The 144,179-nt window shown below is 31.7% G+C and overlaps 4 protein-coding genes across 6 annotated transcripts in view; 2 read left to right on the top strand and 2 right to left on the bottom strand.

The window, feature by feature from the left end:
* Positions 1–2,376, top strand: part of LOC121120866 (uncharacterized) — a 4,510-nt gene extending 2,134 nt beyond the window's left edge. For both annotated transcript variants that reach the window (XM_040715762.2, XM_040715760.2), the window contains exon 4: positions 1,261–2,376. In XM_040715762.2, the coding sequence (XP_040571696.1) occupies positions 1,261–1,576 (316 nt within the window). In that variant the 3' untranslated portion in view covers positions 1,577–2,376. The remainder of the gene's footprint in view (positions 1–1,260) is intronic.
* Positions 2,377–18,187: 15,811 nt separating this feature from the next.
* On the top strand, positions 18,188–43,589 carry kermit (PDZ domain-containing protein GIPC-like protein kermit). Its single transcript, XM_040715150.2, has 6 exons — positions 18,188–18,609; positions 21,267–21,363; positions 40,675–40,808; positions 42,158–42,296; positions 42,362–42,547; positions 43,298–43,589. Exons 1-6 carry the CDS (start codon positions 18,376–18,378, stop codon positions 43,465–43,467), a joined length of 960 nt encoding a protein of 319 aa, XP_040571084.1. The 5' UTR covers positions 18,188–18,375; the 3' UTR covers positions 43,468–43,589.
* A 7,782-nt stretch (positions 43,590–51,371) lies between these two features.
* Positions 51,372–56,258, bottom strand: LOC121120567 (C-signal). Its single transcript, XM_040715441.2, has 2 exons — positions 52,112–56,258; positions 51,372–52,057 (listed from the first exon to the last, which is right to left on the bottom strand). Exons 1-2 carry the CDS (start codon positions 52,350–52,352, stop codon positions 51,555–51,557), a joined length of 744 nt encoding a protein of 247 aa, XP_040571375.1. The 5' UTR covers positions 52,353–56,258; the 3' UTR covers positions 51,372–51,554.
* Positions 56,259–61,455: 5,197 nt separating this feature from the next.
* Positions 61,456–137,496, bottom strand: LOC121119248 (uncharacterized). 2 transcript variants are annotated; one of them, XM_071889526.1, is made up of 6 exons: positions 137,381–137,496; positions 134,475–137,327; positions 65,051–65,275; positions 64,199–64,317; positions 63,964–64,135; positions 61,456–62,740 (listed from the first exon to the last, which is right to left on the bottom strand). In XM_071889526.1, exons 2-6 carry the CDS (start codon positions 135,627–135,629, stop codon positions 62,603–62,605), a joined length of 1,809 nt encoding a protein of 602 aa, XP_071745627.1. In that variant the 5' UTR covers positions 135,630–137,327; positions 137,381–137,496; the 3' UTR covers positions 61,456–62,602. The 2 variants fall into 2 exon arrangements, with proteins under 2 accessions (XP_071745627.1, XP_040569800.1); XM_040713866.2 differs by having other exon boundaries at positions 134,475–136,932; positions 137,090–137,452.
* Positions 137,497–144,179: the final 6,683 nt, after the last annotated feature.

The raw sequence follows: 144,179 nt of genomic DNA, 5'->3' as shown, positions 1-144,179 counted from the left end.
ATGCACAAGTTTAAATTGGTGCAAACACAAATACTAAAGGACTTTTTTAAGCAATATTTTTATTACTTCCGTTGAGATACATAAAGACCATTTTCTATCAGCTCTTGAGCATCCAATGTAAACATGATCATGATTTTTTTAATATGACACACTGAACTTTAGCTACTTTACGCTCGTTGTTACATTAGTATTTTTAGATCATGTAGCCATGCAGTTCTAAGCAGACCTGTAAGAAATTTATCATAGAATGCGGGAGTGACTTTTTCTAGTTGCCAATCTGAACAGGGTGTTTTATTTTCCAAAGTTTTTTTCATTATTATTTCATTCTTGTAGAAGAATATATACTTACAGCTGATATAATAAAACTTCATGACAGCTAAACTGGTTTCCTCGCAAATATTCTTCAAATTGCTAGGATTATCACGTTAATTTTAGATTTATTTCTTTTTTGCATACCAGTAGCGCATATTTTATACATCACTGATCATAGGTCCCACAATAGGAGGAGACATTATCACATCACCTTTTCAAAGATAATAAAAATGAATTGATTAGCTCTTTGTAATGTCTCCGTGTGGGGGACAGAGGACGAAAAAGAAGTGTAGTAATCTACGAATAAATGAAAAATTTGCAAGCTGCTACCAATTGATTTTAGGGCTCTTCTTTCTATTTTTTCATGGTGGGATATACCAACAATAAAGATAACTACATGATCTATGTAATAACTAGAGATAGGGGTTTTGAAATAGTGCGCTGCCTGTTTAATGATTTTTGAGGGACAAAATGAATTATTGCAAAAATTAGGAGAACTTTCCACATTTAAAAAAACAAAAATACATTAGGGTAGTGAAAATATTATAATTATACTTAAATTCATATATATCTATTTTATTTTGTATTTTTAATCTATTTCCGCCCTAATTTGTAACTATTTGAATTAATTCAAATAGTTACATATTAAGGCTGTAAGCATAGGTAGACTGGACCTCTTCTTTTAGAGGGAGATGTTAACACACAAACAATTATTAAATAACGAAAAAAGGAACAGAATGAGAAAATGCATCAACCGTTTTTCTTTTTCTAATTACTATACTTAGTTTTTTATTTACACACATCCCCTCTTTAGTAATAAATTTGCAAGTGTTCTCTCTTTTGTACCATTTTTTTAAGCTAGATTTCCTCGAACTACTTAATTTTTCATTCTGTGTCAATTTTATATGTATATCATATCAATAGTGATTTTAACTTTGGTTATTATAGGACCTACTTTTTTATGGATCGGAAAGAAGCAGGACTCCTATTGGAATTAGGGGATATTATAAGAGCAAGCCCAAGATTTAATATAGATAATTTCAGATATTTTTTACAAGAAAGGGATCACTACGGAAATGGACAAATCTCACGTCAACACGTACAACAAGCATGTGAAATGTCTTACCTTAACATAGGCTCTGAGCCTTTCTATCAAAATAAAACGCTACAAAGATGGCTAGAGGCTTGTGATCCTCTTGGTAAAGGAAATATTTTCTTAGTTGAAAAATTAGTGGACTATTTGAAGAGAAGTACACCATTTTGATCCTGGATTCCATGCATGAGAATAATTATAAAAGTTATAAATTCTAAGCAATGCTGTTATCTTAAAAATAAGACCAAACATTAACATGGTAACACTGACAATTTGAGGGAAAAAGAAAAGGGAATTTTTTGAGGAAAAGAGTAGCTTGGCCGTCATGACCTGTCATTGAATTAGCTGTAAGCAGCTATGAGATGAAGGAAAGAAACACAAATTACACTCCGTATCTAGCAAGGCTACAAGCAGGAATTACTAAAATGTCAATCTTCAATGAGACTCTGAGTCTAACAAAGGCTTATAACTCTCAAACAAATCCTCACTGTTACTCTCCGTCTTTCAACAGCACATAAACTTTATACTTTGATGTTCCCTCTCAAGAATTAAAGAATAATAATAACCGCTTTGGAAAATAAGTATAACACACTGTTTATATTGGCAACTATAAAAGTTGTTTACACGAATAAATTCTTGGAATTTGCAATTCTAAGTATGATATTTATAAATTATGCTTGGATTTTCTGCGCAAAAAGATGTCAGAATGATTCTTATCACCAATTAACTTTAGAAAATTAAGTGACTGATTTATAAAGTGATTATATATTTTTTAAATTAAATATTAGATTTTAGAATATGTATTTTGAATCCTAATAATATTTATATAATATATAGAAACGTTTATTTTCCAGATGTTTATATATTTTTAAATTTAAATTTGTTTGTCATTGCATAATACTATATACTCGTATATCCAAATTTTAATTGTGTACAAGTATTTATTTATAAAACAGCGATCGTAAATTTAAGTTGTTCTCTCATATCATTTTATAAAAACTACTATTGTGATTCGACAAATACTAACAAAAATGACGTATGGAGGAAGTTAGAAAAAGTCCTTTTTCTGTACTCTATGTAAAATTCAAAGTCTTCAATATCAAGTGCAAGTCCTGAAATAATTTTTTAATACTCTGTTAGAGCTCTCAGATTTATTCGGAATGCATTCCAATTTTTTCATTATTCATTTCTTGATTTGAGTTAGAAAGCTTTCCTGGAGTTGAATATAAATTAGTTATAATGAAAAAAGTAACGGAGAACAAATCAATCCTCAATTTTAAAATATCAAATAAACATTAACATTTTGTACTTATTCTTACTCAAATTAAGTTATCTATCTAGATATAAAAGGTACATTGAAGTGTAATTTTTATTCAATGGAAGTTAGAAAGTTGGTTAAAAGATTGTATGGAGTCCTAACTTTCAAATAAAAAACAAATGGAATACTTTTGAGACTTTGATTTTGAACACAAGACAAGTCTTCAAAATACAGTCTCAATTTAAAGTAGAGTTTACAAGTCTACATTTCAAGGTAGCTTAAACCATTGACACAGCTTTTTGTTTTCCCTTATTTAAATGTAACATTTAACAAGTTTGTAATGTAATTTGTAACTAAGTTACAAGTAAGTGACAATGTAACTTATTATATAGGGGAGATGGGGAAATGGTGTTACACGGATTGGTTGTTTCAAACAATACTGAGTACATAATTTGGGAATGTAAAAATTATCGAAATCCTCGTGAATATAAACCAAAAAGAAAAGTATATGTTGGCAACTTTGATAGATGACATATTTGACAGGGTTATGAACAGAACGCATTTTTTTTTTTTTTTTTTGAACAATGAACACTAAAAATGAGATTTTAGCGTTCCATTCCTATAATAGTAATTTCGGAAGGGGTGTAGGTGCCCATGGGATAAGTATCCTAGAAACTAAACAAATGCAGGGACAAGTTATAAAATTGGGGAGCTATCTAAAGCCTCCACCCCTGCAGACGCCCCTGATATTAATATTAGTGTAAATGTGAATTAACCCCTCTAAAAAGTAGATAACTATTATTCATGCCCCTTTTATGCAGTAATAATTTATTTTCTCTTGTACTCAATGAAACGAATTCTCACGCTCTTAGTTTTTTATTTTTTTAAATTTCCTAATTCTATAAATTTTATTTTTAGAATTTTACCATGAACAATGTTGTAAAAGATATAATTCGCTATCGAATGATAAGAAAAACATTGTCTTAGTCGCCACCATGAGTACACAGTACGAGAAGAACAGCGCTCCTCCGCGAGGGATTGTCCCACAAGGGCATTGGGGAGCGAACGGGGTCTCAAGGAAGAAGAGTTACAATGTATCAATGCATGGGCCTTCTAAACAATTCTGCACGGAGTGGCGACTAGGACAATATTTTTCTTAGCAATCTACAGCCAATTATGTGTTCTATAAAATTGTTTATAGAAAATTTATAAGAATGACTCTTACCCTCTAAAAATTTGCATATTAGAGATGAGTAAATAATAGCGGTTGGCTAGGAAATTGAGCTTACCCATCGGAGTCATTCCTACCTATATTATTACTATATACAGAAACGATTTGTGTGTACTTACTTCATCTCATAGTTGCAGGCACCTAACTTAATATTATAACAGCTAACTATGTTGCTCTTCTTGCAAACATTCATCAAATCCCTTAATTTTCGGGTTTTTTCAACATACTGGCAGATCATATTATTTTCAACAATCAAGATCACAACAAAAAGTATATAAATAATTAATAAAAGCACTTATAACATGCAAGCAACAAACTTATACTTTTTTTTAATGTATCCTCGCCAAGATTTCGACCTTTTTCATATCCCTACTCATAACAAGATCTATTATATAAAATAGGTTTTACACTTGCACGTATATTGGCGATTTATACAAATTTTCATGCCTTTTATAAGATTGGTAATCGACGAAAAATAATTATTTTCTTATGACCTTAAGTACATATTATGTAAACTTTTTATTCCATTATTAAATTTGTAACTAATGGATTTGTGATTAAATTCAAATTTCTTATCTTACTAACTATATAAATGAGCTTTTAATCTTTTAATTATACCATAATTATGATATGATTCAAGACATGTTAATTGATATTATTCGCTAATAAATAAATTATTAACTTCATGATTTGTGATAGGGATACAATTGGCCAACTATGATATAATTTATATTTTTTGTTCGTTTTCTTTTCAAATGAAATTATGAGAGACAATTTGAGCGTTTTCACGTGACGTCACATGTCCATTTCTGGGCCTGAACAACTAAGTTTTATAAAAATGAAAATCATTTTTTATGAATATTAAAGACAAAATGTGACCAACTAATAAAAGTACTTAAAACCCATTGGCTTTTAAAATTATATTCCTCTATTACCTAGCTTTATTATATATCTTACTATAAAATGTATTAAAAATATGCAATTATATCGTTAGATAATCTTATTTCTGTGTTGTAGATAAAAGTTAACCAAATGGAAGTAATAAGATATTTTTCACTAATAATCCTATGTGTCTCGTCCCTAATCAATCCTAACTAAAAAAGAATTTTATAAATCTAGCCATCTTTAGGGATTTTCAGTGTATACTGTTGAGATCATATTCAAATATAAATGTTTGTCATCGGCATCAAGTAGTATTTAATACATGCATTATGTACTTTTGTATTCATAAAGCATTTGATGAAGTTTAATCAAGATGTATTAGAAAATTGTCCATATTTTGTAGATGGTGTCTCCTTCAATTATGATGCAATTTATGAAATCAGTGAAAAAGATAATATTCTAATCACCATAGACAAATTTGAGGATAAAATAAATCTTAATAATATTGGATATGTTTAATATATATGGAACACTTGGTTATTGAAAAATTAAACCTTATTTACATAGCTTGGACACCAGATATTAAATACTATGCATGGAAATTGACCTCAAAATAATAGCTGTTCATATTTTCTGCCCATGTCTTTGATCCTTTTTTATTGTCTTCTAAAGACATATTCTACTTAGAAGAAAGCTAAAATCAAGTGGAGAAATAACAACTCCTGGATCAATATTTGTTTAAATGTAGTTAGCTAAAATAATAAATTTTTGTCAACTAGGGATCCTAAGGATTTCATCAATTACTTTATAAATAACCATGCAACCTCCATAAATTCACAAGGTGAATTCTGTTTCAAATAGAAGCAAAAATTGCAAAAAAAAATTAAGGACATAAATGAGCAAATTATTTCATTTGTACCATAAACCTTTCAATTGCGCCCTTTCAATGTTTACCAAAAATAATAAAAAAAAAAATTTTTGATAAATAATTTGGTAGATTTTTAATCAAATAATGTTCTTAGAGTGTGTTGTTTATTTTATTTTCTCATTATATCGTTTGACCTTTTTGGGTCACTTTTTCTGTCCTGTGTTGATATTTAATTTAATGGCGTTTTTTAAAGTGATATTTTATCAATTTAAAAAACTCATTTATCTGGAAAAGGGTATATTTATTCCTTCATTTCTGTTTTTTGTAGCTAACTAATTTCAAGAAAACATGCCTTTGTTTCATTTTAAAATATTAACGAATAAACAGGAAAAATGAACAGATGAATGAGAACAAATTAATTAATGATCCCTCAAATTTTTGGTTTACACAGGACCATAAAGGAGTTAGTCATTTAATATATAAGAATAATGACAATCTGTCTCAGTCTCGCCTAATTGCAGCTCTTATATTTGTTGGTGTTTATACTTCCTACTATTTCTATGATATAATTATCTCTAATATAAGATATAATTACACCTGGTATTTATAAGTAATGATGTCGAATTACCCGTATATCTAGGAAGAAATTACGACAACATATCCCTCAGAGTGTTGTGGACTAGGGTCTGGTGTATATTTGTGAAACATGCAGATTACATATGGCAATTAAACCTTACCTTAATTAAAGAGAAATAGTGCGATAGCAGATACGGTATGGGGCATTAGTATGTTTTTCTATTAAATTAGACAAGTAAAATTTTTATAAATGTTGAAGAACATTATCAATATTCCTTATTTTTATGTATTTTTGAATATTATCATTTACTTCAAAAACTAGTTGTTTTGCCATACACTTGAAAATTTGACCAAAATGTGAAACGATAGAAATGATACCCTTCATCACATTAAACGTCAAGAATATCTAGCCAATATCGGTCTTCTACTATTAGTTTTAAATATTATAATTACTGAAAATAATATTTTAGTTTTTTTGTTGAATATATAATTTTTATAAATTATAAAAATATTGAATAACAAAACGTAAACGCTAAGAAAGGTAAGCACTATAGTAATTTTTTTTAATATAATTTGATGCCTTGTAACTACGACGGCAATCTGGAACGAAGTAAAGGTACTTATAAATGAATAAACTTTAGACCAATGAGAGTAGTCAACAAAATCTTACGTTTTTACTACAAACCTAGATATTTCGAATTATATAATTGTAATAAGTGTAAATCGTATTAAAGTAATCAATTATCAAATATATTATATGGATAATCAATTAAGACAAAATAAAAATGTAGACTTAAATCAATGAAGCACATAAATAAATACATATTTGCATTATGCCATTATTTACACTTGATAAATAAGAAAATAATTTTAATTGTTAATGTCATATTAATATGTTTTACAATTGTCAAGGAACATAATCTATTATTTAGTGTCAATGAATACTGAAATAATAGTTCTTATATAAAGTTTTGTTATATCGTAAGCATTTAGTGTAATCCGTATTTTATTTATTGAATATTTATGGGAAAATCCTTAATCCTCATGATCGAGTGATATCTAAATATAATGACAAGTGATATCGTAATTCAGAAAATTACTTCAAACTAACTAACTTTTAAAATATGTTATACGAAATTCATATTTTCCAATGTAATTCTACTAAAATCATAAGATCGCTGATAATTTATCAACATATTTATCATGTAAGAGTTCCCATTCACTATTTATCAATATACATATGTAGGTAATAGGAGAGTTAAATATGTTTTGCGGCTTCACTGATATCTAGAAAAGAGGACCACATTAAATTCATGCTCCAGGATCGTTTTCTACTTTTTTCAGTGACAGAAAAGACAATTACAATTAAAAAATTTAGTATATGAGAGCTTTTGTAGTTTGAATATGTGAGAACAGAAGTGTCTAAATTTGTCTCAATTTTTATTTCACTAGCATCAATAATTATAGTAGTATTTTGATAATTTTCTTTAAATTTCTCTGGCATAGTAGCCAAAAAAAATTATGTAGGAAGCTAAAAAGATCCATTTTTTACCGATTAAAAAAATTTCATCAAGCATTGCAGAAAAAGTTATTGAAACGGTTATCTTATGAATGTTACACATAGTTTCCAAGAATTCAAACGACACGTTAAGCTTAAGTTTAACAAGGAAGAGAAGGAGGTGATCAACTAATGCCAAGCCTTGAATTTTTTTAATTTTGACTCAAATTAAACATTAAAAGTCAAACCCCACTTTTCTTCTCCACAATATGTATTAAAGTATTCGTTTGTCATAAAACTCTTCATTGAGAAACGATTTTTAAATTATTTTTCTGTATTAATATCACCCTAAGTTCCCTTATTTTTGTAGTGAACCTTGGAAACAGTGGTTGCCATTTGGGAAGGCTGGTCGGGGGTTTAAATTGCATGATACATTTTTACCATCAAAATAAGAGAAAAAAAAGGGTGAATGAGAAGTAGATTGAAATTTGCCGTCGGTTTGCGTAGTTCTTGAGAATCTCTGAAATTTTAAAAATAATTGAGACAAATGATCAAATATACCTGTGTTAAATACTCTTTAAATCTGTTACTGTATCAAATATACGTGCACTTGAGTCCAATTTCCTCGTCCAGTCTCTTCTTTATTTCTCTTCCTTTCAAGAAACGGCTGTGACGCTCTTTATCACTAAAGGTTCCGGGATGGACATGGGACGTTGGAAATAATGTCGGAAAATAGTCAGGATGACCGCGAGTGGGATTGTATTTACCGGTAAAAAAATGTTTAGAACATATGTGACTCAAATAATGAGGCTTCCATATAGTCCAATCATCATTCACCATTTTAATAGCCTTGATCCAGAGTTATCTTTGTTCCATATTAGTTATTACGAAATGGGAAACAAAATATTTTTACGTTTTAAATCCCTTTTCTATAAGCCTTATTGCATCTCTCGACGGAACAGTAATAATAGGGTTTCTTTTTACGATTTTGAACACTCATATGACCAGGTTGACTGTTATTACTTATTAGTTATAACGAATAAGTAATTAATTGTTAATTGAGCATTCATTTCTCAACAATCAACATATATTGCTATTTTTCACCACTAGGGTGATAAGAAACGCACATTGAGAGTTTTAACATTATCCATAGAAGTATAGAACGATTCCATACAAGGTATAAAGGAACGGATCTCTATTTGAAGCATTGGATGATGAGGTAACAGATTTAGACGTTAAAGGACATCTGCACAATTACTGATACTTCCATTAAATGAGGTGACATCCATCGAGTATGGCGCAATGCCATTTTCTTAAGAGATTAGATCCCTGAAAATGATGGATATCATATTATATCTTTAATGTAATAAACGCATAGAAGTTGAATGGAACCATGAGTTGATTCAAATCCCTATATTCGGATGTTCTGTGAAAAAGATCCATGCAAATCATCCTTATTGTCTTATAAGTAATTAATTTGATGACTAAAATTTATCACAAAAAGGGGTTAAATAATTATATTCCTTTCTCCTTCACCCGATGAGTTTCGTGAGATTTCTCATTCTCTCTTGTTTAGATATTGTTTCATTTGGACTTTACTTTTTTAAACGTTGAGGATCTTATTACTCAATACTCGTGACTTAAATTGATCTTGATAATATGATGCACAAAAATATGTCCTAGGAATAAATTGTTTAAAATGACAGAAAATTATAATTAAAGTACTGTGGACTAGTGATGGAACTGTTTCTTAATGTGCGATTCCTGGTTCTATACAGTTCTTTCTCCAAAGATTCCTGGTTCTTAATGGATCATCATATAAGTCTTAACCGTTCTAATCTAGTTTCTCAATACGGTTATATATCCGGTTCTTTCTTCACCCATTTTTTCTAAAAATATTAACTATGTAATACAAGGGATAAGCTGGAAGGGGTAGAAGCAGGCTTGTCCTTATTGCTAAAGGCAATTACTTAGGAAAACATCCTCAAACGGCCAGGAAAAAATTATCGCACATTTAGTAGTTTGTTATTTTCTCTAGTTATTAGAAGATAAATTATATATTTTGCCTAGGGCCTCAAAAAGCCTCGACCACTAATGGGTAGATAGTGTTTGAGCTGGTTCCCTCTTGTCTAAAATAAGAAGAGTACACACTAGATGACTAGCTAATCAGTATCATTTTGGTCATGTTAAAAAAAACACCACATAAAATCAATATGGTAGCTCTGGCAATTTGATGAATCTTTTGGATGAGAGCTGCTTAGCTGTCATGACGTTCCATTAGATCAGCTACAATCAGCTGTGATGAGGGAGGGGAATAAGAAAATAAACCAAGACATAGGCAAGAATTACTCTGATGCCCATCCTCAATTCTACTCTGAGTCAAACAAGGACTTATAATTTTCACTCAGCATCAAATCCTCAGGGTTACTCTCAGTCTTTGATGAGCACACGCAAATCTCCAACTCGGTTTCATATATATAAATGATAGCTTCTATGTTATGTAGTAGAAAAGGAAGTTCACTCCCAGGAATTAAATACTAATGATGATAGCAGCGTAGGAAAAGAATATTCACTCTTAAGATTGTCCAATCAAATAAAAACATGCAACGATGACGCTTTAGTATTTTTGGATGGTCAGCACAAATAGTACGTTTTCACAAATCGGGTTGCACCCGCAATTCCTTGACATCACTACTGCGTCAAGTTAAACATAAGCAAAATTAACTATAACACTTGGGGTTTGTGATAAAGTTTACCTACTTGATAAATTATTTGGGAAACAGATAAATGAAATCCATAAACAAAAATACTGATTCATGCCAATTCACTACAAGGACGATTAAGATTAAGATGTACTTAAATAGAAATCTGCCTTAGCAGCCCTGGGGTCTTATTATTACAGTGGCCATGGATTATATATTTTCTGTCTTTCTGATGAAATAAATAGACAGGTAAAGTCTTCATTTTATACATTGTGTCTCGATATCCCTAAGATTCTTTTTGAATTAACACTAACTTCTTTGTTCCTTTATTTATTTTCGATAAAACTTATGGAGACGTGTAATTGTTGACTCAAGAGCTTTGATGTTTATTGACATATATTAATCATTAAAGTAAATTATTACGGAAGAAAGTATACATCATACACTTTGTTTTGTATTTTTTTTATATTTAAAATATTTACTTTTAACTACTTGTGTGGGCAATTCCAGTAGCACCAGGTTCCTCCCAAGAATCCAAAGGATGTGGCTCCATGTTTGATATATATATATATGGGTTTCAAAGTATCCCCAATCAGCCATGAAGTTGGGAGTAGTCTGGGTAAATGGAAAAATGGATAACATCCCATGCAAAAGTTTTATTGTCCACAATGTTTTCCCGGTTTTCAATAGCTCCTATGATATTGAGAATTGGGTATGTACTCAATATGGAACTCCATACCCAAATCAAAGGTCACTCAATCTTACTTATACACTTAGGCTGAGATGGATTTTGCTCAAAGGTACTTAGGCCTCCTCCATCACCAAAACCTGAATCTCCCTTACTACAATGCGTAAAGAGCCACTAAGAAAACCCCATATGGATTTTCTGTTTCTTTTTTAACCTGCCCAAAATACAGAGGATTTTGTCACTAAGTATTCTTGTTCAATTGTGAGAAAAAGAAGCTTTCTAGCTTGAATACTTGTCCGTGGCAGTGAGCATGCTAAACAATACATAGTGTGATCCTAGCTTCACTTTCATTTAATAACGTCACAATATTCATTTATAAGTTATATTTGTAGACACCTTATCCTCGGAAAGGACTATTGAAAAATAATTAACGATTTCGATGGATACGGAAGAATTACTCGACTAATTTATCTATACATTAAATATTATATTTAACCATTTCTATAAAATATTGCGTTCCAAAAGACTGCTTTGGATATTTGGTTGCTTTAAAATACAACGCCCCACTAATTGTAAGTCTACTTTTCAATCAAATTGATACTAACAGACTTACACTGAATCAAGGATATTATTTTGAACTTATTTAATGTACCTGCAAGAATATTTCAAAGGATCGATTTAACTAAACTCGTTACCGTATTGTTACCTTTATTTTATCTCGCAATATTTACTCCAGAAAGAAACAGAAAAAAAAGAAACAAAATTAGTGGATCGTAGTTATGTAAAAAGAAACACGATAAAAGGTCAAGAATCAGTTAATGGTAGTAAGCTAATGTTTTTTATATATGGAATTATTTACAGATTACCATAAGTTAATTCAAATTCAAACAATTAACGTCCCGAATACTAATTAGTTAGGAAAAGCAGAAAAATTAATTTCTAAACACAAAATACATGTTATCATTTGCTTTAGTGAAGCAAGAACATCCCCTCCCCCCTGAAATTAGTTTTGTCTACGAATGATTTACAAAGAATATATTTGTTGTTAATCTATACCACATTTTAGTACCATTACTTTTAATGATAGATATTAAACAATTAGTTATTGATTCTATTTACAGTGGTCTAGTGTGTATGCTTATTTTACATAATACTCGTGATCAATATCTAGCATATGTAGCTGTATCCATACTTCTATATTCTTATAATTAAGAGAATTTGAATATTTTCTTCACTCACTCCTTGAGAAAGATTATTTATCCATACAATTTCATTTGGCTTACGAGGGTGGCATGTGGAGTCTAAAGGCTTCACATAGAACACTCGTTGTGGATAAAATCCTTGTTTTTACCCTCCAATGCTTATTGGCAGATGTCTTCAGGGCGACGATGTTTAGAAAGGGGATAGTACAGCCAGAACATAAATTCAGACAGGTTTAAGTCAGGGCTGTAGGGTGGCCACATCAAATTGAGTCAGAAGTATTGTCAGTGCCGTTATGCATCTGAGAGCTTCCTCTTCATTCTCACTACTGAGTGAGAATGTCTCTTTTTGAGCTCATTTTTACCGTGAGAGTGACGTGTGATGAAGGAAAACAAACATATAATCAGCAGATTCAGACAAAATTTCAAGCTTTACAATTGTCTGACAATACCTTTAGTTATAAGAATTAATAGGTGTGTCCTAACTTCCATGCAACACCCGACTATGTAGGATAATTAATTAATGGTGTTTTCCCTTCACACAATAAAATCTTCATTGAATCTCACAATGTATCCACTTTAAAAAGTCCGGTTCTTTACTATTAAATTCATGATATGTTTGGTATTTTGTGGGTTAAGTTTATTTTCGTCCATCATAAAATAATAGTTTATTTAAAAAACCAAGAGCCGAAATAAACAAGATTAATAAGTATTTGAGGTATTTTTAAATTGTATTAATGTTAAAATATTAGGACACAACCTTTCTCTACTTCTAAAATCGTGACTGATCAAACCATTCGTCCTCTTCTTTGCTCTGTCAAAATATGGTAACAACAGGGTTTAAATAGAAGGTCATTCTAGAAGTATATATATAGCTTCATAAATGTAGTATGGAGGACGAATTGGCTAAGATAAAATCTGAGGTGTACTTGTCTCATCTACCAACTGCCCAGTACCCATGGGTCATCCTAATAAATATGAGGAACATTAGCTACATTTATGTTATAAGAGTATATTAATTAGGCAATTACTACAAATTCAATTATTTAAAATAATAAAAAAAGTGTCAAGTGATATGATATGTCGTTACTATATATGGAGTTTGCAACTTTCCTCTAAAGAAAACCATTTGAAATGTTCAAATCAGTTTGTATTTCTTAGGCAATTTTTCATAACAAATTCAATACATCTACAAAGATCAGAACACGGATAGGAGTAAGAAAGTAGAAACATTTACAGCTGACATCAAAATACAGTGTAGATTTGACTGCTGGTGAAGTTACGCTGTGGCAATCAAAAGTCACATTGTAATGCATTAAATTCGAAGCAATATTAGATATGAGAGATAGATGGAAAAATATGACATCATATGTTCGCAATATTTAATGTCAAAGGCTCTGTATGATCCAAAAGATATACATACACATGTGTAGTTCATCGTTTGTATTTATTATGAAGTAATATCTATAAGTGTGGCCTCACCGGAAGCTAATTTTCTCGATAATAAAGATCGAAAGTTTTATAGAGGGTGGCCCAGAATTAGTGTCCCATGAACTTTAACGTCATAAAATGAACAGTTACATGATTCAGAAATATTGCAACAGCGTTTTGTTAGAAAAAATATCGTTTGTGGACAATTTGCTGAAAGCCTTATTGCCAAAACCTTATTACCGAATGCCCATTTACCGTACAGAAGCTTCCCCAACGGACACTTGGTCAAAAAAAATAATTCCTACACTTGAGAATAGTTTATGCTACAAAACTGGATTCCCAATCAAGTTACTCCAATTTTAACACTAGATTGATGGATGATAACTACCGCCCTTAAACGACAGTGGATCTCAAAAGTGATATCCATTTATTTTTAATATTTGTAATGATGTTACGTTTTGCAAAAGATGATGGACCTGGAACTTCTTTCAAAATATTTTCTTCTCTGTAACGGGCTGATTTCTATTTATTTTCTATCTGTTTCTGCCAGATTGTGTTATCCTTGCCGACATACATACATACTCATCTAATAAGTCGGTTGATGTATGTTTTTTAGAAGGCAGGAATTCAGTCACCTGATTGCTTCTTGAAGTGTTAAATATACCAATTGATTGTAAATAAATACATATAGAATCTAGCAAAACTAATAATGGTATTCAAGAAAACTAATAACCTACAAGTTTGTCTAAAATTTAAGAATACTCCTCAGAATCTGAAGAACTTGATTGAGGTGGTCTGACATATTCTTCATCTTGTTCCAATTCGAAATCATCACCTTCTAAATTGGAGTATGATGCAGACACAAGATTATGTCATATTTCTTCAATAAATAATTTTTTTTTATGGATATCCATGCACAATAACAGGTGGAATCAGAATGGCTAGTTCAGAAAATTTAAAATTTATGATAACATATACACAAGGAAGTTACTGGATTCCTTTCAGGGTTATTCATTCATGTCTGAACTTCCTTGAGCCTGTTCATACACAATTGTACGACAAAAAGATTATTTGAAATGATGGGATGTCAAATATGATACCCACGTCTGTCTAGGTACTGTTCACTATATCAACGAAATTATGACGATTTTTTTTTTTTTTTATGGTTAATAAAATAAACTATGAAAATTCAAGAACTTATAAACAAATACAGTCAATAGGTCTATCACAAAATTTTACTGACTCCTAAATGGGTATCAAAAATGAAAAAAAAACTATATTTTTCATTGTTTTGGTCAACTAACATTCCTCTTTAAAAATTTCCTTTGTTTTTGCTCAGCGTAAGCACTCTATGGGACCGAGGTGTTCAAACGTAGTAAAGAATTGCTAATAAATTAGTTCTTATTTTATATAATACACGCAACCTGATCAAAAACGAACAGAGTGTTAATACATATTTTAATACAAACCATAGTTTGATTTTTTTATGGGACACTGACTATTGCTAAATCATAAGAAAGTTAATTAAATAACATTGACTTTATTGTGGCATTGAGCCGAGACGGTCTACATCGTTTATACGTCTCCTACCAATAAACAGTTTGCGGTTGCGTTTAATAAGGAATAATCAATGTTTCCATGAAGGAGTGTGGACATTAAAATTTCGAAATTTGTGATTAACGTACAATATATATTACATAAGGAAAATATCAAGACAACGAGGGTCATTGAAAGTCATTATTATTCTTTTTAATTACACATTTAGAACCTACTACGTTGAAAGATATGATAACAGACCAGCAAATAATTATGCTGATGACGAGAGTGTAGTATGATTTCTCCTGACGCGCGACAGAGTTCCACCTGCATGAAATCATGAGAACGAGGAAGAAGGCATTGGATGAGCTACTCTCATAGAGCTGTATAATTTGTATGTAAATAGTACATATTTACACATTATTCATAACTAGGCCAAAACCTATAGCTTATAATCATTTGAATATAATAGAGCACGTCGTTAGCCCATTCTTCCCAAATATATAATTATTATAGTTAGAATGTTCAGCAGGTCGTTACCTTTATTATATCTCCCAACCTTTACTCCAAAAAGATACAGAAAAAAAACCCAAAATCAGTTCGTAGTATGTACTTACTCTTTTCAACTATGGATTTATTATTCCACAATTGTTGTGACGAACAGCTTACTGCACTTTTATAAGCGCTAATTCAAGGTCAAACAATCTTTAAAACTACTAAAAGAGGTAAAATAATCCACAGCTGATAATAGAATACCTCACTAACCCAAGAGTAAAAAAAATCTTCATGTGCTCTGTAGAAGTTTTGATGTTTATACTAGTTGTAACAAACAAAACGTAGAAAAAGTAATGATACCTTCTACAATTCAGTTTTGAATAGTTCCGATTATTTTTAAATAGCTTATATTCTAACCCTTTGATTGATGTATACATTATAAACAAAAATGCTATTTATGTCACGATGGAGACAACAAGAGCCATCATAGGTAATTTAATCAGCGCCAGGAGGACCACCTCGGACATAATGAAGGCCTTAAACGTCAGTAAGGTCACTGTATGTCGGATCAGAAATCGTGTGTCTGATGGACCCAACCTTAAGGACAAACCCAAGAGTGGAAAACCAACCAAAGTGAAGCCTGAATACATCATGGAGGCCTCTAAGGTCAACACAACGATGAAGATGTCCGAGTACGCCAAAAAGAAAAAGGTGTTGCAAAGTCAGCCACCTGAACATTGATGTCCTAAAGACCTCCGTTAATCAGCAGTGGAGGAATATGAAAACGGACTATGTTTCCAAAGTTATGCAAGGGGTTCGGAAGCGATTGGAGGGTGTCATTGAGGCTCATGGTGCCCAGACTCATATGCTTATTTTTTTGTGAATCGCTGTGGATTTATAAAAAAAATTCAAAAAATTTAAATTTGATTTTTTTTCCAAAAAATTGATTTTTATCAATTTTTTTTCATAAAAAAAAAAAATATATATATCCCCCATCCTCCCAATATATATAATCCTGCGGACTCTCTTGCAAATTGTTGCAATTGTTTGAAGTTACAATGTCTTTGTCTTTATATTCCATATTTAATTACAAAAATGTACTACTATTAATTGATATTGTTGTTTATTTTGATTTTTTAAATTACATAGTAATTATGAATTTTTGGACAGTTTGGTAATTCTTTCACTATTGTTTGAGCGTGAGTCATAGATGGACACCAGCAAATAGAAAATAAGCCATTTTTTAAAGTTTTTCTTCAAAAAAGGCGATTACATAGCCCTACAGCTAAAAATTTGAATAGCATATTATGTAATATTTTGGTTTTGTGAAATGTGTTCCGGTAATTCTGATGTCAAAGACGCACTACGCTCTGAAAGGGAAATTGTCAAAAATTTGAATAAAATAATGTAAATCGTTGAGTCCAACCATCATATAAGCACTGATGTGATAGCCAAAAAGATACACATTATTGGAAAAAAAAAACCTCTTTTCTTTTTGCTATCTCCATTGTAGTATTTACTAACAGGATTCTGAAATTTAAAAAAAAATATCTTCCGGGAAAGGAACCAATTCTTCTCAAATGTGTAGTCCTTATTGTTGGGTATTGTTCACATCATCTTAACAACAGTGGATTCAATCAAAGTTCAGAACAATACTAATACCGGGAAAAGAAATAAAATAATTCTCAGGTGACAACCAAATACAGACGGCCTTACCTCACTGACATTAAAATGTATATTGTATTTTGTTGTCAGCTGTTTATTTTCAACTTTTCAACCCTGTCTTCTGACACGGTGATACCCGACCCACTTTAAAAAAATCGATAGCTGATAAAATTACATAGAAGTTGGGGATCAGTGTAATCTAAAGTAAATCATTTACATATTTCACGGAACTATCCCCCTAAATAATAATATTTTAAATTTTCATCTTTCTTTTTCTCTTATTAGTGTTCCGAATGTTGATTAATTAAATCCAAATGAAGCCTTGGTAAGCCAAGAACAATTCATTACTATTAATAAAGAATATTCCCACAGTTGGTCAGAATTGCCTAACTACGATTAACTGATTTTAAGGACTTTTTTTCCATGTATCTTTTTGTAGAATGAAAGGTTGCGAGACACAATAAAAGTAATGAGGTCACATTGGAAATGTGTCACTTTTAGTGTAATATGTACAGCAATTCTAAGATACAATGATTCAAGTCAAATAGTATGTATAGTTTGATTAAAATATCCCACACTTGTAATATCTTAATACAGAAATGATATGAAAAACGGGGTTATCCTGTACATTTATTTTAAGTTACAAGGCATAGCTTGAATGAAGCGGACATCATAACTATATTATTATAATATACTTATGTTAGTAGAACGCGTACTCTTCAGTTTAAATGGAAGCCAGGGAAAAAGGTATGTACTACTACTAACACGGTACAGTCATGTCATAATACTCTTACAGTGTTGGAAGAACAAAAAGAAAGAGCAAATACTTAGAGAAAAAACTCTACTCGATTCTACTACAGTCTACATCAATCTTATTCAGTGATTATCGGACGCTCCTGTTGATTAGTTGTAGATCTCTGTTATAATTATAGTGGTGTGATATGTGGAAGGGTAGGTCTCGTACCAAGGAGCAATATGATAATGAACGTGATTCTCCAGACTCGGGAGTCTCTGACGAACCATCTACTCAACGATCACCTCCAGCACATAAACCAAAATTGACTTTTCATTGTCAACAAGCACAAGGATCCCCGACTGGCATCATATCAGGCTTTACAAATGTTAAAGAACTCTATCAAAAAATCGCAGAGGTTTATGAAATCACGGCTGAAGAGGTATGAAAGGATGAATCGTCGTACAAGTCGATTATGTATTATTTAAAACTCAGTAAATGTTTGTAGAAGCCTTTCAATGGGAGCTTGACTATTATAGATACTTAAATTTTATATGAACAGAGGGGTTCATAATTAGAGTCCCATTAACTTTGACGTCATTAAAGTAAGAGCACTGCCTGTAGAGATTTTGAGATTACCCAAAACAGAAATAGTGTGACACCAGAATTGGGCCCCAGCTCACACTGCAAATAAAGTTTAAGATACTGAAAATTTGAAGTACTTAATGGACAAAACCTTTTGGCCTCCTTCTTCACCTAAGAAGATTCTCCTCTAGCATGGGTGTCTTCAACTAAATCAGGTCTGGATACAGAGTCAAACTCGGATCCAGAATCCTTTTCATCCTCAATCTCCTTTAGGGGTTTCTTAGTTAAGACTTAAGTTTATTATGGGAGGATTTGTAGAAGTATATGTTCTTTGGGATTCACTCTCTAGAAAAAAGGGAGGATGGGATTTTAACCACCTTGACTTTATACTGCAGGGTTTTGTTTAGACCAATCTTGGATTTAATCTCTAATTTAAGATCCGGGTAGTTTTGGTTCTTTTTTTTAATTTTTGTAATTTGCATAATTCTCGGTTCTCAGTACCAAAACAGAAAAAAAATGTTTATTCCCGGATCTATTCTGACGTTACCTTTTCTAATTGACTCTTTTAACAAATTGATTCGGACTAGACTTGAGGAGTTTTTATGACTCACGACTCGATACAGTTTTTTTTTTTTTTAATATAGTACATAGTAGTTTTTAGATCCGAATATAGCGGGTATTTCGATCTTTTTTCAGTTATTCTCAATTAGAGATCATCGGAACCGAGTTTGCGATTCTTTTACGTATATAACCAAGATCCATCACTTGTCAGGGGGAGGCTAATCCAGTTCTAGTCTCATCAAGGACTCCTTGATGACAAAATACTATGCAAGACGCTATGCGTAACAGCTGCAAGTCAGAGATGAGGCCAAGTTGTTCAGGAAAAGGGTTAGCAGATTGATTGATATTTTGGTCAATTGTAGGCCACTATTAAAGCGGAGAAAAAATATTAGTGTATACTTCTACACATACCATAACTCTATGAGTATTCTAATATTTTTGATATGACTCTAATTCTGAACCATACCTTTCCAAAGTCGGATTAATCATTTCTTATGTCTGAGTTATTAGGAGATAAAAAAATTTATGTGAAAAAGTTAAGGGATTCATTTTTGTTTAGTCATTTTAATTCCTTCGACTCTTGAAGGGATCTTAGAGGGGAAAAGCTATTCACTTTTGTTCTGTGTACATTAATGTTAAACAGAATTGGATTTTGGCACATCATTTGTCACTTTCTATAAGTAAACATATTTTGATACAAGTCCCAGATTAAAATTCATTTCTTTGAAACAGATTTTCCCACCATCAATTAAGTGGATGAATGATGATGAGTCATGGAACTCTTCCATGGATGAGTATTACAAACTAAATACTTCTTCAATCATCATTAAATAAATACACAAGTTCGATCCCCCCCCCCTTCTTCGCATCAAGTATTTTTATTTATCATTTCAAGAAAGAAATTTAATTATCTGATTTAACTAATCAAATATCACTGATTAATACCCTTGATTAAATATTCAATTTGTTGATTTTGCGCTCTGCATAGTAACTTTTTAAATTTTATTATTATACAGTTACTTAATGTACATAAAAATGGTCCGACAAAATAAAATAGAACTAGACTATTTTCAAAATGGAGCCTGGAAAACATTTATATTCTTCAAACAATATGTATTGTCCATTTTTATCACCTAAATAGTCTGAAAAATGAGTTTGGTGGTCCTGCAACTTGAATTTTAAGTTTACAAAACTCCATTTTTTAATAATTTTATTTATTTTGAAGGCCTTATCGAAGCCACATTCAGTTGCATACATCAAATAAAGGTTTTAAACTATAGTACCCATTCTGGGTATTTCAATTCATCCCAATAATTTGAATATAATACATATGTATAAGAGAGGCAAATATGTTCACTAAATATATGATGTAAAAAGTTAATTGGATATTTGTGGCGCGTCAACATAAAAACAATCTTGAACAAAAATTAAAAAATTATCAACTTATTTTTTTTCTTCATTTAAACATACAGGCCAATATTTCATAGACATATTGGGGTCAATTTTAGGCATTGCATTCAAATTTGTGGGATGAGTAAAGATATTTTAGAGTTTTAGCTATAGTTTAGAACCTTTATTTGATTTGAAATACTTATACTGACCCCGATCTATCAATTTCTTATTCGTTTATTGTTAAGATCAAGTTTAGGTAGTTAAAGTGAAATTTGTGGTGTCTCTGATGGGTTTAATAGAATAATTTGTCCGCAAAAATTGATATACTCAATTTTGAGAAAAAAATTCTAGCCTGTTTTTATGTACATTATATATTCTACATAGTTGAAGACTCTGCGCGTAGGGATGATCCTATAGTCTTTTTGTCTTGATAAATTGTTTGGCTAATCCAGGAAATGCATTTGAGTTTTTGAAGACGATAGCAAAACCATTCAATTTCGTGGTTTTCCGTATTTGAGTTAGCCCTACCTAAATACTAACCATTCAAATTCTATTTTTCAGATCTTATTTTGTACATTAAATACCTACAAAATCGACATGTCGCATCTTCTCGGTGGTCAAATCGGTCTGGATGATTTCATTTTTGCGCATCGTAAAGGTTTGATCATTTTACTTATCATAATCACTAATCCTTATATTAATCAATTAAATATGAACTTATAATTAATTATTTTGTTCATTTTAATTGTGAAATATGATTCTCTTAATTAATTAAGCAGCTCTTTAATGATCAAGTGCGTATTGTATAGTTATGTATGCAGTACTTTGTGTAAGGTTACTTCTTATATTATATTAGGATAATTAATTGATGCTATAAGCACACTTGTACTTTTTTAAACGCCTGTAAAATTACACATTGCTAGTACTGTATGATGAATATTTTGATACATAGAGTGTGTACGCAAATTGTCCGATATAATTTTTGATATTTAACTATCATGACAGTAAAATTTGTGGGAAATCGGTTCTATAGTATTCTTAATTCACAAAGAATAAGGTGTCGTTTTCGAAAGTTTGATTAAAATCTTCCTACCTTCACGATCAGCTTTTTTGAAATAAACAAAGATGAAGTGAACTCCCCTTTCAACTGTTTTCAAAAGTTGAGTTCTATTTTATATAAAGCAGCTGACACTACATATTATAAACTCAAAAAGGGTATTAGGCTAAATGCTAGAGATGTACTTATACCAAAATTTGAGCCGATTCCAATACCATCTTTATGAATATTATGTATAAAGGAATTCAATTTACAAATTTGTTTAACTTTTATATTTTTAAGGGCTTTACAAGCAAAGACATAAAAAAATCTATCCTATATAATTGTAAGTAATTTGATTTTTTTTTAAATAGTTCAACTCCATACACAAGAGTCAATTTATTCCTAGTTGACTCATATATTTTGCTTGCACTAATGAAATAGACTTTTATTTTCAATGGATGCATCTGAGTTTTGTTATGGATGTCTATTGTTATTGCACTGATTAAGTATTTAAAAATTAAAATTAAAGAAAAATAGTTTTACCCGGGCTCCTATTGGAGCAGAATCGGCTAAACTAAAATACTGCAGGATTGGCTGTTATACATAGTATCAGGGCCATTACAACTTTTCAGGATTAGCTGAAAATGAACATAGAAGCTGTCAATATATATTTTTTAATTTGACCAGATCGAATTTATTTATACAAAGGCAGAAATCAGGCGAAAAATAAGCGATAAGCAAATAAAAATAATCCATGATCTTATTGACATACATTTGGATCTATGGGTATTACAAAAATCGAATATTGGATTGAATATCCAGTCTCTTCAATGATTTCAACATATCAACAATGCCTTATTAGTAGGAACTATAAGAGTCCAAAGTTCAAATACTGTAATTAAGAAGGAGTTGATCATATACCCTTATAAGGACCTTGTTGTGAACTCTGCCACAAGGTTATAGCAAGAGCTTTATTAGGCTAATATTAGGGTCCGGGTCTAAGAAGATTTGTAGTTCCATCCAGTGGATTAATAACAAAAGGTGGACTGGCGTAGCTTAGTGGACGATGCACTCGCAAAAAAATTATTCTCCTTATATCAATGTGTGTTCGATAACCATTTTGACATTTAATAAGTATATTGACTTCAATTTTTAGGTAGCATGAATTAAACGTTGCACTAAAATGTTCTATTTTACTAATGTAGTCTATGTCTAACTTCAAGTAATTCTTATTAGCCCATTGAAGGCACTGCAAATTGCATTTAATGTAGCCAAAATTGATCGTGATAAAAAAGACTGAGAAATTGACATGTTTTGATTTGAAAGGCCAAATTGGGGCCATTATAATACATTAAAATTAAATCAACGTTTTGAACTATAATTAATATTCTTGGGTATACAGAAGTGTCCGCAGGGGATGGACAGGAGGGGCCTTTCCCCCAATAGAGACTTTTTACAAGAAAAATTAAATTTCTCAAGAATACCGCTAGATTTTTGAATTTTTTTATAAGAATTTAATATGTTACTTGATTTTTTTTTCTAAAAATTTAACATTGTGTAAGTAACTGTGGATTTTTGAAATTTTTTATTTTTTGTTAATAGCTGTGGCTATTAAAATTCACACAAAAAAAAAAAAAAAAAAAAAAACTAGGGACGCCCTGGTACAGGAGCTCATCCTACAAATTTGATTATGAAGCCTATGATTGGTTCAAATATGTTTATAAAATATTGGACTGTAAGTAAAAATGTAGAAGAAAAAAATTGAATTTTCTCTTTTTTGTTCAAGCTTGTTTTTATGTTGAAACACCACATTTTTGCATGGGCACCCCGTCCCTACGTACATACCATGTATATTGTAGCTACAAAAGTAGTACAAATAGTGAAAATGAGAGTAAAGAAGTGGATTTTTGTATTCATGTCTTGCGTTACAAGGTAACCACCATATGTTATTCTTTTTATGATAATTTTCTTCTGTTAAACACTAACCACTACCTTGAATAAATAAGGTGGAAAAATGTAAACCATCAGAGAATTACTAGACGTAACTATATTCCTTTATTAAAAAATAACTTTAATTGTAAACAAAAATGACAAGTCTGTTCGTGGGAGATGATGATCCAATGAATCACACGGGGGTCTCTATGATTTTACAAAATATGTACGCACAATTATTATTAGTTAATATTTTATTGCACAAGTAAATAAAGATATCCTACTAATAAAACCTCTGCAAATTGCATAAAATAACTTTCACTCCGTGTCTGATGAAATCAGTTCTTCTTATGTTTGTTGAAAAAAAAAAAAAAAGAATCTTTTAACATAATGACACTTTTTTGATCCTTTATTATTTCTTTTCGTCCCGCATAATTGACCTCGATAATTACTTAATCGACTAGTAGGTATAACCCGAATCAACTTACAAACATGGGTTAGTGCTTTTAATTTTCGATTCCACCTTTTTTGAGTTAAAGATTTTATTTTCCGATTTGAGTTGTAGTATTCTATTCTGCAACTCAGTACTCATTTTCATGAACTGAGATTCGTCTCTGAATCATATGGACTAATGCTGAGCTTCGGTACTCTATTTTGAACTCGAGTCAATTTGATGAACACTGGATTCCGTTGACTATAACAGAACGGTATATATGTATTAATTGGCAGGGCCGGCGGTTTCGTATCAAAAACACATCTCCATATCGATGCAGAACCTAAATAGGATAATGATATTGAACTATCTAAAAAAATGGTACGGATATACGGTACGGACTAAAAGGATTTGAAGTCAGTATCAAATCTGAAAACATTGCATTTATCCATCAAATTTTATCTCTTTATATGTGAATTAGTTTAATTTCTCAAAACCTCAACTAATAAAAAGTGTCATATAGTTTTTATTGAGTAAAACTCGTCGATTTGCTCCACGAGCTGAGTTGAATCGATTTACATCAGTTACAAAAAATAAAGGGAATAATAATGACGTCACTAAAGATCAATAGCTTATAGTATGCGCACTGTAGAGCTCTAACAGAAGAGTTGCGACAACAGCCAACCGCCTGAGGTCTGCTAATTTGTCTGCTTTCGTTAATTTTGCCCCAAAACTTTACAGCTTATGACGTTTATTGAAATAAAAGCTTACTTATTCAAAATTGTCCTAAAGTTGCGGAATATAAATTATATTCATATGCATTCATGTAGTGTTGGAAGCTCTAGCATGGCATGAACTATAGGGTTGTCTCTTTTTATCTTCTTTAAAGAAAACAAAAAATAAGCTTTTTCAAAAACTTGGGAGAAAAGTGACCGATAATACGTACAGCCTATCACTTCAAATAGTTGTACAACGGATCTGAGTAAAATGATATGGAGGTGCGGAGAGGGAACCCCACTAACTATTGGTATGAGGTACTGATACGGATTCATAAAAAAAGTTATATTACTATATTCCAGGGTCGAGTTATTTTTGTATAAGCTCTAACTTGTCTCCGAATCATATGGACTATGACAATGATGTAGGACTCCATTGAGGGTTTGAGCTATTTTCGTATAAATTCGGACTCTCAGAAATCATATGGCCTATAGAAGAGCTGTAGTACTGTATTCAGCTCGAACCATGTTGTATGAACTCGGAATCGTCTTGGAAACATATGATCTACAGGATAACTTTGACACTATACTCCAAGGTGGAGTCATTTTTATAAATTCAGACTCGTTTCCGAATCCTATGGACAATTTGGGTCTGGGATTTGTATACATTATATGTTTAACATACGTAAACCCATTGTTCAATGGTTGTAGACTGCATGCTTCGTCGATAGAAGTTATCAGGTAGGTTCATAAGTACATACACGGTTGTCATCAGTTACTTTGGTAGTTAATTACAACAACTAATTAATTAATGTACCACAAATACATAAAAAATAGTGAATCATTATTTCCCAAATGTGTGTCGTGCATACCGGATTAATTAACTTTCTTGGCTCAAAAGTACCTTTGTTTTAACTAGTTTTCCATCTAATTATAATTGTTGGCATACCTTGCTAAGTTGTTCCTTCAATTTGTGGTGGGATGATTCCAAAAAAAAATCCCAATCCCGATAATTTACTCTCACCTAATTCCCCCCCCCCTATTTAATGTTAGTATAACTATAAAACGAAGATTGGAATTGAATTAAAGCATTTATTGATGTTTTCATTATGTTTTCTTGTATATATATATATATATATTTGAGTAGATATGACCTTGGAATACTAATAAATATAAAAAAAACAATTATATTTTGAATATCTTAAGTAATTATAAGAACATTTTTTGTTATTATTATTATTATAACAAAAAATAAAAAGATCATTTTTTTAACTGGATCAAGTATCCCATTCAGTCCACAGTTTGCATTTTTTATGATACGAAGATGTGCACTGTGATCTAAGCCAGGAATACAAGAAACGGCTTATTGTGAAGACGATGTTCCTCCAATTCAATGAACAAAGCATTCCATTTCTGCAGTTATATTCGGCGTCTTTGCTTCCGATGACAGGCGCATGAATACTCATTGGTTTAAAAAAACCTAAAAATCAACAAATCTCTCTACCTAAACGTCATGAAGAAGATGATTAAGACCTAGCTGGACAAGCACTACACAGAAGGGAAGTACGTTTGGGAACAAGATTTTGATCCATCACAGAGAAGATCATGGGTCCAAAATTAGTGTAAGGAAAATTTTGTGGGATTCTAGAAATAGGAAATGTGGCTTCATTCATCAGCTGACCTTTCACCTCTCGACCAAGCTGTTGTAAGGAAGGATTGTGCGACACCTTGCAAAAATGTGGCAGATATCAAAGCTACAGTTGAGAGGGAGTGGACCAATATGTCCAAAGATTTCAGAATTTCGTCCTCCAAGGAGTTCAAGAGACATCTAGAGGTAATGTTGGCTGCAGTGTGAGGGGCATTTTGAAAAAACAACAACATGTATATACAATCAATCTCTTACAAAAAGAAATATAGACCTAACATTTGTGGTTTATGAGAATCAGCTTGTCAAAGTTATTAGGGATAAATGTATCCAATTTGGTTTCCTGAACTGTAGAGTATTCCTTATATTGTAGAATAGTGAAAATGCGTTCATTTTTAAGCGTGAAATGCTATAACTATACAGGCTGCAATTCTTGTGTAGTTTCTGTAGTTGCACCATGAAAAGAGTTTTTATTTTCCAAGCCTGTTATAACTATTTTTTAATTCTTGAGGAGGGAAGATCTATGGGAGTATAGGGTGCCTTGGTTCATTAATGAGGGAGGAGTTATAATTGTAAATTCGTGATAGACTTGTTCTAGAATTTAGGATCGAAGTCATTCCTGTTTATGGATTTACTAGATAAGAGTGGGATTTCTGTGTATTTCCTTCATCTCATAGATCCTTCAAGTCAATCTAATAAAACGTCATGTCTAGTGTTGATCCTTATTTATTCGGTCCAGCTTTAGAACCGGTGCCTTTAAAACTTTCGATCTTCGGGTCCTTCAGACCACCGTTCCGTATAATTTTTTCCAGAAAACGTCGATGGTATAATAGGATATATGAGATATGTTTTAATATCATTGGACATATCTTGCACAGAATGTTCCTATTTTCATAATAATGCAATATAATACGAATAAGTTTATGATTTTAATTAGGTATATAGTTTTATATTATGTAACGTACTAATGAACAACAAACTCAATGACGTCACGAAGGATCGATTTTATCTTCTTTAAGGACTGATAAGTCGGACTGGACTGGATTGCGGATATCAGTCCAAAATAAAGACCAACGCAAAACTAGTCATGGCTGTTAATCTGATCTTCTCCAAGGCATTCTTCAAATTGCGAGCGTTACCACGTTAATTTTCAGTTTATTTCTTTTATAGCATACCCATAAATCTATAGTAACTAACTACTAAAAATATTAGCAGGTTTATTATCAGTATTATTTGTATAAGCTCTATATTTAGAAAAGAACTGTTGACAGTCTCATTAGTTGATAAGTTTATTTATTAAAGCATATTCCACTAATGCTGTAAGGTACACATATAATTATGAATATACGTAATAAGTAAATATAGGAATTAAATCGTACCTCATGATCCAACTTTTATGAAGTACCCAATATATACCATAAGCCCGTGTTATTTGCAGCTGATACAAACCAATACTTGCCACGAATGATTAAATCCCACACTATACAGAGTAATCCTGAATTATTAAGTTGAACTCCCTTAAATTTGCAGAGATTTTAGAAATATCGCATTTTCTGGAGTCTTCGCCCTGCTGGAAAGGTTCAAATTACTTTTCAAACTTAAAAATAATTGATTGTGACAAATTTGGCAATTATAAAAAAAATTAGAAACATTCTGTCAAAATTTTCAGAGAAGGCCAATACCTCTAATGAAAAATCCTGTGTTCGTCCATCATGATGTCACTATAATTTAATTTGGCTCCCACTTACAAATACATTCTGACGTCAGTGGCCCCAGCCCACACTGCAAATGAAGCGCAAGAATTGTGGCAATGGCAATTTCGATTTTACTTTATCCTAACCTCCTTGAGTTTGTAATGTAGGGTATGGTCCAGAGGAAGGATAATGCACTAGACTTTCTGCATACAAGCTGCAAGTAACACCTGATTTATACTCCCTTGACTAACCAATGTAAGATATATTTAAGACGAACGATAATGAATTTTTCAGGCTCAGCAAGGATATATGTGTATGAATACAATAATAGTACAGGCAAAAATTGCGGTAGAAGCTGTCCTTACTAGCTGCAAGTAAGACCTGATTGACTTTTTAATGTAGACTATGATTGACAGGGAGGTTAATGCAGTTATTAGGGTCAGAAGGACTCCCTGATTACACTCAGAAAGGAAAAAAATCTGCCAGACGTAATGCGTACTAAGGGCAAGTCATATCTGATTTTAACACCCTTGACTTAGAAATGAAAGGTATATTCAAGATGGAGGTCAATGTACTTTTCAAGTTTAACAAGTTTGCAGTCACACCTGCTCTTAACTCCCTTGATTTTGCAATGTAGAGCATGCTCGAGAATGAGGCTAATGTAGTTTCTAGACTGAGAAAACTCACTTATGGCAGCCACTATCGACATAAATTCCGTTATACGTCCTAGCTGCTAGTCGCACCTTATTTTAATCCCCTTGACTTTGCAATGTAATGTATAGTCGAGAGGGAGCTAATGCTATTTCAGGCTTATTAAATGATCCCTGATTGCAAAAAAAATCCACAAGACGTAATGTGTATTAGCTGCAAATCAGTAAGAATGTGTCTCCACCAAGCTGTTTAGACAAAGGGCAATCACATTGAACGAGATTGTGGGACAATATTAAGTTTAAAATAAAAAAAAAGTATTAATACAAACCCCATTCTCTGAATAATTAATTTTCTAGATGTGATCCTCACTCTAGACCATCCTGTAAGTATTAATGAACGAACTTTAACGTTGTTCGACACAGTTGGTACATTTAAATGATCATTTTATGATGTTTATCTCCATCTTCACAACAACTCTGCCACGGATAGTTGATGAAATCATTGCATTACTGATAGTAAAGAAATATGCAAATTCTTTCTTATTCCTAGTTCTGTCTGAATAATGTGCTTTTATTGCCGTTATAGTAACGACCTAAATCGATCAATTACTTTTGTCCGTTCAACATATTAGGAAAATTTGTCTTCTCTTGATGAGTCATAATCAATTGTGCTAATCGGGAGCATTTTGGGCTTGCTGAGATATAAGAAACTGTAAATGAATATCTTAAACCTGACAATTTAAAAAAAATGTTTCGGAACAGAGCAGCTACGCTGTCAGTATGATTCATTTGACCAGCCGCAAGTTGCTGTGACGAGGAGGGAGTAGGAGTAGGAAATTAACAAGGACATAGGCAGTAATTACTCAAATGTTGATCCTCAATTGTACTCTGAGCCACAGAGGACTTACAATTGTAACTTCACAATAAATCCTTTGAGTTTTCCCCAGTCTTTTATAAGCTCAAACAAATTTTCCATCCGGATTCATCAATCCTATGTTGTATGTAGTGGAAAAGGAAGTCACTCTTCAGATATTAAATAATAATGACAAAAGCTTAGGAAAAGAAAATTTTCTCTTATGATTGCCAACCTAAAAAAAACGGCAGGTTAGAAATTCCCCCTTTTTTCATCTCTACTTATAATTTAGTAGAAGTAGTGTTAATATTGTTAACACAAATATGCTTGATGGAACGAATAAGTTTATTACAAAAGTATGTTGAAATGTAGACAGATTACAGCCCATTTGTGAATAATTGATAAAAACTAACGCCGGTTGCAGAAATGAATAAGTCGTTTTGTAGAAAAATCTGTCAGTATTTTTTATTTTTATTTAAAAAGTATACAAATATAGTTGACAATAAGTACACAATGAAAAAAAAACTTTGAATAATGAGTTTAAATTTTTTTTTTAAATAATAATAATAACCCACGAGTATTTCTTTGCCTTATCATAAGTAAGGTATTTACAAGCCATGTTATAAATATTATTTAATAATATTTAATTTACGTTACTTAAGTAATTGTAAATAAACAATGATAATTATTATTTTATCAAATAAGTGGATTTCTTTGAATAAGTCCTACGGATTAATTACCTATCTAAGTAAATATATATGTATGAAATTATGTAAAACAAATTGTGTATTGAGGAGATTCCTTTTTGATGTAAAATCTTTTTTTTTCCTCACAAGATGTCGCTTTTGAAGATACCAAAGTTGACGTTACTTTATCATTTCTCCCTCATGACGTATGCAATTTTGTCTTTCCTTTGCAGAATTTACCTTCTTAATTCCACTAAAACGGTAAATTTAATGGAGGTTTCGTAGTTATTTATAGAGTTAGATTCATGGCACTTTCTCTACCACCTAATAAACAAAAAAGCCCCGCGGATTATATATCTAACAACATATTTATGTACTATAGAATTATTCAACTTGTCGCTAATTTGTTCCAGAAGGAGTGGTGATGCATCAATGGAGGTACTAATCGGTTTCTCCTTAATAAAATATCTAAAAACGGATGATTCCTTTTCGTACCATCAAGTACCTACCCTTACGTTAAAAATTTCCGATAAATACGCTCAGAGTTCGATAATATTATCTAAATAAGAAACATCTTATCTCCGTTCCTTCTATTTGTTTCTCGGAGCGCATCTTCTAACCAATAATGCCGTATAGCAGCATGTGACCGAATCTAAAACTGTATTTTGTTTTCCCTAGTCACAGGAGCGGAGTTGGATTCCGAAGTTTTGTTCTAACTCAGATGCAAAGTTGTCTTTTCATTGTGTGTCGAACTCTGAATATTCCAAAGTCTATTGTATTACCTAGACAGGAATGGGATACAGTACGGTTCGAACTTGGTTCGCCAAATACTTTTTGTGGTTTGCCAAAATACATATACATAACTCATATATAAATACAAGTAAATCAGATAAGGTGTCTACATTAAAATATTGTTAATTACAAATTGATAAACATTTAAATTACTAAGACTAACGGGGCGTGCTAGAGACCAAGGTGAATCCTTTGATCAACATGGTTACCAATGTGAGGCCTAACATGTGACAACAGGACTTGCTTCCCTCTCACAATGAAAAACGAAAAAAAAGTCCCAAATGGCTCCAAGACAATTTTGATGACTTCATTTCGCCGCATTTTTGCCCTCAAAACTCGTTAGACCTGAATTTGATAGATCTTTTTTTAGAGTCGGGTGTAACCGAACGACAAACCAACCGAACCCCCTGTTACACCAAAGACGAACTTATCAGTAATATCTAGAAGGAATTCCATTATTTTCCGAAGGACCGAGTGGCAAAGGATTGCACGGGCTTTCGGCCTAGTATACATAGAGACTGTAATTGAGGCTGGATATGATTTTATTGAATAAAATATATCAGAATCCATTAAAATTTCAGAATATGGTTTTAGTTTGATAATCTTATAACTGGTTGGAGAGGAAATTGCATTTGAAAAAAAACAACAACCATTTTGGCAGTACAGACAGTTTGTGCATCCTGTACATATAAATTTAGAATTACAGCAGGGAAATTTTTACAATTATATTTGAATACTGGGCATTTGAAAAATTCTTGACCATCTCTGTGAAGACGATTTAGGAGGTATTGTAAAGTTTCAATAAAAAAACTCTATTTATATAGCTGAAAAATATAATTATAACACGTTGATGTATGTTAATTATTTTTAAAAATTGAAGCAAAAAAGTTAAAGACTGCCACATTGGTCCACGCCCACCATAGAAAGTCTTACATTGTTAAAAGGCTGAAGGTTAACCGTCATACAATGTACTAAGTCAGAAAGCATGTGGAGGATGAAGAAAACCTCAAAGATTGCCCTAGAAGTGGTAAACCTGAATGAGAGAAAACATGCATTTCTGCCCAAAGACTTTGTACCTGCCCAAAATTACATTGCTAAAATATATAATGCCTTGCGAACTCATCTGGATTCTATAATTGAAGCTTATAGAAATCAAATTCATAATGTGTAAACAAAAAGGTTTTTTGAAAATTTTCCTGTAGAATTTCATTCTGATCTTTTGCGTTTCTTAGATGGTCAATATAACAATGATTGCTGTAGTTTTTGACTAATAATGTAATTATTATAATGCACATTATAAAGTTTAAATACCCACAGTTACTTGATTTATAAAGACTTAATAAATAAGTAATTTTAATTAATCAAAATGTCAATACACTTCTTTTAATCCCCTCAACAAAATTAATATTGACGTAATTTTCCTAATGTACTCTATTTTTACTTTTAAGTGAATTCATTATTTATGCGGTTTTTTTTGTTTACTGTTTAGATATCATTTTTTTTTAAATCCATCTTGCAACCTTTCTTCATCGAAAAACAAAAAGCACAAAATCAGTTGGTAGTTAAGCAATTCTTCCCAAATATGGAACTATTATTCAATAATTGTTCAGCGTTTAACAAGAGCTAATTCAATCAGTCAATGTTAAATGATAATTATAAACAGGGGATTTTTTTATATACGTGAGGGGGACTCGTTATAGGTAGGGATGGGATTTTAGGAGATGTAATTATGATATTATTGAATTAAGACCCTTGTTAATATCAGTTCCCTACTTGGCAAAGATAATGAATGAATGCTATAAAGAGGATTTTAATCCTCTACATTAAAATTATAATTAGTACAGAGAAAATATTATGAAATTATATTATTTTATTTTTATAAATACACCAAAGGTAAGCACTAACTGTTACTACAGGAATACATGTTAATACCTTGAGGACTTATTAAAGAACTGATAAATAAAAAAGATAGTAGCAATTGTTTTTCTTTTATTAATTTTAAAACTGTTATTTTTTTTTTCTATGTTTATCCAATCACAAGTTATAGGACAAGGATACCTACATGTTTATATATAGTTGATTGTAATGATATGTCTGTATGTAAGTTCCATCATCATGATGGAGCAAATTGATTGAAATCTATTAAACATACAAAATCATAGGGACTTACAATACAAATTGAATATCACTTTGGACTGTGTATTTCCGGTCTCTTTTTGAATCATTAACATTTCGTTGACATTTGCTCGATTAATTCTGAGGGGGATACTTAATGCTTACATACAATAATACATTTCCCTCACTTTACATGCATAATCATGGACGTAATACATCTTGATCTAATCAAGAATTCACTTACATTTAAATATACATTTTTTTATCCCTTGACGATTTAGTAAGTTTGCCCACGGATTAAAATTGTATATTGGATTAAGGGATCCAGTGATCCCGTGAGGCCACACCATGATCTTAATGTGTTTCTTCTTGGGACACACCTGTATTGCTTTGGCCGTATGTTTTGAACAGTTTTAAGTAATTTTGCTCGAACATATTTGTCCATGGTAATTTTGTCTCGATGAGATTTTGCCGCATGACATATAAGACCTTTTTTTCTGTTTTTATCATCGGTTGGAACTTTACTGTTGTTTTAATTATTTCCTCACTATTTTCCTTTTTATTTCTTCTACTAATCATAGATATTAGATTAAGGAAAAAGTAAATTTTTAATTGCCCTGCACTATTTTTTAACTAAGTATATCTTGTTCATTATTCATCACATAGTATCATACGATAAAATGTTGTAAAGGTATGATCATATACTACCTACGCTTTTTCGACATTGCTGCGCTTGGTTGGCTCAGTTTTGAATTATTATGCGTCGAGTATGGAGGTCACCAAGAAAGAAATTAGTTATATTTTTCATTTTTAATACCTGAATGGCCGAAACACGTCGAAAGCGAACAAGAAAATTTGCAAAATATACGCTGCACAACGGTAGTTCGAGGTATTTTTCTTCTCTCGCTCAATCTTGACCTCTAATATGAACAACTCCACCGTTGGAAACTGGCAATCGAAAAGAAGTGACCAGCATTGGTGGATAAGAGACAACAAGACATCATCTAGACAACACTACCCTGCACACATCTTTGATGACTCGCCAGAAGCTCTAGGAGCTCGGTTGGGAAGTTTTTATGCATCTATTCTAAAGTCCGACCCTTGTGCCATGTGACTAATACCTGTTCCTGTCTATAGCCCACGCACTTGGGGTACATATTTGGCTTTATTAGAGGCCTGTAAAATTGGTTATCCTATATTTTGCCTATAGAACAAGGGATTCAACAAGAAGGGCATTATGAATTTGGATTATCATTGGCAGCAAGTTATTGAATAGAATAGGACATACTTGGCTTAAATTAGATGATTGTGACACTTTTTGTAAAGCATTGAAATAAAGGGAAAAAATACGAAATTACTTTTTCCCGAACCTATTGTAATTAATCTGATCGAGATACAACAGTATAGTTGGAACTGATAATCTAAAAACATTAAAAGGTGGCGCAATTTTTATGCGGCAAAATCACCTAAATGTAAAGTTACCAACAGCAAAAATGTTGGTTCTAAAATTATTGGCAGTGAAAATGATTGCGGCAAAATTACTGGTCACCGTTTTGGATTGTTGTTTTGCAGGAGAAATATATTACATGGTTAATGTTCAATGCCCTGTCCTCAGAGAAGGAGGTTTTCGCCCAATATTTGCAGGGTAAATGGCCCTGTTTATGCGGCCAATTATAGACTTATACAAAAAATTTCTGGTGCAAGTTCAGATATCCAAGAAGTTTACTTATAGTTTAGAACCTTCATTTGCTTTACAAGGCTTAATAACACACCAACATGACTCATTTCAAATAAAATCTATCAATAATAAAATTGTTAAATTGATTTTTTGCTGCTTTACAAATGCAATTTGTACCGCCTTCATAAGGCTAATTATAATAATTTGTTGTTAGAAATTGAGGACAACAATTCCTCGACTAATACAAATGTAATCCAGACCTCATATTATCCCGTGTTGATGGGTCACATGTTTGTATATCCACATTGGAACCGTTTCTTTGATGATAATATATTAGTTGTCCCGTCAGCATTAAAGCTAGAATGTTTGTTCTCAAAATGGAGTATGAATTACATATTATTTTTTATATTCTTCAAGTAATTAATTATCTTTTATTTCCATATAAAAAATATTGTGATAGACCCTGAAAAGTAGCGCCAAAAATGTCGCTACAGTTTAGTATCAAAAATGAATCCTTACAATTATCCAGGAATTAGTATTAGTTATTCAAAAAAATTGAAAACAAAGCCAATTATTGACCGAATGAGGCCTACAAAATATTTGGCTGTAATAAATCGGATTTAAAATATATATTGGCCATTCTTGATTTTTGTTCAAAATTGTTTTATGCTTACCAACTATATGATTATTATTAAAAAAAAATAATGCTTTTTTGTTATCAGTTTTGTCAAATGTTGCTTAAAGGAGTAATTATATGAGTACTATTTATGGTACTTATTAAGTAAGAACGTCGATATTAACGCATACTTAAATATTTATCTTTACCGAACTATACAAAACAATCAATATTATATTTATAACTATGTAATACAGCCAAACCTTTAAGTGATTGATGTATATATTTTTTTTTTCTTCTTTTTGTATAAATAATTTACACGGTTTATTCTACAATATATAAAAGCTGGTATTTATTATTTCTTCCTATTTTGAAAATTCAACATGTTAAGGAGTATATTAGTTTTATAGTCATCTTTGTCAGCACATATATGTCATCATATATCAAAGTTGAGAGCAATATTTTTGTTTTTGATCTACACTCACGAAGATTTAGACAATTTTCACATTTCTTTGGGAGTTAGAAGTGTAATTCATTTTTGGACTCTGAGTAGAAATGAGGAGCAATACCGGTCTAATTCCTGTCAATACCATCATTGACAGATACAGAGTAGGATTTGTGTTTATTTAATTCATTGAATAGATGCTCGCAGCTAATCTAATTAAATATTATGGCATCTAATTCTTCAAATGGTCAGAGTGACCACGTTCATTTTCAGTTTATTTTATTTTTACATACCGCCAAGTCATATTTTTTACAACTATCTCGATACACGCAATTTGCACTCATCAAGTAAATCTTGTGTAAGTATTCAATATTTCATTTAATGAATGTCATAAGTGAAACTTATGCTATGGAATAATTAAATCCAATATTTCATTGGAAATATATTTTTTTAGTGATTTTTTTGCATTTGTAAAGGCCCTAAATATTCCCGTAAAACAGGATCCAGGTAGAGAAACACTAGTTCTTAGTACACTCATTCACTGAAATTTAATACCTATTTTTAGAAGTGTTATTTTGTAACGTCATATAATATATATTTTTCTAAATTATAGAGAAGTTTTTATATACTGCTGTGCAGGGAGGACTCAGCTGTGAAGATTGATGGGAGGCAAATTGGTTTTATGAGCGACATTCTCTTATTTGGCAATGTAATTTAAAGAATATATTATAATATCAATATCTAACCCGAGCAATAAGAACAAAAATTAACAACTTATTTGTCCTGTCTGACTGAAAATATTGTTTAGTATCCGGCTTGTTTAATACCAAAGGGTTACAAAATACTATTCTTCCCTCTGTTTGTAAAATCTATTATCCACATCTGAACAACCACCGTTTTTGTGATTGTAAAAGCTATTTAGATTAACTAAGTATCTAATTAGTGGGATTATGTCAAGTTACTTTGTTTCCTTAACAATATAATTTATAATTAATTTATCAAAACAAGCAAATCTGGTAAAAAACGTCATTTATTCTGTGGAGGTAAGACAAAAAACTAAAAAACATGTGAATAATAGGTTTTACGAAGAGGGGCAGTATTTTTGTCGAATAATAAAGTAGCTAATGAAACTTATATTGACAGATAGATATACTGACTCTTCAAAGGTATTAATTTACCTCTATGTATTTCATGTATTCATTCTTTAGAAAATTTAGTAGGCTAGAAAAAAATGCACAAACTAGTTTTACCAGTAAATATTTTGCATTAATTCATACAAAAATGGAATTCCATTAAATTTTGCATTAACACAGTATGTATGACTAAATATTCAGTTCTTATTTGCCAAATAAAGGAAGACAGACAGGGGCTCCAACTACACTTACTTACTTAATGCTTATGTAGACTTGAATTGTGAGGAAATGAAAGAATTATTAGTAGGGATTTGCTTTTATTTTACAGCATACAACAAATTACCGACTGGTTCATTAAAATCTGAACGCTTTGAATTTATAACTTCAACAAGATATAACTTATAAATGAACAATATAATTTCAACAAAATTAATTTTTTAAATAAATGTGTGTCATCTGCAAATGTAGTCATCTGTCATGGTGTCCCAGTGCTGGCTGAAAGTGGCTTTGAGGGCCTTGGTGTTTGGATGACATACACTGTAGGACTTCCCCATGACATGTACCCAAAAGATGTAGGCGAGTGGGAAGGTATCAGGGCTGTAGGAGGCCAAAAGTGTCAAAAAAGAGTTGAAAAGAACACAAAAGACTTATTCAAAAGAGTTTTACAATGGAGGAGATGGGTTTCTTCCATTTTTAGTGTCAAAAGTGGCCCCTTGTTGCCCTCACAAGGCTCTTTCCTTGGAGTCTGCGAATGTAAATTTGTCTATAACATTAAAGTGTATTTTTCTCGACTTTTACATAAGCTAGGTTTGTATTATTTTGTAACTAATTGTTAATGATTTAATATATCGAAATATGAATGAATTTCATCACTGAACCTTTATTAAATTAGTAGGTCTTCAGATTTCAATGGACCTGCCAGTATATTCTTACTCACATGTTATGATAACAAATTTACTATAAAGTATTTACCAGTTACTGTATTAAGTACAGTATGTCCTTGTCCGATTTTGGAAGCACTGGGCTGACGAGTACTTTTTGAAGATCACAACACTTGTGAGACTGGAGTCATTTTTAAATACGAGCGTTTACATTTCCAAATTTTAACATACATTGTAAATTGAATTGAATTATGGTAAAGAGAAACAGTGCAGTAGTGAGAAACTCATCAGTCACCACATCATATTTTTAAATTTAAATGGCATGTTATTATCAGCTCTCGTTCTTCTTTTCCCGTTAGCATTGTTCTGAACGTTGATTCGTTTAATTCAATGGAGCTCTTGTTAAACTGAGAGCAATTCAAAAATCAATGATTTCTTATTATGACAGAGTTTGTCTTTTTATATGTATGAAAAAAAAGTTACTAGATGCACTGATGTTTATTTTTAATATATTTTGGATATAAGAAATAATAATGTAGTTGTATTAAATTATAAGAAAAGCACTGTTTCTCTTTACCATAATTCAATTCAATTTACAATGTATGTTAAAATTTGGAAATGTAAACGCTCGTATTTAAAAATGACTCCAGTCTCACAAGTGTTGTGTATGTAGGATCAAGTTTTTGTAAGTGAGCGCTCATGAGACTAAAGTATTCATCAGTCACCACATCATATTTTTTTCCACCGAGACTCTTATTGTTGTTCCTTCATTCTTGAGGAGATAACATATATGAATTGATATATGTAAGTATTGAGTAGGAACGTGTGAGTGTGCTCACGAAACATGGAGAGTAACATTTGAGATTTCTTGGAGAGTTATTTTCTATATTATATAATTTATCTTTTAGCCGACGCCTAATTACTTTGGGGAATGGTTAGTACTACCACTAGTCTATAATAATTATAATTACGACTGTTTTTAACCTTTTTTTTACTTGTTGGAAAAGGAAAGGATACAAGATACAATACAAATTAAACCAAGTGCCATAAATTCAATTGTTCTTTTTTTAATTAAAATCATGCAAGAGTTCTTCGTAATTTGTAACAAATTACGTAATTGGATGTAGAATTTGACTGTATGATGACCTTGATTATTATAACAGAATATGATTTCACAAAATATTAATAAAATTATACCCTTGTATGTATAATTATTAGAAGAACAGACATTTCACATAATTGAATATCTATTATTTTATTTATTTTTATTATTCATTCAAATACTTATTTAACAAGGTTCTTGGGGTTATCAGAATATGTGAAATAATATAATTAAGCCATGGCATATGTGTGTTTGTTTAGTAGCATTTTATCTTTTTATATAAACATAGAAAGTTACTACTTATCTAACTAAACCTATGTAGAAATTTGATAGTTTCGTAAGCTTTTGTTATTATAGGTAGTGATAGGACGATTTCAAAAAATTGCAATGCCAATTCGGATGCGATTCTGGTAAAAAATTCCACATGCCGATTCTTTAACATTTTAAATAATGGTTAAAAAATACCATTTTTCTATCAGGGGCGTCCATAGAATTATATTTAATATTATTTCCCCCTCTTGAAGGAATTGAGTACAATATGAGGTTGACTCTTTTTTTCTACCAATTACTTCTTTTATATTCCCCTCATGTCGGAATAAAACGTATGCGGGATTACTCCTGTTTTTAGGAATTGTCTTTGTAGTCAATGTACATCATGTATATTTCCTTTTCTAGGAACAACCATGAATCGAAACTACATACAAATTGTTTATACCTTCTTAAGTAAACATATTTTTATAACGCAGAGAGTGAACTGGGTAAAAAAGCAACCCCAAAAATAAAACGTATTTAATTACACGATACACAGTTAAATAATTAGGATAATTACGTGATTCAAATTTTGTATCATTTTTCTTACCATTCCATATATTTTCCAATCCTAAATATTGTTTAAAATGCTAAAATATTATTATAAGGATAAGACATCGAGAGAATGAAATAAATATTTATTTTAAAATAAGCTTAACCACTTGAGTTTGGGGCTACAAAAAGCAATAATTTGTATTTCCTATAGTACAAACATTAAATATTTATTTTTGGATAAAACATTTATGAAATATGCATTATTTTGTCCAAATTTTGGTAATCAAATTAGAACCCTTAGTTTTGATGAAGTGGCGGGTACACTGTATAATCTTCACAAAATCAAATCCTAGTGGCCTGGGGGAGTTCAGCTGAAATTTCGTTGCCCCAAATACACTCTTTTCCATTGACGAACAACCTTATGCCTCCTTTTTTTCTCTCCTTCTGTCTTTATTTGTCTCGTTTTTCTTCTATTTTTTAGGCATGAAAACATATGGATTTTTCTTATGAGATCAATTCAAAATGTGTTTAACCCTTGAAATATTGTCGTGGCCTTATTTTAAATTGACAATGTTATAGAGCCGTTTCTTTAATTTTTTTAATTTAAAGTTCATAATTTCAACTATTTAATGATATACTTTTAAACTTTTTGAATATATTCGTTTTCAAGCTATAAGCTATGTTATTATCATAAAAATGGTCATTAAATGTCATTACGTAATATTAATTATTGTTCTTTTATTTTTATTTTAAAGGGCAACCAAAAGAGGTCGAAATCACAAAAACGCAAGACGCATTAGGACTTACTATCACGGACAATGGCGCAGGGTATGCATTCATCAAAAGAATCAAGGATGGAAGTATTATCAGTAAGATCTCATATATATCAGTAAGTCTCATTAGAATAAGATGGGCTTCTACATCTCTCGTGCATTTACGTTACAGTAATTCCCTGTATAATTTTGGAAGAAGTCAATAGATTATAATTTATTTCTACAGATTATATAAGCCTTATCAATAATCCCTTTCAAAATTAAGTGGCTCTGTGATTCAGTGTAAGCTTTGTTAGCTACGTCAGTAGAGTATGAGCGTTGTTAACTCATATCAGAATGTAAACAAAGTGGTAGAGAGTAGTGCTACTACCTAACAGAAAAATAATACAACTCCCTGAATAGTAATACTTAATGATGACAATCGTGTGTTTATTTTGAGAAAAGAAAAAAAACAACGACATGGTAACTTAAACAATTTGAAGAATATTTTGGAGAAGAGCAGCTTAGCTATTAGCTACGTTTCATTATATTGGTTAAATTAGCTGTGACGAGGAAGGAGGGTATGATTTTGGAAGAGGCCAATAGATTATAATTTCTTTCTAGGGAGAAAAACTCTACAAATTCCCCATGTTAATTTCTGTCTTTAATGAGAAAATACGGATGTTCAATCATGTTTTAAATATAATTTAATGTAATAGGAAAAAAAGTTCACTACTATTGAGTTAAATAATAATGGTGATAGCTAAGGATAAAGAAGATTTTTTTGAATGACGCGTACTCTCGATTGTATTGTTATATATTAGATCAAATATCTACACTCAAAAATAATCTACTTTCAACATGGATACAGACATACTTTGCTTTATTAACATAGATAATTGTTTAAAATAGGGATGTATCGGTCCGAAACCTAGTTTTTAAGATGCGTTCGAATCGGGCCCATCAATCGTTTTATAGAACAGTCTTTCAAAAACGATGTCATCATACATATCTAACAGTGACTTCGGGACGTTTTTCAATGACCGATAACAGAGACGTTACTAGATGTGAAGTGATACCGATTTTATGTCCAGTACAACCTTCGTTTACAACTTAATACAAATTGTTTAACCAATCAAAATTTGTAAGACTTAACTGAGAGAAGAAGAAGAAAAATCGACAGCTGTCTGTAAAATATAGCATTTTTTTTAAAATTTAAGTGGGGATACCTTGGTATACATATCTATCTAATCTTTTGATTTCCTCTACCCCAAACAAAAATATTTAAAATCGCATAACCTCTTTATTTGCAAAAAGGACAATTGCTGAGATTTGAAAATTATTTTATACATTATGCAGAATTAATAGAATTTGGGAATGTACATTATGGAAAACGTTGTTTCTATGTAGATGTATGATAGATGTGGAAGCTCACCTTAATTTTAATTTTGTATAATCGCTGTACTTTTAATATATATTTTGATAGGTAGGTGATCACATAGAAAAGATTGACGATGAAAGCCTCGTGGGATGTCGTCACTATGAGGTTGCAAGGAAACTGAAAGAAATTCCAAAGGGTAAAACATTTGTTTTGAGACTTGTAGAACCATTGAAGGCCGGATTTTGTAAGTGTTTTTGACTTTTATATAAATTGATTTCTATTATCGAAACTAAATTCTATTATTTGTAGGCAATGTTGGTCCAAAGAATAGCTATGGAAGTAATAAAAAAGGGTATGGAACAGGGAAGCAAACGCTTCGATTCAAATCCAATGGATCTGCTCAAGTTGAAGAAATTGATGATTCGCGTACATTAGCTGAAAATAAAATTAATGAAGTACTTGAAGTGTTTATGGGGATTAATGACTTGGAACTTGGTAGGTTTTGACTTCCTTCCTTCATATTGTGTCATCTTGTGGAACCAATTTCGAATTTATACTTATGTTCAGTAAAATATGACGAATTTCTTTTTCTTTTTTTTTTTAAACAAATCTACTATTTGCTTCAACGCCATTTTTTATAATAAAACACAACCCTGAGGAAATTATTACCCCCTCCCCCTCTAAAACTGGCTCTGGCTACAGATACACATACCACATATATACTTTTTATAAGGTATGGTGTACGTGTTTGCCCACACATCATATTTTGTCCTTCTGTCTCGACATAGGCGACAATGTAAGCAGAAAGTTGAAATTCAATTATTGCAACCTTTCAGTAAAGAAAAGAACTTTGTTAGGCGAAGCGAATTATATATTTATAGGAGTAGGAGGTGAGGGAACTCTTTACTCTTTCGAATTATTCTGACAATTAACAGTTAGGAGGATTTTTAAAGGAGTCTTTATGTGGAGGAGTGGGAAATTCGTTTTTGATGGAGTATCGGTCGGGGCTCCAAACTGTTAATTGTTTGAATAACTCAAAAGTGTCAAGATCCCTCTCCTAATGAAGTTATTTTCTTATTATCAAAAGGTTGCAATCATTGAATTTCAACTTTCTGCTTACATTGTATCCAATTTAGAGAAAGAAAAATAAAATAGGATCTGTGGGCAAATTTGTAAACTTTTCTGCTTGGTATATGTTATTTTAAATATATACATATGTATTTGAATAACTTTCTATTCTTTCAGCCTCTCAAATATGGGAACTAGCCGTTTGCTCTAGGAACACAATGGATTTTGCTGAAGCAATAGATAATTCATCACTGGAGCCCTTTGGATTTACTGATGATTTTATTATTGAACTTTGGGGAATTGTAACTGATGCCAAGTCTGGCCGATTAAAGAAAGCAAAGCACTAATTAATTACTTGTCACAAGAAATGAATGTATCTTTTTAATATCATTAGATGGTTCATATTAATTTTTAATGTTATTAATATTTTTGATGAATATATAATTATGTTGTATTTATTCCAAAGTTATATGTAAAGCAGAGCTATTTATTTCTACCATGTTGCTATAAATATTCAGAAACATTGGCAATTCCTTGCAACGATAGATTTATTATCAAATCGTTATAGAAAAATGCAACCATAAATTAGATTTTAAAAGTATGAAAATTACAAACGAGTTTCATGTCGTTATCTAGATTTTACCTTGCAACATTTTCTTAAAAAAGAAACAGGGAAAAGGCTCATAATCAGTTGGTAGTCGTTAGCCAATTCTTTCAATGAAATTATTAGATAATTCTAAGTCGGGTCTTGGACCTGGATCCAAAGTACCTGGGTACAACATAAGTAAACGTGTATTATTCGAAAAGATCCAAGACCCTAACTTGTTTCAGGTACTCGAACTTTTACGGTGAATAAAAAAAAGATCTGAGGCATTTTCCAGATCTTAAAAAGTTTATACAATTATTGCTTGATACTTAATCCTAGCTTTAAAAAAAAGATTGTATATATATCAAACATTCACTCTATTTATCTTGATTAGTGATTGGAGCGACATCTACATAAACAGTTGCACTACATGGTTATTCCACACGAGATTATCTCACACGTCGTTACCTTCATTGTAATACACAACTTTTTCCCCGAAAAGAAATAGAAAGACAGGGAAAATAAATCATTTGGTTTTTAGCCAATTTTTCTCAACTATGGAACTATGTTTCAATGATTACTTTGAATTGTTCATAGTTTAAAAGACGCTATTTACAATTCGGCCAATCAACATTAATAACATTAATTAGGAAAAAAAGAAACAAAACATCTTCAGCTGACCACAAAATACCCAATACTTTTGTGTTAGCGAAGTAACATCATACAAACAAACACTAAAATGTACACTGTATTTTGTTATTAGCTGTAGAAGTGTTTTCTTTTTTTTCTCTAATCAGTATTCTTCATATTGATTGGTTGGATATTAATTAGTTCTTATTGAGGTGTTAAGAGTTATCAACTGTTATTCAAATATAATTGCACAGATAGAAGATTTAGCTAGCTACCGACTAATTTTTGGGTTCTTTAAGTTATTTTTTTTTTTTTCGGAGGAGAGGTTGTGAAGTACAATAAATCTAATATTGCGTAAAAAATATTATAATAAAATACCTTTTTATTTAAGTCTGTACTTGGGGTAAAATGATTATAAAATTCGAGACAAGTATCTGTCCAACTTTAGTTTTATATCTGGATCCGAAAAGTTGGGTGCCCAAAATTTACTCAATTAAGGTCTAAAGATTCAAACCGACCTGGATCCGATAAAATGTGGATCCCTCCTATCGTTATTCGGAAATAACGCCAGGTATAATAATAAATAATTTTTTTTAGTCACGGTACCTCCTAGTAAGTAATTATTAACACCCAGCCTCTCATGAAGATTACCACAGAAAAAGTAAAATAATAATTATTAACAAAAAAAAGAGATCGTAGTTTATTTATGTGTGATTCGTCAACACAAAAGTAAGTTAGAATTTTTTTTTTTTTTTATCAAATTTGTCTGATGAATCCTTTGGAGTCACCACATATTGCATTTCTTAAAGTAGTATGACCTGAAAGAGTAAAATGAAATTGAAAGAATGTCGAAGCTTAATTAAGTATTATAAATCCCATGAAGTTTTTAAAGTATACTGAATTGAGTATATTAACACATTCTAGAAACTTGAATATAAAGCGTATAGTTGAGCGAAATATGTTTTTAAAATATTGGTTGTATGTTGTGTATATACAAGGTTGATCTTATCTAGTGGTACATATTTTATTGAATTTTGCACCAGTAAAATTTAAATGAGAGGTTTTGTGAGGGCATTAACATAAAACAAATCATCTGAAAATAGTGCTTGAGACAACTTTTATTCAATATAAAACCCCCACCCCCAGGTAGGTATAATAGAGTCTTAGCAATGAGATATCACGGAGCTCCGTCTTGATTGAAAACAACGTTGTCCCCAAACTTTTTTATGGGCCAAGGTAGCACTTTCTTATCCAGAAGTTCGTTGTAAGAATCTGCATTAAGACGCCTCGCTCCCTCATCTCCACAAAAATGGAAGGATAGACTCCACAACACTTAAGACCGTGGTTGTGGCTGGTTTTTTATCCAGACAATGTCTCAGCATTTCTCACTAAAGCTGAGACATTATCTGGATATTGGGGCTGTGATGTAGCGACTGTTCTGCTTATTCACAATGGCATCAACCCTGAAAATTTATTCATCAGAAACAGCAAAATTTTTACCAAATTTTGCTTGTCTTTGAGAAAATTTCGAATCTTCTTTGCTCTTTCCAACACTATCAGCTTGCTCGGTTCAAAGATAAGATGTCTGGTTGTCCTCCTCCGTGTTTTTGCACCAATGTTATTCCAGTTTGAAAATAATAAAATGTGTACTAGAAGATAAGATCAATCTCGTATAATTTAGAAAAATATATAACATTGGCTTTGGTGTCAACTCATGGAACCTATAACAAAACATTATTATACGTTAAATCTAAATCAGCAATGCTTAAAAATAAAGTTTTAATGCTTAACTTTAGTTCCAATGAGCACTGTTGAAATGAAAACCATAATAATTTTATCAGCTTTTTTTTTGGGGGGGGGGAAGGTTTTGAAAATAAAATAAGATAAGAATCTGTTAAAAAGAAGGATTTCCTGAACTTCATTCAGCTCGTCTAATTCTTCGATTCCTTGCTGTAATTTAGAGAAAACTGCCCTATTTTTGCCCCAAACAACCAAGCAGTAGAGAAAATTGTATATAACCGGCTATTAAATTGTATGCATGGGTCATTAATAGTTTTTTTTTTTACTTTCTTCGATGATTTTTTTAAATATTAAAAAAAACTTGAAGGCATCAAAACAGAGAAAATCAATGTATGATGATTAAGGATGTGCCTAAATCTGAATTTTGCTGCTCGAGTATTTTCAAGTTTCTAGAAAAACGCTCGGGTAAAATGGAGGGTTTGTAGCCTCCCCCAAAAAAAAAAAAAAAAAGTTAAGGATTGTTTGCTTTATACTGAAATATTAAATATTTAAAAAAAAAGTTAAAATTTAATTTTTTGGGAGCACCTGTGTTTTTTGAAACCTATTAATAATAAAGAAATCACTTCGCTAATTGCAACGAAGCATCACTTTGTAAAACAAAGATATATATTACTGGAGATAGCTATCCTAGCTTAGTAAAACCTACAATACAAATAATTAATTAAGAGTAATCTACTATAATATTCAGTATCTCCAAAAATTGATACTGGTTTTTTTTTTTAAATCATGTAATAACCTAAAACAGTGATTTTTTTGGCGAAAAACTTTATTTCCTTCCCAATATGACAACCTTTAAGCTTAATTCATTTTTTATGCGTTTTGGCATCCCTTAAATACAGATTATTCAAAATATCTGGAGAATTTTTTTCCCAAACTTTTGTCAGTTTTGGCGCATTTTCATTGAGCTCCCTCTGGACCAAGGCAAGGACTGTCGGCTGGAATCCAAGTTGTCTGAACACCATTATTCTGCCTTTTTGGAGTGGTGAGCAGGGGCACCATCCTGCTGAAAAATGGCTCTTGATGTGTCAGACAACATTTTCCTCTTCAAAGGAGGTCCAGATTCTTCAGTACGAGACAAAACTGAGATCAGAGACAGGCTCAGGATCGCCGTTACGTAGTACTCGACCGTCACAGTTTGGTTTCGTGGAATCAGGTGAAGATCTGACACTGCCTGTTGGCTGATAACGGCCCAAACTTGAACTCTCAGAGAAAATTTCACAGTTGGAGTGGGTTCCACATCTCCCTTATCTCTTGCCTAACCCCGATCTGTTTGGGGATTTGGGATATGAAATAGCTCAACTAGACTTTCATCTCTAAAGAGGATACATTCCCAGTCATCTACAGTCCAGAATTTCTACTAAAGACAAAATTGAAGCCGGTTCTTCCTTTAGTTTTCTGAAAGTTTGGGGTGCAGGCGAGGTTTGTATGGCAAAGCATTCAATGAGTGCCTCAGGTAGTTGTGGACAGATGACTTGGATATTGGATAGCCCTTTGAAGTCAATCTTGCTGTAAGGCTCCTTGTTGATTGCCTCTTTTTGGTCAAAGATTTTTAAATCACTAGTTTGGCAACTTTGCTCATTTTTTTCTTCCTTCCTCAACCCTTCTGATTTGCAAGGGTTTGTCCATCCTTCCTTTTCTTACACCAATTCTTAATGGTCCTGAGAGGAATTTGTAACCTTTGAGCAACGTCTCTCTGGCTTGATCCACTCTCTATCATGCCAACAGCCTTGGCCGTGGTCTCCAAAGAGTGTTTTCTTGAATAACAACAAGGGAACAATACTAGACGGTCAAAAATTATTCAAATGAATTGAGGCCAGTAATGGAATTTATCTTTGAGCGCAGAATCCAAAACTGATTTCAATTTTCCCCAGCGTAATTTTTATTGAAGAAATTACGGTACTTGGAATGAAGATAATGCAATAATTTAATTTTTTATGGATAATCAATATATTAACGGTGTCATCTTTGATTATTTTATTACAAATTACTAAAATATAAGTATTTTGTAGAACATTGAAATGTCTACAATTATATAACTTATGTATAAATACATAATAACAGATGGGGTCAAAACTCGAGGGTTTCACTCATAGATGGAGATATTTTTATTATTATTAATTTATCTCATTTTCAGTTGGTATCAACCTTAAAACGACAGCTGTCAAAATTTCATAGCAAATTTGTTATTTAGTTTGTGAGTTATTGTGCTAGGTGTAATACTACTTTTGTTATTTTCATAAAAATGTATTCTACTTTATAAAGGTTATAAAAATAATTATTATTAAAAAAACAAAAAACAATTAAGAACAAAAACACGGAATCTTGATAGCTCTCAGTATCTTTCCTAGAGATGTTCTGTGACAAAATCCCTAGTTTCCGACATTTTTTTAACTCCTTTGCATTTGGGGTACGATTTTTTACTCCTATAGAGAGAACCAATTCTCAACACAGTCTTGTGAAAAGCGGCTACACAGCAATAAATCAAATTTATTAATCGAAAGAAACTTATGCTGCAATGTCATCAGAGATGATATACTTAAAATTATACCTCTTTGGATTTGCTTCCATCCATTATAGCAATTAATGTGTACATTTTCAAAAATATGTTGGAAGGAATATAGTAAATCCAGGGTCTCTTAATATTTTCATATTAAACGCATACTGGGAGCAACAGAGCATCTTATGGAAGTGGCGAAATCAAACCAAAGCCCTACTTGATCACTAAACCATGCCGTTGTAAGATAGTTACTATCAAATGATTCAGTAGAAACGAACACTTGAATTGTCGCAGTCGTTTGTTAGCTGAGAAGGTAAGGTTCACTTTCATTCTTTAAAATTGTCGAGGGTTAATAGACTTCTTTGACAATTTTAGATGAAGTTTAAATGACACTTGATCTTGATATGCAATTAAAAATTGAAAAGCTTACATATCTATTGTATCAGAGGAAAGATTGTATTTCTTTACAAAATGTGCTGATATTGTTATCGCTTGTCCTCTAATTACGTTATTTCGTAGGATCTTGATCAAACGTGGGATATCTGCGAAGACACATATTAGTTCATGGGATGAGAGAGGACAAGAAAAAGTTTTAATGATATTGCCTTTATTTAGCACTATTCCGAGCTCGCTTTATGTATATCGCCTGATTTGATGGAACCATATCACTGGCTATCGACACATCTTTCAGACCAATTTCTTCGGGTGGAATGAGTTTCCCGTAAAATGAAATGCTATGACTTGTTTCCGACTAGTTTGAATCCCTTTCAAAATAAAGCATAAAGCATGAGTTGTGAGGACATCGTTTTCATCAATGGATGAATATCATGTTATTGACTGTCCATCGAATACAAAGACAGACTTTATGGGCATTTCATCGAATACTAAAGAACAATAGCGTTAATTAAGATGGAAACATTGAGCTTTCACATTAAAATATAAAAAGACTGTGAACTAAATATATTATACATTAAATTTAAAACTACATTCAACAAAGTAATTTCGTTCTCTAAAGTACCAGGATTGAAGTCTAAAAACTTCTAACCGTCTTCTCAATGTCTTAAGACTTGGTAAAGGAATTCATTGTAGAATTAGCATATCGTATTCTGTGGTACTACAAGCAATTCGTAGCTACAATACTTTTTTTATGGTGCAAAGAGACCAGCTTGCGATATTTTTTGTATTATTGTACAGATAACGGAGCTGGTCATTATTAACTATACGATGAATTGCCTCATTCATATTTATAATTTGTATGTTTAATGTGACCAAATTAACAATTTGAGTCAATTCTACCTACAGAATGAACAGTCAATGTAACATATTCACGGAATTAGGCTGGAATTCGTCAGTTTGTGTGGAAAACTCTCTTACAGCGGGCTTGAACTCAATAGTTTGAGTAGCCGTGCTTTTGGAAACTGGTCAACTATTAAAAATAAAATTTAGTGTTAGTAGTAAATATATACAAATTAAATTTTACATAAATCATTTTTATATGTTTACTAAATTAGCTGAAGTATCAGCTGTAGAATGTACAGCCCTCCTATTCTGAGGAACAGCTTAAGTTGATCTGCATGATATAAAGCAGCTGATTATGAACTCAAAAAATGTTCTACCAAGAATTTTGATATTGATTATTATAAGTCAGGGGCCTTCGTTTCAAACTCAGCCATTAAATAGATTATTAATCGAATTTATATAATAATTATTAATAAATATCTATAAGCATAATTATAGTTGGCTACAAGAAAAATACAGAAGACAAGCTACGATATGTCAGTCAAAGTTAGAAGTGAAAAAAGCAAGCTAGAAATGGAGGTTGCGTTTGTATATTAACTATAAAATATTCCGAGAAAATTTGCTGAATATCATATTACAATTTATTATACCTGTTAATATGAGTTATCACGTCAACCATATCAGGTACCCTTGATTCCTTTAGCCATATCTATCTTATATGTACGTACAATTTATTTCTAAGAGCTTTGCATTATTATAATTTTCAAAAACCTCTAAAATGTTCCTTTTGTAATAAAGAGGTACTCTGATTTAAAATGTGTCTTGTTTGAGGTAGGGAAAATGCCTGGTTAGTGATCTTTTGCTTCCGAAATGTAATTTATCATGGTATTTTCTCTCTTTCAAATAAGAAACATTTTAAATCACAAAAAATTCTTTATTTTGAAAGAGAGAGCTGTTGTTCTTAGAAATATATTTCGTGTGCACTGATGATAGATGTGGTAGCCCCAAATACATACTAAATTGGTAACATAAGATCAAAACAAGACACCTTCCCCGAGCAAGCACCCCTTTTCTTTCACCACTTAACATTTTACTCTTCGTGCCAAATATTCTCTGAACATTTTACTCATTTGAACTTAAAAATGTGCTATAGAATACTTGTATTTTAGTAATTTGTAATAAAATACTTTAAACCCATCATTTAAATTTGTTCATCACAATTTTTAGGTTGAAACTTCCATCAAATATATATATGCATTTTTCAAGCTTATTTGTAATTTCAACTTGCAATTCCAACAAAAATCAGCTGTTTATCCCTTAGAAGTTATTTTTTTTATATGTACTATATGACATAAGTAGGTAAAATGAATAAGACACATTTTATAATGATTAATTTAATTAAATTTTTATTATAAAGGACCTAGATTTGATGGATTTTATGTTCATGGTATTGACAACGGCTATCTTTTACCTTGAAAATAAATTATGCGTAAAGAAAATTGATGAAGAGTTCCTTTTATATTATATTAGCATTTTCAAAAATAAATATAATAATATATAGTACCATGAATACAAAAACTGCTTGAGTATATATAAAATGATTCATAAATCACAACTAGACAATTAATTCAATAATCAGACAAATATTTCTCATGGTTTTGGTTTCTAAGGATAGTGTTGAATTACCAAGCCACTGGAGTATTATTATATCGCAGGAATGTTCCATGATCCTTGTCACTCAACTGACATATGGTTTTTACCATTGTAGAAACACACTCTTCAACAGTTATTTGAGCATTTGAACCTCCCAAGTCTGTTTTAACCCAACCAGGATGCAATGAAAGAACTAGAATTCCATCTTTCTTTAGTTCCAAAGAGACATTCTTCATTGCCATATTCAATGCTGTTTTACTACAACGATATGGATACTTACCTCCGGATTCATTTTCAGCAATAGATGCAACTGATGTACTCATTTGAATAATTGCAGCATTGTCACAACCAAAACCTGCATCAGGCTTCGCTACTTTTTTAAGAAGTGGGAGTAAGGCTCTGGCAAGAATAGTTGGAGCAATACAATTAACTTTATAAGTTTCTATCATGGCCTCTGACGTCAAATCACCAAGGGACTGTGTTTCTCCCATAATGCCGGCACTGTTGATAAGTAAATTAAGGCCATCTGAACCTAAGGTTAGAAATAACTATAATTTTTTTAACATTAAAATATATTTTCTCATACCTAACTCATCAGAGACTTGAGCAATAAAATCCTTATAGTCATTTTCATATTTAGATACATCTAGCTCTAGGACTTTTACACGGGAGTTTGATTCTAAATCAACCAATTCTTCTGCCTTTTCCTTGTTCCGGCATGTTGCAATGATTTTCGTGACTTTATCTGCTTTCAGGAATTCTTTAACGAGGCCTAATCCAATTCCTCTATTGCAACCAGTAATCAAAACAGTTTTTGGAGGGCTCATAGTGAATGATACGTTTTTGAAAATTATTTTCACACTGAATGATTTTACCTGTTTGATGTTTTATATGTATTAGCGTATTTCTTGAATATAAAAATAAGAACACATTTCTAGCCTGTCTATTGCCTAACTATGGATAATGAAATAGAAGAGAAAAGTTTACCTATATATACCACACATTTTAAGGTAGATCAAAGAGTACGTTATGTACTCTTTGTCTGGATCTAGTAGATGTAATTTACAGTCACTAGAGTTCAATATATATGTTGAGTACAAGTTACATTTTTGTACAAATTGCAACCAAGCAATGAGATGAATATTTTTTTAATGAAGTATCTAAACTAATTGGTATGAGGATAATGCCATAATTGAACATTCCATGGATAATGAAAAACTGCTCGACTCACCTTATCACCAAAGTTAACAATCCTGTATCGAAAAACGCGAGCAAGGAGAAGGGGGTGAGGAGTAAGACTTATGGTATCATTGTTTAAAATACTGACGTGATTATCAGCTGCCTGCTTTATTATGATTTTTGAGGATATAACAAAAGTATTTATTAGCAAAATGTTTAATGATGATATACTAAGTATAATTGACTTAACCCTTTTTTATCCGTTGCAATAGATTTGAAAACGCCACACTCCATGAAATTATACTTCATTATGAACCATATTCTCAGAATAATAAATAGTCAAACGACAATGTAGAGTAATATATTTGAAGTTCCAAGTTTAAAAAAGAAGGTTTAAATTAAATATAGTCTACATACTAAAAAATAAGACATCATAGAGTTATGTAAAATATACAAATTTAAACAATTGTAATCACATAATTAATAATAAAGATAAATTATAAATACAGAATATTGAAATAATAGATTGATCCAAATAATATTTTCTTGTTCTGACATCGGAGTTCAGTTAAATATGTCATGACTTTAGGTTGCAAAACACAAGCGAGACGTGGAGTTTAATCAAAAAGATAATCACCCCTCTTCTTCATGTGGAAGTTGCTATATACAATTGTGCACAGGATAGATATATCTCTACAAATGAGATTTAACTAATTATTAATAATAAAGTAAATGTCAAAATCATAAAATTAGATAATAAATATAATAATTAGAAAAATGTTAGAATTAAATACATTGTAAAGATTTAGAGCAAAAGCTAAATATGTAGTAATGTCCGGCGATATTACTCCTTATTAAGAGCATCAAAAAAGATTTCCCCCCCGTTATTTATGCTTCTATAACAACATACTATTATCATGAAGGATACACAAAATTGCTAATTATAATGCTACACCCAATGCAACTACCCCGTTGTTGTGACCATTTAAGCAGTTGTTTTTGTCTTTAATGAGTTTTCTGCACATCATTTCTTAGAGCTTATCAACCATAGCCAATCCTTAAGTGATAAAAAAGTAATATTTATTGACTATGTAATATTGGAAAAACCTAATGATCATGCACAAGTCTTTAAGTGAAGAAACTAGTGTCAGACAAACTAGTTGAAACAATCCAAAGCTACTACCCCGTTGTTGTGACCATTTAAGCAGTTGTTTTTGCCATTTAATGAGTTGTGTATTATAATTCTTGATATGCTTAGCTAAAATAGAATCATATTTTATGGTTAGATTTTCAAAAAATTGAATACTTACTGTGAGATAGTACAAAATTCAGAGTTCCATTTCGATAATAGTAAATACTTTTTACTGATAACTTGATCGTCATTTGGTGTGGATGACTCAATACATTTTTATATGTATTTCTATAAATGACATCAGTGCCAACATCCTCCATTAATTAATGATGGTTCCTCGGGAAGGAAAGAATTTACCCGTGTATTTCTCCATAAATTTTTTGAGCGTAGGTTGATTATCAATGGATAAGGTTATATTACATGCAATAAGCATATTTGTGTGACTTGATGTATTCATCGTTAACTTGATTTTTTAGATGAATATGCATACTCTTGTTATGAGATGAGGATAATGAGTGGCGTGTAATTCTAGACAGGATACTAAAGGCACATTTATATCGATAAATCCGACAAGCCATCTGTTTCTCATCCGTTAAGTATTTTCCAAATTCCTGGGCCTCCATTTTCACAAATCCAGACAGAAGGCAACGTTATTTTAGGCATTTTATTCAGTTCTCTATCGACTATCAGCATCTAATATTATATTAATATTGAATAATAAAGGCGGGAATGATAACGTTCATGATAGAAGAAGATGTATATTATTTAATCAATGATGTCATAAGTATTTCTTCTCTTCTCCTCGCACGCTTTTGTATTCTTACAAAAATTATCACCCTTAAGCATCACTCTTCTCGCCTTCTTTGATGCATAGCAAATAATTATATTATCTTATGAGATCTGCTCAGCAGCTGTCTAATTGACAGTGATTATGGTTAGACTAGCAGGTGATCTTATGACATGGTTGATCAAAAGTAGATTTTGATGATATTTAGCTTTAAAAAGCTCCTCTTGGCTCTTGCAACAGTCAATGGAAGACTGTGATCAATTCTGAGAACAGACCACACACTTTGAAATATTTTAGAAAGCTATCTTTCTTGAGCGAATGCCAGTAGCTCAATCATGATATTTTAGGAAAGATCTTCAGTTCTTGTTCAAGTTTTAATATTAGTCATATTTTCCCTTATAGTGCATAAATGGAGTGACTCTTTTTTATGCCTGAAATTGACGCTAACTTGGCGTGTAAATGAGTAACACAAAAGCTACAGGAATTGAATAAAAACAAACCATTTTTATGGGCGCTCATGCCACCCCTCAATTAATGCCGCCTTTTTTTCAGAAAAAAAATGCATATAAATTGTTGATGTATAGGGATGAAAAATGTGTGTACTTTTTAGCTCGCCCGTTTTTTAGTTGTCATTATTATTCAATTCTTGAGTAGTGAACTTCCTTAGCTAAATAGATTCAATTATATTCTGAATCTGATTGAACTTTCGTATATGCTCATAAAAGACGGATAGTAGTAACCTTGAGGAATTCTTCCAGAGTTTTAATTGTTAGTTCATATTGGACTCGGAGTAGAATTGAGAATCAATATCGACGTAATTATTGTTGATTTTATTCTCCCCTTTCTCCCTCATTACAGCTGATTGTGGCTGATGTAATGAAATATCATGATTGCTAATAAAGCTGATATCCTGCAAATTATTCTTTTAGTAGTCAAGGTACCATGTTGATCATCAGTTGTCGTTTTTTTACTCGCCCAAAAAACACCAGATTTTTATCACTATTCTTGTATATACAAGTAATACGTTTCATTGTTTTTATCGTAAAATAGCTATTATCTCTTTAATTCAAAATGGACGGATTTCCCATAAAATATTGTCACTTGATGCCATAGTATGTTCTAAATGTTTGTAAAAGAATATTATTGAATAATAATATTTTAGTTGGGAAAAATTGGCAAACCACAACTGATTTGGGCCTGTTTTCTGTTTCTTTTTGCATGAAAGGGTGCAAGATACTATAAAAGTAACACCGTGATACAAATACGTAAATAACATTTAATTATTTTTAAGATATTGTATTCAAAAAATGTTCTGGGATTTGGGAAATATGTATATATAATAAATATTGCAACATATATAAAAAAAAATGTCACACGACCTTCTTAAATTCGGAGGATTTTTGCCATACAAGCTCAAATTCATGAATTAATTAAGTACTCATAATTTTTAGTAGTTCATGGGATATAAATACTTTTATCTATTCCTTTTAGGACTAAATTTTTTAGCGTCGCTTTCATGAGTTGTTACGGGACGCTACTAGTTCTTGTATATTTTATAATCTAAATGAGATTACCCCTTGAAATTTGGTACTTGACTACTTTAAAGTGTGAGGATTCCAAAAATAGAGTATTTTAATGTCTTATGACCTCATCTTTGATTTAAAAAAAAAAATCAAATATACCGGCAAGTACTTGACCAAGAATTAAAAATTTGGCAAAGTCGTACGTTAATGAAACTTTGCCAATGTGTTTAATATATATAGAGGTATTACTATGCTAGAAATCAGTTTTTTTATCATAGCTCTCATGGTGGGATCTCAAATTTAGGTTACTTTTCTCAGGTATTTCTATCAATTTTATGTACTTGTTGATTACTGATAGATATTTAAACACCTCAGTATTCAAACGAGTTTATCAATTAAATGTTTAGATACAAATAACGACGCTCATACCTTATTTTTATTCTTCTTTGGATATAAAGTACTTTTAAAAATGAATATTTTTTATAGCTTTATTTATTGAATTTAATTATAAAATGGTTTACTTCGCATGTTTCTTCTTTTTTTTTTTTTTCTTGTGTTCATCATTTATTTATCATCTGGCCCATATGTGAAGAGGTAGGCATTGATATTTTCTGTATTGAGAAGGCTTTAAATGATAATTTTCATAAAGAAACTTACGTGAAAAAATGTGGTCTTAAAAGTGTTCAATAAAGCAAACCCTTGAGGTTTTACAAATAAGAAGTAATGTAAAATTTGTGACCCCTTCGAAACACATAACAAGAGGTAAAAGAAAAGAAAAGTGACAGAATGTTTGAAAGAGATTTCACTGAATCTGTTAAGAAGACCACAGCAATTTAAGATTGTAACTATTCCTGGTCAAAAATGATGTCTAAACTGCCGGAGCTTGTGTAAACAATACACTTTACATGATCCAGAAACATTAATGGATAGTGATCAAAATGGACACAGAGATTGTGACATTACTCATAAGGCTGTAGAGAAAGAACAATTGAATAAAACACTGAAGGAATTGGAACTCTCTCCTCTAAAACTTCATCAGGTACCACAACATTCCTGGGCCAATAAAGGGAAGGGGAAATTAGAACAGGTGAAAAATAAGCTCACTCAAAAAGAAGAAAGACATGCAAACTCATTATCTTAAGTCCTCCTAGTACCAACAGAGGATAATGCTACTGATTTATAAGCCAGTGATAATAACTTCCAGTTGAAGGAAAAGCTATAAATTTTAATGTATTGATTGGTTTAATCATAGAAAAACGGAATACATCAAATTGAAGAGAGATAATTCAATTATTGACACTGGTAACACTTTCGCGGTCTGCTGAAAAGTGTTATAAAGACATTCCCAAATGTCACTGACCACATGGTCCGTAAGTCACGACAATTGTTGAAGAAAAAATTTATTTTGGCAGTTCCAAATGAAAAGAAAGGAAAGCAACTTCCAGTAACAACAATGACACTAGTGAAAAATTTATATGACAACGATGAGTACAGTAGGATTATGCCAGGCAAATAAGATAAAGTCAGTATCCCAAAGAGTATATGAGCAAAAAAGAGTAATTCTTTATAATTTGAAGGAACTTTATGCTCAATTCTACACTAAGCACCCTCATATCTCTATTGCTTTCTCCAAATTTTGTAGCTTGTGCATCTTGGTTGGTTCATCTGGGTCGCATTCTGTTTGTGTGTGTGTGTGTACCATCAAAACACGAATTTGTTAGTTTATGCTGCAAAGATATAGCAGAGTGTTTGTGATCTTACAGTAGGGAGTCTTGCGAATGTATGATGCATCGATGTCAAAACTGCCCAGGTGTCGATCCATTGTGATTTTTTTTTAAATGAAACTGATTGCTGATGATGTAGAGGAGAAAGAGGAGATCAACATAACGTTCAAACTTTGGACCCCAACTGATAGGGCTGAATTAGTAAGCAGAATAGAAGCTGAAAAGACTTTATTGAAATTTTGATTGATCATCAAAATGAATTGACAGTACACTACTCTTATATTGCGCGGTATCAAGTAGGGCACCTCAGAACTTTGAAAGAAGACCTTTAAAATTTATTAGATCATTGTTTTAGATGATGTACCTGAGAACTACACATTCCTCGTACAGGACGAAATTCAGGGAAACGATTGGAACAAGTCACAATGTACTTTACATCCGATTTTAATTTACTATTTAAAAGAAGGAGAACTCACAAGTGTGTCAATGTGTATTATTTTTGATGACCGAGCCCATGATGTAGATATGGTCTACGAATTGATGAGAGAGACTGTAAATTTTACAAAGTATTTTCTACTTAAAAACCTTCCGTATACCCATTACTATTCTGATGGGTGTGCAGGTCAGTATAAGAATTGTAAACATTTTTTTAACCTTTTCCACCATTTTGATGACTTTGGTGTTAGATGTTTTTGGTAATTCTTTGCCACAAGTTACGGCAAGTCACCTTGTGATGGAGTTGGTGGAACAATGAAAAGATTGGCAGCAAGAGCTAGTCTGCAGCGACCATTACAAGATCAAATACTTGACCTAATTCGTTTCTGCAGTAATGAAATAACAAGTATCACGTCTGTTTATCTGGATAAGAAAGATGTGGATCAAGAGCGAGAAAAAAATGAAGAAGCGGTATAAGGATACAAATAACACTCCAGGTACAAGGAACTTTCATTATTTTAAGTGTTAAGCAAAATAGGTGCCAAGAGACTGTCAGAAGAATTCGAGTAGTGAATTGAGTTTGATTACCCTTGTCCCCCTCCAGTTGTGCCAATCAAAATATCCCAATTTGCTACTTGCACTTATAGCAATAGAATTTGGATTGGTGTGATTACCAATGAAGACTAAGAAAACAAAGACGTAAAAATCAAGTTTCTCCATCCCCCTCTTATCATTGGCCTCCTAGAAATGATGTGTGTTGCGTTCCCAATATCCATGTTATATAATAATATGTGTGATAAGAACACCAACAAGTACAACAGGACGACACTATCAAATCTCAAAAAATGACAAAAAAACTATTTTTAAATCATATAAATTTAAATCTTTATAAAAATGTAATAAAATAAACTATACCCCAGTCATATTTGTAAACTTCTAAGCAATATTATGAAGTAATGTAGTTCAGTTTTCCTTCGTAGGTCCATTTAAGTTATAAAATAAGTTTAAGATATAAAATTAACCAGTAACATAACTTTGAGGTCCCACTCTAAGAGCTATGACAAAAAAAAAAAAAAAAAAAAAAAAAAGCTGATGTTAGCACAATGATACCCCTACAAATGTAAAGCACATTTCTAAAGTTTCATTATCGTAAGACTTTGTTACTTTTTTTATTCTTGATCAAGTACTTGCCGGTATATTTTAATATTTTTTTTTTAATCAAAGATAGGGTTATCAGACATTTAAATATTCCATATTTGACCTTTTGTTTTTATTGTTTTTTTGGAATCATCACACTTTAAAGTAGTCAAGTACCAAATTTCAAGAGATATTTTCTTTTAGATTAAAAAAACAAGAAACAAGTAGCGTCCCGTAATAAGACACGAAAGCTACAATCAAAATTTTAGTCCAAAAAGGAATACATAGATAAAAGTATCTATATCTCATTAACTACTAAAAATTAGAATTTAAAATTTGGCACACTTAATTAACTAATGAATTTGAGCTTGTGTGCCAAAAATCATCCAAAACTGAGATGATCGGGTTACATGCCTTCGTTGATTTGACATGGAATGTGACCCCTTGTAAAAAAATGTCTTGCAATGTCAAAACTTTTAAATGCAATTATATTTTTTTAAATCACTGCGAACAATTGCATAGCATCTTATACTTAAAATATGAACCCATCATTTATTAATAAACATTGGAATTTTAACAAAATTAATATAATAAATATATGTGTTTTAGCTCTCTTTATCATTAATGTAGCGTCCTTATCCGCAATTATGGATCCAGGGGGTGGCAGAGACCTAGTACCCACTGCAGATGTATTCCTCAGTCAGGATGTCCCAGTGCTGGCTGACAGTGCCTTTGAGGATCTCAGTGTTTGGATGAGGGACACTGCAGGCCTTCTGGTTGCTAGGGGTCAAAATTGGCAACAAGAAAAAAAAAAAAAAAGAGTTCAAAAGAGTCTTCTTCCAACGAAAGACATGGATTTCTTTTATTCTTGGCGTCAAAAAGTGGCCTCTCTACCCTCATAAGGCTCTTTCCATCCACTTTTTTTCACAGTCTGATATGAAAGCCCCAGATGTCTTGCAAGAGGCCTCATGGACTTGAGGGGATTGACCTGGGTTATTTTCTTTAACTTCTGTCGACACAGTTTGGCCTTATTGACAGAGCCCTTCTTCCTTTCCAACATTTGTGACATCCTTACAACGTAGGTGATCCTGGAGACGCACAACTGCTTGGTGTGCGCTAATAGAAATTCGTCAATCACGTTCAAGAGTCATTTTCTCGACTTGTACGTAAGGTACAGAGCTAATATTTGATTTGTTTTGTAATAAATTGTGTATGCTGTTATCTATCACCCAAGTTTTGATTTATATTTCTACATTGAAAACACAAGCATCACGTGATTTTCGTTCTTCGTTTGGAGTCAATCTGAATTATAATTTAAATCTAAATCTAAGTGAACACGAGAAGACATTTGTTCATCCGTAAAATATAATATGAATTAATTTCAATCACTCAACCTTAATTAATTATTGAATTAATAAGTATTCAGATTTCAATGGACCACCTGGTATTGATGATCTGATCTTGTCATTGGACTTCGTGGAAATGACTGGCAAAAGTTAATGATTTATAGAGGTATCCCTCCTTTCACCATTCCTACCTTAGCCCTACGTCATTTACAAAAGGTAATAATCGTCCGAGTTTATCATAACAAAGCGATTAATTTTTACAAGAATCAACGAAAGGATGAGAAATTAAATACAGAGAAAATAAATGTGTGACAAGTTTAGTAGGTGATCTCACCTGCGCAGACGTCCGAAGTTACAATTTCAAGTAAACGGTGATGGAAAGACCGTTGATGTCAAATTTAAGACATTTGATTCCTGTGGCTTCATTACATCCAGATCTTTGCCTGCTCAATATATTACGTTGAGGTCGGAAACTTTTCAACCTGTCCTCGTACGTCGTTCTATTGCAACCAATTATAGTTAGACAAAAATGGAACAATAATAAAAGGATCGACTAAATGAACACAGTTTAAATGCAAAAAAAAAAAAAAGCAGAGAGCATGAATGTCACTCATTTGCCGCTCAATATCCATGACTGGACATGAGTTCATAAAATATGGAGTACATATTTTCAAAAATCAATAATTAAGAAATATTTTATTGACGAGTTCAATACTTTCAATCTTAACATACAAATTAAATAGAGAATATAATTAAAAAATAATAATAAGTTATAATTATATTACAATTAACATAGTTTTATAAATCAACAAAGACAATTATAATCATAACCTAACTTCATTTCCAACTTTGTATGGGTGTTTTTTTTTTTTTTAATATTGTTTATTCTATTGGTACATCCCGTATATTTTTAGTGTAGCAATACTCAATTCAATTTTCTATCATATTTGTTTTAAAAATAATAACTTTTATCATATAACTAATATAGATTAGTTTTGACTTCTTTTTTTTTTTTTTGTAAGGAAAATATTGTTTTCACAACATTTTCTTACCGATTCCGATATTAATATAGGCATCTGTAATTCCGTATATTTTAAATACGTTTTTTACTTATATATTCTTATATAAGATATATATTTGATATATTCACAGATATGTCGTTATGTCATTCGACATTACGTCTCCATAATTTGTATTTTTGCATTTTTATACATAACAATTTTGTTTGGGGTGATGGGGTTCAGAAATTTAAGGGGCCAACTTTTTAATGACGTTGTGGAACTGCAAATACCGGTTTCAATATCTGTTTAGTATGGTACCGTTATAAATACGTAAATAAGTACTACTACAGTACAGGTATACCCAACAAAACTAACAAAAAATGATTATTCTAAATAAAATTAAACTGATGTCTTTTAAAAATGGCAACAATTCCCCCTCATCGCGTGAAGGAGGAGGGAATAAAAATAAATAACATATTTAAAAACAAGATTAAATTTGTCAAAAGCAATGTAAATTTTAATTTAAATGCATTTTTTTAATGGAATGTATATATTTATATTTAATTTAAGAGATAAGCTAAAGCTTATAACTGGATTGTTTGCTTTGAGAAAGAAGAGGTGTAGAATGGGATCCATAGTTCTTTGCGTCTACATTCAACTTTTTATCCAAATATGTGTTTGTATGTATAGTATTGTATATTTAAAGAGAGAGTTGTAATTGATATAGGTATATGGCATGACAACTTTTGACTTATTTTGTATTGTATACATATATATTGGTATATGTATATCATAACTTAATGTAATTAACTTCTAGCAATTACAGTTTACATTTGAAGGCTGAGCACTGTCCAATCTAGCTCCTTTATTAGCATTAAGTATACTTGGATCTGAGTCCAAGCTTTCGGACATTTTATCGCAAATTATATCGACTAAACGTTCAAATACAGCCTGTAAAAGAAAAAGTTTATTTAAATGATTTTTTAATTATTATTATTTTATAAAATTAAAAAAGAATTGACATTTCGGAATAGACAAACTTTTTACTGAATATGGCCCTACATTAAGGAAATTGTTTTTTTTTTTTTTAAAGATTCATATTTCAAAAAACCCATTTTTTAAAATTTATATCAATTAATATATATATTTGGACCATGACCACAAAGTAACCAAGAATTATTTTTCTTAAAATTGAGTGTGGATTACATTTATATTCTTCTATGAATTATGTTAATTTTCTATGCAAAAGATTATGATTCACCCTTGGAGTATGCCATAAATTGCATTGAAATTAATACTAAAGTATGATAAATTGATAGACTCTATTTGAAAGGCAAAATCGGGGTCAATATTAGCATCTTCAATCAAATAAATGTTTTGAACTATAGCTAAGGCTTATGGGTATTTTAAATCATCCCGCAAATTTGAATAATAAGCCTATAATTGACTCAAATATGTACATGGAATATTAGGATGAGTGTATATATGAATAAAAAAAAGAAAACTGGAATGTTCTCCTTTTCTTGAAGATTGTTTTTATATTGACATACTACATATATTAAATTAACTTTAAAAAAATCCATTTATATGAAGAAAAACAATTGATTTTACACATTGTCATTACTAACCTATTTTGTCTATCTTACAATTAGTAGAATAGCATTGAAATGAAGGAGAGAATTGAATTAAAACAATTTCTCATTCATGTAAGGACTATTAGATAAGATAGAAAATTAAACCTTATCCGGTCAAATAAAGGAATTGGGAAAAGAGTGCACATGCTAGGTATGTATAGAGTTCTATTTAACTAATGCAGTGTTACCTTATTTTATCTCGCTAACTTTCCTTTACTCTTATTAGTGTTTTGAGCATTGATTGGTTAACCTCAAATTATCTGTTGTTGAAAAGCTATGAACAATTTTGTACTATACTTTAATGAATTTTAGTTCCACATTAGGGGAGAATGGACTAACTGCTAGTTAATTTCATGCTTTTTTCGCTTTCCATTTTTGAAAAAGGAAAGGTTGAGTGGAGCAATAAAGATTGATATTTAAAACTATTACAATGAAAATTCTTCACTTAAATTATATGTTTAACACTTCACAGAAGCTTTTTGGGCGGGCCACATGCAGCCCGTACTTTACCAATCCCTGTCATATATATTATGTACGTACTCTAACATTGATGTTTTCTTTGGCGGAGGTTTCAAAGAACTCAAGTCCCAGAGAATCTGCAAGTTGCTTTCCTCTCTCAAAAGAAATTACTCTTTCATCCTCCATGTCACATTTGTTCCCGACTAAGATCACTTGAGCGTTGTCCCATGAATAGGTCTTGATTTGTGTGCACCTATATAAATATTTATCATTTAGAAATATGACGTATCAAAGAATTTTTATAATGAAGACCTACCAATCGTGTACGTGATTGAAAGAATCTTCGTTGGTAACATCGTACATGAGAATAAACCCCATGGCTCCTCTATAATATGCCGTTGTGATTGTTCGATATCGCTCTTGGCCTGCTGTGTCCTATAATTAGATAAAAAAAGTCAAAATATATTGATGTATATATACATATTAATGTTATTTGAACCCTCTGTACTAGATATTGAAGTATCCTTGTAATAACTTGTGGATATCATATTTTACTCAAACAAATTATTAATTTATCATTTACTTCCTATATCCAGAATCTATTACTTTCTGGAGTTAATTATCCAGCTTTCAAATAATACTTATATCTTTTTTATTATTTATTTACCCAAACGATGAATATGAAAAGTTTATTAATCTATCTATTACAGTTCATAAAATTTAACATTCTTTTATTTAACTACCACTTTGGATTATGAATTCGCAGATATAAAATAAATCGTATTAAAAAGTAATCAATTTGTTCACTGATGCTTATAAATATAATATCGCTCATATGTAAAAGCTACGAAGGACTAAAAAAAGTTTTATATTCCTAAAATACCCATGGTAATGTACCTGCGTTTGGATTTAAAGGTAAGTAATGGAGGATTAAAAAATATTTCTCTAAATTAATACATAAGTAGAATGTCGAGGTTTTTTTTTAATTAATCTTTTGATTGTTTTTATTTTTAACTAATTATTTCGAACATATTTCTAGAACTTTCTCGATCCTTTAAGGAAGAAACCATTAAAAATTAATAAACAAAGGGGACATTAATATCCATAAATAATAATTAACAAATAAAATTGTGAGTAAGAAAGTTTCAAAAAATATATAATAATTTACCCAAATTTGTAGTTTGACGCGTTTATCCTGTCTAAAAACTGTTTTCACTTTAAAGTCAATCCCCACCGTGGACACAAATGCGGAGGTGAATGAGTCGTCTGCATATCGGAATAGAAAACTTGTTTTACCCACTGAGCTATTGCCAATAATGAGGAGTTTGAACATGTAGTCAAAGTTTTGATCCGCAGCATCTTTTTGCCATGTTTGCCCCTGGGATGAAGCCATCTGAAAATGGAATAAAAATGAATGTTTTTTAAGGAAGAGAGTCTTAAATTCATTTTCATCTCCTTCGAGATTAATGAATAAATAAATAGAGGATAAGAGAGAGAGAGAAATTGAGAAAGATACACAATTCAACACAGACCCGGAGTGGTAAAAGAAGTAAAAAGGAGAAAATATTCAATTAAAATACGCCACTTGTTGATGACATATTTATTTCTGATTAATGCAAATATATATATAAAACAAATAGAAGTATATCCAAGTGGGAAAGTTATGGGCTTATAATTATTGCTTATAGAATATTATAATGGCATGTAACCTTTGGAAATATGCTTCAAACTCAAAAGGATTCCATTTAAGTAGATGGAGTCTAAATGGACAAGTCATGAGAAAAAAAAGGGAAATGGGTTGTGAGGAGGAAAAAAAGGAAGAACAGTAAAAGAGGAAAAAAGAAGAGAGGAAAACTAGTTTTGGTTTTTGGTGAATTAAGAAAGTTTTTCGTCAAAAAGTGTTTCCAAATTATTTGTAATTTTAAAAGAGAGGGAGGGAAACTCACATTTTTTAAATTGAAGAGTTCTTAGATGGATTTTTTAAATTAATATAAAAATAAAGAGTTTAGATTGATAATCGAAGAATCTCTTAACATAAGCTCATAATAAAATATTGTAGTTATCCAGCGGTTATTGTCGTTGAAAAGAGTGGAGTGGAATAAGATCCCAGTGACTTATGTATGAATCAGTAAACCCGTGCCCGGCTACCACTTGATGCACAGATACTACGCAAGGTCTTTCCTTTTCTACACTAGAGACGACTACTACTCTTTCTTCCTTAAGAGACATCTACCATGTAGCCCCCACTCATAGAATGTCACTCACCACAACCCAGAGAACAAGGATGTATTCTTCTACTAATAGCTCACTATAGTTCTTATTATTGTTGTTGTTTTTGCACCTCTAACGGAGTAGATGTATTAGTATTTCGATCGTCATTAATTCCACATATTTGTACAATATATTAACATCACAGACATCTGTTGTACATACAGTACTATGTCTACGTAAAATATATATTAGGAAGGAAGAAACCCGATTTGTTATTTTCTGATTCTCCCCCCTCTTTCCTCTCTTAAACCTTAATCCCCCCCCACCTCAGAGCTCAGCTCCTCTCTTTTTCCCTTCTATGGCCGACACCAAAAAAGGAGAGATCTGCCTGAGGGCCCCCAAATAAATATACTTACGCGCTCTTATTTTAAGAAAAAAAAGAAGAGAAGAGGAGAATGAGACTTTCTTCTTCTTTTTTTTCCTTCCTTCCTTATTAGAAAGGCCCTCCTATTCCTATAGGATATATAATACAAAAGTGCTCTCTGTATAATATATGGCAGACGTTTATTCTCTTCTTTTCTTTTTTTAGCCATTTTTCTTTTCCTACGTAGCTAAATTAAATATTAATTCCTTCTTAGAATTCCAGACTTTACTTATGTAAGAGGTACCATACAATTAAAAATGTGAACATTAGCAAAATCAATTACGTGGAAATGACAGAGTATGTGTAATATATTGATTACACATAGTTATGTTTAAGCAACGTGAGTATTCAGTAATATATGAACAAATGTCGAAGTAGAAGTTTCGAGGGGAGTCATTTTCCTTATTTTAAGTGGATTAAGTACTGGAAAGGTTACTATATGTGACCTTTAGCATGGATATTTTTATAATGAAAAAAAAGTTGAATATCATCATATAATATTAGATAATAATAATTATTATATAATTCATTTTTAGTTATAATGTCTCTTAATATAGGGATAGAGTATTTTGTGTACAAGTTGTTATTTTATAAGAAAATTGTACAAGCTACAACTTGTACGTCTCATAACAGTAGACTTAATCGTTATATCAAGAGCCATTTTAATTAACACTAGTGATTAATTACATATCATTTCATTTTGGTATGTAATTATAATAAATTGTTTCTCTTATATTACGAAGTAATATTATTATTCTGGGCATTTGAACATTATAACACACTACAGAATACTAATCAATAAGTCATTTCAATAGGGTATGAGCAAACTAAAAAATATATTCTCCGCGAGAGATAAATTTTTACAGCGCCCTCTATGTGAATAACATACACCTATATTGTTTATAAAATAATTTTATCATTAAGGGAGCTCTAGTATTTTGATACAAGACGGCGCCACTCTCTGTCACTTTGTTTATAAACTTATATGAGTAAACACTACTCATGCCCATTAAAAAGTAAAAAAAAATACACAAATAAAAATGAAATTAAAATATTTAATATGTAAGAAGGCTAAAGTATATTTTAGAAAGCCAATTTATTTTTATATTTAACTATAACAAAACAAACAAAAAAGGATTTTTGACAAGGGTATCCCCGAGTCATTAATAAATCCAATGTTTTTTGTCAGCTGTTGATTAATTACTTTACTTCAACCTTATTAAAGTTCAAACGTGGATTGCTTGAACTCTAATTATAAGTTGGTATAAAAGCTGGAAACAATTGTCTACTATTAATAGAAGAATACTCGAAGTTTCATAGTTAGGGAGAATTAGCTAACCACCTGTTACTTACAGATCAATTTTGTATCTCTTTTCCAGAAGGAAAAGTAGAGGGATACGTACAATATTATTACACGTTAGATTGATTTATGTTTAAGGCTATTTAAAGGCAGACATTTCAACTGAATTACTTTATAACACTTCAAATAAACTTTTTGGTTGTCAGCAATTTGCCCATCTCAGTTCTAAGGCCTTTCCAAGTATTGCATCATTCTCATCTTAGGTACTCCAAGTTCAATGTATAATTCTAGTTGTACTTGACGCGATAAATACGAATTTGTAATTAGTTTTTTCGTATCAAAATTGGTTTTTTAGAATTTTCAATTTGAGTATAAAAAAAGATCAGTAACCAATATAAAATAAACCAACTATCTACAAAAAAAATGAGTTAATATTTGATGGAGAAATTCTGAAACAATGAAATTTGAAGGTAAAAAATATTTTGTTCGGAAAGGTATATTGCCTCGATTTTGCATCTGTTTCACGGGAAAGACATTCCTTTGAAGTGAAAACAAGTCAGCTTTTATTTACAAAAGAGTATTTGGTTTGAAAATGTTGAGTTGACCAGCAAAATTGATTTGTTTTCAATTTCATAAAATTAAAAGTCATTCAAGGTTGATATATATACATTCATACAAGGCTCTACCTCACTGACATAAAAAACTATTCTGTATTTTGTTATCAGCAGTCGTTTTTTCTTCTTTTTTCCCCCTTATCAATCTTGTGAAAGTTGAGTGGTTGATTTGAATTATCTCTGGTTAAGCTGTGAATAATCCCAGTAATTATTGAATAACAGTTCTCTAGCTGGGTTAATTAAGAACTGATTTGTGGGATTTTTTCTTTTTCCTTTTAAATGAACGTTTGCAAGATCCAATAAATCTATCGACGTGATAAAGTAAATTTTCTTTATTATTGAGGTGAGAATGTGTGATATGTACAACTGTTTTATAATACAATTATTTAAGTCAAATACTATTATTAATGAGGTTCATAGTCGCCTCATATTCTATAAGTCAGTAAAAGTAATTGGGGGTCTTAAATTTGGATAATAAAAAAAAACGAAAAAGGTGGTCCCCTAAAAAAAAGCCCATAAAAGTTGTAGCGTAGAGGCGCTAAGATTAACAAATGAAATTTGTAAAAATTGAGCCACTCCACCACTTTTTGTGTCTTTTTGAAGAAAAGGTAACCAGATATAATTAAGTTAACGATGTGCCTATTAATATAAATATTTTTTTAAATATTTATATTTAGTTAATTCCTTTTTAATCCTAATATAATTTAGAAGAATGGATTTTTTTTTAATTTCCAAGCTTTAGCTCGATAAATCAACGTTTTTAAAGTTAAACCCTAAGTAACTTGTACTATGTAGCGTTATAATTGACGTCATAAATTACAAAATAATTGAAGGAGACACCATTTTGAGAGCTTAAAGTTGATATTGATACTACATCATATTGACAAATTTCTAATTATTACATTTGAAACTCCATATAATGGATTTAAGTATATAAAAAGACTTAACGCCTACATTAAATGCTACTTGTTGCTAATGATGTACAGTGATATTAGAATATAATAAAAGTAACAGCTATTGAAAATGTCAATAAAATGGTTAGATTTGTTCATTTTTTTATTTTTTTATTATCGGTTAGTGACGATAAATTTAGGGTAATTAGATAAAAATACCTTATTCTTTCTATTATAATAGCTAATTTTTGTCTACAATATGGATATAAGGTTCTTTAACATATTTTTAATACATATTAGGTCTGATATATAATACAATTAGGTATTTGAGGCATATATTTTTGATAGAAAGTAATGTTTAAGTCCTTTTATTTGTTGGTCCCATTTTCACATCCAATAATTCACTATTTTCCTTAATATTAATATAAAAAGGGTTTTTATTCTTATGAAACTTGGTTGTTTAGGCTCCCAAAATGGCCAAAATCAATTAATATGAGGATTTGACTTGTTTTAAATGAAAAAAACTACCTTCAAAAATTAGAAAAGGAAAATAGTACATGTGCTCTTTTTTCCCTTTATTTTATAGGTCGTCGTGGTATTAACTTCTTCTCCTGAAGTGAGCATTATTGCTTATCTTTGATGTACACTATTTTTAAAATTAAAACTAATGCAATTTTAAATGAAAAAGATTATCTATCCCCTTTATAACTGTAATTCACATCCTTTCCCTGAAATATTATAACAGGCACTGGGATTAAGAAGGGTATTAATTCAAGAGTACCCCATGTCCAGCTATCGCCTTCTCCTAACGCTTATTTTTTCTTACAAAAAAGTGAACTCTAGTTTTATATACAACAAAAGCGTTATATAGAAACTATTTTTATGAGGTTTTTTACTTCTCTTGTACGTTCGATACAATATACTTCCATGTAGCAATAAATACTTATTTGCTCTTAAATGTTATTCAGCCAATGTTTTAATATGTATGTAAACATTAAATAAAAAGAAGAGCATCTATCCTCCCTATATTTCCATTCCCTGTATACATATATATAGCTATAATGCAGATAAATGTATATATTACTAAAGAGATTCTTAAATGTATATATTTTCGAAATGTGGGGGGAAATTGTCGAGCAATATTACTTTTGGTAAAAAGTGGAAAAAAATATTGAGCGATATATGTAGCAATGTATAAAGATCGAAGATTGCCATTGAAGTTTCTAAGCTTGATATTTTTATTAAAAAAGTCAATATAAGTTAAAATAAAGCAGTCTTTGGTAAATAACTATTTTAGACTAATAACAAAAAAAAAGTTGTTATAACGTTTTTTTATTAAAACGATTAATTTTTATTCAAAAATTGAAAATAAATTATTTTCGTACTGCAAAAATCACGCAGGTTTTAATGTACTATAACATCAGATTCAAACAGCTCTTTTTAAAAGCTATTTTCAAAGTGAAAAAGTGCATAAATTTGCCAATAAAGTACTGTTTTTTAAAAAGCTGTTATCGTTCTTTTATTATTATTCTTAAAAACATAACATCCGAGTAGCAAATCATGATTTCTTGAGGAGCTATATATTAAGTACTTGTTGAATGGAGGATAGACATCGGAGTAATCCCTTCCTATATATGTCTTTGCAAAAACAGGGGTATCCAAAGGGTTATATATATATTTGGGGGGGGACTTGGTTTTTGTAATTTTTTTGAAAAAATATACACAAAAAAAAATTAAATTAAATCAAATATGAAATATACATTTTTTTGAAACAAATTTCAAAAATCCATAGCGATTCACAAATTATAATTTTTTTTTTTTTAAATTAAAATATTGTATGTTTTGGAAATAAAATTCAAAAACTCATAGCTATTCTCAAAAAATTCAATTTATTGGAAAAAAATTTCGACTATTATATTTCAAATATAAAAATTTTTGGGGAAATATTTCCAAAAAAAATCCATAGCATGACAGAAAATTTATTTTTTTGGAATTTCAATTTGGATTCCAAATATTAAATTTTTTGAAAAATAAAAAAAAAATCTAGTAAAAGAACAAAATTCCATAATTTAGGGTGGGGGGACTACAGCCCCTCTAGCCCCCCTGAGAAACGCAGTAGGATTTGTATTTATTTCCTTCCTCTCATAGCTTCTCGCAGCTGATCTAATGAAACGTTATGACAACTTAGTAGCTCTCCCCCATAACGTTTTCTTAGGGTTACTGCCGATTTTCTATTTATTTTGGTCAGCATAACTATTGATCATATTTTACAACTCTAATATTATCTATGAGGATTTCTTTGAGAGTTATTATTGAAAGTGTCTTTGATGGACTCAGAATAGAATTGAAGATCGACATCAGAGTAATTCCTACCAATATCTTTGCTAGATACCGAGGGGATAAGTGTTTATTTCGTTCTTCTTATAGATAGCTGCTATTAGTTCACCTAATAATACTTCATGACAGCTAAGCTGCTCTTATCTCCTCAAACATTTTTCAAAATTGTGAGAGTTACCATGACAATTTTAATGTTTACATTGCATTAAGGTATCCAACATTACTCTGGACTTACTTCTCTTAGTGTAGTGCATTACTCAAGGTATGCTAAATTTTATGACCCATCCTTTAATATTTAGAAAAAACAACAAATTTAAGAAAAACTCTTAGTTACTATGTATTGATCAAGAACAGTTATACTATCTATTGGGTATTGCATATAAATTAAGATTCTTTTCAATTATAATTTTAATAACATATTGCCTCGTCGTGAGACCTGGACTACAAGTTAAGCAGCTTCAAGTCAGGACTATGGATGGTCAAATCGACTTGGCCCAGAAGTCCAGCCAACTTTATCCTGAACCCCACTGCCAGTTTTCCATCTGAGATCTTCCTCTTCATTATTACATCTGGCAAGCCGTTGCTTAACGAGATAGTTTTTTATACAATTTCAAGCAATGGATTGGCTAACACAACCTCGAGTTATAAGAGTGAACAAGAGTATCCTAATTTCCAGCAACACGGGGTATCTACGTACATAATGTAATGCTGATACAAACAGAAAGTAAAAAATTAAATTAGGAAATCCATTGATTTTGTATTAGTTTTCTTATTCACATTATTCAATCACGTGGATTACAATATCGTAGACAGTATATATACATATATATATATATGTATATTCGTAAATATATAAACAATTGTACTTGTATCAGTCCTTAAGACTTATATTTGTTTTGAAGAGAGAATTTCTTAACAATGTTAAGATGATAAATCTGTATGGATTTTATTTAGTTAGCTATCTGAGCAGTATGTTTTATTTCCTAAAGCTTTTATCATTATTCTTTCATTCTTAGAGTAAAACGTGGTAATCCTGACAATTTAATTAATGTTTGGAAGGAGTGCAGCATAGCTGTAAGGACTTCCATTTGATAAGCTGCAAGCTTCCGTGAAAGAATGGAAATAAACACAAAGCCAGCTCTGCATATAACAAGGAAATATAGATTTTTTATAAAAAAAAGTTCCTTAGCCAGCTCATACCGAGATGCCCTGATTAGGGTCATAGGCTTTAGTTATTGTTTACTACTTGTAGCGATAGCATCATTTCAAGTGCCCAAGAAAAGTCATTATGTTCAATGAGAGAGATCGTAGGTGCGCTGCTATTCAGACTATGCTTAGTGATCACATGAAATTAAGCAATGCTGACATCTCTGGGCTTCTGTCAATGCCAGTTAGAACGCTCAGAAGTCTCAGGAAGTAGCTGGAGGATCCGATGGACGTTGCTGACAGGAAGAAGAAGGAGGAGAGGAGCACCAATATTGCTCGGGACGTTACCTTCATCAACAAGGTCAGGGACATCATCGACGAGGCCCCCCAGCGTTCCATGAGACCTGGGCGTGGCTGAGGGGAACCATGAGGGCTTGTGTGAAGGAGGACTTCAGGTGCAAGTCCTACAGGCGTCAGACAACTTCTGACGGAAAAGACTCAAGGGTTGCGGCTGCTCAAAAGCTTCAGGCTGCTGAACATCTTGAAGAACCCAATGTCACCGAACATGCTCTGGTTCTTCTCTGATAAGAAGAATTTTGTTCACTGTCATGGTCTTTGGGGTCGTGTCAAGTGAGGGGCATGTCATGCCGCCCCATATCTTCGAGATAGGCCTCATGGGGGAACACGGACATCTACCTTCAGGTCCTGGAGGGCGCTGTGTGGCCGTGGATCAAGTCTGTTGTCAGCGACAGGCTGTGGGGGTGGCAGCAGGACTCGGCTTCGGCCCACAAAGCTAAGCGGACGCAAGAATGGCTGAAAAGCAATGCTTTTGCGTTCGTACCCTTCTCTTCTTGGCCTCCCTCATCACCAGATTTGAACCCGTTGGGCTACTTTGTCTGGTCCTACGTGGAGAACATGACCAACCGCTCCTCCCATAACACCAAGCAGTCTCTCATCACCTGCATCAAGGAGAAATTCAGTGAGATAGAAGCAGCGCAGATCCAAAATGCCTGTTCTCGGTTTCGTAGCCGCATTGAGCGGGGTTTGGCCGCAGACGGCAGCTACATTGAATAGATAGTTACTCTATATCCTAATAAAGATATTAGTTTTTATTTTATCAATAAATATTATAAAATAAGCTTGTAGTAGTTGTTTTTTGAAGGAGGCAGATTTTGTCCACGCACCCTGTATATTATAATTCCTTTCATTTCTAATGACAACCGAGTATATACCATGCGTGTTTTAAGTTCAAAAGAATAATTTTTCCCGGGCTTTCGTAACCTTTTATTAGATTAGATGCAAGCTGTCCTACTATGAAGGCAATAAACAAAGATCCGACTCCTTATATAGGAACGATATTTAAACTAAATATCGCTATCATTTATCATGTATCCCTGTCTGTGGCGTCTGCAGGAGGCGGGTTAATATATAATTAATTTTTTTTTCCAAAAAAATTAAATTTTTGTAAATGGCTGTGAATTTTTGAATTTTTCTTCAAAAACTTTAATTTTTTTTGAATAATTGAAAATTTTTGTGAATAACTATGGATTTTTGAATTTTTTTTTCAGAAACTTTAATTTTTTTTGAATAATTGTAAATTTTTGGAAAAAATATAATTTTTGTGAATAGCTATGGATTTTTGAAATTTTTTTCCAAGTCATTAAATATTTAAAATTAAATTTTTGAAATTCTTTTTCCAAGTCTTTAAAATTAAATTTTTGTCATTTTTTTCCGAAAAAAATTAATTTTTTGAGAATAGCTATGAATTTTTGAAATTTGTTTTCAAAATTCCAATTTTTTGGGAAAAACTATGGACTTTTAAAAAAAAAAAAAATTCAAATTTTTTTCTAAAAATATATATGTATAATTCTGCGGACGCCCCTGCTGTCAGTAATATAAAATGAAGGCTTCAGATTACAGCTAATATTCCCAAGTATTTCAAACCATCCCAGAAATTTGAATATGAAGCACATCCTTGCCATAAGTCAATGAAATACTTGGGTATGCACATTTATGAAGCACAGAAGTAAATTGAAAATTACTTCTTTTCTTAATTATTCTTCTAGATTTATTTTGTATAGACACAGCAAATATTCTCTGTGCCTAATGGCATTACTAATTTTGAATTAATATTTTTATGGTTATTTGTGATAAGTAATAAATGATAAGTACAATGTAGTGTTGTCACAATACCAATATGTTCGTATCGATTTCGATAGTTTTCATGTACTTTTTCAAATATTTATCTAGATCAAAAATTGAAGGATTTTTTTAGAGGAAAATTTTGTTAGGCCTCCCCCTTCCCTAACAAGATTTAATTACGTCATTGGTGACCAATATTCTCATAAACAAATACAAGTACCGGTTCTAATACTAATTTAGTAGAGTACCATTTTAAAGGCGTCATTACCCCGGAACCCTTATATTACCGAAGTACCAAACTACAATAGTGGACAATAATTGATTTTTCATATAAAGCTTTATATTATATAGGTTGTAAGTCTAGACATTACTAAAGTGATATGAGCAAACTTTAAGAAATCTTATCTGCAAGGTAGCGCCATTAAAATTAGCTATCGTAATTTCAAATAAGTAAACAGGCTATCAATAAATAAATAACCTATTCCTCTAAGCGAAAGAGGAAATTGAAACAAGGAATATAATTTTTATTTCTAAATTAGTTTTACATTATTATACTAATTATTTAATTAATTAAGTATTTGGAATTTCTTAGGATATTCATAATAAGATTGCTTTAATTTAATTATCTCTTAGTATAATAACAATTCTACTGATAGTTATATATATAAAATAGCCTTTAGAAAAACAAAAATATAGTGGCCGTTCCAAATTAATATATTCCTTGGACAATATTATTCAAGGATCCACGATTCTATCAATTCTAAATACTTAAAATAAATAAGTAATTTTAGTAGATCATGGTGAAATTATGAGTGTCAATTAATAGTTCGAATTTTAATTTGCTAGTAATATATTCTATATTAATTAAGCAAAGCTTGTCTGTCAATCGATGTCTCATTTTTGGATGTCCACTTAATATCTTAGAACTGCGTAACTGTGAACCGTCAAAAATAAATATTGCCAAAAAATGTTTTGACAGAATTATTTATAAAATTAAACTAATTAAATTTCCCTCCTAAGTTTTTATTAGTGGGATTTATAAAAATCCGTTAATTGCTTCAATTTATAATATCCAAAAATTATTTGTTTCTATTCAATTTCAAAATATGAAGTTTGCCAAATTCTTTCAATGCAAATAACTTCACGAATAATGATACTAGAGAGTTCAAATTGGGGTCATAAGATATTATGCAAAGTTTTTAAAATTTTGCAGTTTCTTAAACATTTTTTAGACTTTTTTTTTAAATCGTCAGTAATTAATTATCAAATCATTAACGACTATAAAATAAGATATGTCTGATATTAAATTCTGCATCTTTTCCTTCAAAATCGTTGAGTGAAAATTAATTTATAGATAAGCAAAAATGAAAAATCCATGGGTATTAAAATATGGAAGTCAATCTATGGACCTATTTCATATGTTCTTTGAAACTGTGTAAAACTAAACTTATGATTTGTATTATCATTATAAAACAAAAAAGTACTTTTCCAATTGATAAAACTTGTTGCCTCTTGGAAAAAAAAGCTTATGCTTTTGTTTTAAACAATGTTTACTTGCTTTTTGAGCGCAACTCTATCTGAACAATTAAAGGAGCATTAAAAAATAAAACTTCAACAGAGGATATATTTGTGCTCCACAGACATCCGTATGAGACTCCCTTTCTCTTCGCGAAATGTCCTATTAGTCTGTTTTGCTTTTTTTTTAAACAAAGGTCTATAAATAGTTATAGTTTACATTTGTGGCATAACTCTTCGAAATACATCTATGAAAAATATATTATATCTACCTAAAAAACCATAAATAACAGTCAGAATACGTGCAATTAAATTAAAATTCATTGCAAAATGGAGTGTTATGTTTTATAACATACACTTTGAAATTATGTTTCTGGTTTTTTAGCCATGACAAATAAATGATACCGTATCTTTCTGACTTACACAAATCATTAAAACTATTGCAGAACTAATAAATAACGACTTTTATTCATGATAAGTAATATAAGTAGATGGGACTAACTGTTGTCAAGAGTTCGAATACTTTAAGTGGCTCTTATCAAGAGTCCTCCTTCAATAAATACATATACAATATAACAGGGTATATATACAGGGTGTGCAACTTATATGTACCACGAAAATGACTTTTTTCAAACACAATTTTCTCTCCAACCAAATTGAAAAAAAATAAAACCAGATTCTTAAAGCCTTAGAGATTCTAGTTTATTTTATTTAATAAAATCACCTTCAGCCTCAATTACAGTCTCCATATGAAGATTGAAAAAGTGAGCAGGCTTTCGCCACTAGGTCCCTTGGCACATCCTGCAATTCCTTCTTGATCTGTTGAATAAATTCATTTATGGTTCTTCAGGGGGCTCTGTTGGTTTGTTGTTTGATAATACCCTACACAAAAAGATCCATCGGATTCAGATCAGGCGAGTTTGGAGGCCAAAAAACCGGCAAGATGAAGTATTCGAAATATTTTTGATATATTTGAGACTTTTTTTGTAGGTGTGGCAGGAAGTTGGGCCACGTTGCCAAATGTAAGGCCTCCCATTGACAATTATGTTGAACCAGGATTCACTTTGGTCTCTCCCTGTGTTATGTTGTCGCTCTTGGCGCAGATTCCATGGAGAGCTTCGTCCTTTTAAAAAATATTTGGGACAACGAATTCATCAATTGATTCAATTATTTTCAAACTGGCGCAGGTCTGGATAAGCACTCTGACAAACAAAAACCGTGACCGCGATTGCCCAAGAGAGTGCTCCAAAATGGCGGCATATACAGCTTCTGCACCCTGTTTATAAGGGTGATATGTTTTTTAACTTTTCTCGAATTTTGATAATAACTATTTGTTATGTGGTACAACAATAACCTATTCCAAATTTGATTATTCTACAGACACCAAATTTCTCAATGAATTCAGGACTTCTGTCTGGACACCGTGATTAAATCTGATAGCAGTCTTATCGAGTAGAACGTGTACAGAAGTGCTCCATATAAACTATTATTAAGAATAAAATAAAAATAAAGTTATGGAGCTTTTAAGTTTTGTGTAAATAATTCCACCCACCTCTGTGATTGCATATATCAGCCAAATTATGACAAAATACAAAAATCATGTGATTATTCAATAAATAAGAAATAAAGTTTTATTTGCAATATATATATTAATATATATTGCAAATAAATAATTTTGATAGATAGATGTCTAGTCTTTAAAAAGTATTAATAAAGTGGTACTCTAAAGTCATGCTGTGGAGGGAAAAGAGAGAACTACTACATCAGGAAATTTTAATGATATACGTATAACACGAGTCTACATATATATATATATATATTTTCAAATAGGAAGAATCAAAATTAGTTTTGGATCAGTCCTAGCACTGCATCCTTAATTAGTCTTCTTCCCCCCCCCCCTTCATTTATCAGTCTTAGGGGGTTAGCTTTCTCTTTATCACTTCACTCCTACCTCGAACTGAAGAAAACAAAAACATAGAAAAGAATAAATGATAGCTAGAACATATAATACTTGAGTAATATACATATGTTCTAGCCACACGCCTCCTACATTCAACTTAAGTTATATTGACTTTTTGAAAGAGGTTATGATAAAACTTTTATGAGCTGAAATGAGATAGTTGGTAATTACGCGATTTAAGCTGTTGTAATTACCGTAAAAGACGCCCTTGTACTAGTTTGTAGTTTAAGGTAAATTAATTTTAATATCATTTATTTTGGGTAATACTAAAAAAAGTTATGCGTCCTCTGTTTTAAACAGATCCAACACTTATCTGTAGTGTCTTGTCAATCCTTTTTATATGATAGTTATCACTCGGTACCTTTTAATATTCTAAATATTCAAGTCTATACATTTTTACATGGTCACATTTTACATGTTGGTTGGTCACTTCCCTGTATTTTAGTTTTTATGTATTTTAGTCCGTTTATTTAAGTGCACACATATAATATTCTCTTTTTAAACTACATTTCATCCAGAGTCGCCTATTTTATAATCCTTTTATCCGTTGGGGTGGCGACGAGACTGGATATTAAGATATTGATTGTATCTTTAGGTAAGAACACAACATCTGGCTGACTAGGATGAAATAATTAGTAACACGGCTGAATCTCAAGGAGCTTCGAGCAGAGTGCTCAGGAATAGAGTTTGTTGGTGGCGATGAGGAACTTCAGGGGATGAAAGAAGTAGAGCTATAATTTATTTTAAATGACCACGTTATTTCATGTGGCTGTGACCCGAGAACATTTGATTTTGGTTGTCAAGATACGACTGTTACAGAGGACACTCCAAATGTTCTGAATGTATCTTCCGTTGTTGGTCAACAAGGAGTGAATCAGCCGTCCTTTGGTCTGTCTGGACCTCGTAGGGCAATCGTTGGGTGGACTGGAGCGACGAATTCATAATTTATTTATCTTAATTTGGCACTATGAACCCCGATTGCATGGCTGTACTATTGCTTCATTGTGCAGGGACTGAAGTACAACAGTGGAGGAAGACTTTAAATATCGTTCCGGAAGGAGAAGAAGACTCATATACTGCACTTTTACGTGCTATGACTCAAGCCTTCATTCAGAGTTTTGAGATATATAGGCTTTTGGAACTCGTTCAAAATCGTGGACAGCCCATGGATGATTTCGTGACACGTCTTAGATCACAAGCAGGGTTTGCCAAATCTAATTTTCAGGGGTGTGGTCGTTCGTATTAGAGTGAAATAATTGTATTCACTCTCTTTACAAATTACAAAAACTTTTCCTTAATTAATTTTTTTTTTTTGCCGATTTTCAGCACTTCCGCACTATCTGTAATGGAATTTCGACAAAATGTTGAAACAAAAACCGCTCTCATATAAATACATTGTACATAGATAGTATAACAAGAAAGCTTTCATGTTCTCTAATGAGTTATTTTTGGTAAATTAGATTCATTACACATTTATCACAAAACTTTAACCCTAATGACATGCTTGGTTCGTTTTTGCCTTTCGTTCCTTTCTTTTTATAGATCCTAAATTATTAAGTATATAAGTATATTATTAAGAAGCAACCTTTTATTGTATTATAGAAAGCTGGAACGTAGAAGAAATGTAGCCAAAATTCAATTGAGAATTACTTTATTCAAATATATATTTGCTACCCATGGAGTAAAATAGATATAAGAATGTTTGATAGACGAACAACAACTTAACTGTCAAGGCGTTTTATATTAGATTATCTACCAACAGTTATAAGGGTAAGAAAATAAACACAAATCGGAATCTGTATCAAGCGAGGAAATAAGTAAGAGTTACTCAAATACACGTTATTAGTGAGGAACACTCAATTGAGCAGGAGCGTGCTCATCCTTTTAGAAGAAAAATAAAATTGCTCAAATTTTCACTCATTTATATAAGTTTGTATTACTTTTTCTGTGTCTACCTCTTATGAGATAACATCAAAAAAGTTGAGAGATAAAGAATAATTTCAAAGATTGCAAGTAAAACCAGTGGAAATCGTGTCTAAAATAAGCAAAAATATTTTTCCAATGCTATATTTGTGACTCTCTGCTATTTTGGTTGAGGAGTTTACCTCTCATGCCGTCACTCTAAGAAGACTCGGATATTAGTTCCCTCGGAGGCACCGCCATATCCTGCCTCTACGAAGATACCGTTGGAAGATAAATCCTTATTTCTTGTAAACAAATTTCCCAACCGAAATACGATTTTTTTATATTTTTATGTAGTAAATTGACATAGGATCTCAAAATCTCACGCATGCATAAGTTCAAAAACTTGAGATTAATTCATGGTGGTCACAAATCGATCGGCACGCATAAACTGCTCATTTAAAAAAATAAAACACAAACTACACTCTGTATCTAGCAAGTAAATAGGAAATAATTATTCCAATTTAGGACCATCATTCTAAAGGGTGTTATGGTCAAATAGGCACTTGCGTGTACCGGCGATTTTGTTATGATCCAGCTGTATAATATTTTTTTTCTCTTAGGAGGAACGTTGTTGTACGCCCATCATGATGGTGCTTTTCCCCCGTTGAACTTTTTGCCAATGGTCCTCATACAGTTTGATGCTAAGTTATTGATGGTCATGGAGTTATCGGGAAGGAAGTCCGCTGTAATTTTCCCGTTTGGTCTGCGACCTCCAGTCTTCCTTTCAAGGGTGACTCCTTCAGCTTTTTAATCTTGGTAATGAGACCCATGGAGAAGGGTACGATGCAGTAAATATCGTCACAACTTATGACCATGTCAAGAAGCACTGACACAAGGTTTCTTTTGGCCTCCATCTCAGGGTTATTTGGTCTAATGAGGAAGTTTGTTTTATAGTTTTCTTTGATTGGTTAACCAGTTGATATTACAGGAAAAAATCGGCAAAAGATTTAGTAAGTAAATGAAACCTTTTCGAAGATTCATTCACATTCACTGGGACACGCTGTATATGTACAATTATTTGAACATTTTAAATAACAAAAAAAACCAAAAACAATAGTAAATATTTCTTATGAGTATAGACTAATCAATAGCAAATTATTACAGCCATATCTTGATATACGAGTTTAATTCATTCTTGTACCGAGCTCATGAGTCCAAAAATCATAAGTCAAAGCAGTTTATCCCAAAAGAAATAGCTAATAAAATTAAGTTCATGTCTTGCCACCATCTCTAAAATTTACCTTGTATCTCAAAACACTCATATGTTTGTATTACTGTATTTGGTAATATGGTGAGAATGCCAATTGCCCAGGATTTCAATAATTATATCTAAAAAAATATAAGAAAAAATACAACCAAGAACACGCGAGATGTGACGTCTTTATATTGAAAGTTTTCATTGATTTTATTCATTATATACTAAAGTAAAACTATGTATTAAGGATATTATAATATATATATATATACAGGGTCGTTCAAGTCAATCCGGACTACCTTTAATTGTATCCTGATCAATAAGGGAAGCAGTAGATACTTGAAATTTTATTTACAAGTTCTAAATATATAAAAGAAAAAAATCATTGAATGTATTTGCCATTTTTGCGAATCATTTGCTTGATAAGAGGCCTAAAGTATTTGGAGGCCTTGACCACGTTCACTGTGAAATACTTTTTCACAGTACTTAATGATGGATGTATTCAAGGGGTAGATGTAGTTCTTTAACTCTCCCTAAAAGAAGTAATCCATGGGATTCAAATCGGGGAAGCAGGTCTGGGGGTCCCAAACTCGCCCTTCTCTTCTTTTAACAAGTTTTGGTTCTTGTAGGGCTTGTGAGAGGTGGCCAAGTGTTGTTGAGCAAGGAACTTGTCACCATTGGCTTCAGCTTTCATCCCAAGGTATCACTTGGACAGAAAGGAGTTCGACGTACCTGTCGGCACCCTCCCTCACTTTTGTCTCAAAGAGTATGGGGACATGACACTTCCTTTGCTCCCAATGATCCCAAGGGTCACAATGCTTGCCAAAAAAGTGGTTTTAAAGACGTGAGGGACATTAACACTCTCTGTGATAAACCATCTATAGTTCTGGATCTTGTAGGATCTGTCGACAGTCCATTGTTTCTCATCCAATTAAAAGATGGACTTCAAATCGTTCAGGAATTTTTTTGCCGTGGGCAAGCCTGGTGGCCTTCATTTTGTCTGTAAGGATATGCCTTTTATAGAAGCGGTATGACTTCATCCTCCGATCAGTATTTATGTCCTGGAGACCGTTGCCCGGCTTACTTGGCACATTTTGGTACCGACATTAATTGGAGTCCCAGGAGATAGCTTCACGGACCGTTTCAGTCCTATGAGGAATCTGGGAGTGCGTTTCTTATCAATCCAGGACTTTTGAACTTTTTTCTTTTATCCATCCACTTCTTTTCAGTAGTTGTATACGTATATACGATGGGCTGTGTCCTACGCAAGCAAATTGATGATGGTGTTCCTCTGGGTCTCCTACGGTGTAAATACTTGTTTTGAATTAAAAGTTATGCCACTAACTAAAAGCTAAGTCTGAACCTCTCACCTTAAAATAAAAATAACGAAAGTAAACAATTTTTTTTATTGTTCAGAATGCAGTTAAACATGGTTCAGATTTACGTGAACGACCCTATATTTCTTCTAGTAAAGTAATACTTTCCTAAGCTAAATAAAGGCTTTTAACAAAAAAAAAACCACGGTAATTATCTAATACTGAAATAGCATTAAATTATGACATTATACTTACGTAATTATATGGTCAATTTACCACAACATTGTAACATAAAAAGCCTTTTAAAAAAAATATATACTGAAGCAAAAAAAAAAAACTTTTTGTTTATTAAAACAACTTTAATTTAGAGAAATAGATCATTCATTTTGTATATATTTTTTTGTTTTTTACTTCATGTACACATCAGATAATATGTTTAATAGAACTGTTTAATGACTCAAACATAAACTGCATTTATCTTTCCCACACGATTTAAAGAAATGTTAAGCACGAATCATACAAAATATCTTCTTGATTTGATGGAAACCCCAATATAAAAGAAATATTTGTTTTCTACAGAGTGATGACCCAAAACTTAAAGTAGCATTTAATTATGATTTCCTTGCCGTTATTTTTAATTGCATTTTCGAAAAATCGATAAAAACAGACGAATCTTGAAAATATAATATAAATTTAATTTTAGAAATGTTACTTAAAGTCATTCATTTTTCATATAAGCATCAGCAATAGAAAACAGACAATTTCTCTGAATTTTTTAAAACTCTTAATTTCTTACAAAAATAACCTTGTTCGTATAAATGGACAATTATTATAAGTTCAAAATCTGAAAATTCTGCAAATGCATTAAACTAGTTAAAGTTATTGAGAACGAGCTTCAACGAAATCACGAACGAATATTTTCATTATTTTTATATCAACATACAATATATTGTTTGATTGAAATACTCTACAGCTTTTTTATGTATTAAGTCAAGTATATGTAATTATTATAATACTGAATAAAGTTTATTGACAATTTACGTAGCCTAAAGGAAAATACTACACCGAAGGATATAAAGAAATCATTTTGACGTGCATAGATATTTTATGTTGGAAAAAATAAAAGATATCACAAAGAGCCTGAACATTAGAGTGGATCGAAAATCATAAGTTAATTAATCAATGGTGAGGAATTATTTAGTATAATTAAAGACTAATTATTGCCAAATTTCAAGAAGGTTAAACGTACATTGGAACTTGTTTAATTTATAATTTTTTTTTGGAAAAAATTTAATATTTGAAATTTTTTTCCAAAATAATTAACTTTTTGTGAACAACTGGATTTAAAAAAAAAACCAAAACAACTGAACTTGTGCTGAATAACTGTGGAACATAAATTTTAAACGAAAAATTTTATTTTTAATTTTTTTTCTGCCAAAATAAATATACATATATATATTATTATCCTGTAGACGCCTCTGATATATATAATAAAAAAGAATGAATTTATTTTAAATGCAGTTTAGCAACGAGCATGTGTTAGTACAGCTGAGGGGTTCTTATTAAAAAAAAGAGGGGAAGTATTTTATGTATTTAAGTATGTAAATTATAAGCATTTTTTTATGTCCGAGTTTTTAATGTTGGCAACCTGAAAAAAGTGTTGTTTTTTCCCAAGCTGTTATCAATTTTCTTTCAATCTTGAAGAGAGAAAATCTAAGTATTGAGTAACACGTGTGGGTGTGCCCATGAAAAGGGAGAGTAACATTGCGGATTTCTTGGGCAATTATCTTCTATATTAATAAAGAAAATCTATATTATGAAAGCAAGTTTCTCTGTTTGTCGACGCCTCATAACTATGAGTAATGGCAGTTACTACTTACTCCTCGTAACTCATAATGCTCAGCAAATGTATTCTTGACAATAGAATTGACTAAATATTTTTAATCTATAATAATCAAATGGTTCAAGTTTATTCATACAATAATGATTCAACTTTTTCTAATAATATAATCAATTCATTATTCATCAAAGCTTACAAAATAATTAATCCTCATACAAATAAGTAGAATGATCTTGTCTTAACAATAATGTGAATGGGATTAATCATCTTCACAAAAGAAATCAATTATATGAAGAAAAAAATTATATAGATTAAAAAGTAAATGTATGTTTTGGAGGACCTCTGAAATCCTCACCCTGGAGCTCACAAACTATAGTTTTATCAAAACACATCCTCACCCTATACTCAATTTTCAAAATTCGAAAAAATCGATAGAATCCACTTCAAACTGAACCACCCTAAGATGTAGGAATATGTCATTATTATTGTATTATGTATATGAAAAGGTGTTTATGGAAGAGCCTTTGTTAACTTAACGGAAAAAATGTTTATTGATATGGTAGCATACATTCAGCTATTTTTTCAAACATAAAAAAGTACTACAAATGAGGGAGAGTGGGGGATTTGTTGAATGTAGATTTGTAAATTCTAAGCACCCGTTTGTAAAAAGAAAATAAACCAAAAATGAGGATGGTAGCCCTGACAACTTGAAAAATATTTTGGAGGAGAGCAGCTTAACTAATAATGCATTAAATCGGCTGCAACCACCTATACAAGGGAAAGAATAAATACAGTCTCCCTCCATATCAGTTGATAGTTACAAGTTAGCCAATGGCCCCATCATTCGGATTATTTTTAACTGTTAGGAATTGTTTACAGCTAAACATGAGTTAATTCGATCTCAACATATCAACAACATTCATATCACTAGTAAGAAAAAGAGAAGTAGAAAAATCGTCATTTGACAACTAAATACAATGGTAATTTTTATGAAAGCGGGATAACTATTTCCTATGATATTCATGCTCATCAAATTCCAAGCGTCCATTTGTATGAACTTACCAAAAACTAGTAATAGATATTATTTCCCTCTTATTATTGGCTAAAGGTCAAAATAAAAGGTTAAGTTGTAAAGAAGAATATATCCAATCTTGAACTAAACTTTTTCCTCGTACGTATTATATTTGATACATTATTCCTGAAATAGTAGATTCGAGCAATTTGACAAATTTTTGACTTAAAAACTCTTTGGAGATGTTAAATAATTGAAATTTCTTACTCATGACCTTTGAGTTTTGCAAATGTATTGCTTCTTCAAAAAAGTACAACAATACTGGGTATTTTTAGAAAAATTGCCAATCTAATTTTAGAGGTTTGTTTATATGAAGAAATCCATTTATTTTTTTACTCAAATATACATATTAGCAAGAACATTCAATTTTACATTTACCCCATGAGGACATCCAGCTCCGAACATGTCAGAGGCGTGATGACTATTTTAAAAACTATAATGAGATTTTATACAATACCTCTACAGAGAGTACATAGTAGAGCGCAAACCTTTGTTTTAAATCTTTTCCCCTTGCAATTAACATTAACTTGAGTTATATATCTCAATTTGTTCAAAAATTATAGTCAATGATGTATTTTTTTTTTTTTTTTTGACTTGAATTCTTCGAATTTAATTTCAGTTGAGTGTTTAACATTTTGTGTCACCTTAACCTTGATCTTTCAAAAATGTGATGGTCTTTACTGTTGACGTATATTACTTTCTTACAAAGTTTCAGCAAAGTCGATCTTTGAAATCTTTCTCGTAATCCTGCATGACATTTTTTTGTGTGACCTTTATCTTTCACCATTACCACTCAAATTTTTTAACCTACTTCTGTTAACATATATAATCGTTCTTCAAAGCTTCGTCAAACTTGATTTTTAACTTTTTACATAATCCAGCTTATAAAGCAAAGTTTTTTTTGTGACCTTAATCTTTGACCGTGAGATTTCAAAATTTAATGGCCTCCTACGGTTAACTTATATAATCTTCCTATAAAGTTTCAACAAAATGGATTTTTGTAACTTTTCTGGTAATTCTGCTTTAAAAACTAACAAAAATATTTAATGTGAGCCCTTGACCTTTGACTATGAACTCGCAAAATTTATTGACCTCTTACAATTAGCATACATAGCCTTCCTCAAAAAAAGTTTAAACGAAATTGATTGGTAACTTTTGCTGCAATCCTGCTTAAAAAAACAAAAAAATCGTTATGTTGAATCTTGATCTGACAACATTTCATGGCCTCCTACAGTTAACATACATTACTTTCCTACAAATTTGAGCCAAAATTGATTTTTAAGTTTTTACGTAAATTTGGTTAAAAAACAAAACAAAAAACAGTTTTATGACCTTTACCTTTGACCATGAGATCTTAAAATTTAAGAGCCTCCTAATGTTAACATATATAACCTTCCTTAAGGTTTCATTAAAATCTATCATTAACTTTTTCTGTAAATCTGGTAATAAATAGACAAACAAGTAAACCTAGGCTGTTTGGAACTCTGTTCAATTTCCTTGGTGGAGGTAGTTAGGCTTCAGTCTTGAATATTTTATTAATGTGTTGGTTTGTCCATATGTTTTTCACTATTTCTTTGTAACATGTCTTCAGTATATCTAAATGTTATAAATAAATGATGGTCATGAAGAAAAACAAAACAGAAACAGACATTTGATAACTTTGAATTAAAAACAAATCTTAATTTTTAACCAACAACTTAAAAATCCTTAACTTCATAATCTCAAACAACACCAATTATATTTTTATACAGAATCATCCGGAACCAAAGCACTTGTCAACTCGATGAATCTTTATTAGTAGCCTTTAAACACCTTATTTCACTCTTTCACTAGTAAATTATAACTCTAAGAATGTTAATGTACGATGTCATAATTTGGATTCCCCCTTACTGAAAACTTCATTTACTCCGTTGTGGATTGTTACTACCACCATTATTTTTATATTCTAGGCTTTTTATAACTTTAAATAAATATGTATTATATATGTATATTCTAAGAGTGTAAACACCTATTCTGATTCCATTTGACCATTAAATATAATTCAGGACCCCCATATTGTAAGAACATTTATGTGCATTCGAGTATCTAATCGTATTATGTATTTACATCGTATACCGTACAGACATTTTTATTTATGGGTTCATATTTTATGTTTCTAACGAGTAGGACCTCTCCTCTGGAAAAATGAAATACCCATCGTGTAACTTTTTTTAAGTAGTCCTGTTCGACCTATTGATTTTATAGTTTCATGGATGAATCGGCGCAAATAGTGACTCAAATCGTTTAAATTATGAGCTTTCCATAACACCGTTGAATCACCAAAATCCCATTGTATGTATGTATAGAATTGTAAAACATCTTTCCCCCGAAAAGAAATATAAAAAAGGTCCCAAATCCTTTGGGGGTTAGCCAATTCTGACCAAATTTGGAATCATTGTTCAAAAATTATTAGGAATCATTCCCAGCTTACAAAGAACTAATTCGGAGTTAACCAATCAACGTTCATAATACTAATTCGGAAAAATGAAGCAGAAAGCTCGAAACCTCACACCAACTACTCTGTACATTTTTGTTAGCGAATTAATGCTATGTCATGTAACTTATTTGAAACTTGTCTGTTATTGGATGATAAAAATTACAGTTTTATTGGTCCTTAATGTGTGGGTTAAAATACATCCCGCTCCACAGCCCGTTCATTTTGTCCTTGTTATGGTTCTTTGAACAACGTCCCTAATTTTAAAAGCGCTCTTTACAATGAATCATATTCACCTATCTTTCGTGCACTTCAATAGTACTTTGATTATTTAACTCTAATTGAAGTATTTATTATTATTATAAATATTGAATCCTAGTTGGGGAAGATTGATTAATGATGTCATCAATGGCTGAAATACAAGATGATGTCACTTAGCAAAGATTGTTCTATGGTAAGACTTTTACGTCCGAAGCGTGGACGTCCTTCCAATTTAAAACGGGACCGAACAAGATGTCAACATTTTGCACCCACTATAGAAACAAAGTTTTTTGGGGTATGCATAATTAATTTACAAGAAAAAGTTTGGAAAAAAATACTTTTTCTTGATTTTCATCAATGTTTATGACTTTATCAATATTTTTTTACTTTAACCCGATGAAAATTATTATGAAAAAAATAGATCCATAAAATAATTTTTTTATTATTTGGCTTTAAAAATCCAGCTGTTTTGGCTAGTTAATTCCTTCAGAATGGTTATCATTCTATCCTGATGACGCAAGCCATTCCTTGTGGACTGAGATTAGTTGGAAGGTAGTTTGTTTTCAACAATCCAAAAGATACATACAAGTTCTGCAAAAACTTCTTGGAAAGCAAGAAGCATCTTGAATTTTATCTATTATGCAATTGCTCAATCTCCTGATTTGAAACCAATAGAGCAATTGTGAGAAAACATAGACAGAAAAGTTCTGGAAAAGTTCTCCACAAGTAAAAATGAGTTGTGGAACAATATGAACATAAAAATTTTTTACAAATAAATGTGCATACCCCTGATTGAACCTTAATTTTACTTTATTTTAATAGCCTAATTATTGTGTTAACTGATGATAAAGTTATAAATAGTTAGAAAAATAAGTGAAATAACATTTTCAATCAGTCCATGTATATCTGCACGTAGTCCAAGAGGGACTTACAATTATAACTCCTTAAAAAAAATTATATTACCTTATATTTAAATGTTGTCTCCTCAAGAATTAAAGAGCAAATAAAAATACAAAGTTTACTCCGTATCTACAAAGGAAATAGGCAAGAATACCCAAAAGTAGATCCTCAACTATACTTTAAGTTGAACAAGTACTTTTAATTTTAACTCCCCAATGTATCATCAGGTTTACTGTGAGTCATTTTTGAGCACATGGGCTAGTGACTAATTGGTACGTAGATGTCCTCTCTTCATGAATAACGGAACTTTGGTAAATTAAAAACTTTGTTTCGATTGATATCTACAAAAAAAATTACACGTCTTTTAAGTGCTTGTAATGTTTCATTAGTAATATGTGGCACTATCTGTTTCTCTGAAACCATGGAAGAAAATCGATATGGTATTAAACCTTTTTGAATAGTCAATTATTTTTCAAATCCTGGAAAATATAAAATGAGCATCATTGCAGGAAAAATAAGGTTATTTAAACTCAAAAAACTTTTTTTTTGCTTTCTGTTATGTTTCGATCATCATCAATAAATTCACCTTAAGCATTTAGAGCAGACTAATCTCTTTATTCAACGTATTATTAATACATATTTACATATCATTGTATACTTCATATTTACATGCTAATATTCATACTTGATATCAGGACTTAATTTGTCATTTAAATTATTCCATATTATATGAGATGTTTATAATGTAGTTATCATATATGACTAATGATAATTTAATTAGTTCTACAATGTGTTCTTCACAAAGTCAGAGGTCACTCCCCATTAGGTGATGTCAGAAGATAGCTATTTTTAGAAAGCAGTATGTCTTAAATATTATATTTTGAGAGAAAGAGATTATTGCTCCCACAGATGCACAACATTATATACTTAAGTTAAAAACAATGCTATCATGAACTCTATCTTGAATGTTCTTTGAAGCAAAAAAGTGTACCTTTTAACTCGCCCTAAACTTTATGTTAATAAAATGTGCATACATAGATCCTTAAAAAATATAATCTGATGTCACGAGGTTATCTCCCTAATATAAGGATTGACTATGTATTTTTTAGAAAGCTCTCAATTTCTCCATCTATTTTCCTCCAATAAAGGTTCTGAACATCGATTGGGTTATCTTTATTTTTATTTTATTTATTTCTTAACCTTAATTTATAATTCCCTACTACTATTAAACAATAATTCCACTGTTCGAAAAATGGGTTTAATTCCCCTTTGATTTCGAGTCCTTTTTCTGTTAGATAAAACAAATTTTAATATCAAACTGCTGCTTACGAGATTATCACACTAACAAAAAGTTGACGGTTTATTGATTTAGCTAGTGTCTTGAACGTTAACACCTTCACTGCAATAGGTTCAAACTCCTAGATTCCTGTACTGCGTTTAATATGTTTTGTGCATATCTTCAGTTAGCCTCAAGCTATCGTCGTGAGAGGAAGTGCGTTGATTTTCTCTTCATTTTTTCTATAATATGTTGCAATAAAAAGCGTGACCTACTAAAGGTTCACATCGCACAAATGAAAATCAATTTTGGAAGCTAATAAAAAAATTTACTGTGGCCCATGCACATCGCAGATTAACAAAAAATAGTGTGCCCCACATGTGGGTCACATCATAGCGAACGTATTGATTGAAAAGGAATAAGCTCTTGTTAATCTATAATTCCACACTTTAGAAGAATTGGATTTTTACCAACTTAGAATGCCTTTTTTTTTTCTTTTCTGTGTTTACTGGACAGTTTGCAAGATTAACTAACGATAAAAATATGAAAATATTTGAACTAGAGTTGCATAAAATATAAACTCAATGTATGCGAGGGATTTTTTTATAGTTGGGAATTTAAAGAGTACTTTTTTATTATTTTAAATAATAATTTTCATTATCACTAATTATATAGTATAACCACGAGTGTGTGCGCTCATGAAAGACGAAGAATTACATCGATAATTAGCCTGGAAGTTATAAATAGTGATGAAAATCGTTTTTATTTTAGGAATGCTAAAAAAACTGAAAATATAAATGATAATTCTGACAATTTGAAAAAATATTTGGTAGGAGTGCAGTTTAGCTATCATGACTTTCGTTAGATCAGCATAAGCAACTGTAACGAGATGGAAAGGGAGAAGAAAGTAACAAGGACATAGGCAGGAATGCCGATCTTTAATTCTACCCCAAGTTCAAGAAGAACTTACAATTATAACTCCACAAAACCTAATCTAATAAATGTCATAACAGCTAAACTATTCTTCTCACAAATATTATTCAAATAATTGGGGAGTGTCATGTCATTTATTGGTTTCTTTTATTAGTACATACCGCCTACTTATATTATATACAAGTTACTTTGAACTATTCATATTTACTAGTGATGGGACGATTTAAAAAATATATCAATGCCGATTCTGAAGGGATTCTAGTAAAAATTCCAAATGCTGATTCTTTAATATTTTAAAAAATAATTAAAAAATACCATATTACTATCAGAGGTGTCCACATATATATATATATATTTTTTTTTTTTGGGAGGGTGCTTGGATTTAGGGATTTTTTTTCTCCCAAGAGTTAAAATTTAAAAATTAAATATTTTGAAACAAATTTTTAAATGTACAATTTATTAAGCTATTGACAAAAAATTAAATTTTTTAGAGAAAAATTTACAGAATTTACACTTCTTCACAAAAAATTATTATTTTCCAAAAATTTAATTTTCTATGAATAACGGCGTATTTTTGAACTTTTTCTTCAAAAAAATTTAATATTTGAATTTGTTTTTAAATATTTTATACTAGAAATTTATTTTTCGATATTTTTTTCAACAAAAATTATTTAAAATGTTAAAGAATAGGAATCGAATAGGCTAATTTTTACTAGAATCGTATCATAATCGGCATGGGGATTTCTTTGGAACCGTCCCATCACTAATAAATTCATAAATTGAACATCTGAATTGATTAAGAAATGTTTATTACTTAAAGAAATAATTTTTTACTACTTCTATCTTAATTATGTAAAAGGTATAGAAAAAATTCTGCTGAAACAACGTTATCTGGTTAAAATTCATTCATGGTTCATTAATTGATTTTTTCAATTAAAGTTTAAAAATATAGCTGAAGTGTTGTTTTCTTTAGGGCAATAATTTATGATTTCACCCTGTATATAGTGATCCCTGATTCATATACCAATACTGTATAAAGAAAAAAAAAGGGAGCAATGTATCAAATGAATGAAATCACGCAGACGTTTAGCTTAACTCTACTAAAAATAAATAAAAAAGGAAGAACTTTATATATATTTTTTCGAATGAATGTGACTTCTTATGATATTTAGCTACAAGAGAAACCTACTCCCTGGCTCTTCAAGTCTTTTTCACTGCGATAGCAATAAAGTACTTTAGTTTACGAATAGAGTACGAACGTTATTTACTTTATTGTTTATTCACTAGACTTTTTTTTTAAATGCACCATTTTGCGACTATGAATGTTTTATTATTTTATTAATGTCCTATTGTTACTTGTTTAGTAAAACTATAATTATCTTTCACGAACGAAAATAGTTTGTATTATATGTAATTTAGGTTTCATGTATGTATTTATCATTGTTATAGACATAGATTCAAATAATATGAATCCGGTTATGTTATGTTTAAAAAAAAAAACAAAAATGAGCGTGGCCACCTTGACAATTTGAAGAATGCTATGAGCTCAGATAAATAAAGATAATCCCACTCTGTATCTAGCTATGATGCAGGTAGGAATGACTCCGATGGCAAGCTTCAATTCTGCGCAATATTCAATTTTTCTATTAATTTAATCAATGGTATGGGATGCAGTGGCCTCAAATGGACTTAAAATTTATAAGGTTTTACATTCTACAATTTGAAGAATTTTTTTTACGAAGAGCAGATTAACTGTCATGAAGTTTTATTAGATTATCTGCAGAGCTAGGAAATGAAAATAAATCCTGAAATAGGGAAACATGGACTTACACTTAAGAACTCAAAGTTACTCTCCACCATTCATAAGCACGCCCACTAGGGATTACTTTATACTTTGATGTTGTCTCCTCAAGAAATAAAGAAGAAGAAGGATAACGTAAAAAAATTAAAAGAAACACAGTTCAGACTGCTAAAAACAAAACTCTCGCTAAAAAATCCCTACGATTTACATTTCTGTCTATATGTTTGCTATAATCATTAATAGCGATGAAAATTCTATGTATTTTGGGCATGTTGAAAAAAAGAAACCGAAAATCAACATGGTAACCCGGACAATTTGTAGAGGAATGATTTAGAGAAGAGCAGATTAGCTGTCATGACATTTCCTCACATCAGCTACAATCAGCTGTGACAAGGAAGGAGGGGGAGAAGAAATAAATAGGAACATTGGCAAGAATTACTCTGATAGTGATCCTCAATTCTACTCTGAGTCCAACAAGGAAGAACAGTCATAACTCGGCAACAAATCATCCAGGTTACTACTCTCTGTCTTTTATGAGCGCAATCGAATATTTAAACAGAATTTGAACATAGTTGAACAAAGCTAAAACGTCCTCTTATGACAGAAACTTCATTAAAGCACTTTGTAGACTGAGTTATTGTCGTAATTGTTGAGGAAACTATAAAAAAAGTAAGGAATACATAAATTTACAACATACTTGTACATATATATGCCGCAAAAAGGATTTTTTTCAAAATAAAACCAGATTGTCAAAGTTACTTAGATTTTGATTTATTTTATTTAATAAAATCAACTCCACCCTCAATTACAATCCATACAAAGCCAAAAGTCAGAGCAGCCCTTCACCACTTGGTTCCTAAGCAAGTCCTGGATATCCTCCTTGTTCCGACTGATAAATTTGTCGTTGGTGTTTTCTGGGGTTTTGGTTGGTATGTCGTCCGATCGTGGCCCACACGAAAAAATCAGTCATATTCAGATCCGGTGAGTTTGGAGGCCAAAAGTTGGTCAAAATGAAGTCCCTTTTCCAAATATTTGGGACAACGAATTTGTCAATTGATTAATTATTTTTCTACTGGTACAATATCGAACAAGCTATCTAAAAAAAATCAGCTGCCCAAGTGCTGGTGTTTGCCTAAAAGGGTACACCAAAGCAGGGGCATAGATATCTTATGCACCGAATGTATATCTTACATGCCACAACATAACACTGACCTTGGGAATATATTTTTAAAAATTGACATTTTTTTAATTAAATGAAAGAATATGGTAAGTTTAACATTATGTCAAAAAAGGAAAAAAAAACTCAAAATGCAAACATTACCATTTGATAGATTAATTATTAAAGCAAAAAATGTAGACACCAAATACAAATATACAGCAAAATAGTTGTGATTATTCACAAATTGCAAAAGAAAAATACATGTAATATTTGGTGTGTCAGCACTAAAGTAAGCTAGAATTATTTTTCCTAACATTAAGTATTGTGTATTTTTGAACTTTTTACCACATCATTTACTATTTCTGCTAATAAAATATGCTGATAAATCCTTTCGAGATACGGCAAATGATACTGAAAGGTTGCAAAATATTATAAATATGCAATAAATATTATATATGAGAGGCTTTATCAGGATCAAATAAAGTATCATATTTTAAATGAATGAGAAATTGATAGTTTTTACTTGAAAAGGCCATATCGGGGCTAAATAAAGTCTCATAAATCAAATATGGATACATATTTTCATCAGTAGACTCCAAGCAGTTGGGCGTCTCAAGGGCCACGGTCTACACCGTCAGAAAGTCCGAAACATCGGAACAGAAGAAGGGCTCAGTCAAAAAGGCCAAACTGGACTCGGAGGAGTTGATGAAAACAGCAAATCCACTCAAGTCCATGAGGGCACATACAAGAGATCTCGGGATTTCAAAGTAGACTGTCAAGAGAGCTATTAAAAAATTGGAAGGAAAGGCTACTTTTGACAAAACTGATGAAAGAAGCCCATCTCCTCTGTTGCAGGACTATTTCGAATTATTTTTTTAAACACTTTTTTTTGACACTTATGACCCATCAATGCCACGATGCCTTTGAGTACATGTCGAGGGAAAAGCCTGAAGTGTCCGCCATCTAACACCAATGCCCTCAAAGCCACTGTCAGCTGCAGTGGGACGCCAATACAGAGCACTACATCCGCAGGAGGTGCCAGGCCTTCTGCCACCCCCTGGAACCCATCATTGCCACTAAAGTTGCTACATTAATGATTAAGAGAGCTGAGGCACGAATCTATTTATAGTAGTGTTGTCTTTGTCCTTATTTATTCAGCCCAGTCCAGTCCTATCGGTCCTTATAATTATTTTATTATGTAACAGAGTAATAATAAAAAAAATGAAAAATACCCTCGTTGACGTCACCAAGGATCGATTTTACTTTCTTTAAGGACTGAAAAATGGGACTGGTCTGGACCGCAGTCCTCGGTCCTATGTAAGGATTGACACAAAAATAATATATAATATTAATTTTGTTGAAATTCTTTTGTTAAGTAATATCTATTAGAAATTTAAAATTCAAAGTCCTAAGATTTTAATGGGCCACTCGATATTGAGGAACATAGCTCAAATTGAAGTTCTTGGATAGGTTTAATAAAGATGTTTCATATAGCAACGAAATCAAGTTAGGAGAAAAGACCAATGACGGAGGTTTGCACTATACCGAGTACCTATGTTTGTTTTTATCTTGATGTAAATCCCATATATATATATAAGTTCTTAACAAAAAAAACCTAAAAATATGAATTTTATCATTGTTATTCATTGCTAAACGAAATGTTTTTCATAACAAATACAATTATGTAAATAATTCATTATAAAATTTTATTGTTATGAACTATTAATTCAATTTTCAAGAAAAACTCTTTTATTTTTTTTTTGAATGTGCAACTTTTAAATAGATTCTAACACTAGCCGACTCATAAAGGCTTGTAGTCTTAAAATTTGACGCATCTAAGTCAATCCAACTCAGAGTAATTTAATCAAAAGCAGAAAGTGTTTTATGAACAATCATTTTGTAGAGAAAATGTTCAAGTTCTATTTGGACACGTTAGAGAAGGAGTAGCATTGCTTGGAGACCTGCGTACAGTTACAAGGAGACTTTGCTGAAAAATAAAAATTCAGAAAAAATGGCTCGTACCTTTGTCAGGTGGGAACCTTTTCATTACACACTCGTAATATGCAGGATAGTTCAAGTAAATCTAGACCATCTTTAACTACATCCTGAACAATAAGTGAACCATTTACATTCTTTGTTTTTTTCAATTTTAAAGAGAGAGGTTGAGCCTTAACTTTCAGTTACTTACGAAACTTTTAATTTAAAACAATTATTTACGATGGAGGAGACCCGGAGAAAGACCATCATCGAATTTACTTCCTCAGGGTACAGCCCCGCGTACATCAAGAAGACGCTCAGTTATCCAAAGAGCACTACTACACCTACAACTGCTGGGAGGAGGAGGGGGCATTTAAGAGAAAAGCCCACAAGTCAAGGAATAATAAAAACTCACTCCTATATTACTTGTAGGCCTGAAACGTTCCTTGAAATCATCTCCTGGGACACCGATTAACTTTTTCCCCAAAAAACGCCAAGTAAAATATGCAATGCCCTCTCATAAGCCCTGCAAGCCCCAAAACTTGTTTAAAGAAGAGAAAGGGTCCTTTTGACACCCTCACACCTGACCTCCTAGCTCTCCTAATATGAATTCCATAAATTACTTCTTTTAGGGGAGTTCGAGAGGAAGGTATCTGCCAACTCATACAAAAGCATGGACTCCTTGAAGGCCTCCATCATCAACTAATGAAACTCCCCCCGTGGACGTGGTCAAGGCCTGCAAATCTTTTAGGTATCGTATTGAGCGAATGATTGGCGAAAATGGCCTACACATTAAATTATTTTTTTTAATGTTCCCTTAACTGTTGAGATGGAGTTGCACTGATTAAGTATAAGAATTTAAGGAATAAAAAATATTTATATCTTTTCTACAAAAAATGGCTAAATGTAAGAAAAATAACACTGATAGATGGGAGTATACAATTTTAGCACTGCGGTCCGTGCACTTAGATGTTTCTCTTTACCTTCATTATACACTACTTAAATAATAATAAATGGTTATATTTTAGTAGAATGTCATTTATGGCATTCACTAGCGTGTTTTATCTACATTTCTTGTCCAAAAACTACGCAAAATCATCAAAAACGGCATTTTGGAGAAACTTTAAGGCCGATGAGGAAGGGTATAGGACATACTTAGATCCCTACAAAATGATTTTTGACCTTCTCACATCTTAAAGCATGGGAAAAAATGTGGGAACATATCAAAATTCAAAAAACTATATTTTTGAATAGGTCTAATGTGACATGTCAACACAAAAGAAAGCTTGAATTTTTTTTTTTCAAAATGTGGTGTGTACTACACTTCCATTCTTTCATGAATTATTGTCAATTTCTATAAACAAATTATTCCTATAAATGCTTTGAAGGCACTGCAAATTGCACTTATTAAAGTAACAAAAATCCCTCGTCCCAAAATGGATTTTAAATCATACTATAAATTTGAATATAAAGACTACAATTCACCTAAAAATATCTTCATAAAACTTTAATGAAGTAGACAAAATAAGTTTGGCAATTTTCCGTTTCTTGCTGTTTGTTAGATCTATTAAAAAACTTCAGATTTATTATGTTTAATTATAAGAATAAATAATTAATGATTTGTCTAATTCTCTTTTTTAGACACGGTATAAAAGGGCTGAAATGCATTCATTTGAGACTTTGAAAAAAGGGAACATGCACTCTTGATTATCACTTTATAAAAACCATACTCTTAAAAAGAAAATCAATATACAACATTAATAATTATCTATAGACATAAACCTCATACAAATTCTACCGTGTCTTTAATAATTATTTGTACTACATAAATAATTAATTATTTTTAGTGGTATGTAGTTTTACAACTATAAAATTATTATATATTCTTTGTTCAGCAGAGATATTTTGATTTAAAGCAGCAGACTTTAAATATTTATGAATTCAAGAGAGTATGAAGAAATACATATATTGGGAAGAACTGCGTTCCCTCTTGTTAATCTGTGAACAATTCCTAACAATTATTATTTAATTTCCTCCTGTTTCTTTTTTGAGGAATTGATTTCGAGATAAAATAATGATCACATCCTAATGTCACGGAGTAACCACACTGTTATACAAATTTACATTGTAATTTCATGTTAGCTGTAGATTTACCATCTTTTTATCCTCAATCTCTAATCAGTGTTTTGAACAATGATCATTTGAATATGAACTACCCCTTGTTAAGCCTTAAGTGCCCAAGAGGACCACACTCAGTGATGAATAAAACATTTCCTGCCAGTCTTTAAAAATAAAAGAATCAAATAATAAATATAAGAAGAAGCAAATTAACAAAAGTTTAACTGCAATGACATAAACTGTAATTGTCGATCTTCAATTAAACTTTCAGTTCAAAAAAAGTCTTACACATACCCATTATACAATTTCAGAGTTACTTTTCGTCTTCTTCCTGCACTTTAGATTAATTTATACTCAATTTTCTCTCCTTGCGAATTAAAAAACAAATATAACACCTTTAAAAAATCAAATAAAAACATTATGCAGGTTTCTAAAAACAACAAAACTCACACGTTAAAAATGCTTAGGATTTACAACCATAGATAAACCTGTATAAGACTTAAAGTAGTTGATTTTTTTTACTTTACAATCTATACTGTGTATTTTTTTTCATAGCTGTTACCATTCTTCTTACATTCTTGAACAGAGAACATCAAAGCATTAAGTAATCCTTAGTGCGCTGCTCATGTATGGCGGAGAGAAACACTGAGGGTCTGTTGGGAATTTGTAAGTATAAGTCCTTATTGGACATGGTTGTTATTATTGCGTATGTTGCTATCCTCCTCCCCCTCCTCCATTGTTACAAATGATTGTAGGTGATCTAAATAAACGTCATGTCAGCTAAGATGCTTATCTCCAAGACATTATTTAGACATGCCGAGGTTACCATGTCAACTTTTTTTTAACTTTGAGACAGTCCTTATAAATAATTAAACTTGTCAGGGTTACCATATTGATTTTCGGGTGTTTTTTTTTTATATCCCCAAAATACACAAGATTTTCATCACTATAGGTTATGTTTAACTTTTAGCATCTCTTGGAAGAACACACACCAACTTCCAGCCAGATCGGTCTATTTCTTTCTGTTTGGCATTTTGCCATTACTCATTATTTGGCATTACTCAATTCGCACCAGTAGTTATTTTATTTGTTATATAATGTTTTTATACTTGAAATATATAGGCCTGTATATAACGATTACATCTGTCCCACTGATAAGATAAATAAAATAACTAATAATAATGATGAACTAGAATAATGATGTCGTAACCAATAATCTACAAACTAGGTCATGTTTATTTTCTGGCTCGAAGCTAATCTAATAAAAATTTATGATAGCTAATGTGATTTTCCCCCAAAATATTTTTCAAATTGTCAGGTTTATTATATCAATTTCCTGTTTCATTTTTTTACATACCTAAAGTGCTTAGAATATACAACTTTGCTCATAAAACTGAAAATTCAGACTCTATTTGACCTCAAAATTATTCGACTTGACATGCACTCAAGCTCAAAAAGAATCGAGGGTTGACTAAATGGAGAGTTCTTATTCGAGATTCATTGAAGCTTCATTGCACTTCAATTTAAGACTAGACCGGGACTAGAAACTTGAATAGGTCACTTGATCAGCTCTGGATAAAATTATTGTATACTGTATCCTTAAAAACGGAAATTCTTCCGAATGAATTAATATTAAATTATCTTCTGTCAAAATGTAAATTAAATTCAAACTTTTATTTAATTACTCTATTGTCTCTTTGTATAATTAAGTAGACCATTTTTTTATAGAAAATTCAATTGAAAAGTTTTTTTCCCTTATAAAGGAAAAAAATGGAAAATGATTTTACAAACCAAATTTTTTCCACCATTTCTTTCACTATTGTGTGGCGAACATATTATATATGCACATTAATATAACCACTCACAATTCCTTTGATTAATCCCCTATGAGCTTGAGCTCTTTGTGCTAAGAAAACTATGTATATGTTTATAAGAAAAGTATATGATTAAATTCTCTTACAAAATAGTTTCCACTTCTTCTTTCAACTTACTACGTACACACAAATGGGTTCATTTATTGGATAACTAGGAACATAATACTAAATTAAAACAGGTGTATAACCTCTATTTCATTAAGAAACACCCTAACTAATTAATTTGGTAATTTAATATTAGTGATTGGACAATTCCAAAAAAAAAACAAAAAAAAACATGCGAATATATTAAAAGTTCCTGATGCCGATCCTTTAATATTGCAAATAATAGTTACAAAATACAATTTTGATATGAGGGGCGTCTACAGGATTATATATTTTTATTTTTATTTTCAGGGGGTGCTTGGTTTTGGGATATTTTTGAAAAAAAAAACCAAAAATATAAATTTTATTGGATAAAAAAATTGAAAAAATAATTTTTTTGGAAAAAATTTCAATGATTATTGTATATATATATATATATTTATTTCAAATATGCAATTGGATATTTTAAAAAAATCCGCAATTATTCACAAAAATTTAACCCATTTCTTTAAGAAAGAGCTGTAGACAAGGATGTCCAGTCGCCCCCTTGCTATTTATATCTGCCATCGATGAACTAACAAGGACCATTTCGAAAAAGTATTTATATTTGGTGTCTCTTTTTGTGGGGCTCCATATATAATTGACCTATATGCTGATGATGTAACATTAATGATTGAAGCCAATTCGGAAATTCAACTTCAGTATAGGATCAAAGTTATTTTGACTTTTTTAAACAAATTTAAGGTCAACTCTGGATTAGAAATGAATCTAACGAAAACCGCCATCCTTCCCCTTGAATCTTGGAAGCCGGATAGTTCCACAATAATCGAAAGTTGTAGAGTTGTACCAAAGGTGAACATCTTAGGTATCGAATGGACAACCAATGTGGTATCAAGAGGTAATTGGGTACGATTAAATATGATGGTCAACAAACAGATCCAAAAATGGCGTCATTTATCTTTACAAAAACCCATTGATTTGTACAATTTGAGAATTGTTCCTCTTGTATTATAAAGAGCTACCCTCTATTCCTTCTCTTGCAGAATCTGTAGTGATTCAAGAAGATGCATGGTTTAAGGGTCTCTTCCATAAAAATTATATTCCAGCTTGAAAGCGTCCAAAGTATAAATTAGGCGGTGGGCTCTGCCTTTTATCTAGTATAATTCCAAAATGTTACAAAAAGGTTGTGGAGAAATTAGGTGTATACCCGTTGAGAGACTGGAGGGTGATTTTCACGTCCTCTAAATATTATAAATGGATCCAAATGGGAACACCCCTAACTAATCGGGATTTTGATGTTTTTTCGCCACTTCTACCGTCTATTCAGAGAATTTTATGGAAAGGAAGGCCTACTTATCATTTAAATTCAACAATTGATATAATTCACGAAAATAGGACTAAAATACCTTTTGTTAATAAGTTTGGGAATCCATTTTATTAGAGAAGACTGCTCTCCATCATAAAATTTAAAGTTATCATGACTTAAGCCAGGAATCTATTTTTGGAGTGGATGATTCCGTCTTCCTCTTGAGAGATCTCTTAAATATTTTACTCCTTCGAAACCATGAATTTTAAAAATGAGCTTTTCCCAAGACTCATCGGTGGAAGTGAAGTCTGTGTCAGATAAATATATGGAATTACTCGATCTTCCTCCTTCATGGGAACAAAGAATTCACCGATCAATTTCTGGAATTTCAAACGGGACCAAATTTACGTCACACTTAAATATATAAAAATACTTCTCTTGTTCAAAAAGCCGTGGAGTTTGCTTATTAAATATTAAATCATTGATTTCTCAAAAGTTAACTATAGACTCTCCATTACATGTGGAAGAATCAAGAGCTATAATGATAAGCGCAGCTGCTCGATATTCAGCACTTTCTATCAAAATCCCTCTGTCATCATCTTCGTCGTGGGCATGGGCCGGAAATATCATCAAATTTGTTCCTTCGAGGTCCGTGCAATATTTTAATCTCATCCAGTCAATGATAAGAAGACATCGTCGTATTTTATTATGTTTAAATATTTTTTTAATATTATATTAGGTTATTTTACTTCAGAACATTAAATTGTTTTTTTAAATGTAATTGTCTTGTTGCTTTTTATTTATATGATCCACTTTTATCTTTATGTGTATTCATTATTTACACTGTTTGTATCGTAGAATATAAATAAATTATTTTAACCAAAAAAAAAAATTTAAAACCACTAGCTATTCTAAAAAAAATTCAAAAATCTATAGCTTTTCCCCAAAAATTAATTTTTGGTGAAGAAAAATTTCCAAATCCACATTTGTTAACAAAAGAAGTTGAAAAATCTACTTGTAGAACTGTTCTCAAAACAAATATTTTCTTTGGAAAAAATTAAATTTCTATTATAAAGTTGTTTGAGAAACATATACAAATATTAGATTTTTTGAAGAAAAATTTCAAACATACATAATTATTCGCCTAATTTTTTTTTCATAATTTAGAAAAGTAAAAAATTATTAAATAGTATTAATAATCTGGAATTGGAATCATTATTCTGACTTTGCTAACCTTTTTTCCATGATACAAAGGTTCGAATATGGCCAGTTTGATGGCCACTGCTTAACATTCTGATTCCATTTTAAGTTGATTTCATACTGTTTGGCAATGCGGTAGTCGTTTGGCTTTAATGGATATAATGAGAAGATGCGTCCTTTTGTCAGTTAATATTTATTCTTGTCATAGCATTGACAATAGTCTGCGTGTACATGTTTATGTTCTTGGCGAGGACAAAATAGGAGTGTCCCGCTTTTAACGAGCGCTATAAACCAGCCAAAAATCCTGGTGTTCGTTTTTGTCTCTTTTTGTGGCCTTAAACTCTTTTACCATAACCGTCCCCTTTTTGTTTTTTTGTAAGGTTAATAATCATATTTGGAGTGTGTTTCTACGTATCACAATTCACAGAGAGTTTTCCTTCGTTCGTCCTCAATGTTCCACTAAACATTGATAAACAAATTAATCAACAATGTATAGAATTTCTTGCAATCTTTAATTATATGCCATTTTCAGGTATCTATCATTTCAAATAAGCAAGATATAGACGTCTGAATTGAATCTTCATGTACGTTAGAATCCCTGTGCATTCATTTATCTGCTATTGTTTGAATCTATTTCAAGATTATATTAATCCGTAGTTTTTATCATTAGGTCAGAGTATGTATTTATAAATTTATTTGTAAGGAAGAAAAAGAAAAGTCTAAATATACGCCCGCCTATTCCCTTAGCTCCAACACTGCTTTCCCTAGCTAACAAAAAAATATATACTTTATTTTAGTGTGAAAATTCGATGTTCTTGCTTTTTCTCCTAACCAATGTTCTGAACGTTGATTGTTTGAATTTAAATCAGCTCTTGTTAAGCTGCAGACATAGAAATATAGTAGTCGCTTTGATGGTAGCATGAAGTGTGACTAGCCAAGGATCAGCGAGGTAGTGCTTTAGAGACTAAAGTAATCCCTTGCTCATCAGTCATAACGTCATATTATTCCTTTTTTTTTTTAACTATTAATATTAATTCTTGTGAAGAGAACGTCTAATATTTATGTATTTAACAGGGTTAACTTCGTCAAGCCTGACGAGACGAAATCATTTCGATAATGAAACTTTTTTTCATGACAAAGACGAGACTAAGACGAAAATCAAATAAAAATCTGACGAAGGCAAAACTCCAACGATGATGAAATAAAAGATAACTACCACGAAACAATGACAATGTCTGACGAAGATTATATTATGACACTGACAAAACTCTGACAAAAACTAATGACTTACGATTACGAACACCCCCCAAAAAAAAAAAAAAAAAAAATCAATGCTATTACTAATGCTGATGTTCCGTGCAACATGCCCCCATGGTCTTACAACAAACTCATAACACAAAACTTCACTTAAAGCGTATTAATTTAATTAATAATTAAGTGTCTGTTTAATGTGTATGTATGTGTTACCAGCAATATGCAAAATGTACGTCAGAGTGGTCAATGTGCAAAATTCCTATAAAAGTGGGCATTGCACAAAATTATCGATCAATTTATAAAATTTCCAATAGAGTGGCCAATAGTGATTCTAACTTAATTTACATTGTCAGGTAAAATGATTGTGGGTAATTTGATTATTGAACAATTCAATGCTAAACAATTTGATCGTTAAGGATTTGATTATGATACAATTTGATTTCTATCAATTTGATACTCTGGTATATTTTCATTGAAATAGATATAGTGTTCACATAATCAAACGATTGTATTATAAGAAATTTTCACGACAGACTCAACACTATTTTGGAAAATAAACCCTTGCCAACAGGTTGTGCAGGTGGACAGCTGGTCCCTAAGAGGAATTAAAACCTATCTCCATCACTATCCTTATCAAGAACCCCTTCTAATATATTATAATACACCCCAGTGGTACAAGTGAACCACTTGTCCAAAAAGTGAATCATGCCCCACCACTCCCCTGAGCATCAAGGAGCCTTCTGATGTCCTATAATGCACTCCACCCATGTGTTGTGCAAAATAATTGCGGGTTCAAAAAGTGGACCATTAACCACCGCCACAGCTTCCTTGAGCATTAAAGATACCTTAAGATCCTATAACACACCCCAGCTCATGGTTGTGCAAGTGAACCGCTGGTCGTAAAGGCGGCTCTTTATTGGCAAAACTCTTGAACTTTTTTTTGGTATTATACTTAGTGGCAAACCTAACGATCAAATTGTTTAGCATTGAATTGTTTAATAATCAAATTACGCACAATTATTTTACCTGACAATGTTAATGAACGTAAAATGAACACACTATTGGAAATTTTAATGATTGTCTCCTCTAACGGGTATTTTCCTCCTTGTCCTGGCATTTTACAAAATGCCCAATTTTTCACATTGTCCGTAACATATGGTTTCTATCATCCAAAAAAGTTGTGTAATATATCAGTATGGTCCGGAGTAGGTTCATAACCCACCGCCAAATCGTTGTAATTGGCGAATTAACCCCTTGTGTGAGCCTCTTTTTACTTTTTCCGGCGGAGCACGTAGTGGGCTCATAACACAACGCTAAATCACTGTTTTTAGAGTTTACATAGAAATTTTACTTATATGGTCCATTTGACTTCTTACTGTGTTAACAAGAATTGGGGGTCAAGCTATCATTCATAAATCTATGAGATTTTTTTTTTCTTTTACGGACATTTTCATTCTTTGTGTTATAGTGTTCCCTTTTTTTATCCGTAGCCATAATAGGCAAATAATAACGTATTTAATTCATTGAAGGCCCAGGTGTTTTGCAATGTTGTTATTATGGCCACATAAAATTTGATCTACTCAAGTCAGAAGTCATACAAATAAACAGTGAATTGGCGTTGGGATATGAGCTCACTAAGTGCCCTTCTGGTATATTACACAGCCTGTGGGCAGAAAAAGTAAACAGAGTCTCGAATAAGGGTTTCCTTTGCCAAATACAATGATTTGGTTGTAGGTTATGAACCTACTCTCGGCCATATTGACATTTTTTTTTTTTGTCACTTAAACCCCTATTTTTCAAACGTCATTTATTACTAAGAAAATATAAATCAAACTAGAAAATGTGTTTCCAATGCAGAGGAAACTCTGACGAAGACAAACCTTTAATGAAGATGAAAATATGACAAAAATCATGACGAAGACAAGACGAAAACGAAACTCTGACAAAGACAAAATCCTGAGGAAGAAAAAACTTTGACCAAGACGAAACTCTGACGAAGACAAAATAAAAGATAACTATGACTAAACAATGACGATGTCTAATGAAGAGAATATTATGACGAAGGCGAAACTTTAGCGAAGACGAAAGCTGACGAAATGATGACAAAGACTAATGACTGACGAATACTATTGGCAGACAAAGACGAGACGAGACGAGACGAAACTAAGAATAGCTGACGATTTAACACTGGTATTTTTGTAACTTCATTTGTGTGTGCTCATGCAAATTCGGGGAATGCCACTGTGATTTTTTGGGAGTTATCTTCTATAATTTTAAGGCCAAGTTTGTCTCTTCAACGAGCCCTAATAACTCCTCGAGGCAATGCCGATTACTCCCGCTAGTATTATTATATTACTAGAAGTATTTTATTTGTAGCTCAAGTAAAGCCTTCAAAATTCCCCTCCTTTGATAAATGAATATGAAGAAATAATCTCATATCAAGCCTTACTCTTCTTCAAGAGAATATAGAATGAACAATTTTCATACATGATATAAATGAGACAATTTGTTTTTATACAAATATCGAATTTCCATATTATAAAAATTGAAATAAAAAAATATTAACTCGAACTAGTGTTGATACTCGGTCCGAGACCGAAACTTTTTTTTTTTTTTTTTTGGTTCTCCTTAGGTGATGGTGTCTAGACCAATAGTTTGGTCCAGAGCTGTGATCTCAGACCCTAAGCCGAAATTTAATCAGGGGTGGGCAGAAGTATCCGGACATATTTCTATTTCCTTTTGCTTTTTTTAAATCTAATGCGTCTATCTTATTAAAATCTAACTTCACCTGAAGTACTTCCCACATACAAACACTTTTGTTTTTATTCTTAGTCTGTGCAGTTTTAATATCAAGCAGAAAGAAAACAAACGTAAAGTCATTGTACAATTGTTTAAGTCCGGAAAAGATGCTTAAGAAATCATAAAAGTAACAAAATATTGCAGGAGCACAATATGACACCTGCAAGCATGGAGGGTGGGTAACGATTTTCCATTCCTCATGTGGTTCACACATAGCCAAAAACAGCACTGACTACTTCCTGGCTGGGCTCCAGAGGTCCATCAAAGCAACTCCTAGCATATCAAGTAGCGAAACGAGGACCCACGTGATCAATAGCTAAAAAATGTATTGGTGCACAGAAACTTTTTTTCTTCTCATGAGGTACTGATTAATAATTATTATTTCATAATAATTATTAATTATTTGGAGATAAAATTAGGAGTTATCTAATATATTTTACTTATTAGAAGATGCTCATTCGTAGTCCGGAAGACGGACTGATATTTATTATATAAAGTTTTGTTAACCAAATAATTTGTTCAAAGTTTGTGATGTTTATTCTGTGTTATTTTTTCATATATAGTTAATGAACAAATGTATATTTTATATTAGACTGTGGAATCCAAGATTCCACCTTTGACAATAATTTATCTTAAATTATACGTTTATTATCATCATAAGAATCAATAGATCTTATAATTGTAAACTCTGGCCTCTTTTCATTGGTTGAAAATTCAAAAAAGGAAAAATAAAATAATTTCTTCCACAAAATGTTTGTAGATTTTCTATTGTATTATACTGAAAATAGGAATATTTTTGCAAGATCTGTGCTGTGATCATAACAAATATCTCATATATCTTCTTTAGCTTAATAAGCCATCGACATTCTTATGAAAAAATCTAAGGACCGATAGGGCCGGTCCTATGACCGGAATGAACCGAACAAATAAGGACCGACACAGCACTAGCTACCCCCATCACCTTGTAACTACATTCGAGTGCCACTAAATAACACTTATAACTCTGACAGAACTTATACGTGTTTCTCTCCATCTTCTAAGATCACAAGCACTCCTGATTACTTTATATTAAAATCTTATTGCTTCAAGAATAAAAGAATAAGGATAGCAGCTATGGAAAATAATAAATCACTCTCCAGATTGTCACCTAAAAACAAATATAGTACGTCTTAAGGCTGTATTTTATACAACTCTATTAGAATCTTAGTCCTTTAGTTCATTCACGTATATCCGATATTAGCATAGCATTCCTGAATAATATTAATCCCATCCATTGATATAAATGGATGGGAAAGATGGCTCTATTTTATCTTTACTATCATTTTTAAAACATGAATGGATAATGGTTTAAGGAACTTTCAAAAAAAAAAAAAAGAGAAATGAATAGTGCAGAGAAAAGGGGGAATGAAATCATATACTATATACATACAATAATATAGAAACTTCTTGATTATTTTATTTGTTTGTTTTGCAATCATCATCATCATCTAAGAAAAGAGGAAAGGAGTTATCTTGGTTTTTTTACTCATGATCATATGTGGTCCTTCATCCTAGAAATAATCTTGAGCAAACATCAAGAAATAGAAAATATTTAAGTTTATTTAGTAAATCCATATACCAGGGTGGTCTGAAAAGTTTTCAACCTCAAGGTCAAGATGGCAGCACTCGTAAATGCTCGTTAGCTACTCACATCTATCCAGCATCTCGTGACAGTTGCTCAACAAAGTTTCAGCCATTTTGTACGCACAGTTGTTATGTAACAGTCGTTTGAGCAAGTTGATATGAGTGTTTTTGTGAGAATGGACAAAATCAAGTATTGCTCTGTTGACGCAGTTTAGGCGTAATATATCCGATTTTTGGCGCCGGTTAATTACTGAAGAGGGCACTTGGATACGCCATTATACACACGAAACAAAAATACAGTCCAAACAGTGACTACAAAGATTTTCGTCAAATGAAGAGGCAATCAACGTGAACAATTATTTCACAAAGAAAACCACTGAGTGATATTTGGACGGGATACAGGGATGGGAGAAGTGTTTAAAGTTATAAGGAGTCTATGTTGAAAAATAAACATTCAGAAAAAATGCATTATATCTTTTTTTAGCTAGATACCCTTGTAATATATGGGATCGTTCAGGTAAATCCGGACCCTCTTTAACTGCATCCTGAACAATAAGTAAAACATTTAACTCGGTTATTTCAATTTTAAATTGAGAGCTTAAGTCTTAGCTTTCAGTTATTTGCGCAACTCTCGGCATAATTTTCTGGCAAGTTTGGGGGCAACTTACGCCCCCTGAAGTTTTTAATAGTGTTGAACCTCTTGTGCTTGTAAATTATGCTCTGGACGGTCGCCTCAGAGACATCATACTGCTTTGAAATGGCCTTGTAACCCTTTCCTTCACTTTAGACATTCAAAAGACGCTGATGTAGGTCCTCACTAAGCTCTTTCATCTTGGCCATTATGACCAAAAATTGAGTTGACGAGACGACTATTACATTATTTACACTATTCTGGAAAGAAGCTATTTCTTATCTTGTTTAACATTAGGTCATCAGAAGAGGTATTTGTTCTATTAAGATATCTTAAAACAACTTTAAGGCAAAGATAAACAACACATTTTCATTTACATGATTGTCACGGGTATAATTTTGAACATTGCATTTTTTGGTTCTCCATCAATAAAATATTAATAAAATCAAAAGTTCCTTGACTTGTGCATTAATGTCATTCTTTCACTTGTTGTTACATCAAATTCATGAAGAAACTTGACAAAATTGCATTACTTTCATCACCAAAATTAATAAGGGTATGAATGAGTTTTGAGGACAATTGTATATGTAGTACACACTCAATTTTGAGACAAATTCATTTAATATTGTTTTTGTGTTGACGGGCCACATTTCTAGGTTATAATAAAATACCCAACTTTGTTTGTAGAATCCTGGATGCAAAGTCATTCTTATATATTTACTAGGACGGCTAGTTTCAGCTACACTATAAGTAAATTATATTATAAGGAAAGCCAATTGAAACTTGGGAATCATTAAAAGAAGTTAAAAAACAGATAATCCTCTGTTCATGTTTAAATTTTATGTTCTCACGATCTTAATGTGCGGATCTGAGATCTGAATTCCTTCCAAAAACTATTTGATTATGTCCCTGGAAAATGTACAAGCTACTCATGCAACATCAAAAGACTTTTACATTATTTTTAAAATTTTAATATTCTATGTCGACCATTATAGGTTTGATCAAAATAAATAATGGCACCTGGCGCAAAGATTTCTTTCTTTCCTTTTTTAAATTTGATTTTTGTTTTTAAAGAAATTTAGAATCGTTTTTGAAAAATAATTTCACTTTTTTTTCTAGACAATATTCTTAAATGATTTTATTTAGAAGAGGCCATTAATTTTTATGGCCTTTTTGTTTTAACAACTATAAATAATTTTCCTCTCACTGTACATGGTTCAGAAGCAAAAGTGGATTGTTAATAAATGCTAACCATGTAATTAAAATAAACAGGTTTTGGCGATTTTTTCATGCATATTCCGAATTTCCTGTCCTTTTTGCATAAGTAAACATTAATACACATCTCACAAATTTTTCATCATGAGTGAGCAAGAAGCAAAACGGCATGAAAAAGACATCTCAAGGAAAGAAGGAAGTGGGGGACACAACTTCAAAAGGGATTCTGAGTGTCTAGGGCACATGAAGAAGAAGATCAAGGAGGACCCCACAAAATCCATGAATCGCCTCTCTAACGAGTTTGACGTAGACGAGCGGACAATCAGGAGGGCTGTGAAGGAGGACTTGGGGTTGTCCTTACACAAGGACTCAAGGCCACCTGTCGACGGATACTCAGAAGGAAAGGAGACTGCAGAGGTGACAGAAAGTTCCTGCGTGGATCAAGGCAAATGGATCCACAGCAAAAATTTCTCTGACGAGAAGATTTTTACCGTGGACCAGGTCTACAACAATCGGACTATTGGCTTTAGGGATACCCAGAGGAGGTCAAGGGGGTGTTCTGTATAAAACAACTGGCCCAAAGAATGGCTCTGGGGATCGTGGTGTCCGACGGCAAACAGATTCCTCCATTCGTTTTTAAGGCTGGGAAGAAAATCGGCCAGGAGGCCAACTACAAGGTGCTGAGGTTCACCATACTACCATAGCTCAAGGCCACCTACCCAGAGGACAACTATTTGTGGACCCCATATGGTGCACCCTCACACACATCAACCAAATGCCAGAAGTTCTGTGCCGACAACATGGCTGATTTTTGGGACAAGGACATGTGCCCATCATCTTTGCCGGATTTGAGCCCGTTTGACTTTGCTGTATGAAGCACTTTGGAGAGGGAGACTAACTGGACATCTCATCCGAATGCGAACTCCCTGAAGGCTGCCATTGTGAAGAAGTGGACAACTTGTCCGAGAAGTTCATCATCAACTCCTGCAAGGTTTTCCACCGCCGTGTGGAGGTTGTGGTTTCTGCTCAGGGCGGCCATATTAAGTGAACCTGTTCACATAGGTCAGGTCTCAAAGTTTTGTTAAAAAAAAATTCTAAATTATTTATCATAAAATAAAATTATTGACATTTTTCTAAAATCAGTCATTCAGGCCACGTTTTGCTTCCGAACCCTGTATATGTATATTTCTGTTTTTTAAATCTATTCAACACAGGGCTTGCAATCAATAGGTGACCAGGAGGAAAGGCCATCTATACCCCTTAAAAATAGATTAGTGTACTAGTAGTGTGTGGGTTGACGTTTATACTGTATTTCTAAGAAAAATCAGGTCGTTCAACACAAAGCTCCTCTTTCCTACGCCTCTATGTCACATAATGATTCCCATACATGTTTTCAAACATAGAAAATGTAACCTCCAATTTGATGGGAGAATATGTTTTTGAAAACTAACATTGAACGTAAAGGTTAAGGGTAGAAACTTGGCACAATTAAAATACGGTGACAGTACTAAAAAGATTCAGTAACTCCAAGCTGTGTTACTCAAGGAGAGTATTTTAAAACCGGAAATATTACAATTTATTTCTCTAATTAAACTCAGCAATTTAGAAATATTTGCTATAACTTGTTGGAGTCAATGACTCTATCTAACCATGTATAGCTTCAACCCCAGCCTCCAACCTAGCTCTGAACCTGGCACTGGGGTTGATGAAGAACTCCTTCTCCCTGGGGCCCACTTCCTCGAGAATAGAAGACTCCAAGGAGTCAACAGTGTGATATGTACGTTTATTCTCTTTGATAATGTCTTATTGTCTCTTATTCACCAATGATGGGCGCTTCTATTCGATCACCAGATTCAAACAGTCAAGTTGTTCACAGCAGTTGGTCCACTGTTGGTCAACACGAACCAAAGGAGTATCGGCAAATTTTCTTGGTTACTTTCCACGTTTGTTTCCCTTGCTCTGTGAAATACGGCGAATTTCTTCTTATAAGACCACCATATTCGAAGCACGATATTCGAAGCACAACATACTATCGAAAAAGTGTTTGTAGTATACACTCACACTTTTACCACCCATTTTAATTTAAGTCCAATTTGTGACGCCTCCAAAGTGATAATAAGAATAGCTGTAAATATAAATTGACAATAATTTGTCGAAGAATGCGAATTTAATCTACACTCAATTTTGATAAAAATAATTACAGCGTGCTTTTTTATTGACAGGTCACATATATATTTCGATTTCTAATGAAATATATGACGTCATAGAATGAAGGAGTAAAAAGTAAAATCTCTTATTTAAAAAAAAAAAGGAAAGTATTGGTCTATATTGAAATAGGTTTAGATCCCGTGCATACGATACAGATACAAAGTTTTTCAATAACAATATACAAATATCTTAATAAATTATATATAGTAAGACGAATGTTGTTTGGAAAAATGTTGAAAGAAGGATTTTTATGAAATTCGTTTTTCTTAATAATCCTTTGGAAGGACATGGTTGTTGTCTTCATTAATGAGCTTATTTTTTTTTTAATTAAAAATTGTAATACTTTTATAAAGTAGTAGATATTATTTAAAATTGAGACACGTTTTAATTATTATTTATTAAAAAAAAAACTTTCTTGTTGAATTGATAAGCTTTTTTTTAGAAAATAAAGCATGTTCTGTAATAAAACACAAGTTCCAGCATTTCTAGTTGTGTTTGAGCTTTTTTATCAAAACACTTAGCGTTAATACTGTCTGTTACTCATTAATGTTTTAACCTGTGCATACTCTTGATTGATTCTACTAATATAAAAATAGCTTTTCGATTAGATACTTTTGTATAATCAATAGCTGATACAACTTCTGGAGTAATTAAAGTTTTTCTTCTTATTTTAAAGATTGATTGAGTAGACCCTGGTTCTTCTCCCTCCTTACATTTGTCGCAGTCTTCCGAATCCGAAGAAATTATCTTTATCGTATAAAAAAGGTATATTTATCTTCATTCTTTCGTTTAGATATTTTTTTAAATATTTAGGACACCTTGGGGGGACTGATCAGTTGGACCAATTGGACATTCCAAATTAAGGACCAATAGAATCAAACATAAAATCATGTTTTGCAGAAGGAAAATAGTGAAAATGTAAAAAAATTGTACACAACAAGTTATATCTGTATTACTTTTCTCTCCAACTATTTTGCATCATAATTCATATTATCCATATTTTTTTCTCAGAATAACACAAATATATCTTAGAGTAAATTACGTTTTTTTGTATAAGTTATAGAACATAATAAGCTATATTAGGAACTGTTTTCACGATAATCGATGAAGTAGTTTTTTTTTTTTTAAAACTTGCAATTTTTAATACCTTGACCCCGTTGAGCTACCTCTAAATATTTTTCAATTTCTCTGAAACTTTACCAATTATATTTTTTTATCAATAGGAACGGATTTTGAATGGGCAACCTGAAATTTCAACAAAAAAAAACTCCCTGATATATATATTGCAATGTATGCTATAGTTGAGAGAGATGCTAATGCAGTTTCCAAACTCATCAGGGACTCCCTAATGGCAGCCGTGGAGAGTGCATGGCTACTAGTGAGTGACGATCTCTTCCATAGGAACAGGAAGCCCTCGTTAAGATATAGGAATGAGCAAATTAAAATATAATAAATGTTAATTATTCACTTATTCACATTTTTGATTGATCTTTTAATTTTTCAATTTTTTGAAAAAAAAATGACTTTCTGTCAATAACTATGCATTTTTGATTTTTTTCTGGAAAAGTTTCATATTTGATTTTTTTCGAAAAAAATTATATTAAATATTTAGTTTGTGAATAATTTTTTTAACAGCGGGGGATTTTTGATTTTTTTTTCTAATAAATTTCAAATTCAAATCATAATTTTTTTTCCAAAAAATTAAATTTTTGGATAATAACTATGGATTTTCGAAAGTCCATGGAACTCTAAATATCTGGAATAAAGACAACATTTTCCTTCATTTTTTCTTATACACAATAATATAATATTATAGTATTACTAGGATAAGATCACATGCCAAAGACCTATATGTGTGAAAGGACACAATCAGGAAGACCATGAAAAGTGTGGGTGCAACAACATTGGACTCATGAAGTGCATAGGTCTTAATTAAGTTCGGAGTTCCGAGTCGGGAAATAGCTTTGATACACCCGGTAAAGACTGCGGGTGAGAAGAATTATGTACCTCATTGACCCTTCCCCTCCCATTCTGTCAATTTTTCGTCAGTTACACCCCCTCTCTCGTTTTTATTCATTATTTATGTTGAAGGAAAAATCAACTGCGTATTTATGTGTTCTACAATCAACATAATGTCACTTGACAATTTTTTTTTTGCTTGTGCAAATAGTAAAAAACAAAAGTAAGTGAGTGGAGAAGGTATATATTATTTTAATCAATTTATCGATATATACAACGATTTTATCTTTTTTTATTAACCTAATTGTAAGCATTTATTTTTAGCATTTCTAAATATAAAGTTGGAATGTTATTTCACTAAATATATAAGTGTTGGGTTGTTTTATAAAAAGAGGCTGGAACTGTTTTTTGGTCAAAATTGAACATCTTCAAATGAATTACAGGCTCGAAGGATGAAATCTGGCCCCTCTCTCGTACTTACAAAAACAACATGAAATCCGTAATTTTTAATATTTTTATTTCGGATAAAAAACAAAGTAATTGTAGGTTATTTGTCTTTAGTTTTACTCCATATAATTGCCTTCATCCTCGATACGGCCACTGAAGCGGGAGAACCCCTTAAGGACAAGATTAAGTAGCCCTAAACAAAATAATCCATCGTATTAAGATCGGACCTACTGGGGGGGTCACTGGTTCTTTGTCAAGAGTTCGTAGCAGTTCTTTTTAAGCCAGGAAAGATACTTGTTGGAGACATACCCAAAGTGTCTTCTTACTGACTTCAAGTTCGTTTCCAATTGAGACGAAAGACCTCATCATGTAATATACCCTTATCCATTGCTAATCATCCTACATTCAAAAATGTTTATGGAGAAATTTACGGGTAAACCTATCCCTTCCCGAGGAACCAACATTAAATTAATGGAGTATGTTGGTAATTATGTCATTTATAGAAATACCCCCATTGTAAATTGTGAAGTTGAGATAATGTTCAGCATGTTTTGAGTCATCCAATTTACCAAATTACCATCAAAGTTATCAGTAATAAGTATAAAATATTTACTCATTTCCAAGTGGAACTCTGAATTTTGTACCATCTAACAGTGACTATTCATATATTTTAAATCTAACCATAAAATATGATTCTATTTTAGATAAAAATATCAAGAATTATGATAATCAACTTATTAAATGGCAAGAACAACTGCTTAAATGGTCACAACAACGAGGGTAGTAGCTTTGGATAGTTCACAATTAGTTTGTCTGACATTAGTTTCTTCACTTAAAGACTTGTGCATGATCATTAGGTTTTTCCAATATTACATAGTCAATAAATATTACTTTTTTATCACTTAAGGATTGGCTATGGTTGATAAGCTCTAAGAAATGATGTGCAGAAAACTCATTAAAGACAAAAACAACTGCTTAAATGGTCACAACAACGGGGTAGTTGCATTGGGTGTAGCATTATAATTAGCAATTTTGTGTATCCTTCATGATAATAGTATGTTGTTATAGAAGCATAAATAACGGGGGGGGGAAATCTTTTTTGATGCTCTTAATAAGGAGTAATATCGCCGGACATTACTACATATTTAGCTTTTGCTCTAAATCTTTACAATGTATTTAATTCTAACATTTTTCTAATTATTATATTTATTATCTAATTTTATGATTTTGACATTCACTTTATTATTAATAAATATTTAGATATCATCGGTAGAGGTATATCCATCCTATGCAGAATTGTATATACCAACTTCCACATGAAGAAAAAGGGGTGATTATCTTTTTAATTAAACTCCACGTCTGACTTGTGTTTTGCAATCTAAAGTTATGACATATTTAACTGAATTCCGATGTCAGAACAAGAAAATATTTTTTGGATCAATCTATTATTTCAATATTCGGTATTCATAATTTATTGTTACTATTAGTTATATGATTACAATTTTTTAATTTTGTATATTTAACATAAATGTATGATGGTATATTTTTTATTATGTAGATTATATTTAATTAAAGCCTTCTTTTTTAAACTTTGAACTTCAAATATATTTCGAAATACTCTATTATGTCATTTCATTAGCTATTATTCTGAGAATAAGGTTCATAATGAGTTACAATTTCATGGAATGTGACATTTTCAAATCTACTGTAACTGATAAAAACCGTCTAAGTCAATTATACGTAGAATCTCTTTATTAAATATTTTGCTAATAAATACTTTCGTTATACCCTCAAAAATCATAATAAAGCAGGCAATTAATAAATACTGATGTGATTCTCACTGATAATCACATCAGTATTATGAAAAAAAATACAATAAGTCTTTCTCCCCCACCCCCTTCTCCTTGCATGCGTTTTTCTCTACAGGATTATCAACTTTGATTATAATACAGGGGATTCAGATCAGGTGATTGGGGAGACCAAGAGTTAACCAAAAATACTAGAACAGAACTTATAGCTCACTTTTTCAACATTTCTCATAGATATATCTGTCATGTAAAGATCGAGTTGCTTTTTAAAGACTTTGACTAAAGATTCAATTGTAAATTGTCTTGGACGACGACTACTGGGAGATTCTCTGAGATCTTTATCCTAATGTAAAAGCTCCTTGACACGGTAAACGGTTGCTTTTGATCCATATTTGCCCACAATAACTGATTTTGGGGACATTCTGGCGGAAAGGAAAGTTCCAATCTTTCGCCTTTGTTGTTTTTGAGAAATGATAATAAACTCTAATGTTTTGAATTTTCCATAAACAAATAAAGAATACTCCGGGCTCTTTGTAGAAGGAGAAAATATTCAAATTGTTCAAATATACTCTAAGTTATTCAGTTTTAAAAATTGTCTCAAAACTTTTGCACGATCCGATACTGTTTCTAACTGTTATAATAAATCCTCAATTGAAATTATAGAAAATTATTTTCTTTTTCAGTGGTCAAAATAACAAAATCGGGAAGGGATCAAATACCTATTTTTCCACTGTATATCAATTCTAGCCGAGTCCAAAGTTATATTACCCGGATATAATCAGTTCGAAATAAATATCCGAAACTCATCCCTAATAAAAATTAAATTAAATTGTACTTAAACAATTAGTTGAACTTTTTTTGTAATGTATTTGCATCAATTAACAGATGTAATTCATTTAATGTAAAGAAATAAGCGTTTAAGTAAATGTATTTATAAGTTTTATTAACTTAGTTTTAACAAGATAATTTTGTAGATTTTTTCAAATCAAAAATAAAACAATTTTTTTTAAACTTGTAAAAAAATATATCTTTCGAATGTTTAAACATCAGATAGTTGAATAGCTATTCAACTTTTCGTTACTACCTTGAGGTATTTATCACTTAATATCTTAATTTATCATGTACTCTCTATATCCAATTTTTTGAGGATGGTGCTTCATTGGTTTCTGAGTTATAAAACAAATTTTGGAATTGATTATCAAGGTTTAAAAAAATGATTTTAAATGTTCTTCTTATTATTTTTACCTCCTAACAACAAGGAATATGAAAAAGGGAGGTAGATTTTCGTATAAAATATGTCCTTTTTAAAAATAATTATATATGAATAATATTATACTTTGACATTCTTTTCTCTAACTACTACTATTTTAGATTATGATTTCACAGACAGGTATAAAATGTGTATAAAGGTTTAAAGGGTAATTCTACTCCAAGTCCAACAAGGACCTACACTTATAACTCCCTAAAAAATCATCCGTATTAATTTCCGTTTTCTATGAGCTTACGCACTTTATACTTTAGTTGGTCTCTCATCAAGACGGAAAGAATAACGATAAAGCTTTATCTCTTGTTATTCCTGATAATTTGTAACAATCATTCCACAGTATAAACCATTTCTCAATAAACCTATACTTTAGGGTTGTATAAGTAATTACTTTCTGGTATATTTGAAAAAAAAACCGATCATTTACATGTCGTTTTATTAGATTGGCTATGAGAAAAAGGAATAAACACAAATATTTTTTGTATATACAGACCTCGAAATTTGGTCATTTTCATTAGGCCCAATAGAAAAATGGGGTTTTTGATTTTTTTTTGGAATTTAATAACTTGTGGAAAATGTGCCCAAGTGTATCCTGTTACATGAGTTAAAATACTATTGCAATATATAAATGTTTTCAGGTACCCAAGACGATTAAAGCTTTTAAAAATATGTATTTTACTTTTTTCTTTTATTGCTGAGGGTATTTGAACATATTGAACCTTTTTATATTATTAAGTTAATATGCTACATTGGATACATGCCAAATATTGGCCTAATTAACAAAAAAGAAATTCATAGATCAGTCTACTGGGTCAAATGTGGTCAAGATCTTCTCGGGAGTAGGCAAATAGGTTTGAAGAGAGGTCATTCACATCTTACATGTACGGTCGAACTGCTGGCCACTTGGAAACTGTTAATGCCGCTATTAGCGCCAAGTTGTTCCTGTATATATATTGATTAGATATCTTTTAAATGTATACCACCATGTCTGAGTTCATTTGACTTTATTCAAATTGAAATGAAGTACAGCATGTAAGGTGGCGCAAGGCTTATTCACTACCTGGCAGATATATTATTAAAGTTTAAGTAAAGGTATGTTTTAACATTTTCAATTATGGTGGGAAATTCAAAAAAGGAAAAATTATTGTTTTACAATTTAAAGTCTATGTTTCATTTTACAGAAATACGGAAAGCACACTTTTTTAAGAGGCTGAATAGAGAATGAATGAATCAGCTTAATATTGTAATTGCTTTCATTCGAGAACAAAATAATGAGGAATAAATTGATTTAGTTGTAATATGAGTGATACAAACAGGGTTTTGATCAAAGCTAGATACAACAAACATACATTGTAATTATTAGTGAAGCACACGATGTTGTTGACTCAGATTAAACATGAATAATTGAAGAACTGTAGTGAGTGTTATTCTAGCATTAACTATATGGGGATGAAAGGCAATCCAATCCATCAAGTACCTTTAATGTCTAGAAATAGTTTTATTCTACATCTATCAAATTACAGCGAGTCATTTGATACAGTTTATATATTATATATAATAATTTTGTCGTTCACTTTTCTATTCATGATGCCCTTTATATAAATTTATTCACTCATGGATAAGCTGTAAAACTTTTAATAGTCTTGACAATCTGAACATTTTGTATTTGATTTTTCGAAACTCCTATTCTTTAAGTATTGAGAAGAGAACCTCAAAGAGTAAAGTCATCACAAGTTTTATACACTCAGAATTAAATTGATGATTTCTCAGGGAGCTATAATAGGCTTATATCGGTATGATAAAAATAAAGCAAATTGAAATGTTAGCCTTCAAAATTTGAAGAATATTTTAGAGGAGAGCAGCTTAGCTGTCAATACGTACGTTTATTTAGATTAGGCCAATTACCCGTGAGAGCAAGGAAATGAACACAAATCCCACTCCATATCTTTAAAGAACACAAGCAGGAAATACTCCAATTGTAATCTTCAATTCTATTCTCCAATTTAAGCTTATAACTCCCGACCAAACCCATATTGTTACTCTTTATTATGACAGGTAATCTGCTCTCATTCAAAACCCTTTTCAAATTGTCTTGGTTACCATGTCATTTTTGAATCTAATTTTTAGCATATCAGCAAGTCATATTATTTACAACTCTGGACATAAGCCCTAACCTTGTTCCTAAATTGAGATCCAGTTTTATGTAGATATTATACCCCCCTTTTCAAGAACGTGTCCGAATTGGACACAAAGCTGTATCATGGGGCAATATTGACTAAATACGACATCATCAATCTATTTCTAACTAACAGAGACACACAATATAAGAAGACAATAATAATAAGTGAGAAACAACAACTGCGCGGGAATAATGAGAATAAAATAAGAAATATCAATAAAAAATGATAATTAGATACGCACTGGAGTAGAAATAATTTTATCAAGAAAATGTCTCAATAAAATAATTAAACGTGAATTTTCAAAAAAAAAAAAAAAGGTATTTTTATTTATATTCACATTCTATAGTTTTTTGAAATTATTCCACAGCATACTCAATTTCTCACTAAACCTAAGGTGGAGAGTTGTAATAACTATGAGCTGACGGTATTTGAGAAAAAATGAACTTGGTAATCCTAACAACTTAAAGAATATTTTAGAGGAGAGCAGCTTAGCAGTTATGACATTTCATTGGATATGAGATTAAGGAAATAAACTCACATCCAACTCCATATCTTCCAACGACATAGGTAGGAATTACTCCGATGTCGATTTTCAATTCTACATCGAGACCAACAAGGACTTACACTTTTAATTCCACAACAAATCCTCAGTCTTACTCTTCCTCATTCACGCAATAATGATCACTTTATACTTAGATATTATCACCTCAAGAAATAAGATAACAGCTTTGCACGTCGTTGTTTTATTGGATATTACAACCTTTCAGACAAAAAAAAAGAACAGAAAAAAATCCCAAAATCAATAATATAATATAATGAAAAACCGAATGCTGATTATTGAAAATATATTTAGATTACATCTGAAATATAGTAAGTTGTTTATTTTAAATTAATATTTTGTTCACTAATATCCTTGACGTATGAATGAAGAGGAAATTAAGTCTTATCTTGCTTCTAGAAGAAAATATTATACTTAAGTATAGAGTCTCTTAAAATTGTTTAAAGAAAAGAAATATTCAGGAGCCTTCTCCCAAATAATCCACATCAATTCATAAAAATCCCTATTACAATGGCTTTTCTATATTATAAACATTCAATATTAATGTAACAATAACAATTACTTTAATTAAGAATAATGGCAAACCATTCTGTAAGTTTTACTAAACGAATTAAATTAATAAAGTAATTTACTTTACTATAATGTTAGTGATAGTGATGTGGATTATAGAGTGTGCTTTAAAATTTGGTACGTTTTTATAAGACCGACAGCCAGACAAACTTTTTTGTCTATTTAGAACATCAAAAAAGAAACATTTGACATAACATATTTCAGCTAAATGTATGTACTTTTGCATTACCAAGGTAACTTTGGACGAGTAAAAACCCACATAACACGTAGAGTTAGAACCTTTAAATTAGTAGGATTCAATTTGTCAAAAAAAGATAAAGACAATACGATGTATATTTGTTTAATCCAATAAGCAAGTAGTAAACAGGAACAGAACAGGACGGAACTGATTTTTAGTCTATATTAAGGACAAGTACAAAGTGCCATAACCTAACTGTCTTTTTTATAATGCGTGGTAATCACCTGTATAAGTAAGTAGCGGCCGGGCCTGATTTCATTTTAGAGTACAAAATTCTACAATTTTCTTGCCATCGAAAATAAATATTCCCAAAAATAGTTTAACTTAATATTTTAAAAAAAGTGCAATTTAGCTCTTGAGTTTTTATTGTTGCAATTTATTAAGATTTCTAACATGCCGAAAAAACACGATATTTTTCAATTCATTATCATAATTTGAAATATACTAAATTTTAGAACACAAATGACTCCACGGGTAATGATGAAAGAGACCTCATTTTTTTAAATCAAGCAATTGGAACCTGGTTTATTTCGACAAACTCAAAAACGAAAAAAATCACAGAGTATTAGAATACCAAAGTATTTAGAGATATATTTTTGTGTGAATAAATTGAAGCACATCACCTATCTGATATGACTTTCAAAACTTTAATTTAAAATATAAGTATCATAATGAAGCAAAAATAAAAAAACTTTGATTAATAAAACTTGTTTTATTGCCTTTTGAAAAAGAAAAGTATGTTGTGACACCTTGTTTAACAAAAAAAGTTACACAAAATATAAGTTGACGTAGGTTTAATTGGTCGGATGGAGTTGTACTGATTAAGTATAAGTAAACATTAGCGTCATACAATTACTTCATCTGACCTAGGATTCTTCTTTGAAGTCCATATACATAATCTATATTTCCGATCTACGACCGAGTCGTGAACCTAAGCACATTAAGTTCAAGAAAATTATTTTTTTCGCGTTGTTCATTGAGGTTAGAAATGGAATTTGTGTAAGAGCACGAAGAAAAGGTAGGTGCAAGACATATGGTACTACTGAATTAAGAAAATTGTTTATATCAGTTGTTATATGATTTTGGAGGGAGAAAATGAATATCTACTATAAAGAGGACTTATTAAACAACGAATAATAAAGGAGAAAAAGCACAAGCATCAACTGTTTATTTTTTCTTTACAATAATCCCTTCTTTAGATCTAGGGTGACAACTGTCTGAATTTCCCATACAGGTTTTATTTTACGCCCAATGTGAGGGGGATATTTGTATAAACTTATCAAAATACATACAAACAGTTTTTTCAAGGCAAATCAAAAAATTATATCCACACTAATTATGTGCCCTCTTTCCATAAAATCAAAATGGTGTCATTCTTTTCGAACACGATTTAAAACAAAACTTTTCTATGTCTCTTTTCAAAAGAAAACACGTGTGATAACATAATTTTTCAGAGAAAAATGGAATAAAGGCTTCATGACTTACTTGATCATTTGTAAATACCAGAGCTTGGATCATATCATGAAGAACTCAAAACCTAAGACTCACGACACAACTTGGACTCGAACTGAAATCTTTGAAAATATTCAAGAACATGGATTTATGAGCAAAGACTTGAGACACGACTTGGAGATGCAGTAGAGGGACATTTTTTCGCTTCTGATAAATACACACAATAAAACCAATATCTACTGAATAATTTTAACATAAATAGACAATAAAACTATAATCTTTACAAAAAATAAAGCCTCTAAAAGGCTCTCAGGGAAATTAGGAAATGGATTTAGCTACACATATCTAGCATTTTACTTTTAGGCATATAAAAATAATTATAGGATCTTCATTATCCGGAAATGATAATGCATTGTAAAAGCATAAATTAAAGGAACCCATTTCAATCCTGAACCATAAACATAAATACAATATGCATGAATATTATACCCCTAGCTATAAAACCAAATTCCAAAAAGACGACCACATGAAGAACTTTTCTTCTAATTTAGTTCTTTGACATAATATATTTTTTTCCAAGAGGGGGCTTTGAGAGTTCCAGAGTATGAGAAAGTCCTCATACTGCTAGTCCTTGAATATTTTCATGGAGTACGATTTGAGTCCTTGTATATATTTATGTGTCCAACTCGAGCACACAGGTTTATTTTGAGCTCGGCTCAAATTCATCATTATTGTTTTGGATCCATAGTGTTAAGGCTTTTCTTGAGTTCAGTACATCCTACCTTTCGAGTTCAAGTCGAGTCGCAAATCTTAGCTATGGAATCTAATTCAAGTCGTTTATCTTTGTTTGTGAGATCAAGTAGAGCCGAAAGTCTCCTCAAGCACGCTCCGTCACTTTGTTTAATGTTCAATATAACTCATGGTAGTGTTGTTCGATTTACCGCTAAGATAGTGGTACTGGGATACTAACGTATATAAAATTGTACTATACTAAACTGTTATTGAATCCGATACTTGCAAATTCACTACGCTATTATAAAATTGACAGGCTGATGATGTAACCCCCCAAAAAATTTCTGAGCCCTCCTTCTCAAAAAAAAATTGTTCCATATATTCATTAATAAAATGAAAATCATCAAAGTGTTTAGCTAGCACCCACCCAAAACAAAAATTATGTGGACACCCCTGTATGTGCATGTTAATTGCCCTATAAAAGCATTTATTACTTATGCTCTAAGTCGAAAAGTATTAAAATACCAATACCTATCTTCGTACCAGTACAAAAACGTTGGTATCGTGACAACCTCTAGACCCATGGTTTTGAAAAAATCGACTTAATCTGCAAATTTGTAAGTAGACACTTGCTGTTGTTCTTTTGTCCTTGTTGGACTCGATGTAGAATTTAGGATTGATATTGGAGTAATGCTAAACTATTTAATCGGAGTGTAATTTGTATTTATTTCCTTCTTCTTGTGGCTGCTTACAGCTAATCTAATAATAAATTCATATCTGCCTAGCAGGATTACAACGTAAGTTTCAGTTTTCTTTTATTTTGAGATACTGGTAGTCATGTGTTGTGCATCCCTCCTAACTAGTATTAAAAGGTGTCAATGATCGTGAAGAAATGGCAAGAGAGCGACTTATGATGTTACAGAATGAAGACATTTGTTAAAATCAGTATTTTGAGAGGAAAAAGGAATTACTGTTATAAAGAGGAGAAACATTAAGATTTAAAATATAATTAGTGCGGGGAAAGTATTGTAGTCATATAATGTATTGATTTGATTATGCACTTTCAAAGCAATTTACATCATAAATAGATGAGAATGCTCACTTCAAAAGGAGATGTTAACACCACGACAACCCATTTCATTATGAACAAAAAAGAAAAAAGAGCACACGCAGCAACAGTTTTTCCTTTTCTAATTTATAAGCTTATTTTTTCACTACAAGAATGACATTTTTAATAGTACTAATGACCTGTTAGCGTAGGTGCAAGCGCACACCCATACCAAAATCGAAAAAAAAACATAAAAATCGAAAATCAACATCGTAAGGCTGAAAAGTTGAATAATGTTTTGAAGGAGAGCAGCTCAGCTCAGCTTTCATTAGGTCAGATATGTTGTGACGAAAGGGAGGGGGGATAAACAAACACTATCCCAACGTCGATCCTCAATTCTACTCCGAGTCCAACAAGGGCATACAATTATAACTCGGCAACAAATTCTGGGGGTTTTCCCTCCGTCTTTTATGATCACACGCAAATGTTCATCCGGTTTCGTATAAATCAATAACTACTGGTAGTATCTGGAATTTCCACGGAGTAATTAGGCGTCGTCTTAAGATAAATTTTGTTTTTATAATATAGAGGATAACTCCCCGAGAAATTCTCAGTGTTTTTCTATCTTTTTCATGAGCACACTCACGCATAACCACTCAATACTTATATCAATTCATATAATATGTTCCTCCCTCAAGAATGAAAGAATAATAATAAGAGTTTGAGATAGAAAAAATGAAATGTTGAGATGACTTATGAGTAGTTTAGTTTCTTTAGCGCTCACTAACAAAACAAACGAACCCCTGCTCCTCTATGCTACATCCAAAGCACCTATCAGAGTTAATTAATTTTTATAGACTAGCATTTATTCAAATCTTAATCTATACGGTAAATGCATGTGAGTTATGATATACATAAGAAAGCAATAACAAAAACAAACCTAAACAGTGCTCTTTGTATACATGTACACATCCGCAATATTTCAGTGATATGCATCAGGGAGCACTCCCTATGACTATTTTTCATACATTCAGACATACATATATACAGATAAACTTTGCTTTTTAATAAAATATGTAGGAGAAAAGAAAGTTCCGTCCTCAGACTAACGATATAAAAGACAGTGAGCTAAAGATTGCGGCCAATTTTCATCACTAATAATATGAACTAACTATGTAAACTCCATGAATTCACCAACTAAACGGAACTAACAAAGTAAAACATGGGCTGAAATTTCAGGGCTTAAAAAAGAAAACATGGTTTTTTTTTATATTCAAATTGGCTTTTTTTTTTTTTTCATCAAAAGCAAAATAAAATTTAATATAAAATTGAATTGATCCATTGTTTTGGAAATAACAAAAGTAGTGTCAGACTTAGCAGAATAAGTGACAAGCTAAAAAACAGATTGTCATGAAATTTAGACAGCTGTCTTTTGTAGGTTGGTACACACTGAAAATGAGGTTAATATATGTGTGAACCCCCGACTTTTAAGCCCATGTGTTAAAATCTAACAAAGGCAAAATAAGTTTCATAAGTCCTGAGAGGAAATGATAAAGCCACGGTTTTAAGTAAATCGATTAAGTATGCAAGTATGTAGTTAGGCATTTCCTTGTTTTTTTGGGTTTTTTTTTTGTTTGCAATTAATTTATTTCCTTTTAAGTAAATTGCAACACTGCACAAGTCCAGATATGTAGCCACAATTTTTTGTTGCGAAAAACGATGTAGTTATTATAAATGTTTACAAGCCATAATAAGTGTTGAATTATATCGTATTATTTTCTCCCAAGAAATAGGCTAAGTTATTCTTAAATTAAACCAAACTTAATGGGTAGGTATGACGATACCCTAGAGAATATTTTATTGGGTGGAAGTATACCTTTTCTGCCGCTACAGGGAAATAATTTTGTGAGAAATGGTAATAAACAGCAGCACAAATTACTTTCTATTTTAATAATAATATACGTATGTATAGAGAAGATATCTTATTAGATCTTCGTAAAAAAAATTAATTTATAAAAAGAAAAATCCTTCCACAGTATACAATTATTATAAAAATATAGGACGAGTATTGGAGCGGCTTTGGGTACTCATACTTTTATGGATCATAAAAAAGATCCAAAGAATTTTGTGATCTTAAAAAGCTGATGGTATTGCTGAAGAAGGGATCTGTGTAAAAAAAAAAATAATTTAAGTTTGGACGTAAAAAGAAGATATGTAAAGCGATTAGAAAAGAAAAAAACGGTTTATCCCTGTGTTGTTACTTCTTTTTCATTTATTATTTTATAGGGCGTGTGGGTGCTTATACTTCCATCGAAAAGAAGAATTATCGCTCATCTTTGGTGTAACTTGATTTAAAAATGCATAATAGTATATAAATATTTATGAAGTTAAATATAATTATATTATTTTCCCTGCACTAATGCTATTTTAAATGTAGAATGCTCTCTTTTAATAGCAGAAATTTATTTTCTCCCCCAAAAATTATATAACAGACAGCTGATATGCTCTTACACAAATCCAATCTCTAACTATTGCTAAATACTTAATCCAAGTGATAAAAGAAAAAAGTATTCTCTTTATTGAACGTAGCATCTCCATTTATCTATATTAGTACTTGGAGCGACATCTATATGGACAGTGGCATCGCTTGATTATTATACGTGGCGTTACCTCACACAAACACAAAAACATCCTTAACTGATTTTGGACCTTTTTTCGTATATTTTCAGAGAAGATATTGCGAGATATATTAAAGACAACGACGTGTCCAATGTTATAATGATAATTATTCTAATAATTATCTTTTAATAGTAATAAAATTGGATCATTTATTATTTTTACATTTGTAATCAACATAAATTTAACCTTAGTCTGGATCCTTTTTCAATTATGTCCGAACTTCGAGTAAAACGTTAATAAAATTTGAGAGAAGTTTCCGTCTAATTTTGGTATCGTATTTGGATCTAAAAGTTTAGGAATACGAAACGGATAGTCAAAATATCTTAACCGATCCGGATACGAGAAAATTGTGGACCTGTCCTATCTTTACAGTTAGTCATTATCTGTAACTTAACAATCTACTAATAACATAAACAAAAACTCTTTCTCGAGAAAAAAATTAAAGTAATAATTACTTTTTTTTTCGAGAATATAAGTTCTAATCAAATTGTATAGGTACTTTGTCATGTAATCGAGACAAAGAATTTGATGGAAACGAGAGAGGCAGTTTTGATTTTTAAACTGAGGACACCATTCAAGTCACTACATATATTATGTAAAATTTTGGGGCTACAGAAAATGGGGCATATCCCACAAATCACTACCCTTAGCCGCGTCGATACCTAGACTATCAAACATTGGTATTGATAGCAAGACACACCACCACGGAACCACATAGTTAAAACTACTATTTTCCCTAATATTAATTTTTCTCATTTGATTTTATTTCTAAAACGTCATAATTTGAACCCTTCGGCGTTTCATTTTCTTTTTTTATTTATATTTTTGCAAATATCATTGAGTAGTGAATTCATGTGGGACTTTTTGTAATCAAAATATATTATTTTGTGAATGTTCCAAATATTTATAACGTCATTGACATTGTCAACAAAATAGGTTTGTTTTTTTTAATTATTGGATAAACTATAAAACTTACTATTGGTGTGAAAACCATCTAATCTGGGGGGTAAAAACTTAGGAAAGCAGAACCCAAGACTTGAAACAATCGAGACCAAGAGAAAAAAAATATTTTGACAACAAAACTTTCAAGGGATCGAAGCCATGACTAGGTAAATGGATATTTAATTTAACCCCGATATGGCCATTCAAATACATAAAATCTATCAATTTATCATTATTTTATTGTGACAGTGATTTTTTGGCTACTTTAAGTGGAATTTGGGATACATATTAAGGATTTGTTAATAGAAATGGACGATCATTAGCTGTAATGTAATTCAGGCATAATTTATCAAACTTAATTTGGCCCCTATACAACCTTACATAAACAAAAATCAATTACGTATTTTTTCATTGTGACAATGATTTTTGTCACTTTAAGTAGTACAATTTGCAACGCCTCCAAAGAATTAATCATAACAGTTCTTGTTGATATAGATGAATTGTTATTGTTTGTTAAAGAATACTCATGACATCATAAATAAATAAATAAAATATACCAAAAATCTTTGGTATGTTTGGCAAGTTGGGCCTCTTTTTTTTCACTCAAGATATCATTTATAATTCTACTTATTCTTCATTGTCAAGCCTCTGGTACACTAAAATACCAAAGAATACACCAAAAAGCGGTTAAAAACTGTTCCAAAAGATGTTTGTCGAGGGATTTCATTGAGACATACACATTTTACAATTAAAAATGACTCTTAACTTCTCAAAATTTAGTTAGTAATAGAGATGAGTAAATAATAACAGTTGGCCCAGTATTTAGATTTATCATGTGTCAGGAAATTGTCTTTGAAGAGGATCCCGGGAAATATGGGAATCCCGTTAGTAAATAATAAATGCAATATTTATTTTTCTATAGTTTGAAGAATAAATACATTTTTGGGTAGTCTAGCTCATATATTCTCAATTTTCATTTGGTTTTTTAACGACCCCGGGTCTAACCTGAAAAAAAAACCTAATTCTTGGTGGGCTGAGTATTAGTTCAGCTGGGAAATACAGAACCCGACCTGCAATCCAAAAGTCAATTCAGTATGCATATATGTATACAAGGTTCTAAAAAAAATGAAATTGGATGATCGCACTCTTTTTGGTATAGCTAGCTCAACAGGATTATTACATTTACAAAAGCTGCAGTGTGAAAGACGAAGAGTAAGTTTGAGGATTCGTTGTGTAAGTCCTTTTTGGACATGCGTTGTAGAATTGCAGATCAATATCACTCTCATTCCTGCCTATATCATTGCAAGGTCCGAAGTGTGGTTTGTGTTTATTTATGTAATCTCAGAGCTACTCGTTGCTAATTTAGTAAAATGGCATGCCAGCGAAGCTGGTCTCCTCTAAAAATTTGTCAAATTGTAACGGTGACCACATTCATTTTCCAGTGTTTTTTTGTTTTTTTTAAAATACCAGAGTTTCAAATTATTTGAATCTCTACCTATGTATATAATTGTTATAATTGAATGAAACGTTTATCAGGAAATAAAGCAATGTGGAATTTTCAGCAAATTTCCCCTAGGAGTAAAAACCCTTAGAAATCCCGGGAAAACGAGATTTTGGTAGAGAAACTCGTGCTCATACTAAGCAAATTAAAGGATAGACTAATTAAATTGTTATGATACATACAAAATATGCTTTGGATATGTATATTAGTGGTCAAGCCTCCCTAAAAATGGAAAAAATCTAATTTATTTTTGTTTTTGACAGCCTGGGAGAAGAATCTCATTATTTCCTCTCGTAAATTTATTATTCTGTCTATATTCGGTATTTTGATAACTTAACAACTTTTTTTAACCATATATTAGTTTATATGTTTCAATTTGCCTCCAACATCCCCCTCAAGTCCCCCCCCCTTAAAGTGTTTAAAATTTTTAAGTACAATATATGTTGTATACATATAAAAAGCAAGTAATTGAACTTTGTGTATTATAAAAAAATAAAAAGTTTAACATTTGACAAATTGCATTACTCATTACATTGAGACTAACCCAGAAAAATAAATACATAGATGCGACATTATGCATTTCTGATTCAGCAAAGACGTCACCTAATAATAGCGGGATATATTGTTTGTTTTTCTTATATTATTAACCCGAAATTCCAACTATTCAACTTTCACTGACTTTGATGGAGTTATAAAAAGTCAAACAATCAACTTCATTCCTTAAGCTGACGCTGAAATTATACTACATCTTCGGAGATCAAATAATACATAGTAATAGCTTGACATACGAATTTAATCTTTCTCTATCGGAGTTCGTAATTCAATGTAATTTATCACAAAATAAATGGTTAAACAAATTAAGCTTTAAGTGGCTCTCGTGTTCCGTCGCCAACTCTCGACCAACTCGTATCTTCATAGAAATATGTGTGTTAAGTCACCTGTATCTCAGGGCAGGGCTGTCCACGGGAAAAGTACTACAGCTTAACCCAAAATGAAGGCATTTTTGTGTCCGTGAAAAAAAAAGTTAAAACACTCACTGAGTAGAATTTTTAAAGTACCCTTAGTCTGAACAATAGGTATACTTAATAATGACAATCCATTGTAGAATGGGCATGTTAAAAAAAGAAACCGAGAATCAACATGATAACCCCGACAATTTGAAGAATGTTTTGGAGGAGCGACAGAATAATTCTCATGACATTTCATTAGATCAGCTACAATCAGTGGTGACAAGGGAGGAAGAAAAAAAGGTTATGAAAAAGGACATTGCTAGAATTGATACTATTCTTGATCCCCAATTCTACTCTGAGTGTAACAAGGACTTTTAATTATAACTCTACAACAAATCCCCAGGAGTTCACTCCGTCTTTTATGAGCCCACTCAAATGTGCAATCAGGTTTTGAATATAATGGAATCTATTCAAGAAAGAAAGTTTCCTAATCAGGAACTAAATAATAATGATAACTATTAAGGAAAAGAAAATTCCTTCTTCAGACTAACAATTCCAAAATAACGGGTAAGCTAAAAAATAACACGAAATGTTCATCATTGGGTATACCTGACTATTACGTTCTCTCTTTCTCCAGCTTTTAAAATATTGAATAAACATATTAGACACTGATTATATGTATATTATTTATAACATACAAGAATATAATGTCACTTGTTAAAATCTATATTACACAGCTGAGGAATCTCTTTTATATATGTATATATAAGTTCTCTTGATTTCAAATATATATCACGTCGTCACCTTTATTATATTACGAAACCTTTCCTTCAAAAAGAAATAGTTAGGAGAGGCATAAAATCAATTGTTAGACGTCAATCAATTCTTACAAATATTTTTAACTATTTTTACTTCACAAAAAATTATGTGTTCTTATACATGCGAAATGTCTTTAATATGATTTTGCTATATGATAGCAAAGAATCAAAGCTTTTTGATGATACTTCTCTTTAAAATGGCCCACTAAGGAAGTTAAGATTTTTTTAAATAAAAAATAATCCCTTTTGAATGTTTATTGCATGGAACATATAAATTGGCTCTACCGGATGGTCAATTGAAATCTGAACACTAACTAATTCAGTAATTAATGAAGGTTGAGGGCTTGAAATTAATTTATATTTCGATAAATCAAATTATAAAAAAAAATAGTTTAAAAAAAAAAGAACCCTGAGCTCTCTAGCCTATGTTCAAGTCGAGAAAATGACACATTAACGTGATCGACGAATTCCCATTACTACACTCCAAGCAGTTGGGCGTCTCTAAGTCTACCGTCTACCTCATAAGGAAGTCCAAAAAGTGGGAAAGGAAGAAAGGTTCTGTCAAAAAGGCCAAACCGGACACGGAGGAGTTAAAGAAAATATCCCAGGACAATCCCTTCAAGTCCATGAAGGCCCATGCAAGACATCTCAGGTTTTCACACCAGACTGTGCAGAGAGATATGAAAAAAGTGTGTAGAATGAGCCTTATGAGAGTGGAGAGGCCACTTCGGACATCAACAATGAAAGAAATCTATCTTCTCTTTTGTAAGACTCTTTTGAGTTCTTTTGAACTCTTTTTTGACACTTTTGGCCCCTACAGGCCAGTTGCTAATCTATTGACTAGACCTTTTAGATGCATGTCGAGGGAAAGGCCTGCAGTGTCCTTCATCCAAACACTGAGGCCTTCAAAGCCACTGTTAGCCAGTACTGGGACATCATGACAGATAACTACTTCTGCAGCAGGTTTTATGGCTTCTGCCCCCGCCTGGAAGCCATAGTTGCCGCTAAGGACGGCTACATTAAGGATAATGATTGAGCTCCCTTAATCATTAATGTTGCCGCTAAGGATGGCTACATTAATGATTAGGAAAGCTCAGGCACACATCTATTTATAGTATTAATTTTTGACTGGCACTCGAATAAAATTAATTGTTTTGACTCGTCACATTTATTATATACTGAGGTCATAATTTTGGCTCCTACTGTGCCTAATCATGGATCACAAGCAGAGAAGAGAGTGTAAAAATAATTTAGTTTATGTCTGTTCGTCCCCCTCATATGTGAGATATCAACTTAAAATCAGTCTGGGATCAAAAAGCAAAAAATGGAGAAAAAAATAATTTTTTTCTTGATCTAGGTATTTTACTTCATAGGAGAGGACGATATGAGTTTTTACAGGGTGGGACACCCATATATCAGCAAAACAATATTATTTGTTGGTATTAGTGATTTTTTTTTTTTCAAAGCCTTTCTTCGTTGAATATGGTATATTAAATTTTTCTCATACGAAATAAACCATTTAAAAGTTGCGGGTTATTTGATTTTTTTGGCCCTAACAGATCGATTTTCACTAAAACAATTCCATCTTGTTTTTATATTGACACCTCACATATAAACCAATAAATAGTATTGCTAGCTGTCGATATTTAGAGTTCATAATAATACCAAAATAGAAAAGAACTAAATACCAAGTGATCGTTTACCTTTACTCCAATATCGTGAAAAATATACAATTGGTCTTGCTGTTAGCTGTCGACTTTTCTACTTGCACCCCCCCCCCTTTATCAGTATACTGAAAGATGATTGGTTGAATTTGAATCATCTCTTCCCAAGCTGTAAATTATTATGAAATAATTAACTACCATGGTTGCAAAGAATTGTCTAACGACTATTAAATGATTTTGGGACGTGTTCGTTCCTTTTTTGAGCGGAAAGGTTGCAAGATACAATAACTTACAGTGCAATACATTTTCTCTACTATCGTCCATATTTACTGTTAACAATCAAAATCCATGCCTGAATCAATAATTTTGAAATAAACGGATAATCCACAATACATTTAAGTAAGTCGTTAATTTAATAATCGTTCTAGAGTAGAATTTAATCAATCTTTGTAGCATCTGGATTGATTTCTACATGAAAAATAATACCAACCCCCTTTTATATTTACATTTATAATAAAGTAAAGCATATGTACATGTATGGTTTGTATGTTTTTGAAGTTGTTTTTTTTCTCAGACACGTGATTTAACTTTCCTTCAGTACGCTCTCACACATAGAAAAATAAAGAAGGAGAGGGGAAGAAACTGAAGGAAGGAAGCTTTATCCAATGAAGATTGGATCATATATATGTATGTATAATATTATGTCTTTATGAACTAGTACAAATGAACATAATTCTCTAAGTTGGTTTTTATTTTTACCTTTTTATTCGATATCCGTTCCTTCCAAAAGAAATGATTGCAGGAGCCTTCAAAAACAAAAATACATTTCTCATTCTTTTCATTTCGAATACAAATGGTTCCAATGGTTGTGCCTTTCTTCAATAAATGTTGTTTAGAGGAATATTTCACCTTGGGATTATGCTGAAGACACTCGATGGTCTCCTCAATTTCGATGACATCCAGGCCGGAGTCATTTTTTTTCGTAATCCTTCGAACCCGGATTTCATCCGGGGACCTTTTGCTTTTAGTGTCATTATTGTCCTCATCACTGCTTTGATCCTCCACTGAGGCACTCTCCGTGGCAGAAGAATCTCGGCCCGACTCCCGGTTCCTCTCATCGTCTTCTTTTATTTCATCTTCGTCTATTTCCTTTTCTCTATTAAGCAAAATTGTATCCCCTTCTTCATCCATACTTTTTGTAGTTGTCAAAGAAGGCACTTTATCCAGACTACCATTCCTTTCTTTTGAATTGGTCTCTGACTTTGACGAGCCATTACAGCTGCTGCTCTTTCTACTAATAACACTAAAACTAGAACCATCATGACATATGGAACTAGTAATACTCTCTTTGGATTCCCGTGAGGGGAGCCCACCACAACTTTTATCAATCTCTACCTTCTTGGGCTCAGGGAGGGGAAAGCATTTTTCAGACGATGAGAATGATGATGACCCCTTAACTTCTTCCTTATTAGGAGGCACAACAACGACAGTTGAGCCAAGAGTCTCAGAGCTCAACTGCTCTGATTCAGATACCACATCTAAATTAGTCTTAGTCGTTAGTTCTGGCAGAGAAATCAAAGAGGGACTTGAGCCCCCAGTTAAATCCGATGCGGAAAGCGTTTTATTAAGAGCCTTTTTTTGTTTATTGGATTTCCAGAGATTCAATTCAGACGAAGCTCTAGGTGGAAGCGTAGGAGGATTTTTTTTATCACATTTTCGCTCAGCTTTGAAGACTGAGGACGCTTTAGGAACTCGGGTTCGAGGTGGAAGAGGGGGCGGTGATTTTCCAAGTTGAGTTTTCTGCATTAAGGGCCGTGTATTTGGGGCACTTTTATTGTTATTATTGGCATTATCCTCTTCTTCTTCATCTTCTTTACTAAGAGAGCCATTCAAATTCGAAGTTGAAGAAGACATGGTGTCGAAGTAGGGAGTGGAGATGATGTTTTAGTGAAACATATTTCTAAACATTGTATCTGGTCCTATCTAACTAAATACATATATCACTGAGTCTCTTTTTATAACTTTAGATTAAAGCTCTATCATCAGCTCTAAAAAATAATTGCTTTAATTTTCGACAGCTGCTTCAAGGTGATTGAAAATTAATACTGCTTCAGAAAATGTAAATTTGTTTTCATTTCTTCAATGAAATGCGGGAGCGGAGAGAAGAAAAAAAGCTATGGGACGACTTTCTCGGGCTAAAAAAAATGGAGGAAAAAAAATCTCTTTCTTTCTTTCTCTTTTCTGTTTCTTCTCCCATATCATAAGACAATAACTACTCACAGAGTAAGAGCTCTAAGGACTGAAGACTTCTTCTTCTCTTATACTTCATTTTACATGACACAAGAATGTGGTCTTTCACTCTATACTATTTATATATATATGTATATACAGCTACAAATCATTTTATAAAGATACATTTTTACAAAAGAGTTTTAAAATAAACTCGTAGAAAAACAAATATATGTCATTTCAGGAAATTACATAAAATTAAGACTCTAAAAAAACACATAAACAGGTAAATAGGCCTTTGAGAGGAGCGTGAATCACTCTGAAACACTTGTGCACTCACAAATATTCTTACAAAAACAAAGCCGTCATACATTATTCAAAGCTTTTGAAATAATATTAATCCTAATTCCAGGGAGAGACATGTAGTCCAGAGTAATAAATATAATTGTAGAGGATTGGAAGAACTATCAAGGGGTATCTCCGACATCTCTGTCCGTGGATAAACACTCAACTGCACGTCCCGGACTTCATCTCTGACCCGTGAACTGCTGAAGAAGCAGCGATAAGCCCCATCTTCCTCTTCTATCGAAACATTTTGTAAAAGGAATCCCTTCCGTCGATTGAAGGAGAGTCCATGGACTTGAACCCCCGGATTATCCCGTCTTTCAATCCTCACAAGAATGTCTTTATGAGAGGGTCGGCATGGTATATATGCATCAGAACCTTCTTCTGCTGATACATAGGTGAGAGGGGAGTTTAAGGCAAAGGGACGACGGTTGTCATTTACGTAGAGATAAAGAGAATTCTTTTTGGATGGAGTTGAAAAGGACTGGAGTTGGCAGTCATAGAAGCCAACATGGATATTTTTGAGCTTGGAAATGCTTAGTGTTGACAAATTAATGTCGTTGACATCCTCTGATGTAGTTGTTTGATTGTAAAAGTTTTGTAGCCTTTTTACAAAGGAAAATATGTCACTGGATGAGTAAAACTTGTAAGTTCAATTCATTTGTTTTGTGGGAGAGTATGGAGCATTGAATGCGCATTTAGAATTGCAATCATCATCAAGAAAATAAAAATTTGTCAATTCATGATCGAAAAATATCAAAAAAATGCATAAATAACAAATAAACATTCAATGCAACTACCGAAATGGTCTTGAGAGAATCCTCAGGTCCACTCCAATCATGTCCATATCCTTTACTAACACATGTAAAATTCACACTAGCATTGAACTCCCCAAGGAACTCGCGAGAAGTGAGTCTCTTTAAAGGAGGATCTGAGGTCACAATAAGCGTTCCACCTGAGAGAGAAAATTGTCCATTCTTCTCCATATCCTCTCCAGAATTAGATGGGGAACAAACCACTATGGCATGAGAAAAGGATCTGTGGAGGAGTGAGTCTATGAATGGAAGTTGTAGAATTTGGAGAATAATTACGGAATTCATTTTGTCTCTAGAGGAGTCGATGGACACACAGGTGAACTCTCTCTGTATCTATGTAGAGAATAAACACTAATAGTATGTACTTTTTAAGAAACTCAATTTCATTTTGAATTATTCTGCCCCCCCCCTTCCCCAACAATGTTTTTTTTTTTTTTTTTACCTTCACTCATTAAGATATGTAGATACATATAATGTCGTATCTAAAAAAGCTTTAATTGGCCTTATTCCAAGATAAAGGCAAAGTTATAATAGATGTTAATTACACTAGGATCAAATGATAAGCAAATAGTGTAAAATATACTGAGGAAGCAGTGGTAGATACAGGGTGAGACTTCTATTTAACAACCAATGCGACTTCTTCTTTTTTTTTATGGATTTTCTCCAAAAATTTACATCCGATTTTAATAAAAACCAATGCCAAATGAATGCCGAATCACAAATTTTAAATCATTATTTAATAGAATCGCCTTTGCCGTCGATAAAAGCCTCGACTCGACTTTAGAAACGTGATAAGGCCTCCTTGATTATGATATTACCTTTAGTTGGAAAATTCTTTTATGCTTCTGGGTCAGAGGTTACCAATCAGTGTGCATCAGAGCACCCTCTAGAGTGTCACATAGTGTTATTTTATTATCATTATTTTGCAAAGTGAACAAGTAAATTCTGAAGAAGGAAAATATATATTTGATCAGTTAAATATGTTTAATATATCAATACTAAGCTGAAACAGCTCAGTGTTTTTGGAAAAGACAAAATTAAAAATTTTAATAAAAAAACATATGCTGTAGAACAAAAGAGTCAAAGATAGACAATTCGGCGTGTTTTGGGGGCTAAGTAAAACTTAGGAATCCACTTCTCATATCAACATATCCAGTGTTATATCTAATGATGGAAATGTTGTCTATAATGGGCATATTAAAAAAAAAGAAAACGCAAATCAGCATGGCCATCCATACAATTTGATGAATGTTTTGGAGAAGATCAGCCACAATCAGCGGTGACAAGGGAGGAAGAAAAAAAGGTTATAAACAATGACATTTGCTAGAATTGATACTATTGTTGATCCTCAATTCTACTCTGAGTCTAACAAAGACTTTTAGTTATGACTCACCAACAAATCCTCAGGGCTACACTCCGTCTTTTATGAGCACACTCAAATGTTCAATCAGGTTTTGAATATAATGGAATATATTCAAAAAAGGATGTTCACTACTCATGAATTAAATAATAAGTACAACTGCTAAGATAAGGAAAATTCATTCCTCAGATTACCAATTCCAAAAAATGGGCCATCTAAAAAACTCACATTTATTGAGATGGAAATGTCTGGCTTTTGGACTCTTTCTCTGAGGATTCTGCTTCATCGCTCTCTCAACTGTGTTGTAAAATAAACTGAAGGAACTTATAAAGCTTCGGCTCACAAAAGTAGAACACACTGGTTGCCAGTCAATATCCCTCTCTGTGAAAAAGGGTAATCAAATTTATGTTGTCTTTTACCCCCCCCCCCTCCTCCTCTATTTATGTAAAAACAGGCCTCCATTGTAACTATGACAAAATCAAAGGCAAGGAACAAACTGTAAGTAACTTGGAATCATATTTTGCGTATTAGCCTCTCACCCATCACACCACGACATGATATTATTATATCTCAGAAGAAACACACGCAAGGGCGCCTGTAGAAGGTGGGAAAGGGGGACAAGGGGGGGCTAAAGGATGTTTGCTTTTCACTCGAAAATTTACAATTATTAAAAAAAATATGTATTATTTCAAAAAAAACTTAATATTTCAAATGTAATTTAATTTTTCGTTTTTTTCCCTAAAATTCTGAATTCTGAAATTTTTATTTTTCAAATTTAAATAAATTTGAAAACCTCCCCCAAAAAAAAAAAATTGTTGTACAAACATGTGAAGTATTTTTCTCATAATTTGGGAAGGCGTGCCTCGGAAATGGGCCTTCATTTGCAAAAGGTCGATATTATTATTTGCCGCCCTGACACAGAGGGGATCATAGATTATGTGGATCTTCCAGCTGCTCCTGACCTGTGCAATGGCTATATACAGCATTTGGGGGGGGGGAATGGTCCTTTGTCATGTACAAATGATATAAGTGTTATGTTGTTGGTCCTTATGTATTCTTTATTCTTAGGACCAGGCTTATAAGTTCTTAAGACCACTCGGTCCTTGTGACCTAAATAAGGACTGACATAACACTAAATGAAAGTCACTATTCACTTACCGCTTCCTTGAGAAACCCAGCTTTGGCTATGGGTACTATGGCTATTTTCTGCGGGCTCATGGAGAATATGCTCACCCAATTGTTCACTAAATGATGTTATGTGTATGAATGTACAGAGGTGCGGTAACTGATTCTTGTAAAAACAAGTAGAGTTCTTCAATAATATCGATGTATATAATCGTCGCCGTAAGTAAGTAGGTTGAAAATTACTTAATGACTATGTTTAGTTCGTTCACCATTCATCATCTATTGATAAACACACACACACCCTCATCCTCGTCATCAAATATTTGTCCTAATTTTTTTTTTTTTTTTTTTTGAGAATGCCTCTTCCACTCTCACCAGTATTACGTAGCTTTACGTAGTAGGTTATTTTATGATTGATTTCATTGACTACGTCTACTAATATAAGTGAACGTATAAATACTCTAACTGCAACCCTACTGAGATTTTAACTCCAAAATACCGGGATCATATTTTCCCGGTATGATATATCTTCAGGAATTTTTGGGGGAAGTCTCTTATGTAACTATACAATCCTATAAGCTTTATTCCAGAAAAAATGATGTTCAATGAACCTGGGGCTGTTCTCGGATATTTCTTTGGGGAAGTTTGGAGTTTTTTTTTTAATGGAATAAAAAACTCCGTATCTCTATTAATATTACTCTGAGGAAGTTTTTTCAGAAGCATTTTAAAGTTCTGATATTCAGTTTTGTATGGTCCTAAAACTTACGTAAACTGAAAAATATCTTAACAAAAACGAAAAAGAAAACGTGAACCTGATTTGCTCTGCACACAAGTGGTTGGTCATAATAACGGTTGCAAGCATTGTTATTCTTTTATTTTTGAAAAGCGAACAATATGTATAAAGTAACCACTAGTGTAGGAAATACGAAGAGTAACACTGATGATTTGTTTCAGAATTATAAGTCCTTGTTGGACTCTGAGTCGAATTGAGGATCGACATAGCTGTAATTCCTGCATATGGCATTGCTAGATACGGAGTGGGCTTATGTTTATTTCCTTATCTCATAGTTGATCGCAGTTAATTTAATGAAACTTCATCAAAGCTAAGCTCCCAAAAAATCATCTCCAAATAGTAAGGGTGACCAAGATATGCATATTTTTTTCAACAAACTGCCGTTTCATATTATCTGTTTGCCTGAGTATAGTGCTTCTAGTGTTGTTTGAGTCCGTATTTAAGACGGATGACTGCAGTCCCGTCCAGTTCAGTCTGGGTCCAGTTTAGTTCAGACCTAAAGACTTATAGATTTACGTCCTTGATAACGTGACTCCAATATATTTCTTCTTCTTTTTTAATCAGTTCTAGTACTGAGAGTCCGAAAGACAGAGCATATAAGGACGAACACAAAATCACTAAAATACTTTCAAAATAGAGATAAATATTTAATAAAAGCACTCACATCTTGTAGATTACCAAGATTTGTTTTTTTTTAAATGTATGCTCACGACAATTTTCACATCCTTCCTCATGATAACTCATATCTACATATTAATCAACCCCTACGTAATATTTTTGTACCCTTGTAAGGTAAATATGCACTTTATTTAATGGCTCGCACCATGAAGGAAAATATTTCACAAAATAAAAATAAAAAATACTTAAAAAGCCTTGGCTTTTCCAGAGTATTGAGTGACACGTCACATTCAAAAGCATATACAAGCATTATTTAGGAATAGGGGTTAAAAGCCTCTTTAAGAAAATCCTTTATTTTACTATATATAAAAGTATATTAGAGTGATCACTATTTTTAAAATGAAAAAGAATTAATTTACGCATTATTTAAAGTATGAATATAACATGTTCCAGAATTACAACAATAGTTTAAACATCAATCTAAGTCTTTTTTAAATAGCATTGGTTATTTTGAAGATTTTTGCTCATTTTGTAATGAACTTGCTATAATATATTGATCTCAGAAATGCCCCAACCAATATTTCACTATAATGATGTGCTAAGGCAAATTGGTCATTGTCAAATATTTAAATATATCCTCAAATAACCGTTGATTTGATCATTGTTTAGTGTCTAATCAATTTTATTTGACAACAGACGAAATCCTTCATTCTTGAGATATTTTCAAAGTTTATGAATTAATTTTTGATAATGAGTAAATACTAATATGTTTTGTTCACTACTTGTTAGTGTTCCGTAAAGCAAATTTGTTCCGGCCACATCTGAAATAAATATATTTTTTGCAACTTCATTCTAAAATTATCCAAAATCTTCGAAATGGCTGGAGGGAGTTTTGAAAATACTGAAGGTGAAGGCAAAACTCTCTTGATAATCTTTAAAAATGTTATATTTAGAGTTGTCTAAAAAATGACCTAGCTGTAGGCTAAAAAAATAACGGAAAAAGTGCATTGTTACACTGAGGACATGAAGTATGTTATAGAGGAGAGCAGTTTAGCTACCATGACGTTCTATTAGATTAGCGTAAGGACCCGTGAGAAGGAGGCAATAAACACAAACCAAATTCCGCAATTCCACAACAAATCCTCAGTGTTAATTTTCGTCTTTCACGCACTAGTGATAGTATTTTATACTCATGGCTCTTTCTTCAAGGATAAAAATAAATAAATGAAATAAAATTCTGAATAGATTACCAGCTAGAAAAATACTTTCCTGCTTTCTAAGTCATTTTTTGCACAGCTTTGCTTATTAGTGTTCTGACAAGGCTTTACTTCGCAAACACAAGAGTATAAGATGTATTTTTTTCAGTCCGCTCACAATGTTCCTGATTATTTTCCCCTAATCTTTCTTTTGAATGGGGATTGGCTGAATTAGAATCATTATTTCTTACATACCGAAAATGCTTACGACTAGCAACCTATTCATACCCCTATAAGCTCAAATGTTCAATCAGGTTTGAATATAATGGAATCTATTCAAAAAAGGATGTTCACTACTCATGAATTAAATAATAAGACCAACTGCTAAGATAAGGATATACAAGGACTTGCGATGATAACTCCCCCAAAAATCATCTATCTTTCATGAAGACAAATTCATTATACTGAATAGTTTCTTCCTCAAAGATTAAACAATACAAAACACTTTTCAACTAGCAAATACGCCAAAAGTATCGTGATTGTCATATTTTTTACAACTTTAGTCTTTAAGTTAGTACCTTCGTACTATTTCATTTATAAACTAGTGATCACTCTAATTAATGTATATATGTACGTACATATTGTACATATGACAAACATACTGATTTATGTCATGAAATTGTAGAAATACGTATATGACAGATTTTAAGTGCATTTCATAATAGCCCTTCAAAATATTGTAATTGTAAATAAGGAAGCATGGGCAGCATAGTATCGTCGTTATTATCAAGATTCAGACTTAGAATTGTAATGTGGCCTACTTATTGTGCTCTAGTACAGGGCCAGCCTTAGAGAAGGACTAAGGGAGTTTTTTTGCACACTCACACATACCTTATACCTTGTGATGAAATTCTTGTGTACAATGGGCTGTTAAAAAAAACAACTTAAAATCAACATGGTAACCTCGACAATTTGAAGAATATTTTGAAGGAGAGAAAGAATAATTCCCAAGACATTTAATTAGATCAGCTATGACAAGGGAGGAAGGAGAGGACTTTATCGTTATCTTTATTGTATCACGCAACCTTTCCCCAAAAAAGAAACATAAAAATGGCCATTAATCATACGGTATTTAGGCATATAAGTCAGTCATACCAACTACTATTCATCTCTTAAGTACTACTAGACAACCATTGTCAAATTATTTCTCCACTATTTTAATATAATGAATTATGTATATTCATTATATTAAAATCCTATATAGTAAGTTATTCGTTACTCTTTTATAATATCGTTTTCTAATATTTAATTAAAAGCGTAGCTATACATTAATATTTGTATATGATAGCCAAAATTTCTTTACATGATCAATATATATATTTATACGGCATATTCACAAAGGTAAGAAATCTACTCAAACTAACAAGGGCGTGACTCCTTGAACTTTACTTGGACACGGACCCATAAATAGGGTTGTGATAAATGTTGAGATGGAACCTAGTTGAAGGAAAGAAAGAAATATAACAGTTTGTACTACTATTTCGACACGTACTATCAGTATTTTTTATAGTCAATAACATGTAGCTGTTAGAATGTAACAGAGGAACGAAAAACAAGATGTGGGCTTTCCAATTCACCTCAACAAAATTGAAACCCTAACTATAAGCCATGTAGCAAAGCGATGCATTCGTGATCTTTCTTAGAATATCAAGATTGCTATGAGAATACTTTTTTGTTTGGTGGTGCCACGAATATTTATCTATATCACCTGTATCACTTCTATGAATTCACACTTTTAACTGAATTAACAAGGTAAATTCTGTGGAGGGGAAAAAGTTTAAAAAAGTGGTAAAATAACGTCATCTCTGGTATCTCAAAAGTGATATCTTGTAGGGAGAAAAGTTTCAGTTACATTTCTACCCCTTGTTTCATAGCTTTGCTGAGAGCCAGACTCATGGGAAAAATACATTAAGTCCCTCATTC

The sequence above is a fragment of the Lepeophtheirus salmonis genome, chromosome 6 (genome assembly GCF_016086655.4).
Source record: "Lepeophtheirus salmonis chromosome 6, UVic_Lsal_1.4, whole genome shotgun sequence".
Classification (NCBI taxonomy): domain Eukaryota; kingdom Metazoa; phylum Arthropoda; class Copepoda; order Siphonostomatoida; family Caligidae; genus Lepeophtheirus; species Lepeophtheirus salmonis.
The sequence above is the reverse complement of the archived record's forward strand: the minus strand, read 5'-3'. Positions and strand labels throughout refer to the sequence as shown.

What these genes read in the sequence shown, in the direction of transcription:
- kermit (XM_040715150.2), top strand. Translation starts at nt 18,376, where the DNA reads ATGTGGAAGGGTAGGTCTCGTACCAAGGAGCAATATGATAATGAACGT. An exon ending in ACCATTGAAGGCCGGATTTT is followed by an intron (nt 42,297 to 42,361) that starts GTAAGTGTTTTT and finishes TATTATTTGTAG; the next exon opens with GCAATGTTGGTCCAAAGAAT. An exon ending in GATTAATGACTTGGAACTTG is followed by an intron (nt 42,548 to 43,297) that starts GTAGGTTTTGAC and finishes CTATTCTTTCAG; the next exon opens with CCTCTCAAATATGGGAACTA.
- LOC121120567 (XM_040715441.2), bottom strand. Translation starts at nt 52,352, where the DNA reads ATGAGCCCTCCAAAAACTGTTTTGATTACTGGTTGCAATAGAGGAATT. An exon ending in TCAAGTCTCTGATGAGTTAG is followed by an intron (nt 52,058 to 52,111) that starts GTATGAGAAAAT and finishes TTCTAACCTTAG; the next exon opens with GTTCAGATGGCCTTAATTTA.
- LOC121119248 (XM_071889526.1), bottom strand. Translation starts at nt 135,629, where the DNA reads ATGTCTTCTTCAACTTCGAATTTGAATGGCTCTCTTAGTAAAGAAGAT. An exon ending in GCGTCAAACTACAAATTTGG is followed by an intron (nt 64,318 to 65,050) that starts GTAAATTATTAT and finishes ATCTAATTATAG; the next exon opens with GACACAGCAGGCCAAGAGCG. An exon ending in TTCAATCACGTACACGATTG is followed by an intron (nt 64,136 to 64,198) that starts GTAGGTCTTCAT and finishes ATATTTATATAG; the next exon opens with GTGCACACAAATCAAGACCT.